This window comes from Coenobita brevimanus, chromosome 40 (genome assembly GCF_032717465.1).
Source record: "Coenobita brevimanus isolate Jiangsu-jjx chromosome 40, ASM3271746v2, whole genome shotgun sequence".
In the NCBI taxonomy this organism is placed as follows: Eukaryota; Metazoa; Arthropoda; class Malacostraca; order Decapoda; family Coenobitidae; genus Coenobita; species Coenobita brevimanus.
In genome coordinates this window covers 61,322,334-61,466,512 of record NC_136993.1, presented here as the reverse complement: position 1 = coordinate 61,466,512, position 144,179 = coordinate 61,322,334, and the positions used below count along the sequence as shown (strand labels likewise).

Genomic DNA, 144,179 nt, shown 5'->3' with positions numbered 1-144,179 from the left:
ATAACTTGGACCATAGAGTATTAAGGTCAGGAAAAACATATGAATTTCCTGTAAATGACGATTGCAAGGAATACACTGTAAAGATGGCTAACTTAGATGCAGCAGGCACAAGTGCAGTAACTTCTCCACAAAATTCCAGTAATACTCCACTTCCATTGTATATTTTTCATGGAGACAATGAACTCCCCAAATTCTCTGCTACTGAAAAAGACAAGATCGACATAAACACACTTATTGAACAGTGTCAGCAATATTTCATTAGGAGACATTACAGATGAGAAAGCAAAAATAGCAGTTTTTTCAGCTAGAATAAACCCAGAACGATGCCCAGTTGGCAATTTGCTCAAGTCAGACAAGCTGTTGAAAGCTTCAGCATTTGAGCAATTTAAGGCAGAATTTCTCAGGAAATTCTCTGGAGTCAGGAATTTCCTTGGTGGTGTAACCCCAGACTTACACAAAATCGTAGACCTACTAAGGCAAACACGCTCAGGCTCAGATGTAGGGGAAAAAACAGCAGATATTTGCACTATTAAGAAAACCTTATCTAGCCTAGAAAACTCAAACTGGGTCACACATGATGGTAATATGTCACCAATGCATGTCGTTGACATCATTGGCTACATATCAGCCCTATGCATATTTCCTGATAGGTGTTAAAAATCGCCAAAACCATCCTGTAAAATCGAGGCATGTGTTTACTCAGTTTCATTTATGAGGTGGAATTAAACTGCAGCAAAGCTGGCGTGACTGATACACCACAATCCAACAGGACGGGGACCAAAGTGCCAGAAATTGGAGCGGGGATAAATAAGTCAAGACCTGGCAAGGGACCAGAGACAATCTCGTCCAGTTCACAAACACACAGTCAAGTTAGTTCAAGGACTCGTTCCCGCACAGCAAGTAACAGGGCGGTACAAAAGTATGGCGGAAGCCTCAGTAGACATCGGTCGGCACACAGATCACCATGTAGGTTGAACTTAAGTAAAACGCTGTTACTATTGCTTAAATCCTGGTCACACAAAATCTGAGTGTTATATTAAGAATAAAGAGGACAGGCATAAGGGAAAAGGGTTTGAACAGTACTGTAGGCACCACAAAACTTCTGGTCACTGGACCTCAGACTGTAAATCAATAGAAAAATTGGTATCCATCTATAGGTCGGGGGAAGGTCGTACCAGCACAAAAGACGACGACACATAAAACACCCAAATAAACACATAGTCAACATAGGAAGTCTTATGAAAGCATTTTGGTTTCTGCTTTATGTGAGGAGGAAGAGATATCATTATTATTGGATTCATGGTCACCAGTGAATTTAATTACGCAATATGAGTTAGACACAGTGGTGTATCCGGGATGTTGCCATGGGGAGCAAACACCTGGAATATTTCCCCAAAATATTTGTCAGCGCAAAATTTCCCAGATATGCTTTATGCCAGTAGAAATAAATTTACATCAGTACTGTCGTACTCCTAGCGCATCATTTACCTACTGTCTTTATCTCTTTGTAGATATAAAGAAGTACAGCTATTTTGCTTAATAACCTACGAAATTTTGATGAAATATACCAAACACCGGCACAGCTCTTACCATACAAGAGGCAATGGCGTCCATATCATATGTTTATATTCGGAAATTAATCCTGTATTTTGACTGGCTGCTGGAAGAAAAGTGGCGGAATGGATGGACCAATGAAACCTCGAGATCTGGCGTGAGTTTCCCGAACACAAACACTTTCCAACATTCATGTTACTATTTTTTTTTTTCTATTTTCCTTTGAGTCTCTCTCTCTCTCTCTCTCTCTCTCTCTCTCTCTCTCTCTCTCTCTCTCTCTCTCTCTCCACTTAGCACATATGTGAAAATTAAAATATTTCTGCTGCACCCACCCCCCAGTCTGGTATTTTGTTTTGTACTACTGCTGTGGTGGTAACCAACAGAAATTCTGTTTTCCACTACTTATTCTTTTAGTGTGATTCTCATTGGCCCAGGCACCAGGGGTGGTGCATACGTCAAGACTGACCTAAGCAAATACATCTGGTGGGATTAACCTCTCTTAATCCTTGACTCAGGTGACCAATCGACCTGCCCCGCTCAGCAGGGAATGATTTTCTTATCACCTAAACTGTACTGTACTGTAGAGAAAGGATTTTTCCATTGAGGAAAAAAAAGAAAAACAGCATAAATCTATTAATCCTGAAAAATTTTATCTAGAAAAGTGGGGGGAACAAAAGATACTCTGTCCCCCAGGCTCCCAAAAGTGGGGGAGGGGGGGGGACACGTCCCCCTGTCCCCCACCCAAACGAGGCCCTTGTCACACATACTTATATCTGCTTACCTTCTAAAATGTAGTCTGAGGTGATCAATATGGCTTCATGCAGTCTTCAAAAATTCTGTTTGTTTCAGTTGTTTGTACCAATAATTGTGCAGTGTTTGTTTGCAACTGGCTACAGGGTGAGAGGATATGGCTGCAGGGTGAGAGGATGTGGCTGAGGGGACAGGAAGGCCATTTTTACACCTCATCAGGATTCAAGTTCCAAACATTCGTGCTCTGATATTAACCACATGATCTAAGGCCATGTGGAGAGGATGGCGGGTGAAAGACTGACGAAGAGAGTGTATGTGAGTGAGGTGGAGAGGGAAAGAGGGAGGGGAAGGCCGAGGATGAGATGGAGGGATGGGGTGGAGAGGTATATGAGAGAGGGAGGTGTGAGTTGGAAGCAGGGGAGTGAAATGGCGGGGGACAGGGCGACTTGGAGGCGATTTGTTTGTGGCCACCCCAAACGGGATTGAGGCGTCTGGCAATAGATAGATAGATAGAGATCTAAGGTGATACGGGAAATTGTTAATTTTGGTCATTTTTTCTCAAGGATTTTATAATATTTAGTATAGCTTTCAATTTCAAAGGAAATTAGTGCTCCCAAATAAATATTTCTGGAAAAAGATAATATTGTTTAATACACAAGTGGCAAAATTAGGAAAATTGTATTGTCATACAAGAACCATGCTGTCACGGGGTTTTTAAAGATTATACAATATTAAAAGATAATTATTCAATATTACTGAGAACAGGACAATGAACTGTCTTGTGAAAATCAAGCAATGATTACTTTATGTGGCGTGCTTCGCCGATTCTCTAAGGACGAGAATTTATAAACTTTCTCAACAGTACACAGCAGAGACTAATTCCTCACAATTGCTGTTTGTTAGTACTGTTAGCCTCTGGAGAAAGTGACTTCACCCCTGACAATTAATAACTAATACTATTAATGATAACAGATTCTTGCTGATGCATTAACTCCTAGATGGCACAACGGATTTTAAACTTTATACAACAAGACTGGCCTAAGTACCAGTTATGAATAGCAAAGCGTTTATGCAGACTAGGAGCTTTAAGTGAAATAAGCTTAATATGGAAAATAAAACACGAGTTTACAATACATTAAGCTCGAGAAAAAGAACTGTTAAATTTATTGATTACAAAGAAATTTACGTTACATTTCAAAATGAATTCAAAATAAGGAGATCGCACTCACTTGCTCACTCAAAAGCTAACTCTTAAACCTAGGAAAATAGGAAAAGAAAATACTGGTCAGAAAAGTGGACAAAGCGGATGACTGGGCGTCATTACTGGAAGGATACTGCACTCGCTAAGTCTCTCGCTAATCACAGTAGGTGGAAATTCAGGAACTGGACAACGGCGGCACTGCTACGCTCTGGGCCCAACCTGCTTACGGCGTACAAACCTTGACTGACTTCAAATCGTGGGAAAGAGGCGAGTGTTGTGGCCGCATTACTAATGGCTAGAATGAGCGAAACACGCCTATAATAAATCGCTCAGTGGAAGTGCTAATGTCTCGCACAAAGATGATCATTTATGACACATTGAAAAATTGCCTGAAAAACACTCCTGACCAGGTGAATACATAGTGGTTAAACTGAACGATAAACACTGGGATTCCACTAGAGTTCACTGTTTCCCACTAAAGTTGATGTCACAAGTTTATTCAATTACTTACTCGCGCCGACTCATGACATTACGCCCCATGAAAATCAAATCTTTTTTTTTTCTTTTCAGAAAAAAAAAGATTTCAATATACATACATATAATTCTTAACTCAGTCACACAAGATTCACACTGTGGTGTGTGTGTGCTATCCTGCTGCAGGAGAAAGTCATAGTCGCCAGTGTGCGAAAAAACCTCATATTTACGTTAACGGAAGCAAGCTTGAGGGAAAATCTCCATGACAACGGTGAAAAATCCTGTACTCAGGTCAAACTGAGCGAAAAATTCGCTACATTTACATTAACAACTAATTGTTATGTAGCATGATGTATGTAATATATGGTGTAGGTGTGACAGTTGTGGTGTAACTGTGCCTACGTGTAAAATCATGTAATACAAATTTATAGTAAATAATGATGACGAGGCAGAAGAGAAGGGGTGGCAGCATGCAACAGGGACGACCAGCTGATCTGCATGGCAATGCTGCACCCACCAGCTGCACCTGCGAAAGGAATTAAGGTGGAGCATCAAAAGTGTCATTTCTCTCTCTCTGCCTAGCAATCAGTACTTATGTCATTATTAACCAGGAAATGTAATTCTTGAATTCACAAATTTCTTAGAACCCTTATAGTGTACTGGTTAACGCTTATTAACTAGGAAACGTGCCAGTTCTTGAATTGCTCAAATCTCTTAGAACGGGCAGTTTACTAGTTAACCTAACATTATTAACCAGGAAAAGTGTCAGTTCTTGAATTGCTCAGATCTCTTAGAACGGGCAGTTTACTGGTTAACCTAACTCTACACTTATGATTAATGACAGGAAGCTGACAATCCCTACACAATCTCAGGCAGGTCACATTTTAACACCCACTGTGGGCGTGAACACTCATGTGGATATTGTGCATTCTCCTGGAATCCTCAGAGAGGCCCACAGCTCGAGACGTTCCACAAGGTAATTCATACACAGCCTCGGACTGTCTCTGCAGGGTTCTCAAACTTCCCCTCTTAGCCTATGATACATAGGTATGTACAGGCCCTGGACATACTGTGTCCTGTGGGGCCAACAGGTGAGACATCAGGTCTACACTTTTAACTGGGAACCAGGCTGGTTCTTGGATTACTCAAATCTCTGAGAACGCCTATCTTACGGAACCCAGCATACAACAGTTGCCCGTGTTAGTCAATAGTTAGTAGGTGAGACATCGGGTCTGCACCCACATTACCACTGCCCTCTCTCTCAACTGCTTCAGAGATTATGGGTGTGGGTTCAAACGGCGCAGGAAGGACATGTCCCTGATTAGTGGTACGTGGACACACATTGCAGGATTGCACAAAACTATCTATCTCTCGTCCCATCCCAGGCCCGAAAAAGTCAGCTCGGATATGGCCCTGGGTCTTCCTTTTGCCCATGTGACCTCCTGAGGCTGAACAATGACCCCATTCTAACACTGCTCAGCAGTACTTGGCGGGAACGACAAACTGCAGTCGAACCTCGCCCTCGGGTGTTCGTGACTCACAGTAGACCCGTCCTTGTTTGCGAAGGAACTTGGCTTGACCTCCCCATGAATACTTAATATCTCTATCCTTTTGTTTCTTCCGCACGGCAGCAAGTGTTCGGTCAGAATGTTGTTCTTGAACAACAACTTGGCTACACATCAGATCTTGCAGCGATTCAATGGTCACTGGGGTGATGCAGTTTGGAGCCTCAGCGATAGCTCGTGTTGCTGCAACCGAAGTCTGAGTAGCGTCATCTTCAGTGCAACTATACTTGGCACCAGGAATATTGCCTATGATTAGGTCAAATAAAGGTTCTGGCATGACAACTGCGACTGTAGTACCAGTGTAAAGAGGAGATGCCACCTGGATACGGGCCTCAGGGAACAATCTCACTGATCCATCAATAAGGTTAGCTTGGATCTGTCGACCTGTGTACTGCTCAGGCCGAACTAGACTCTGCTTGACAGAGCAACGTGAGGAACCATTGTCTCTCAGGACCTTCACAGGAATGGCTCCCACAAACCCTGGCTGAACAAGGAAGGCACTGTCACCTGTGGGAGGGCCTGTGGAAGAAGCAGCTAGCCACTGATTAGGCTGCTGAAAAAATGATGTGGCAAACATGGTGCCCTGTGAATTAGATACTTGAGGGGTCGTACTCACTGCCTTGGAAGATGGAGCATTGGCCATCTGTGGAGGGGGGTTCACTGTCACCGTGGGACTAGAGAACTGTGGGGGAGTACCCATACAGGTAGGGACGTGACCACCGTGCTGCTGCTGAGGAATGAAGGCTGCGTTCACCTCCTGCCTCCTATTCACTAGAGATGGTGCTGAAAAGGATAGTCCCGACGGTCGGTTGCGTGGCTGATACTGTTGCTGGTTAGGGTACTGCTTATCGCACCATTTCCAGTCAGGTTTCTGAGTGTTTTGCCCCTGGTCCTTCCTCTGCAGTTTTGGACCTTGGCCATTATTCTGAGAACGGCCTTGTTGCTGGGGTTCAGTCTGAGACAGTTTCCCAGATTTATCAGGTTTCCTGTTCCAGGTATGCTGCTTGCGAGTTTGATACCCATATGCAGTGAAGAATGCATCAGCCTTCTTCACCATTTGGCTGGCATCTCTTACCTGGCAGATCTTAAGCTGAGCCATAAGTTCAGTAGGCCACAACTTTTCTAGCTGCGTGCGCAGCATAAGGTCAATTATCCCCTCACTCGTGGAAGGAGTTTCATCTTTCTCCATCCACTCATCTAAGTAAGCAGTAAGCTGGTCAAGAAACTGAACTGTAGTCTCTTTATCCTGTAAACGCGCCCTCATTAACTGACTCTTAGCATCGTCAACTGTGAGGCCGTACGCTTTGACGAGTGTGGCCTTCATCATCTCATACGTGAGATTGTCTCCACGAATTCTGTGGAAAATATCGAGGGCAGGGCCCTCAAACAGGCTAAGAAACTGAAGCTGCTTAGCTGCATCATCCAGCTGGTAAAGTTGAGCCATGTCTTCAAAACGAGCTATGTATGGCTCGATTCGCTCACCTTCCTTCTATGGGGGAAGCCTGATGTGTGGGGTTGCCATAACATGTGCAGGTAGAACGCTCGTGGAGCTTGGGCCAGCTGCACCAGATGTGTCTGAAGCCAAAGAATCTTGCTTGAGCTTCAGCACTTCAAGTTCATGTTTTTCGCGTGCTTCTCACTCGGCACATTTGTGTTCTCGTTCTCTGTCTCGTTGTTCACGCTCATATTCGCATTGTTCTCGCTCTTGTTCTAACTCGAGTTCGCGTTGTTTTTGTTTGTGTTCTCACTGTTCTCGCTCGTGTTTGCGTTGGATTCTACGCTCTTCACGAGCATCACTCTCGTGTTGCTGCTCGTGACTAAGCCGAGAGAGGACATAATTCTTAATTTCAGTTGGGTCTGTAAGACCCATATCTTTGGCTTCCTGTACATAGACGCTGGTGGACATGATGCTAACTCAATAAACTAGTGACTCAGTACTGACTGCAATTTTTTTTTCAGAGAAAGATGTCAATAATCGAGAATAAAGAATATAGGCACAGGTTAGTGGTGACCAATTTTATCTAATTAAACTGGTAAAGAAAGAAAATTAAACAAACAACTGACTGTGAAAACTATTATGTAAATTAATAAAAATGAATCAATAGTCACCAGTAAGGTAGTGCCTATAGACTTTAATGATAAATACCTAAGTATGAACAAGTGAGTATTATCTCGTGAATAGCTTTAGAGCTAGGAGTTAATATCTTGGAATGAGGTCACCAATTGTCACGGGGTTTTTCAAGAGTATGAAATATTGAAGGATAATTATTCAATATTACTGAGAACAGGACAATGAATTGTCTTGTGAAAATCAAGCAATGATTACTTTATACTGGCTTGCTTCACCGATTCTCTAAGGACGAGAATTTATAAACTTTCTCAACAGTACACAGCAGAGACTAATTCCTCACAATTGCTGTTTGTTAGTACTGTTAGCCTCTGGAGAAAGTGACTTCACCCCTGACAATCAATAACTAATACTATCAATGATAACAGATTCTTGCTGATGCATTAACTCCTAGATGGCACAACGGATTTTAAGCTTAATACAACAAGACTGGCCTAAGTACCAGTTATGAATAGCAAAGCGTTTATGCAAACTAGAAGCTATAAGTGAAATAAGCTTAATATGGAAAATAAAACACGAGTTTACATTACATTAAGCTTGAGAAATAGAACTGTTAAATTTATTGATTGCAAAGACATTTATGTTACATTACAAAATGAATTCAAAATAAGGAGATCGCACTCACTCGCTCACTCAAAAGCTAACTCTTAAACCTAGGAAAATACGAAAAGAATATACTGGTCAGAAAAGTGGACAGCCTGAGCGGGGTTTGGTTCTGTGGGGGGGCACGGAAACTTAATGGAAACTTGCGGGGCCAAGAGGGTTAAGGGGCAACCACCAGCCAGCTTTTTCCAAGTAGCCCCACCAACAAGAAAATGCAAGAGAACTGCAATCGGCAGTGTCTGAGTAGATGGTGGAATAGACAGCAACAAGTGTTCCCTGATGATTGATTCAGCCTCAGAGCAGACTCTTGTGAGGCCTGATGTGTTACATCATTAGTATGTGCCTGAATCATCACAACAATTGTGTGTTGTAACTGGGCACTGCACAGAACTGAGGGGACCCTGGATGTTCAGACTGAAGTGGCAGGGCGAGAGGCCACGCTTCCAGTCTGTGTAGCCAAGGCGGAGGATCATTCCTGGTCTGGACTATCTGATGTCCACGGAATAAGAGCTGGGCTTCTGCTCCATGAAGCTGATGGTTCGAGGAACTTCTAGTCACAGCAGTGAAAAGTACCAGTTCTGCTGGCGAGGTGAGGGCACTCCGCACTACAGTGATACCCACAAAATCAGAACTATTGCTCCAGTGCAAAGTGAGTGGCTCTTTGACAGCTGTCTAGGGGTAGTGGAGTTTGATGTACAATGCAAGACAAAGGCCGGAGTGATGGTGGGGAGAACTTCTGTGGAAACAGGTGCAGATGAAGTGCATCTCAAGCTGAAACCCGATAAATGCTACTCATTCCAGAAGGAAGTGGACCACCTAGGACACATTCTAGGCGAGGAATGTGTCCGTACTGATCCAGAGAAGGTGGCAGCTGCGGAAAACTGGCTGGTCCAACTTGTGTGAAGGAAATACTGAGTTTCCTGTGTTTGTCTACCTACTATTGGCATACTGTCAAGGACTTTGCAATGATAACTGTACCTGTACACAAGTTGTTGAGGAAGAGGCAGAAATGTATGTGGACTGCAGTGACTCAGAAGGCCTTCAATGAACTCAAGCATGCGTTGGCAAGCTCTCCAGTATTGTCATACCCAGATTAAAGGTAGCCATTCATCCTGAACTGGAATGCTAGTGACCATGGTACTGGTGGAGTCAAGTTGCAGAAGAAGGATGACAAGGAGTACTGTATGTGGTAACATATTGCAGCAAGAAGCTCAGCCCACCAGAGTGGAACTACTGTGTGACCCATATGAATCTTTTAGCAGTGATGAAGAGCCTTGATTTTTTTCCATCCCTGCTTCTATCGGTCCTACTTCATCATCAGGACAGACCATGCATTACTGAAGTAGCTGAAGACATCAATGAATCCGGAAGGACAACTAGCACACTGGCTTGAAAAGCTGGACCAGCACATCTATGAGGTGCAGCATCGTCCTGGGCGGGTACATGGGAATGCTAACAGCCTGATTCGTCTGCCTTGTGACCCAGAGTTCCGGCAGTCAAGTGAGAAAAGGCAACCGAACCAAGAAATGCAGCCTTGCTGCAGTGACAAGGCCAGTGTCAGCTGAAGAAGACCTGATGAGGATGCAGATTTACAAACAGTGCTAGAGTGGCTCCAGTGGAGTACAGTGCTACCATCTTGGGAAGAGGTTTCCAGATTCAGCTACTGGAATCAGTGGGATCTTTTTTGTTTGAGCAGTGGACTACTGGACTATCAGTGGGAGACACCCAATGGCCTCAGCAAGTATTGGCAACTGGTGGTTCTGAAGAAAATGCGGTCTAGGATCTTGGATGAGTCTTATTACCAAATCACGGGTAGGCACCTCAGAGTGAAGAAAACTCTAATTCGGCTGCAAAACAGGTTCTACTGGACTGGCATGCATCAGGACGCTGAAGAGTAGTGTCGGGCCTGTGATGTATGCTATGCCAGGAAGAGACCCTAGAAACGTGGTTGCGCCTCTCTTCAGCTGTACCAAGTGGGTGCACCGATGAAGGAGAGTCGTGGCGTACATTGCTGGACATCTGCCTTCATTGAAAAAGGAAACCGGTATGTATGTGTCGCCACGGACTACTTTGCAGAGTGCCCAGAAGCCTGTGCCATTCCCAATCAAGAGGCTGCGACTATTGCTCAGGTGTTGGTTGATCAAACTCTGTTGTTTTGGGATGCCACAAGAGCTACATTTAGACCAGAGTAGAAACTTTGAGTCTGCTGTGTTCTGTGCATGCTGGAAATCACTGGGGATCAAGAAGACAAGAACAACCCCAATAAGGCCACAGTCAGATAGGATGATGAAGAAATTGAACTGGACCCTGGGACAAAAACTGGCCAAATACTGCCAACAGGGACAAATTAAATGGGGCCAGGAATTACCTGCATTGCATATCACTTTGTATCACACGAGTCTACCGGTTACACCCCTGCAAAACTGATGCTGGGCCACAAGTTACTTTTACCCGTTGACCTGTTACTTGGAACACCACCTGGTGAGGAGATGCTTACAGACATCTCCAGCTATGCAAAGCATCTACAGGAAAGGCTGGCTGAAGCACATCATCAAGATCGAGAAGCTCTAAGGGTTTTCAGGCGAAGTGATAAAGTGCAAGTATAATGTCAAGGCAAATGAGATGAGCTTCGAAGATGGTGACAGCTGCGTTATACAATCCTTAGTGGAAGTAGGGACAGTCACCTGGATGGGCCTTACATTGTGTTGAACCGACTATGAGATGAAACGTACCTGATTCGGGGAAGCAGGAAGTCTCTCATAAAAGTGGTGCACATGTATCGTCTGTGGCAGTACTATGGGCCAGGACAGTACACGTGGGACATCGAGGAATCGTGCTTTCCAGCAGTGAAGGATATTGAGGATGACCAAGGAGCTGAAGTACAAGGGGATGGTGAAAGTTTCCCGAGAGAAGAAAAGCATCAGGAAGAGGACCAAGACATTCCAGGAAGAGCAGGGACATCATCGGAAGTGGTGTCGGAGAAGACCTAATAAGTTGAAGGATTAGTTTGTGTATAATTAAATGTCTAGTTTAGATCAAGAGTTATATTTACATACATTGTGTTGTTTTGTTGGTACGACAAAGAATCAGGGAGGGGGCAGTGGTGAGAAGGAGGATTCACTGGAAGTTTCATAGTGTTTCTTGTATTTTTACCATTATGTGTCAGAGTTGCCAGTTAGCCTGCTATATGTGAGTGGAGCTATTGTGTAAGTTGTATATTAATTTATGTGCTCTTTTTCTCTATAATGTTTTTGTTTATATGATTGTAAATTACAGTATGTAAATTTCTTTCAGTCTGTATGCTAAAGCCTTTACAGTGTTATGTAATGTAAGAAAACTCTGGCACATTTTGTAAGTCTCTGATTTTGCAACTGTGGTAGCTAAAGTATACTCGATGATTCAAGTCTGATGCAAGATATATTAGGATGGGGAAAGAGACAAGAGCTGTTTCAGTTTTAAGTTCAGTTTAAGTTTAGTCAGTATCGTTTCAGTCTAGTGACAATACAGTTCAATGTTAGTGCGCCGTAGTGAAGACTGTGTAGCTCCAATACTTGCGAAAGCAGTGAAGTGTAGTTGGCAAGCATTAAGTGTAATTATCTGGTGATTAATGACCGTAAATTTGGGAAGCCACTGTTTATTTACCATGTCTGTGCTGATTTTGTGTGCTCTTCACTGAACAGCTGACCATAGGAAGAACAACTCACTGGCAACGTCCTTCCTACACTGTAACACTGCTGTTGGAGCCTGTGGCAGTGTTGGACGGGGACGTAACAGTACGACAATAATGTAACAGATATTGATGTAGTCACGATGTAATTCAACCCGTTCTCCCAGCAGAACAAATATAAGATGTAACAACGCCCTTTCTTCTATTCCTGTCATCTCGCGAATGAACAAATATTATCCAAATTATGTTTTACAGTTTGAATATCTCCTGCATGAACATAGCACACAGCACGACACCCCAGCACACTTCATAATTATTGTTTTACCGAAGAATGACAAAGAAAATGGTTACAACGAACATAGCCAATCGAAGAATTCAGAAGCTGGTCACGGTTTTGCTGACCTGCAAATTTTCGAACATGTTAGTAAGAAAGAGGAGATGGAAAAACATTTTATGTGTTTTAAATCTAAACCACAGTCTGAAAAAAAAATCCACTACTGTATTTCTGCTCGTTATCAAGTACATATAGTTATATTACTCTTATTCACACACCCACCATCTGGATGATGGAAAACATATCATGCATTTGAGATCGATATTGTAATTTAAAATACAAAATCCACTACTGCATTTCCTTCAGCTATCAAATGGACATATTAACCTACTCGCATTCACCGTCTAACCATCTGGAGCAAGTGTGTAAATGACACAACGAAGTGGACACATAACTGTTCGCCTTCCATTGGTTGTTTGCATGTTTATCGGATGACAACAGGTTTAGCTTGCATTGTATACTTACACTGTTAACTTTCAGAGAGACTGCCAAATGCTACACAAATTCCTTATCTGTCTCTTCAGTACAATGACGTGACTACGCTCTATTGACATGATGCTATTTAGCAGAGACCTTTCTTGAGGTCAGGTCCTGTTTTAGAGTTCATCATAACATCACGATAACGTCCTTTGATAAAGTTCTTGTTTTGCAAGTGTAATTTAGATTAGTGACAGGTAGTTCCAACCCCAGGCTTAACTGAACATGAATCCGGTGAATTGCTGGCTGAAGCTGCAAGTGTAGGACGTTTCGGCCATGGATGTTTAGGCCATGGGCCACCAACCTAGGAGGCTTTGAAGTGTGAAGTGTTGTGAACCTTACCTAACCTAACCTAACTTAACCTATGCCCAAAACGCCCAAGAGTGGTGGCCCATGGCTCAAACGTCCGTGGCCCAAACGTCCGTGGCCGAAACATCCAAGCACGGAAGATGCCCCCACCTGCACTCTATCATTCTCGTATTAGAGCAAAGGATGGGCAATGAGGGACGTTTGTATAATTGGGCAGCATAGAAGCTTAGTTACATCACTCCCACCACACGAAGGCCTCTCTCTCAAACACCGAAGGCAATAGGAACAATATGCACAGTATTTATCTGTTTAGCAACATGAAGCCTTTTCAGTTCACTTCAACCAGAGGACGTCCTATATACATAATTACTGCTGGTACCAGACGATGTTATTCAAAAGAGGATTGGAAAATGAAGGGTACATCTAATCCATCTCGTTCAGAACATATCTCGAGCTAATTGAAATGGTCTATAAATAACGAAAGAGTTTGTAAAGTGTAATCATTGTTTTCCTTTCTGATAGATGACTATTATCCATTTTTCCTGTAACAGCCTGGATATGACGTTCAAAAAATATAAGATTCAATGCTAACAGATTATTCCCTCAGATAATGACACTGAGGCTGCTGGGTATCAGAAAGCCTTGGATGCCGTCCTAAGAGCAGCTTCCAAAGACCAGTCCTTCATTCTCCTCGTCACTCAGCAGACATCAGTGGTGTGTGGAGATTCAGTGGCCTTTCAATCACTAGTTTTAGATACACTCATGAGCCTTAGTTTCTGCTCACTTTCTGTTCCTCTTTTCATGCAAGAAGGAAGGAATCAAAGGCTAGAATCTCGCAAGATTGTTCTCTCCAAGAAAGAGAAAAAAAATGAGAGTCATAGTCAACATCACTCATTTTGAGATGCCTGAACATGTTGCAGATCAAAGACTGGAGGTACTACAGTCCTACCTAGGAGTCAGGAGTAATGGGGTCATAGTTAAGTCTTACCCTAAATGAAGAAATGGTGTCTAGTGTTAAAGAGGTAGTTTGAAACTTTAATGGGGTGCTTGAGAAATGCAGGCCTTCATTTGGAATGACACCCGTGCTTCAGTTCTTTCAGGCCAACGTTGTAGAGTGGGAGTAAAAATTATGACTCATGAGTATATGGGTAATGAATAATTTCTTTATACATGTAGGGCACCAAATGAATGATGTAGAATTACTGCACTTCAATCCCGACTGAGGTTCAGTGATCAGATGAGTAAGATCTCATTAGATGATGAATTTGAGACAGTGGGAGGTCTGGAGTTACAAACTAATGAGGCAGTACACCTTTCCTTCCATACCTCTTCAGTTTTATCGTATAGCATGTCTGTAATGTTCTCAAACTTTTTATCTTTACTGTACTGCAATTAATGTGTTTCTGGTATTATTAACCCATTGTGTCTGGGCGACACGTATACGTGACGACCAGGGGACATCCAGGTGGCACATACACATGACCTAATGTTTCACAGGATTGTTTGAATATTCCATGGATTATTTCCACAACATGCTCCCACTGGCAGCCCTCCTGCATGCATCTGAGTCATGCTTCAGTTACCTGCATACCTCCGTAATTCATAGACCTATGCAAAAAGTTTTCTTTGTGTCTGGATCCTTGGCTGAGCGCCCTCAGCTGCCGACTTCAACAACTATGAAGTTCAAAGTCCAAAAAAGAAAAGACCTTAGTTAGTGACAGCATGATATGGAGAGAACTCAAGGTGCCATTATTGCCAACTGTGAGTGGAGAAAGTGACTCTTCCTCTGAGGAAAGCGACCACCATTATGAGTGTTGATAATTATGCATTCCATGAGGAGGGTGGATCACATGAGTCCTACACTGTGCTTCTGTACATTCATCTGTTATTTCCAATGATGGGAATGGTTCAGACGATACTGAAGATTCCGTTGAGGGGGTTATTGGCACAGATGAGAAGATGGAAGAGGAGGTGGGGAGTGGAGAAAGGGAGGAGATGGAGGAGGGAGGGAGGAGGAAATGTGGTGTGACAAACCTCGCTCCAGTGTTGTGTTTATTTACATGAATAATGGAAGCAGAAAGTTTGTTTCATTATGAAATCAGTGCCTTATTTTTGTATTGAAAGTTTTCGTGTGTGTATGTTTGTTTTGATGAAAAAGTACAAATCACATGAAAAACATTCTGTTAAAGTGGAAAATATAGTTGAGTGGAGAAAGGGAGGAGGTGGAGGAGGGAGCGAGGAGGATGCACGGTGAGGCAAGCCTCACACCACCGCTGTGTCTATTTATTGAATAATGGAAGCAGAAAGTTTGTTTCATGATGAAATCAGTGCCTTATTTTGTATTGAAAGTTTTCGTGTCTAATATGAAGAAAAAGTACACATTACAGGAAAACACTTCTATCTATCTATATACCTAGGCTGCTTACCCCAAGGAAAGGGAGGTAGTCGAGACAGAACGACACACTCCCCATTTACTCATCCATTCAAACACATTCATTCGCATCTTAGCCCCAAACGGGAGAACAGACAGATCCTCACCGCACCACACCGCACAAGGGTCAACTGCACAATGCAATCAGTGACATCCGCAGCAGGGCCCAACAGCAGAGCTGGTTTACCCCTGCCACATCATAACAGACTCATCCCCTTACCCGCACCTGACCTGACTAGCTGATCAGACCAAATGCGGGAGAATATCCCCTCAGGGCTGCGTCATCAATTATTCATTCACAATTTCTCTCCATTTATTTTTGTCACTCACAGCCACTCTTCCTTGCTCAACAGACATCCCTCTCGCATCTAGCGCTCTCTTCACACTGTCCATCCATCCTATTCGTGGTCTTCCTCTCAGCCTTACACCTCTCACATCAGATCTACTGTAGTTATCTTTTTCACCAATCGCTCATTATCCATTCTCTCCATATGCCCAAACTATCGCAACACCCTCTGCTCAACTCTAACAGCCATCTCCAGAACAACTCCAGTTCTCCTTCGCACTTCATCATTTCACACTCAAGCCATTCACGTCACTCCACACATACTCCTCAGACACCTCATCTCCATTACATTCAAACTTTTCCTCTCTGCTACACCCATATTCCATGTTTCAGCCCCATATAATGCAGTTGGTACCACAACACCCTCATACAGCCTTCTCTTTACATCCATTCTAAGCAAACGACATCTAAACACTTTTTTCATTCCTCCCAGCACCTTTCCTACTTTATTTATTCTAAACTTCACTTCTGCATCTATTCTTCCATCCACAGCAACATGTGACCCTAGATATTTAAAACACTCTACCTCCTCAAGCAACTTGCCATTCAAAACTATATTCATCCCCCTACTATCTACCAATCTTGTACACTTCATCACTTTACTCTTATTCTCATTTACTTTCAATTTCCTCCTTTCACACACCCTTCCAAACTCCTCTGCCAACTGTCTCAATCTCTCCTCTGAATCAGCCACCAGTGCAGTATCATCTGCAAACAGCAGCTGCTTCAGATTCCACTCTTCACCATCAACATTCGCCAGACCCAGACCTCCACCTAAAACTCTTGCATTCACCTCCCTTACAACACCATCCATATAAATATTAAACAACCAAGGCGACATCACACATCCCTGTCGCAGTCCCACTCTCACAGGAAACCAATCACTCACAGCATTTCCCACTCTTACACACGCTCTACTATTTACATAAAAACTTTTCACCCCTTTTAGTAACCTACCATCAAGTCCATACAATCTTAAAATAGTCCACAAAGCCTCCCTATCAATTCTATCATACGCTTTCTCTAAAACCATATATGCCCAAAACACATCCTTGCCTTTTGCTAAATACTTTTCACACACTTGTCTCACCGCAAACACCTGATCAATGCATCCCCTCCCTCTCCTAAAGCCACACTGCTCATCACCAATCACTCCCTCTGTACCCTCTCTAACTCACATAATTAACAATCTTCCTTACCTACCTTACCTACAACACTCAACAGACTTATACCCCTAAAGCTAGTACATTTATACTTATCACCCTTGCCTTTATACAAAGGGACCATACAAGCACTTGCCCAGTCAACTGGCACCATACCTTTCACAAAGCACACATTCAACAATCTTACTAACCAGTCAACAATAGTCACTCCACCACCCTTCAGGCATTCCACAGCACACCCATCCATACCTGCAGCTTTCCCTGTTTTCATCTCCTTTACTGCCTTCTCCACTTCCTCCTTCGTGATCAAAGAATCATTCAACTCTCCCAACACATTTATTCCTTGCACTCTTCCATCCGCCACAATCTCAGCCACCCTTTCCTCCTCTACATTTAACAGTCTTTCAAAATATTCTGCCCATCTCTTCCTTACTGCATCCATCTCGATTAACCTCCTTCCATCCTCTGCTTTTACTCGTTCTTCCTTCCCAGACTCTCCCTTTCGCACCCTTTTCACCTCCTTCCAAAACATTTTCTTATTCTGTTGAAAATTCTCTGTCAGCCGCCTACCCCACCTCTCATCTGCTGCCACTTTAGCATTACGCACAGCCCTTCTCGCCCTATTCCTCTTTTCCTTATACCTTTCATATGACATCTCATCCTTCCTCTGCAGCCACACTTCATATGCACGTCTCTTCTCAGCCACAGCCATACTTACTTCCTTGCACCACCATTCACTTCCATTTCTTACACCACCACCCACACGTCTCACACCACACACCTCTTCTGCACCCCACCACAGCACTCTTAAATAACTGCCATTCCTCCTCCACATTGCCATTTTCCCGATCTTTCACTGCGTTCCACTCATCTTTCAATTTCTCCTGATACTCTTATCTTTTTCTCTCTTTTATCCAACTCACTCACTTTCAAAACCTCCCTGCCACACCTAACCCTCCTAGCTCTCACCCATCTCTTACCTACTCTTAACTTCCCCTCCACCAGGTAGTGGTCAGACATACCTCCACCCTCCCCTCTCAGAACTCTCACATCCAACAATCTTCCTATTACATTCCTAGTCACAACCACATAGTCCATCAAAGCTCTATTAACAACTCTTCCACCCTCCTGTCTCACCCATGTATACTTATAAATATCTTTCTTATCAAACAGCGTATTTCCAATCATGATCTCTCGCTCAACACATATCGCTATCATTCGTTCCCCATTTTCATTTCTTCCAGGCACACCATGCATACCAACTACACCTTCAACTGCTACATTTCCCACTCTAGCATTCAGATCTCCCATCATTACCACATTCACTCCAAAACTCTGCAGACATTCATCAACATCATTCCCGAAAGACTCCCTCTCTTCTTCATCCCTTTCACTACCAGGCCCATATGCACTCACAAACACCCACAACTCACGTTCAAATTTCGCTTTCACCCACATCAGTCTCGATGACACCTTCCATTCAATCACACACTGCTGTACTTTCGGACTCACTAACAAGGCCACACCTTCTGTTGCCCTTCCTCTATCAACACCTGACAATCTTCCATTCACACTTCCAAACATAGATTCCCCCTTCCCTTTCATCTTCGTTTCACTCAAAGCTAACACATCCAACTTTCTTCTCACAAACATTCTCCCAAACTCCTCCCTTTTAGCCTCAATCGTACTACATCCACGCACATTCATAGACCCAATCTTCAGGGTACGGGGATAACTCCATTCCCCATCCCTTTCTCTGGCCTGTCTCTTTTTAGGAACGAAAAAACAGAGGAGGGGGTACCTATTCCCCTCACCCCGCCCGTTTTAGTTGCCTTTTACGACACGCAGGGAATACGGTGGCAGTATTCTTCCTAACACAACCTGGCCGCAGAGTAGTAGTACCACCCCATAGTGCGGCCAGATTGTGTCCCCCCCGCCACAGGGGGGTAAAAAAAAACTTCTGTAATAGTGGAAAATATTTTCGATTTTGGACAGTACACGAATAACTATTATGCTCACAATATTTTTTTTTTAATGTTTTAGTAGTAGTTGTAGTAGTAGTAGTGGTAACAGTAGCCACAGTTGTAGTAATGGTAGTAGTAGTAGTTGTAGTAATGGTAGCTGTAGTAGAAGTAGTGGTAGTTGTAATAGTAGTGGTGGTAATAGTAGTAATAGTAGCAGTTGTAGTAGTAGCAGTTGTTTTTGTAGTAGTTGTTGAAATAGTTGTAGTAGTAGCAGTTGTATCTGTAGTAGTTGTTGAAGTACCCAGACTTTTAGTTTTCGTTTTTCGTTTTTAAAGGCTCCAACATGCTTGCATGTGTCGGCCTTGGTCACCTAATGGCGGCTCTCCACCCTGCACGATCCATTGCAGCCTCCCTGTTCAGTCCCTTAACCCTAAGGTCACACTTAATGACCTCGTCCCATGTCTTTCTCGGTCTACCCCTCATAACCCCACCCCCAATATTAACACTTCTCACCTTCTCACCCAATTATCATCCCCCATCCTCTCCACATGTCCAAACCACCTCAATCTACCTCTCCTCATCACAACACCGATACACTCCAGTCCCATCCTACCTCTCAACTCTTCCATTGTAAACCCAGCCCCTCCAGGCCTTGGACGCAGGGACGCACTGCACATCCACCTAATCATTGTCATTTCTGTACGTCTGAGCCGGCGAATGTCTTCCTCCTTCGCTGCCCAGGTCTCACTGCCATACAGCATTACACTCCTAACACATGCTGCATACAAAGACCCCTTAGCATGTAGGGAGAGCCCTCTCAATGTCAGGAGAGGCAAGAGCTCCCTGAACTTCTTCCAACCACTTCTCACCCTAGCCACAGAGCTAGCTCCAGCCCCACCTCCAGCACACAACATGTCTCCCAAATAACAAAACTCTTCCACACACTCAAGAGATTCACCAGCAAGTTCAATCCTTTCACGTCTGACGATCTCCACCTGCTCACGCCGGCACGCCATACACTTAAAATCAGCATTATCTCGCAGTCTACCTCTGATACCACTACATCTCTTATGCACCCATTTATCACACACACCGCACAAGATGGAATTACTTCCCACGCCCTTGTGGCAAACTGCACATGGCCACTCTCCCTCATCTTTGACAGTACCGCCACCAACCCTAGATATCATCACTTTTGTTTTATCTGCATTTACCCTTAAACCCTTTTGCCCCATACCATCTCTCCACTTCCTAAACCTTTCCTCCGCCTCCCTTTCATTCTCTGCAATCAACACCAAATCATCAGCATACAACAACTCCCACGGGAGTCCGTTTCTAAGTCACGTGAAAGGGCTTCAAGTACCATGATAAACAACATGGGACTCAAGACTGACCCCTGATGCACACCAACATTCACGGAAAACTCATCACTCAAATCTCCATTCACTCTCACCTGGGTGTGAGCACCCACATACATGGCCATAACCACCCTAACCAGCCACTCCTCCAAGCCAAGCTTTCTCATTGCCCACTTCACCACCTCTCTAGGGACTCTGTCAAAGGCCTTTTCCAAATCAACAAAAACAAAATAAAGATCCCTTCTCCTACCAATATATTTTTCCTGAAGCTGTCGAACAATGAATATGGCATCAGTGGTCCCCCTACCTGGCATAAACCCAAACTGCATCTCATCAATATTCACTCTTTCTCTAATCATACCTTCTAAAACTCTCTCCATTACCTTCATTATCTGATCTAAAAGCTTTATACCTCTATAATTTCCTCTATCCAGGGCATCACCCTTCCCTTTATACATATTTACAATTACACTCTTCAGCCAATCATCTGGGACAACACACTCATAAATAATCCTATTTATCAGGTCAGTGACTAAACTCACCCCTATATCGCCTGAGGCCTTCAACATTTCGGCAGTCAACCCAGACACACCTGCTGCCTTCCCCACCCTCATCCTGCCTATTGCCTCACTCACAGTAGCAGTATCAATCAAAGGTCAAGGGCCAGACACTGGATCTGCTGGCTCCAAACCTTCCCTGTCCCAGTCAAACTCCTCATTCAACAACCGGTTATAATGCTCTCTCCATGCATCTTTAATATCCTCACTGTTCACCACTACCCTTCCTTCATCATTCTTCACACACTGCTCACCTATGATATCCCGATTATCCCTCTTCACCTGACCTGCCACCCTAAATATATTTTTCCTTTCCCTATGATTTAGATTATCAAGTAATTGTCTCTGTGACTCAGACTTTGCCCTGTATACCTCTCTCCTAGCCCTACGCTTGGCAGCCAAATATTCCTCTTTGCTACCACCCTTCTTCCATTCCCGGAAAAGCCTTCTTTTCTCCTTCATTGCAGCTTCTACACCCTCATCCCACCACCAAGTTACTTTATGTCTTGGTGGTCCTCTTGTCCAGCCGCATGTTACATCAGTAACTCTCAAGAAATTGTTCTTGAGGGCTCTGTACTGTTCATTAACGCCTCTGTCTACAGCTCCCTGTTCAGCCACCACTCTCCTCAACTCGCTACAGAAGGCATCCCTTACTACTTGGTTTTTCAGCTTCCATATTTTCTTCCTAGGTACATAAGTCCTCTTTTTCATCACTTGTTTTTTAAGCACCATATCACAAATCAATAGTTTGTGCTGCTGCACACACTCCTCACTTCCTATAACTTTAACATCCCTCACAGAGATTGTAGAATCGAGCAACAGTGCAAGCCAAACATAAATTTGTGTGTGTGTGTGTGTGTGTGTGTGTGTGTGTGTGTGTGTGAGGCGGTGGTAGTGAAATGCTGGAGCAGTGGTGAGGCAAGCAGACACAAGGGCCTGTACCTGAGGCAGCCTTCCTCAAGGTTGTTGCTATGGTTACCAGACTCACAGCAGCAATCAAGCCACACTTTTGAAAAACCTATATGGAAATGGTGTTTGTGGTGGACTGCAGTCTTCTGGAAGTGTTATCATTGTGGAGGGCTAGTCTAAACCTTACTTGTGTCACCACACCTCTGCCACGCATAGACAAGGGCAAAAAAACAATAAATGCCCCCATTTTCCCACTCAGTCTCTCTGATTACATGCACTTCACAGACAATCTGGGGTGATCAGGCAAAGGATTGGTGAGTATTTTTACACTTATTATTATTATTTTTTCGGTTAAGTATTAGCTGATATATGAAGGTTTAAAAAAAGACGATTTTATCAGAAATACCAGGCTTCCCGGGAGAAGGGTTGCCGGAAATATATGCCAGATGCGGTGGGTTAATAGAGGAACACCTTGAAAAGATCATAAGATTTGTGTGTTATGTAACTCTCTCTCTCTCTCTCTCTCTCTCTCTCTCTCTCTCTCTCTCAGCCTCTTGATGTCAGCGAGTTACTTGCGGCTTGGGGTGTTGGTAGGTTCAAGGTGGCGACGACTATGGATCCCTCTAACATTACACAGGCAACTCTCATGTCAGTGGTCACCCAAGCGAGAAAGGTAAGTCACTGGCATAGTTCTTGAGGTAAACGGGTCACGTCTGAGAAAGTCGTCCGAATTGTTAAAACTGAAACCGAGAAAGGAAGACTAACTCTCAATTTCTAATGAATCTTAAAGCATGTGATGGGGAATATAAGTAACATGGCCTCTTTAGTTTCTTTCTAATTGTGTCATGTGCAGTTGGATGGTGTCTAAACATATTCTGTCCTTAGCTGTATTTTAAATGACAGTCATTTGCCACTATTACTACTACTACTACTACTACTACAACTACTGCTGCTGCTGCTGCTGCTTCTGCTTCTATTCCTCCCCCTCCTCCTTATCATCATCATCATCATGCACTTAGTTGTGATAAAATGGCCAAATGAACTCAGGGATTGTGGCTGGCTGTTGTACAGAGTGATCATAGTGTCCTATTACTCTTACGGATATCATTTGTATTACAAATTTCAGCGCAGTACGATTTCTAATATAACGAGAGGCATATAAAAGCATACTAATTACGACATTTGATTTAGCTGCTGTCTACTGGTTGAATACACACTCGATTCTTGATTCTCGCCACAGCAAAATACCCAAGATAAATGGGATTTTATGTAAAATTGTACTGAGTTAAGTTTGATAGGTTCGGATACCCAGTGTATTAACTCGAGAAATTGGTGGAATATAGTGTGTATCATTTTCATTACTCTTCTCTATACCTACCAAACAAATCATAATCATTAAGTTTCCACAGTACAGGATCAGCAAACATTCAGTCCATAATGATTTTCTCTCTGTTGCCATTTCGCTGCTTCTCTGTGATATGTGGTTGCCATCGCCGAGGCAGTTAGCATGGTAATGTGAGAGTTGGTGAGCAATAACTCCTCATAATCACAGTATAAAAGCACAGGTCCCTGGAGCTCGCCTCAGGCTACCCCATTACACAGTGATAAAGTCCTTTTCATTTGTGTGGAGTTCCAGAGACATAACGACTAAAGTAACTAGGCTGTTTGTTGTCGGCTCCTCATTGAGATGGGAGGCTTCCATGTATTGTACATTTTATACTGCAGTGTGTCAATCTTCAGAAAAGGAAACCAGAGCATACCTTGAGAAACTTTGGAAAAAAGGACTGACATTCTAAAACAAAATAGGGTTAAAGAACGCCCCTTTCCTTATCTTGAAGGCTCCCAGGAGGCTCCAAATGGATGATCTCAAAACATAAAGGTTTGGCATGTACCATATCATTTTCAGACCCCCGACGAGTGGCTCTCAAAATGAAGATACCCCTACCGAAGGTAAACAAGTTAATTGTGGTATCAAATTGAAGCTTGTTCTTCTGGTTATCAGAAATGGAGTTTTTCTTTGCAATATTGCTACATTACCTTGTCTTTTTAACTTTTTTCTTAAACTTATCTATAGTCAGTCACACCATTTGAAGGCTTTCTTTTGCATATTGTCACACCCACATATGACTTAACCATATATAATGCATCGTTTTATATTTTTCAAACCACGGGAAGTCAGAATATGACAATCAGTTTATTGTAGCATGCACTTAAAATAACATAATAGCTATTATTATGTTCAAAAGTTTTGATTTAAAAAAAATCGTAATCATCATTTCCATACCAATCTCGAGAAAACGGTCACAAGTATCAAGAAGTTACTTCAGTAAATCTTTTAGATCCTTTCAACAGCTTTCAAATGACCCTTAAATGTATATACTAGATCAGTTCCAGAGGAATTAAAGTAAATTTCGCATTAAGCAAATTTAGTCTAAGACCACAGTAGGTGAGGCTAAAAAAGGGGAGATACCACTACCGACAGTAGACGTGTTTGTGAAGGAGAAAATGCAAACAAATTAAATCAACTGCTATTTTCATGAAGACAGTACAGTGTGGTTTCTACGGCAGACTACTGTGCGACAGTGTCAACAGACGCTTAAAATGGCGAAGGTAATGAGTGAATAATTTTAGTCGCCATTCTCATCCTAATCATCTTGAAATGTAATGACACTTTTTAGACAACTATCACCTTTGCATATCTCAGCACATTTTGGGCTGCTAAGATGCGAGGACATATTCTTCTATCAGTGTATTTTCCATCCTTTCAGAATTGGTGGGTCAGGTCACTTAGTTCCCTTCAGGCAGACTTCTTCAGACTATTTACACACTGCAAGTCTTTGTCACATTTGACCCAGCCATAATCAATGGGATCAATTGTTTTCGACTTTGCAGTGTGGATAATGCACCAGATTATAGTAACTTGGCTCTTAGAGCATATTGCATAAATACATCATCAGTAGGTAAGAGGGATGACACTGGCTTGTCCGTTGAGGTTGCCATTCTAAGGCGCACCTCATCGAGGTTATCACATGACTTGCCTTTAATATCCTTCTCATACATCAGGAGGAGGAACTTGTTGCTGCATCCAGCCCAGCCTCCTTATTTTCACAGTGAACTTCTGTCAGTCACATCAGAGTATCCAGGTGTTTTTGGAGGATTGTATAGGAAGTACGCTTCCCAACTTTGAGGAGAGTACTGATTGTGTCACAGACTGTAATGGCACGAGCAGCTGGTAGGATTCAATACTGTTGTTTCCCAACTGCTCCATCAATTTTAGATACAGGTATGAATCTCTTCCTGGTGACAAACTTTCCTCAATGCCCAGAGTGCATGCATACATCATTGGAAAATTTCCCTCTACCTTGGTAGTGCAGAAAAAGAGCTAAGACATCAGTAACATGATCTCTGATTATGGGGTATGGAAAAGGTGGCATATGTGTGGCATGCAGGATCAAACTCGTGTCTCCCTCTTCATTGGTTGAGAATAGCTTATCCAAATCTCTGCCTCCTTGATCAGTTACTTCTCTCACAACATTTCCACTGGGTTGACCTCCAGCAATTACAAGTGTCCATTCCTGGGGAATTCTTTCTGGGGCTTTTGCCTCAATGTATATGCTCAGAAAGTGAAAGAGAGCCACTTGTTCTGTTCTGATCTAAGAAACTGTCTGCAGTTGGGAACTAGTCTATTGCCCATAATCGTGTGAGAGGGACCACCAGTAGTAGATATTATGACTCCACGTCGTTGACGTTCTTTGGCTTTGATACTTGAACTTATGTCAGGACTGTCACACACTAATACAAGGGTTTTAATATCAGGGTCAGGATTCATGTATAAGATGATCAACTTATTGATTACAACTTCTCCAAGGGCATTAAACATTTTGAACTGTGATTCATTCACTCCTTGGATAAAGCTCTTGCCGTCAGTGATGTATGCTGCTTGAAAGTGGCACTAAAATTTCAACTCCGTTTCTTACAGAGCATTTTCCTCCAACTTGTGTCTTAGATCTGACTGTATGGCATTTCTCATGGTTCCATCGCTATGGAGCAGTGCAGGGGGAACTGGGGTTAACTCAAATGATAGAACTTGCTATCAGATGCAAAGCTTCGTGACAATGATATGAAGAGAGTTCTGTCATTTGAGTTAACCCCAGTTCCAAATGCACTGTTCCATAGCGATGGAACCATGAGAAAAACCACAAAGTCAGATCCACAAAACAAGTTGGAGGAAAATGTTCTGCAAGAAGTGGTGTTGAACTCCAAGTGTCACTCTCCAGCAGCATATATCACTGACGGCATGAGCTTTATTCAAGGTGTGAAAGAATCACATTTCAAAACCTTTGATGACCTTGGAGAAGTTGTAGTCAAGAAGTTGATCACCCTATACACGAATCCTGACCTTGATATTGAGACCTTGTATTTGTATATGACACCTCTGACATAAGTTCAGGTATCAAAGGCAAGAACGTCAACGATGTGGAGAAGCATTACGTGCTGATGGTGTTCCGTCATAACATGATCAAAGATGGTGTAGGCAGTTGACTGAGAATTCTAAACAGAGTAAGAAAATGTTATGGAAAGAGGTGAAAAGGGTGTGAAAGGGAGAGTCTGGGAAGGAAGAGCGAGTAAAAGCAGAGGATGGAAGGATGTTAAGTGAGATCGATGCAGTAAGGAAGAGATGGGCAGAGTATTTTGGAAGATTGTTAAATGTTGAGGAGGAAATGGAGGTTGAGATTGTGGTGGATGGAGGGTGCAAGGAATAAATGTGTTGGGAGAGTTGAATGATTCTTTGATCACAAAGGAGGAAGTGCAGGAGGCAGTAAAGGAGATGAAAACAGGGAAAGCAGCAGGTATGGATGGGTGTGCTGTGGAATGTCTGAAAGGTGGTGGAGCGACTATTGTTGACTGGTTAGTAAGATTGTTGAATGTGTACTTTGTGCAAAGTATGGTGCCAATTGACCAGGCAAGTGCTTGTGTGGTCCCGTTGTATAAAGGTATGGGTGATAAGTATGAATGTTCTAGGTTTAGGGGTATAGTCTGTTGAGTGTTGTAGGTAAGGCGTATGGTAGTGTTAATTAAGAGAGTTAGAGAGGGTACAGAGGGAGTGATTGATGATGAGCAGTGTGGCTTTAGGAGAGGGAGGGGATGCGTGGATCAGGTGTTTGCTGTGAGACAGGTGTGTGAAAAGTATTTAGCAAAAGGTAAGGATGTGTTTTGGGCATTCATGGATTTAGAGAAAGCGTATGATAGAAATGATAGGAAGGCATTGTGGACTGTTTAAGATTGTATGGACTTGATGGTAGATCACTAAAAGGAGTGAAAAGTGTTTATGTAAATAGTAGAGCGTGTGTAAGAGCGGGAAATACTGTGAGTGATTGGTTTCCCATGGGAGTGGGGCTGCAGCAGGGATGTGTGATGTCGCCTTGGTTGTTTAATATTTATATGGATGGTGTTGTAAGAGAGGTGAATGGAAGTGTTAGGTGGACGTCTGAGTCTGGTGAATGTTGATAGTGGAGAATGGAATCTGAAGCAGCTGCTGTTTGCAGATGATACTGCACTGGTGGCTGATTCAGGGGAGAGATTGAGACAGTTGGAAGAGGAGTTTGGAAGGGTGTGTGAAAGGAGGAAATTGAAAGTAAATGAAAATAAGAGTAAAGTGATGAAGTGTACGAGGTTGGTAGATGGTAGGAGGAGGATTATAGTTTTGAATGGTGAGTTGCTTGAGGAGGTAGATTGTTTTAAGTATTTAGGGTCACATGTTGCTGTGGATGGAAGAATAGATGCAGAAGTGAAGTGTGGAATGAATGAAGTAGGAAGGGTGCTGGGAGGAATGAAAAAATTGTTTAGATGTCGTTCACTTAGAATGGATGTAAAGAGAAGGCTGTATGAGGGTGTAGTGGTACCAACAATGTTATATGAGTCTCAAACATGGAATATGGGTGTAGCAGAATGGAAAAGTTTGAGTGTAATGGAGATGAGGTGTCTGAGGAGTATGTGCAGAATTACATGTATGGATGAGTGGGAAATGATGAAATGCGAAGGAGAACTGGAGTTGTCTGGGAGATGGCTAATCGAGTTGAGCAGAGGGTGTTACGATGGTCTGGGCATATGGAGAGAATGGTTAATGAGCGATTGGTGAAAAAGATAACTAGATCTGATGTAAGAGGTGTAAGGCTGAGAGGAAGACCACGAATAGGATGGTTGGACAGTGTGAAGAAAGCATTGGATGTGAGAAAGATATCTGTTGAGCAAGGAAGAGTGGTTGTGCGTGATAGAAATGAATGGAGAGAAATTGTGAATGAATAAATGATGACCCAGCCCTGAGGGGATAATCTCCTGCATTTTATCTGATCAGCTGATCAGGTCAGGTGCGGGTAAGGGGATTGGTCCATTATGATGTGACAGGGGTAAACCAGCTCTGCTGTCGGGCCCTGCTGTGGATGTCACTGATTGTACTGTGCAGTTGACTCTCATTCGGTGTGGTGCGGTGAGGATCTGTCCCTTCTTCCGTTTGAGGCTAAGATGCGAATGAATGTGTTTGAGTGGATGAGTAAATTGGGAGTGTGTCATCCTCTCGGCTACCTCATTTTCCTTGGGGGAAGCAGCCTAGGCATATAGATAGACAGATAGATAAACTCAGGAGAGGGAACAAGTTCCACAGTGCTATATGGGCTGATTCGAGTTGCTGGGGACCAGGCCAGATTATGTATGAACTACTAAATCCCTTGGTAACTCAGCCAATCAGTTAGTAACTAAGTATATCTCGGGTTTCCATACCAGTCCTTACTACAGTTATTTAACAGCAGATTAATGTGTTCAAATGGTATGAAGGGAACACAGGAAAAAGCCCGTTCTTTGTTTCCCTGATATTTTCGTCTATGCAAAGGCAGTCTTCAGGGACACTATGGAGTATATTACCCTGTTTTTTTACCACCCATTCTACCCTGATGACGCCACCAGCTGGGGCAGGTGTCCCGGTCGGTGACGGTGGTTGTAGCGAGTGACGACCCGGGCTTTCTTGCTGCCTTTACCTGGTGGTCTCGCAAGAGCCACCTCCTGGTGTGGTCGACGAAGCTCCTCGTCCTAACGCGCCTCTCAGTCCACCACCTTCACCACTTCCGAAACACCCTGGCCATGACCAACTCCATGTTGCTCCTCTTTTCTTACACCTCTGCTTTAAGGTGTGTTATTTGGACAAAGTTGGGGATCAGTCACATTGGAAAGGTAATATACTTAATTTACTTATGCTGTAACTAAAAATAAGTTAAGGTGGACAGATGACAGCAAAATTATTGACCATACGTTTACAAAATCCGTTCTTACAATCCAGGTACATAAGTAAAACATGGTTCAATATTGAGAGCAATTAGTCCGATACCTTATAACATTTTAAACAAATACAACATATTTCTTATAATACAACATATTTCTTATATAATCAATACCAAGACATATAATTTCAGTTTCATATACTTGGCATAACTACATAATAATCCTAGCGTCATAGTTTCTTCTAGACAACACCTCTTAGGCATCGCTTCATCCTGATATTTATCAACATTACTCCATATCCCTACCCTATTCAATATCAGTACATCGTATAACTTGACGAATATGTTCATAACGCTTATCCCTATGTAATTCCAACACAGCAGTCTGTCACCTGACTTATACAGTTTGATTGATCTACTATGGTACAACACCACGCTGCAGGAATGCGTTTTGAAAAACGTTAAACACAGTTAGCAGGAACAAAAACACCAACACTGGACAGTAACCCCCATAGACTCCGAAAAAACAAACAAACCGCCTCCACGTTGCCCTGTCCCCCGCCATTTCACTGCCCCGCTCCCAACTCACACACCCCTCTCTCATATACCTCTCCACCCCATCCCTCCATCTCATCCTCGGCCTTCCCCCTCCCTCTTCTCCCCTCCACCTCACTCACATACACTCTCTTCGTCAGTCTCCCACCCTCCATCCTCTCCACATGGCCAAACTACCTCAGTGTACCTACCTCCTACCTCCTACGTTCCTATCACATCCACATCCACACCACAACGCTCCTTTATATCCTCATTTGTCAGCCTGTCTCTCCATGTGACTCCACAGGCTCCTCTTAAATAACTCATTTCCACTGCTTTCACTCTTGACTTGTGTCTTTCAAGCAACGTCCAAGCTTCACTTCCATACGTTAGAGTTGGTATCACAATACTGTCATGTAGTAACTTTTTCACTTCCATGCTCACTTCCCTGCTTCTTATCACTGCTTTCAAGGAACCAGCAACCTTTCTTCCCTGCTGTACCCTTTCAAGCACTTAACCTTCCAAACCTCCATCCTTACTCATCACATTACCCAAGTACTTAAACGTACTCACATTTTCCAATTCCTCACCATCCAACCTCGCTGTACATTCACTGACTTCACCTCTCAAAGACCATCACTTTACTCTTCCCTACATTCACCTTTAGATTCCATTTCTTACACACTCTCCCAAACTCATCCACCAAGCCTTGCAGCTCTCCTTCGTCTTCACTCAACAACACAGTATCATCTGCAAACAACAGTACAGGGAGGTTCCAAACACTACCCTCTCTCACCAGGGCCATTCCAACATCCACTACCCTGCCTTGTACCTCTTTTATTACCCCATCCATGTACAGATTGAACAACCATGGAGACATGACACATCTCTGTTTCAACCCAACCTTCAAAGAGAAAAATTCACTCAGTTCACCATCCACACGCACTGCAGCCTTAGCACCATCATACATACTCTTCACAGCATCCAACAACTTCCCATTTACTCCATATATTCTTAATACTTTCCACAATCCTTGTCTATCCATCCTGTCATATGCTTTCTCCAAATCCATGAAAGCCACATACAACTTCTTTCCCTTCCCAAGAAACTTTTACATTAAAGATTTAAGAATAAATATCTGATCTACACAACCTCTTCCCTTCCTAAAGCCTCCCTGTTCTTCTCCAACTAATTCCTCTGTTCTTTCTCTAACTCTGTCAGTAAGTATCCTACCGTACACTTTTCCTATTATACTTAGAAGACAGATGCCCCTATGATTACCATACACTTCTTTTTCCCCTTTTCCTTTGTACAAGGGAATAATTATACCTGACTTCCAATCCACCGGGACTCTACCTTCCTCCCAGTCCAATCTGTACATTTTCCACATCCATTCTACTACTATCTCTCCCCCATACTTCAGCATTTCACCACCCACTCCACCAATTCCTGGGGTTTTCCCCAATTTAACTTTCTTCATTGCTTCCACAACTTCTATCCTACTGATTTCTTCCTGTCTTCTCAACATTACTCCAGAATTTATTGAAATGTCTAATTCATATGCAGTAAACTGATTGTCCAGCACGGGAATAGTAGGCGCGTCCCTGGTCAACTGGTTCTTTCTCCTGATTATCAGAATTTAACAATTCTTCAAAATGTATGTTAACTGAGATTCATCTGGTTGATCACAGTTGGAGTGATCTATTCCCCCTTTCCAGCGAATTGCCTTCCAAATGGGTCGGGGTTAATTAGACTATAGTAACCTTTCTCATCTTGGCTGTATCATTATAATATCCTCTTCTCTTTGACGAATCTGAACACCCCTCTCCGCAACCCATCCCTGGCTATTTCATTAATGATACTACAACCTACCTTAGTTGCATTTGATACACTATCCCCAGCCATTATATAAAGAATCGGCAGTACATGCTGAGCCAGTCTGGACATAAACTCATCCTCATTAAAATCACGACACACAAGTCCTTCTAAGAAAATAGTATTGTTGCATATCCGCATGTACGAACCACCCAAACATCTGGCATTTTGTAACAAAATGGCAGAGGACATTATTGTACTATTACTGGTACTAAAAGTCAGTGATTTGCATGGTCTGATCCCTTGACATTTTGTCTAACCTATAAATTACTAATTATACTAATTACATCCTGCTTCACCAAACACAAATGAATCTCAGATGTCCATTGCTCACGCAGAATGATAAATTGCCTCTCAGATGTTTGTCCACATGTTTCAGGTGGTTGGCCACAACCATTATGTTATCGTTTCACATCTGCATGATTGATATTTCCATATTAATCAAGGTAAAATCTTCTACTCCACAGTACACATAAGAATCACCAATTTCCTTATTTATTTGAGGCCTTCATATCCGAACATTGAGGTCACCCATAACCACAGCACATTCACACTCACCAATCCGTCCAGCCAATGCACCCAACAGATCGGGATCGTCATATGCTTAGTCTTCGGGGGGAATGTACACACCAAATAACTTAATTCTCGGCCAGCACAACATGTCTACCCAAATTTGACCTTCTGTTTACATATCAACTTGTGTCACATATTGCATTAAGGCGCACTTCACCATCATCATCACATCTCCTCTGTGCTCATTCTTTATGCACGTATTGTATACACATTAAAACCAGGTACACTTCTTAGCTGTGTGCTCTTAATCTTTGAGAACAATACACTAACAAATTGCAAAATAAAACTCAGCAGATCCGGATTTTGCAATTTATCTTTCAGTCCTGCAATATTCCTTCAGCATATCTTTACACATATTTACATATATTAAAATGAGCCCTAGTCTTTCAAGATTTTACCTGTGTAATACTCAATCGCCATAACAGTGTCTAAAGTACAACTAACATGTTTTGGCTATAGAGAGAAGGAATGAATGTATGCGGAATGTGGAGATTAATTTTCATGATGTGGTGGGTGTAGCAGCCGTTACTGTGTGTGTGTGTGTGTGTGTGTGTGTGTGTGTGTGTGTGTGTGTGTGTGTGTGTGTGTGTGTGTGTACCAGATTTATGTGTTTTTTGTAAGGATCCAAATTTGTTATGGAGTGGATATTGTTCACATTCACTCTGCAGTGGTGGGTCTGAGAGCTGGAGATTGTTCTCACAACTGACATGAGTCAGCTGGACTGTGTAGGATGATTGATTCTGCCTGACAAGATGTTTCAAAGGCTAGAATGTGGCTGACTCTAAGATGAGTCAGCCTTTTACGATGAGGCAAGGCACAAAGGTGAATCCTGTTCTTGGAAGCTCAACAGATGACAAACATGAGCCAGGGCAAAAGAATAAATCGTCTGTCCATGTATCCAAACATTGCTTTAAAATGGGCACATCATAAGGGAATCCGTGCCGAGGTCCAGTATCGTGTGTTCTCGTAATGCTCGGGGCCACGTCTTTAATGCTGGACACACTGCGATATTGACGTGGGTGAACTTCTAGATGAGCTTAACTGAAATGAAGAAAAGAATCATTTGTACCTGACTTCCTGCAGTCCATGGAACCAACACTTTGGCGAAACCCTGAAGGTAATCATCAAATATGAAGAGTACTTCAATGAATTTATTTCCTTGTCATTCTGTTACTTGCTGGTTATCATCACTTTACACTTCCAGGTTTATTATTTGCTGGTCTATTATTACGTCCATGCCGAGCCTGATGTTTTACGACAGTCTCACCTATCTTTCCCGACTGCCTTTGCCCTTGACTCAATGTAACCTGGATGTGTTTCCGTCTATCTAGCTATCCATCTATATTACATGTATATTTAAATATTCGATACCACCCTGCCCATGTACTCCCCTGTGAACTCGTTTGTAATATATATATATATATATATATATATATATATATATATATATATATATATATATATATATATATATATATATATATATATATATATGTAGGATGTTGCGGCCTAAAGTATATGGTGTATTAAAACAATGAATAATAATCATTGTAATATGCAATGAATATTAAAGATATGGATATGAAAAATATGTAGCGCTAGAGTTGTTCAGAGACCTCCACCTAAGTTGTCTTCGTTACTCAAGGGTAATCTTGCTTACCACCTGTAATTGTTTTGAACCGTCCCAAGGTGAATGCATGTGATCAGGTTAATCCAGGCTATGTTGTGTGGAATGGAATGTCAATTGTGATATCATAGTTAAAAAATCATAATGATGCTACAATTTATCCTTTAGTGCCTCAATTAAGTGTCCATAGGATTCTGTAGGGTTAGTACTTAGAATACCGCCCTACTCCACCAGCACATGTACAGAAACCTGTAGGTCTTAATTTTGGGACTCCTCCCAAATAACTTTCGTCAGCGTCCCCAGGATATTCTCTTCGTCAGTCAAGATAATACCAAGGAATCAGCATGCATTTTAAAGAGGGCGTTAACATATGTAAGTGCAATATATTTGTGAATTAACCTTATGACTTCAAATGAACTTACTCGATTAGTATTATTTAATGAACTGTGGGGAGAGGAAAAATTCAATATAATCATCGGAGGTATTAAAAAATAAAACACTGTTACATAGCCGTAGAGAGATTTAATAACCATGTCCTCATATTTTTGCAGGTGTGACATTCTTGTGGAGTTTCCCTACAGCTCTGAAGGAACCTACTCAGTAAGAATTGCCTCTTGGACTGAGAAAGACGGACTAACTCGCCTAACTCACCACTCCATGTTTCCTGAAAAAGCATACAAGTAACCGTGTTCAAAGCAACAGGATGTCACCTTATTAAAAAATTTTCCAAGTTTACGAGTATTATGCACACTAACCTTTTAAGTTCAGTTGCCTTTTCTTAACTTATTTTTTATGATACCTGTGGACTAGGATAAGGAAAACTTTATTATTTTACGAGATCTTACTAGCTTAGTATATATGTTTTATATATCTGTATATATATAATTCTTTGGATTTCTATTGCATAAATTAATAAATCTCTTCCTCTCTTGTTTTAAATCACAGAACAGTGGAAGAACACAATTTAATAAAATATCATTCACACACCAGACTACAGGTGTCCTCCATTCATTAAAAATCTGTAACAGTTGGACTTAAACAGCTGTAGGTTGAAGTTTGGGTGGCAACAACTCTGGGGAAGAGAGTACCAAAGAAATGCAGTTCGGGGAATAAAAGATTTCTGATAGGCGGAAGTTCTACAATATGGCAGTGTGACATTCAAGTCATTAGCACTACCAAGTAACTGATAAAACACAGCTCTTTTATTTCTCAACAACCTACCATGAAGGTTTTTATTATTTTATATATTTATATGGTAGGAAGACAAAACGAATTGTTATTGTCTTTATACAGTATTTCCAAAATTCCAAAACAGGTTCAGCCATAGTCCTCTTCTGTCAGTCGCATATCTAAAAATAGGAGCAGGACTGACGAAGGAGGTGGCTGACCCAACTGCCCCAGGAGGCAAGAGGCTGGTTATCATGGACCCAGAAGCCAAGCTGGTTGAGACAATCGCAGACCATATGAATTTTACGTAAGAAAACAAGTTTGTATACTTGACTGTAAAACTATTTTGTTTTATTATGACACGTTAGGCCACCTATACCGGCCTATGCTTATTCGGTCTGTTGTGGAACTCTGTAAATGAACTATACAGTACATAGGCAGGAAAAAATTGTAAGTAGTAAAGTTTGCAAAAACTGGACTTAGCTTCAGTAAGGATAACAAACGCGAAAAGTGGACTTAGCTTCATTAAGGAAAACAAACTACTGGGGAGTAAAGGGAATAAGGTATTTGAGCAAGTAAAATATTTTTCGGAATTAAAGTTTATGGACAATCTGGAGCCTTAGGGAGTGTTCACAAGAAGTTTAATCAAAATCAGTCCATGCATCAAGGAGGAATATTTGGATAAACCCCTTATACATAAATATATAATTACTTATTATGGTAATTAATTTTTGCTGGATCGAGATGAGTTATTCAGTTCAAGAGAGACTACCTAGTAATGAATATATAAACTCGTACAGTCTAAGGTCTTCAGTTTTGCAGCCGCAAAACTATGATATTCTTGTTAGGATAAAGTTTTCAAATGGAGGTGTTACATATAGGACACATTCTCTCCAGATAAGGAAGCTCCCTAACACCTCTGCCTAATCAAGCTGTTGCTTGCCAGAATCGAAAGATTTTGGCAAGCATGTTGGTCAGTTCCATATGTTTGTCTGTCTGTTTGTCTGTCTGTTTGTCTGTCTGCCTGCTGTCTACAGGTCACAATTTTGCACCAATCTTTCTGAAAATTTTTCAGAATGCAGATATCCATTAATCCAGGAATCCTGGTGCTTTTCATCAAAATTGTTCATAGGCCCTGGACTGGGTGAAGGGGTTGAAACCCTTCAATGATCGTGGGTCCGGAAATCGTCGGAACCAGTGGCCGGCCCAGGCATAATTTCTTCCAATTTTGAAAATCGATTTTTAAAACTAAATTGAAAACCAATCTTGTGCTTTGCAATGAAGCGCGAAAAACTTCGCCAAATGACTGCCTACACGCTGGTGAAAACTAAGCAGACACAATCACATCCATCTGGCATGTGCCTTGCTGCCCACTCGCTGGTGAAAACTAAAGACACAAATGGATCCATCCGGCAAGCGCTCTGCTGCCCACTCGCTGGTGAAAACTAAACAGACAAACGGATCCATCCGGCACACATTCCGCCTATGGCAGTTTTATTTGGTTTATTCTGTATTATGATCATTTTCTGTGTTACCTAAATCAGTCTATTATTGCCATACTCTGCATTAGCAAGGTACAGAATACTGGCCAGCCACATCCAAATATAAATTGCTGAAGAGGTGCTAGAAAGCTTCTTTCCTGAACTAGAATACGGGACACAGCCTTCACTATTTTTGCCTATAATAGAGGGTTCATATAAAACAGGGTATCTCCTGGGTAACAAGAATGAATATAAATAACTCACTGTATTAAAGGATTTTCAGACAGAAACTTTAACTATCGTATATTTTCTTATTACTGAGGAACAAGTGAAATCACCTTTGGATTGTTCTTTGATTTTTCAAGGTAAATGAATATTGGATGGCCCTGAGATTAAGGTATAAACCAGCACTATTTTTTGTTGCATCAGATTTTATACAAGAACCCAACTGCATGCTAACTTTATGTGACCAGTATTACATTTCAACACATTCACTGTTATGAACTTTAGTGTAGAATATATATTATTTGCTGGTATCTGATATTTTTTTTAAGTTGAATGAGCTTCCACATATTGCTAGAGTTAATGAACTAATAATTTTGAAAATTCCATCATAAGCACAACCAAACTGTCATTAGTTACCAGGTAAAAATTTATAAACCCTAGGCCTGTATGTACGGCGTTAATGTATGCTGCATTTTGTCTTATCATTACACTGAACTGAAGAAATCTGGATGTTGGTGGAAGACGGAAAGTGTATTTTGCTTATACAACAGAAGTCTTAATATTGGGTGATGTGTTGACCCATCGCTCAAATTTACTGTCACAGGCGATACAGGTGAGAATGCTTGTGCTAACCGTAAATATGCAATTTCTTATCATTTTACGTATCTCTGGTACGAAATTAATGAAACAGGATTTCAACCTTTCATTGCATGAGTGTCCTAACCGCGGTAGATATACCAACTAAGATATTTTTCTTTTGAAGGTACCGGTATACAACACCAGATGATTGGACTTTTGGCACCAGGCGGATGAATGGCTCCTGGACAGGCATCATTGGCATGCTGCAGAGAGAGGCACGTCAGTTTCCATATATCTCGCACTTCATTGTCAACAGCTATAGGCTACCGATTATTCAGTATAGTCATCTATATCATCTAGTCCTTTTCTACCCTATCATTGGTGTAGGGACCTGGGGCGAGGCTTCTCAAACTTGACATTTATGGTGATGATGACCAGTCTCTCGGATCTAAGTGACATTAAACGAGTAATAAACACCAACAGGTTGATGTGCCCTCCCAGTAGACAACCAGGCATCATCTGGTTATATGGTTATCATCCAACGCAGTAAATCATTTCCTAGGTTACTGGAAACCATCTGGCTTGTAACTTAATGCTGCATCACTTCAAGTAGCTCTACACCTAAAGAGTGAATGGTGGAACCCTTATCTACCACGTTCACAATATAGCAATATAGCAAAAGTAACATTCATACAAAACCTCATAATCTCCCCCAACCACAACCCCAGGTGGCTGACAGGTACTGGTGGCCTGAGATGTCAACTCATGCAAATTAAAAGTCGACAGATCGGCCTCGTAAAGTCGTTCACCTATTAAATATAAGGACTACAAGAAAGTTAATACTGCAAACACTATAAGTGATGCACATAGGCTCAATTCATTAGTATGAGAATAAAGATGAGGAAAATGCAGAGTAACATAAATTCTACCAATAATACTTCGATGACATTCAGCATTGACTTTGAAGGTGGTTAAAATAAATCAGTCAATTACCAGTCTGGTTCATCTTCCTCGATGGCCATGGTACAGGTTGAAGGATTTTTGTGAGACATTTCCCGACTTTTTCTTGTAAACCTCCACTGTGCCAATTTTCTTAATGACCTCCTGAGACGGCACTTTCATTGCCGTCTCAGTCCATACTTTATGGCTAAGAGTGTTTTCATACACTTCATACTCATTCTGCTCCTGAATTTTGACTTTACAATGTTCATTTGGCTAAATACACGATCAGCATCAGCATCTGCATGTGGTAATGAAAGTACAGTACTAATAGGGTTGGGGCAGAAAGACCACTGTATGGATTTTCCCCAGTGCCCCCTTTGAAGTCTACTGTTTCTGCCAAAAGTTGAATTGTGTCTGAAACTTGTTTTCACACTGTGTAGTGTTATTTTCTCCACTGAATGTCTGCGCGGGTGAAAGAACTTTCGTCATCAACAAACATCTTAGTCAAGACCAGAATCCCTGGTTTTATTGCTTGCACACATACACTTGCACATGTCAATGACGACCTCAAGACACGAACGTTATCAGGTAAGTGATTACGCAGCTGCTTTACAGGTTCAGTAACAAAGAGGATACACCTTTTACAAATATCTGCCTTATCAGGAAACATGCAGTCCCTCATTTCTCACTCAAACTCATAACCAAATAAGGGTGTGGACCCAGAAAACTTTCAACTGAGTCACTGTTGTTGTTGTTGTTGTTTTTTTTTTTTTTAAATGATGGTCTTGGAGTACAGGGAGTCAATCACCTGAAGCAAATCATTTGGTAATTTTGTTGAATCATTCACCCTTGCACCAAACAAATTGTTGTCACACAGATCTTCTCCATGAATGGACTTTAAAAAACACCATAAACATATAATTCTTCATATTACAAATCACTGTTTCAAGCAGTTCAGCAGTATAGAAGCGCTGTTCTTTCCATGCAAGTTCAAATTGACTTTGGGGCTCAATCCACTGGTTCAGAATTCTGACTATGGTATCTATCACTAATCATCGTTTTTGAAGGGCACTCGACTGCAGAATAACGTTCCTCACGAAAGGCTAGCTGAAGCCTGTGAGTAAGTGTAGGACAAAGGCGGTGTAACTCAACTAAGTATTCTAACAGCAACAGGACAGGACGGTTACGGTGAGTGGTACAAGACGATTGAGTCCAGGACACGAACGATCGGTAGGGACAGGTGCCCATTTTATCTATATTAACTTTCTTTCCATAGCTGATGTTTTTAAGAAACAGGGAAGTGAGCATGGATGTGAAAAAGTTATTACATGACAGTATTGTGAAAGCAGCTCAAACATATAGAAGCGAAGCTTGGACGTTGTTGGACAGACACAAGTTAAGAGTGAGAGCAGTGGAAATAAGTTATCTGAGAGGAGCCTGTGGAGTCACATGGAGAGACAGACTGACAAATAAGGATGTGAAGGAGCGTTGTGGTGTGGATGTGGAGGTGATAGGAAGCGTTAGGAGAAACACACTGAGGTGGTTTGGCCATGTGGAGAGGATGGAGAGTGAGAGACTGAGGAGGAGAGTGTATGTGAGTGAGGTGGAGGGGGCAGAGGGAGGGGAAGGCCAAGAATGAGATAGAGGGATGGAGTAGAGAGATTTATGAGACAGGGGGGTGTGAACAGGGAGCAGGGCAGGGAAATGACGGGGGACAGGGTGACGTGGAGGCGATTTGTTTGTGGCCACCTCGTATAAGGGATTAAGGCGTCTGGCAATAGATAGATAGAGGTTTTTAAATTATTTAAGTTCTGGCGCCAACGCTATTCCTAGTTCATGTTAATCTCTTATATGTCACCCACAACCCCATTCATTCATATGCAGATGATTCAACACTTCACAGTTCATTCACACTAAAACATCCATTAACAGTGTTTAATATCTCTAACTGTCAACTCAGTACAGCCATCTCCATAAATCAAGACTTATTTAAGATCAGTGAATGGGGACAAAATAACCTTGTCTCATTTAATGCTAGGAAATCCAAATGTATACAGTTTACTAATAGACAGATATTGCCAGGTTCCTATTACCTTCAATGCTACAAATTCACATCTCCAAAATTATTGAAATCCTCGGTGTTTCACTTAACACTCCCTTCAGCTGGACCTTTCGTGTGAGATCACCTGCTAAAACCACATCAAAGAAACTTGATTACTGTACAAAGTCCGTAACTTCAATGACGAGCAATTAGCTATAATTTTTAAGTCATGTACACTGTCAGCATGAATATTGCTCACCCTTGCGGAATGGATGTGGAGAAGTTGCACTAAAACAACTAGACAAAATTCAGAACAAAGCTGTTGGAATTATTAGTAACCCTGCTGTTACAAATGAATTACATTCCCTAACAAGTAAAAATGAATGTTGCCTCCCATGCATTATTTTACAGATACTTTTATGGCAAATGCTCAGACGGAGTTGCGTTCATTGTGCCACCCCTCCATGCCTTCCCCTGTGCTACACGGGCATCTGGTAGCGCTCATGACTGGAATGTCACACAGCCATATTGAAGAACTTCTGCCTGTCAGAATTCTTTTAGTCCCCGAACTGCAACTCTCTGGAACTCGCTTTCCTGGAGTCGTTTCCCCCCAAACTTCAACCTACAGCTGTTCAAGTCCAACTGTTACAGATATTTTATGAATGGAGGACCCCAGGAATCTGGCGTATGGATTATTTTTTTAAATTCCTTTGTGTTTCCTTCCTCTGTTCTGTTATTTAAAATAAATTGGCTTGGTCAAGAAATTGCCAACAGTGTCACCAAACAATAAAAAAAAACAGTAGCGAAAATGTTGTCAAGCAGCTGAACGGCAGAAAATGTAGCTGGGCGACTTTTTGAAATCACCAAATCTAGCAAAAAAATTACCAAGTTGGCACCCCTGTAGTGGTGTGTCACGAGATAAAATGGAGTGTCTTGCATTCTTTGAAAACCAAACCAGACTCAGTTGGCTTTAAACTTGGGCATGAAATCTTTATCAGCACATGAATGAGAGCCACAGCATTTATTCAGGGATTGCCACCTGTACATGTACTTCGAGTGGGTGAGTTTGAGTTAAGTACAAATCTAGCTTTCTCTTACCATCACTGCTTTTTTCAGGAAGTAGACTTTGGGCAGACACCGCTCCAGGTCACAGCCCCCCGCACAGAGGTGGTCGACTTTACTGTCCCAGTGGTAATATGGTACACCCGCATTATCATCCGTATTGGATCGTCCGAGGTGGATCCCTGGGGCTTCCTGCTGCCCTTCAGACCACTGGTGTGGAGTGGTATCCTAGTGGGGCTGGTCGGGGTGGTTGGGTCTCTAGTGCTGATGACTACTCTTAATCTACCTGAATGTGTGAAACGATCCAGGCCGCTTACAAATGCTTCCAGCTGTCTGCGTGTCCTGTTGCGTCAAGGTGAGAATTCATAACGTCGTAGTATTAAATGGTTAAAGCCTATGTCCCACTGTCAGGAACTTTCCAGGACACTCCACAATCTTCATGTCTTCATGTTTCGCCCCATGTCGTCATGTGTAAAGTGGCGTGACTTAACGATGACGTAGTGCTGATGTGGAGAACTTGGTCATTCTTCACAGTTCTTGGCACGCTACGACAATTTTTTGAATGTTCAAAAATTGTCAGCGTAGACACTGACAAGGAGGAGAACGTGACATGTCGTGACAGTAATGTCATTTGTCTTAGCTGTGTATTACCGTGTCTTACCGTGTCTTTGCTTGTCGTCTGAAGTGTCATAGCAATAACTTGGAGACTGGATCCCAAGGACCGTTACGACACACGAAGTTATACTTACGACAGGCAGAGTTATATCTAAGACACGCTACGACAGCTTACAACACGCTACGTGGCGATGTCTTGGCGTGACGTGGAGTCAAAGTGAACATTATTTTTTAACTGAGGGATGATTGTAGTGTGTCGTCAGGATAACGTGACACTTCCATAGAGTGTAGTGGGGAGTCGCAGCACCGTCTTTGTGTGTCGTAGCACTAACGTGTCTATGTCGTGAAATGTCCATTTAGGCCTACCGTTTGAGGTGTGATCGTGGCATTTCACAATGATCATACCTCGAGGGTAAGATCATGGTGATCGGGGCCGTTCTCGAAGATGAACTTGAATATGGGACACGGGCCTAAGTGAGTTTGCTTCAAAATCCTCTGATGCGATATGATCTTGTTTCAGAACAGTTCTCAGCAGCCATGTAACTTGCTCAAGTGTACACCATCCTCCATGTGCAATATAATCTGTCAGATGTGATCCACATGCACACAGTCAGCTGCAATGTCCATCATCTGACATATGAGAGGGGTCACACTTTTTGTGAGCCAGTCATATGCATGTGAACAGACGCAACCATATTGTCCATATGACCCAGTCATGGTCAGATGTCCCTCACCAACATACAAGGATCCTGTGTGTTCATCACTAACCAGAACAAAGAAGCCAGGCACAATAAGCATGCTCCATCTACACCGGATGCACATGGACTGAGTGTATGAAAACATCTGACACAGACTATGTATGGTTGTGCAGTCCTTCCAGAAGGAGCTGCTGCCAATCATGTGGCTGTCACAAGGCTATTCTGTTGGTACCAAAGAAGGGGAATAAATTGGAATCCTCACCACAGTGGTAGTGCAGGCTCAGCTCCCCTTCATCTCCTCTCCTCTCCACCAGCCTACCACATACTCCCAGCCTTACCCTACCTTCCATGCTCCACGTTCGCCTTCCTGTCCATTCCACTCGTAATTACTCTTATTCATCCTCGGGCTGGGTGCGTCAGAGTCTTTACTAATCATCGCTACCAAGGGGTTCATAAAATATGAGTAAAATCGTCTGGTGACAGCAAGACGTTAATGAGGTGAATGAGTTAAAGTTTATGCATCTTCACGATTTCAGACTTCCTATACCCATCCACCAGACTCAGAGTTGTCTGAACAATCAGAAAGCAATACCTTCTCACGGCCAGGTATCACTGGTCTTTATTATAGTCGCGGCGCGCTACTCTGAGGTTGTTATTACAGTGCCCTGGCAACTTATCATTCAAAAGTGCGTCTGATGTCATGTATAATATGAGACACATGCGATTCGTTTATAATAATAGCCGTGTATAACATATTCGTGCGTAATAATATGATTCGTGTATAATATGATACAAAATCGGATGCACTTTTGAGTGGCAGGTTGCCAGGGTAGGATAATGACAACCTTACAGTTGTGCGCCGCGACTATAGGCGTGGGCTGTTGCGGAAGATGGTTGTAAAACATAGAGGTCCTCCATCGCGCCCTCCCACGCTCGCCCATGTCCAGTGGAGCCAGTGTAGAAGTAACTGTGATGCAAAACACCCATCCCGCATCCCCCCCTCTCCAAATGAAAACTGTCTTGTACTGTAAGATATAATGTAGATCACTTCTGTCAACTGAATCGGTCAGCTGGTATTAGACAAGATCCTTCACCATTATGTACAGGACTATAAAATGTAAAATATTTATTTTCAGATTTGATCTTCATTCAAAATTGATGTTGGTGACAAACAGGAGATTGAGAAGGTACAGCTGTTCGCTTTGTTTATAGGGGTTAATTGAGCCTTAGCCAGATGTAGCCGAGTCTGCAGGATGGTGGTGGTGTGAGTGTGCTGTGTTGGCCATGTTAGTGTTGATCCTAACCTAACCTAACTTAACCCAGATGTGATCAAGTCTACGGGTTGGTGGTGGTGGGAACGCGTGGTTTTGGGAGTGTGGATGCTGGCCATGTTGGTGTTGTTCCTAAGCTACGCCGGCAACCTTACGTCCCTCCTGGCCATCAGATACATCCCCATGCCCATACAGTCACTGGAAGATATTGTTGCCAGTCCAGTCACCGCTTTAATTCCAGCGGGGGGGTTTATCCTTCAGGCACTTACTGTAAGTTATTTTATGCTGCTGGGATATGGGCAGAAAATGATAATAATAATAATAATAATAATAATAATAATAATAATAATAATAATAAAAATTTAGACATATGTAGGCGGTGGATTATTACCTTCGTACCTGTGATGTACTAGCATGAGAGCAGTAAAAGAATAAAAGCCTTTGTGATCTGACAGTCTTAACAATTTTGTATTCAGGGGCTTCTCAAGGCTGAATAAAATCGGCAGATGGCTGTAATAATAAACACAAAATGAACGTCATCGCACTTCACCTGTCATTCAAATCACATAATTATTATCCTCGCTTAGACAGCAGAGAACGGACCAATGAGAGATGTGGCAGACTTGCAACACAAGGGACGCCTGGAGCCTGTCTTGGGCCGGGACTTTATGACGAAAGTGGACTCCCACGTCAGTCGAGGTGACCACGTCTTGTTCGCCAGCGGCTTTACGTTACGCATGTTCATGGCTCGGGACTTTTCTCGCAAAGGTAGCTTGCACTAGGTTCCTATGATTCACTTAGTGAAAACTGAAGCTATTGAGTGGAATTAAACACATACGTTCTCCCACTTTAGGGAGGGTTTAATGGCAGTAGGACTTTTCTGTCAGGCTCTTACTTCATTTTCAGGTGCATACAATCGTCTAGTGTCAGCTGCAGTGTAATGCTGAAAACGTGACCATGCGAGTGTAAAGGTTAATGGCATTTGTATTACAGACTTTTGAGGGTAGCAAATGTTAGGCTGTCTTCACCTTTTCTACACGTTCAGTATCCTCTGTTTAAATAAGATAAGTATTCTTGATGAAGATGATGATGATAATTAGATGAGTGATTTATTGAAGATGATGGTGATGATGATGATAGTGGAAAAAGCATGCCAAAATGCGTCAGGACTTTTACATGTATTTATTCCTGGTAGGTGATGGCGACCATCATCCACTCATTTGTAGTGCTGCCTACTTCGCATTTATCGTCTGTCTCTGTGTCTTCCCTCCTCTCTTCCTATTTCTCCTTTTCCTCCCTATCCCTTTTTATAACTCTCCATAATACTGTGCCCTTCAACAATGCTGCAAAACCAGTCTCTTATCCAGCACTGTAATTGTGTTTACTTTTTAAATTAATTGTAGCTACCACGCCCCTGTACTCGCTTTCAACCCTCATATGGTCGAAATAAATATACCCCATTTACTCTGGCTTGGCCTAAAATTATAGTTTCTTCATCTTGATTACTGAGTTGTAACAAAAGATTAACACTAGAATATGATGCATGTCAAGAAGAAATTCTACAGAAAGGGTGTTAGAGATCCATACTTGTCCCATTTTGCCAATAAGCTGTGTGAAATAAGCTGCAAAAGGGGAAAAAATGGGCCAAGTTAATGTAAAATGAGTATAGTGGTCTGCAGCAGAAAACTGCTAACAATTTCATTCAGTGTCATAGGAGCCTGGGGTGCGATACTGGACATTATTTATGATCGATTCTCCGCCGTAACATTAACTACTTTTCGCAGGAAGTACTAGATACGCGGCAAGACTCTGAATGTTCTTCCCCGTGTCCTTCCTGCAGGAACAGTCACAACCCACGGCATTATTTCCTCTCATAAATATGAGATGCTTTTTTGTAGGATTAATTTCAGACATGGGTTGGTATTCTCGTCGGTTAAGGAAGCTCTTTAACACCTCATCCTTAACGATTTACTTTTGGATATGGCCTGTTAATATATTTTTCTATGTTATTTTTGCAGTGTGGAGATATTGGAAGGATTTGTGTAACACAGAAGAGGAGAGTACGGAGTAACAAAAATAAATCTTTTAAGAAAAGGTGTTAGGCAGCTTCCCTAACAGACGAGAATACGGGTCTCGGGCCTTCCAAACATTCTGGACAATTCCTTTCTTGCGAAAACAAATGTAAATTACGACAAGGAGACGATCGTAACTTCGTTTGAGGATACACTCCCTGAATATCAGTGTTGTACCCATTAACCTTCACATGGTTGGGACAAGTCTAGCAATATTTTCCAGCTAATTCCTGAGGGCTTTCTTCAGCGCAGAGTGAGTTTTAGGAGCTGAGAGTGTTAGGAAAATATTGACTGTCAATTTGTGAGTGAAATATCTGAATAATATTACCTAGCCAACATGAAAGCCTTAGTGACAAGATAAAATTTTTAGACATAAGTAGACGCATGAACAAATTTATTACAATATTAATTGATATAATTCCTACACTAAAATTTAATACATATTTCAATACACGAGGCAAGTGCTACTTCTACTTGGCCAAAGCAAAGTTCCTGCCTTTGATGATGGCCATAGCAGGACCCAAGGGTAGTCCTTTGATCCCTGCCCTCAGTCGCAGGTGAGAATTGTGCTTCCTTGATTACTAACTTTATTATGTCTGTGTCTCGCCTAAGATTCATTCATTATATCTTTGTCTTCATTCATAAAGCTGCCAAACAAGGGTTAATATGAGAATGGAATATGTAAGAAAAGAAAACATTTGTGATAAAACTCAGCTAATATGGAACGTTGCTATCAGGAAAAATAGTACTATTCACAGAAGTAAATCTGGATCCTGATCTTTTAGGTTTCTGCTGTTGGTTTATGAATAAAAGTTATTTACAAAAATACCTCAGCCTTCTATGGTTTTCGCTATACTTGCTCATCGTTGAATTTTAGTTTCTTTTGCCCACTTGGCCGTATCATCTTTATTTGATAAAGCAATATGGCTAGTAATGATTAACCTTAACAAAATTTATGTCTCAGCCACCAGGGAGTGGATAGGGAAGAACGTAAATTTACTTGTCGGCCAGAAGTGAGTTTACATTATTATGTGTTTATATTGTTCATATACGTGCCTTTATATTACTAACATTGTCCAGATTAAATTCAGACAGATTTTCAAGCTGTGCCTTAATATCAATAAACATTATTTTATGACTGGAAAACTTCCAGTCATCTCATGAAGATCAAACTCACGTTCCTTGTTAGTCCTTCCATCAGTAGCTATAGAATCACTGAGTTACCAGACTAACAGGCACCCTGATTATTGCTGTAGCCACAGGATCATAGGACATGAACCTGCAGGATGAAGATACCCTTTCCTACATCACACCATACTTATTTTGGGGGGCTAGGGAGTGAGCTGAGGGATAATTGTTGGTGCCATCACCTGGAGGCATCCCCCTCCTGCACTAGACACACGTGTAAAAAAAAATAGAAGTGGCAAGTGAAAGCTGTGTCTGTTCCTTCATTCATTCATTGCCTTACCGGTTACATCCCGTCACGACGATGGTGTCTTTATTCTTACTTTCTGGGTACCACCAGATCATTTTCTTCAATTTAGTAGCGGCTTTAAATTAGAGGGTCTTCATCAGCACTTTCACAACTAGGTCTCCCTACAGTTGGATAAAATGGCCTTGAGGCAGCAAGCATACCTTAAGTCAGACACGACTGTCGAATAAGTCTAAAAAACTTATTTGCTCCAATAACGTTTTCAGGATCACGCAAATTGTTGAAGCGGGCCTTTTCGATTACTGGGCCAAGTTGCTCACAGCAAACTTCACCTCCTGTCTCAACCCACCGACGAAAATGGCAGTTAGGTCTTCAATTGGCATCAACAACATATGGGTAAATACTTCGATAGAGTGTCATCTGTAGCAGTTATGAAGTACAGAGTAGGAATCCAGATCTATACAATGTTTGCAATAATGGCTGACTCAGGAATAACACCTAAGGAAGTCTGAATGGTGGAGCAGTGAAAATAAATGGGTTCCTATTCTGTAGTTGCTTTTCCCTAGATACTAATACATACTATTGGCAATATGTAAATTTATGATTTATATATGCAGCATGATGCAGTAGGTCTATAAATGACAGTGTGCTTTCTGTACCATCATCATTTTTATTATTATTATTATTATTATTATTATTATCATTAGAGGGAATGGGGATCGTGTTGAAAGAAGCCTGATTGTCTACGTGCTCATAGAGAGGTCGATGATCGAAATGGTTGCTGATAAGAGGGCCGTGAGAGGACGATTTCGAGGTCTGTCAGATCATATGATTGTGGTATGCAAGATCAAGCTGAGAGGAGTGAGGTGGATCAGGAGAGAGAGGAGCAGTCAGGGAGAAAGGCTGAAAGTTGAGAGCTGAGGATCAACGAAATGGCAGATGATTACAGGACCAAAGTAGAGGAGGAGTTAGAATCGGTGAATTGGAATAAAATGGATCTGGACAGCCTATGGAATACATATAGGGATAGCTTAGTTAGGAATGCTAAAGCAGTGTGTGGTGTGGCAAGCCTAACAACAAAGAAGAAAGGTATGGCGTTGTGGGATGATGAAGTTAAGAGAGCGGTGCAGGAAATGAGGAAGAAATGGCTAAAGTCGTTACAGGAAAGGGGTTCGCCAGAAATAAGAACTGAATATATTGAGAGCAAGAAGTACATAAAGAGACTAGTGAAGAGGAAAAAGAAGGAGATAAATGAAGATTTAGGAAGAAAAATGAATGCAAACTACTCTGAAAATAGAAAATTATTCTGGAAAGAGGTGCGGAAATGTAGAAGTGAAAGCAGAAAGAAAAATGATGGTGTGAAGGATGTAGGTGGTGGATTATTAATCCATGGGGATGAAGTAAGGACCAGATGGAAAGAATATTTTAAAAGCCTGATGAATGGGAATAGAGTGAGCAGAGCAGCTGTAAGCATGATTGGTTTTATGGATGTGCAGAAAAGGAATGCAGTGCCAGGAGACGTGATACTCGCACAGGTGAAGAGTGCTGTGAAGCGGCTGAAAAATGGGAAAGCAGCTGGAGTTGATGAGGTGTATCCAGAGATGCTTAAGTGTAGTGGAGAGAGTGGAATGAAGTGCTTGTTGGAGATATGTAAGAAGGCATGGATGAGTGAGACTGTGCCACCAGAGCGGAAAAAGGCTGTGATTGTAGCCCTGCACCCAAAAAAAAAAAAAAAAAAAGTGAGCGAAGTGAGTGCAAGAATTATCGCGACATAAGTTTACTGAGTGTGGTAGGGAAGGTATATGGACGAATTATTATTGAGAAAGTAAGGGAGTTATCAGGAGTCCTAGTGAGTGATGAACAGGGTGGCTTTAGGAGTGGCAGAGGATGTGTGGATCAAATATTTGCAGTGAGACAGATAGCAGGGAAGGCTTGTGAGATGGACCTTAAGGTATTTATGGCATTCGTGGATCTGGAAAAAGCATACGACAAAGTGGACAGAGAAGGATTGTGGAAAGTTTTGTGCATGTACGGTGTGGGTGGTAAGCTGCTAGGTGCCGTCAAGAGTTTCTGTGATGGTAGTGAAGCATATGTAAGGGTTAATGGGGATCTAAGTGAATGGTTCACGATCAGTCTGGGCGTGCGACAAGGTTGTGTGATGTCCCCATGGTTGTTCAATAATTATGGATGGGGTGATGAGAGAAATAAAAACACAAGTATGGAGAAAGGGATGGCGTTGGTAATGAATGGAATATCTCAAATCTGTTGTATGCTGATCATGCAGTACTGCTTGCTAATACCGGACAAGAACTTGGTAGGCTAGTGCAGAGTTTTGCTGACGTCTGTGAGCGTTGTGTCTTGAGAGCAAATATAGAAAAGAGTAAAGTGATGGTTTTTGATAGAGAAGTTGACTCCCACTGTGATGTTACAGTGGAGGGAGAGAGACTGGAATTGGTCAGAGAGTTCAAATACCTGGGTACAGTGATAGAAAAGAGAGGAAAATGTGCAAAAGAAGTGGAAAGTAGAGTGGCACAAGGAAGAAAAATAGCTGGTGCAATGAAGACCCTGATAAGTAACAGAGGCTTGAGTGTTGCAGCTGCACGAGGTTTACATGAAGGAGTGTTAGTGCCAACTTTAACATATGGATGTGAGATTATGGCTGGGCATGAAAATGAAGTCAAGAGTAAGAGCAGTGGAGATGGGACTGCTGAGAAATGTATGTGAAGTACAGAGGGTGGATAGGATAAGAAATAATGTGATTCGTGAAAGATGTGGAGTGAGGAAGTCGGTGGACAACTGAATTGGAGAAAGTTTACTGAGATGGTATGGTCATGTGGAGAGAATGGATAACAATACAGTGGTGAAAAAGGTATACCTGAGCGAATATGAAGGAGAGGGGAGGCGAGGCAGGTCAAGGAGGTGGAGAGATATGGTAGATGAGTGTATAAGGAAGAGAGGTTTGGAAATCGGAGAGGCTAGGGAACTGACAAGAGATCGAGCTGGCTGGATGAATGTTGTGAGGAGAAGTGCATGATCAGGGATTTGGCACTCCTTTTTTAACGTGGCAGCGTCCGAACTGACTCAATCAGATACGTTTATGTGAAGCTACACAGTATGGTGAATGATTCCGGCGTATCCGATAGAGGGGATTCCGGAGGCTTGAATGATGACTGAATGGAAGCGTAGTCCATTGGACTTGGCAAATTTCGGCTGTCTGGACATTGCCCTAGGGTAGGAAAGGAAGTCCGGATTATGATGATGATGATGATGATTATTATTATTAATATAATAATAATAATAATAATAATAATAATAATAATATTATTATTATTATTATTATTATTAGTAGTAGTAGTAGTAGTATTTTCCTTCTTTTTCTGCTTCTGTGTCGTGTCTGGGCCCGCGTCTTCTTCTCTGGCTTTGGCTTTTCATAATTGACCAGATGACTCAGTTGATATCTAAATACAATCCTTATCCAGTTTAACCCTAATTGGCTTTCAAAATGCAGGCAGCCATACCACATCTGTTTAACGAAAATCAGTCAAGCTACAAACTCAGATTGAAAACCAAGGCACTTACAAGGAGGATGGAACTGTCATCATATGGGGGAAAGCTGAGCTGGGTTTGGAGGAGGCAAGAATATTGAAAGTGAGGGGGCAAAAATATAGGTAAAAAAGACAACGATGCAGTTGAAGCTCAGTGGTTTAATGATAAGATGCGAAAGGGAAATGCGTCCCACGGTACCAGGTCATTTTCAACCAAGACACTTAGGTGATATCCCAACTGAATGATGAAACACTGTGGAACTAAAGGAGAAGCACCAAAGAGTGAAAAAATGTGTTGGAGCCAAGTTAGACGGGAATACGCATCACCAAACGCAGTCATCTTTGAGAGGATAGATGGAGAAAAGGAGTGGTAGAAATCACTACACACACAAGGAGGAACTGCACTATCAGGCTTCAGTGCAAATGGATGGAGAGTCAGAATCAACAGCAACTACTTTGAAGACTTTGCAGAGTGTCATTGTAACGCCATAGCTGAGATTGCATAGTTGACTGCAACATCAGCTTATGACAATATTGATGCACTCACAGCTTCCGGACTTGTTCCCCTCAACAAAAAATACTAAAATAAGACCATTTGGGACTGGCAAAGTGTTTGGAAGAATGGAAAATATATTAATGGCACTATAAAGATGATGTTTAGAAAGCCACTAATAACCTATAAGTTTGTGCTGGTCAAAACACATATAGGTAAGCAGCAGGGTACACAATAGGCAATATTTTGGAAAGGGATGAAAATTGTGTAGCTATACTTATTGCAGATGGCTTTAATGACTTCAACTTTATCAGTAGAGGGGATGCTTCATAACATCGATTAAATATTTTTCCTTTGCCTAGGAACTGATGGATACATGCAATCAGCCATCAAATTTGTACATAAACTACTATGATGCAGAGGAAAGAGAGTAGTTCATTCTGTGGGGAGGAACAGCTCCATGCAGTCCAGTTGCTATGGCCATGTATGCCCCGCACATGTGGGTACTATGGAACAGGGTCAGATAAGAGGACACAAACATGAAATGGGAAACATATGTGGATCACCTCATCAGGATTGGAAAGATTGAAGATATCATGAATTTATTAAGGAGAATAGCAACATAAATTTCAGAAGGAGTATACCATCCAAATGCAAAAATACCCAGCCTAACAGTAACGCCGCAACATTACCAATTCGCGTGTAATGTCTCTGAGTGAGTTAATCAGCAATAACAAAAGAGAACCAAAGACACATGCGTCCAGTATTCAGAAATGGTGAATATAAGAAAATAAATGTTAACAGGGAAACAAAAGAATGAAGGAAGGTTGAAAATTAGCTGCCTATGCAAAAACCGAGCCTGACACTATATACACAGCATTCACATATGGCATCAAAGATCTGTGGGCATACTTGTTGAGAACTGTGTCTGGAATGAGGTCTCTGCTACAGTCCCTAGCAGAGGCCATTAAAGAAAAATAATTGCAGACCTCAAAAGAGGGATATGATGGCCCTGATGAAGTTCAGAACGGTTCTAATACCTCAATCTGCAGTTACACCACACATGTCTGTCTGAACCTCACTGTGGTGCTGGCCACCTCAACACCGTCTGCATGCTCAGAGCTCCAGCTACTAAGACAATAAGGATGACTGGGCATCTTCAGCCTAGTAAGACTTGCATAACAGGAACAATAATAAACATACCAGGACCACTAATACAACCAAACTTACTGAGTCCTTGTAGATGTAAATTGTATAGCCAGGCCAAAATTAGTGCTATAAATGAACAACAGGTGCGTATTGCCACACAAAACATCATGCGTGAAAGAGACGACTCAGGAGGAGGAGTTGGGCACAGCTGCAAAAGCTGCCAGAAGAACAATGTAAAAAATTGGAAGCTGCACAAGGGGTGGGACTCTCAAACTGGTTGATTTCTCTATACTGAAGACAAAACGTTCTTGACCAAAACAATAAGAATATGTAAATGGCTCTGCTTGAGACGTGGATAGTCACTAACGACTCTACCGGGAAAGGAAAGTGCATTTGTTGAGCACTGTTTCAAAATGACCATATCTTAAACTGTAAAAATGTAGGGCCTCCCGTTCATTAGGCACAATGATCTCAGAGACCTCAAAGTGGAAATTTTGCAGGACGTGCGCCATGAGGTCAATGTGTAATACGAAAAATTGTATGCCACCGCTACCCACAAGGATAATAACGAAATTTTTGATACCTCCAATATGATGCTGAGGATTAGTCACCAGTGTAATCATCAGAATTTAGATACCTCCAGTGTAACGCCGAGAATTTTAGAGATTATAGAGAAATAGGGTAGCGTGATCTTATTTGAGAATATATGGCTTTATGAGAAATAAGGTAGCGTGATCTTATTAGAGAGGGCGTGAGCAGCTAGATACTAGCACACCTTGCGGGCCACTCAACCTCGTCTGTACCACTCCTTGGAGGATAGCAAAATTCAAACTCAAAATGACTTAACCTAAGATTTACTAAGTATTAAGAACTGAGGTACAGATTACTCTTCAAACTGGGAATGACACCAAATATAACATAATGAGGATCTGTATCACCGGAAATGAGAATCTTTGAAAAACTAAATTAATATTCAATAATCAGGATTTACAGTATAACTCCAGAAATATGTATCTTTACACACTAGAATAATATTCCAAGAATACTGATACGCATGGATATAATCCCTTGGTGTCTGATGGCCTCGTTGAGAAGGAACCTAAAGATTATTACCAAAGAATATTCGCTAAGCCTAATTACATGATAACTGAAGAACTCATACATAAACTAGACACAGTAATCAAAAGGACCAATAATCACATGGACTGTAATCAAATGGACAAATGGGCCAGTCGATATTTACTTTGACTCCATGAACTAAAATGGGGGGGGGGGTTTAGTGTGTTTGCGGTTAGACCGTGGCTAGAACACTCGAATCCTTGGGATGCTAGCCATGGTCCTCCATAACTCTCGTTTGCAACGATGAAAAGGAGCGATGATCTTGTTATTCAGCACAAGAAGGATCAGGGGAAAATATCACTAATTTAACTCACGAACGTATATGATGGCCTATCGACCATTGAGGCCGGAGCCCCCGGTCATTAAAGCAAAATTATATATATATATATATATATATATATATATATATATATATATATATATATATATATATATACACACATCCATGCATATGAACATACACATTTTCATGCACACGTATATATATATATATATATATATATATATATATATATATATATATATATATATATATATATATATATAATAATTTTATTTTTATTATTTTTTTGCTTTTTTGTGTGTGTAATTTTTTATATTTTTAACCTTATATTACTTATAAACAAAAATGCCTAATATAAAGACCCTAAAACTAATCACCTAACAGACAAATCGCTAACCTATACTAAGTCCTAAGAGACAAATAACTAGACCTACACTAATGGTAAAAAAGACTCGACCAGGAGAAGTGGGAGCGGGCACAGCTTCTTGCCTTTTATAAGCATCAAGACAGTATTCGGGAATCGGCTAAAACTTTAACTGATTACTTTGTAAGATTTGTCTCTACAAGATCTTCCAAAGAATACGAGATATACTTTGCACTCAACATAAGTAGATAAATGACTTACGATGTTTAAAATTTTTGTACTAGACATACAGGAAATTTAATTATGACGAAGCCAAATCAATTAGGAACTCAAACAGTTTTATAACTCATGTCGGTTACATATGCCTACGTGACTGTAACCCCGACTCAACAACATGAATTTCGCGCTTCACAAATGACAATCTTCAATATTCTTACTGCAGTCAACTCTTAATCACCACTGCATAGTTCATAAGGGGAAATCTATCAACGTCCACAGGTAAATCTCTAGATCAGAATATAAAGGAAGACATTCGCGATTTTTGTTCTCTGCTAAAATCTCTGCGGTTATACGTCTTTGTTGGGGAAGAGTTGGTCCATATGTATAACAATTAATCATATTCACATTAAAACTTGACTTAGTACTATCAAAAGCAGAATCATGTTCAGATTATGAATATCAACTAAGACTAGACTTAAATATAGAACTTAACGGTTAAATCATGAGCTATACTTACAATACTTAAGCTTAAGATTACACTTACAATACTAGCTTATACTAACTTACACTAATACTTAAAATTATGGCACTACAACTGCTAAAATGTTCTTCATTCCACTGTGTGGTAACAAACATTAACCAATATTCAACGCCAGTAACATCCAATGATGGATGAGCTGACATCAGCGTCAATGGTTATTGGCCATAAGGTGAAAGTGACCTTGTCAATATCACGATCATTGAACCGATAGCAGTTTGTCAGCATCTGGGTCTACGTGAAGAACACAGATATTGAAAGCAGAAAACATATTGTCAAGAAAATACAACAGGTGTATCTTATTACCATATTCGCTAAATAGTTAAGAGAGAGAAAAAAAATGCACTTTCCAGTTCATTTGTATTGTCGCGTTTAGCTATGAAGAGTTACCTTAGCAGAGAAACTGAATAATTACTTCAAGAAAGAGGACTTATTTATCATTTACTTGTTTCTTCTGCTTTTTGCAAGGTGATTCTTATGAATCTAAGGAGGCGTCTGGCAATAGATAGAATAGAATATATATATATATATATATATATATATATATATATATATATATATATATATATATATATATATATATTGCCAGACGCCTTAATCCCGTTTGGGGCGGCCACAAACAAATCGCCTCCACGTCGCCCTGTCCCCCGCCATTTCATTGCCCTGCTCCCAACTCACACACCCCTCTCTCATATACCTCTCCACCCCATCCCTCCATCTCATCCTCGGCCTCCCCCTTCCTCTTCCCCCATCCACATCACTCACATACACTCTCTTCGTCAGTCTTTCACCCTCCATCCTCTCCACATGGCCAAACCACCTCAGTGTGTTCCTCATAACGCTTCCTATCACATCCACATCCACACCACAACGCTCCTTTATATCCTCATTCGTCAGCCTGTCTCTCCATGTGACTCCACAGGATCCTCTTCAATAACTCATTTCCACTGCTCTCACTCTTGACTTGTGTCCTTCCAACAACGTCCAAGCTTCAATTCCATACGTTAGAGTTGGTATCACAATACTGTCATGTAGCAACTTTTTCACTTTCATGCTCACGTCCCTGTTTCTTATCACTGCTTTCAAAGAACCAGCAACCTTTCTTCCCTGCTGTACCCTTTCAAGCACTTCACCCTCCAAACCTTCATCCTTACTCATCACACTACCCAAGTACTTAAACGTACTCACATTTTCCAATTCCTCACCATCCAACCTCGCTGTACATTCATTGACTTCACCTCTCTCAAAGACCATCACTTTATATATATATATATATATATATATATATATATATATATATATATATATATATATACCGCCCTGCTGCGGATGTCATTGACCCTTGTGCAGTGTGGTGCGGTGAGGATCTGTCCGTTCTCCCCTTTGGGGCTAAGATGTGAATGAATGTGTTTGAATGGATGAGTAAATAGAGAGTGTGCCGTCCTGTCTCGGCTACCTCCCTTTCCTTGGGGGAAGCAGCCTAGGTATATATATATATATATGTATATATATATATATATATATATATATATATATATATATATATATATATATATATATATGTGTGTGTGTGTGTGTGTGTGTGTGTGTGTGTGTGTGTGTGTTTAATCCACATATATCTATCTATCTATCTGTCTACCTAAATGTTATTTCCCAGGGTATTTCTGTCTATTTATCGATCTTTTACTTTCTAGGGTACCCTGGTAGTGCTGGCAGGAGGCAGTGTGACCAGTCTTCTTATATTCTGCCTTGAACTCCTTCACCCACGCCTGATTCAGTGATGCATCACCATTCCCTTGGATACTTGTAAAATATACATGAGTTGCCTGCAAAATATAAAAAGTATGGAAGTAAGCGTATATTTTTTATGGCGCCAAAGGATCAATGTTGTTCCACTCATGCTAAAAATTTATGATTTAAAGTAAACGTTTGTCACGAGAATTGTGCCTTTCATGTTCCTTCTGAACAACACACACACACACACTCGTGTGTGTGTGTGTGTGTGTGTGTGTGTGTGTGTGTGTGTGTGTGTGTGTGTGTGTGTGTGTGTGTGTATAGCAAATATCCCCTAAATTTAGTGAGACACACCAGAGGGGGAAGATCAACCCGCCACAGCAAGATGACAGAGTTACCCATACCTGAGGGGGCGTCAGTAAGAGGTCAGACTAAGTGTTCCCAAGCCCACTGCCCTGTGAATTACACTTGGATGAGTTAAGCTACCTCCCAAACTAAAAATCTGTGACTGGAGTCCCGCGGGAGGTGATGCTTCCCAGAGCTCCCTACAGACTCCAGGAATGCCTATCAGTAGATGACCATTGTGAATCTTCAGGCAACCATCACAGACTGAGAAGGACCAAGTCATGTGGTGGTAACGACTGAGGATTCTCACAATCCCGCCAAATACAGCAATTATTGAAGTCCACTGCTGTACTCACCTCCCATTTCATCCGTTCACCAAAATCAGAAGACCTGTGGCGACAGGACAGGGTGACAGTGACAGGTCGTGGGTGAGGCTGGTAGTCGCAAGCTTGAATCTTGCACATAAACATCACTGAATCAGTGGTTGATGCCATGATGGCACAGGGACAGGTTATGCCTTCAGCAGCATGCAATATGACTAAGCAGCCGGAAACGGACGCCCATTTGCTTACCTCTGACGAAAAGAGGTTCAGGAAGGGTAACCTAAACATTTGCTGCTCCAAACCACTGGAGCAGATAACCATATCTGTCTAGACCTCCAACAGTTCGGTCGAAATACAAAAGAATCCCTCTTACTCTTACTACCTGGAATATACGAACCTCACTAGATACTGACCAAGACATATGTGCACGCCATAGGACTGCCCTTATTTCCCATGAACTGAACAATATATAAAATTGACATTACTGTCTTTTCTGAGACTCGTTTCTCAGGACAGGGCAGCCTAATAGGAAACGAAGAGTACTCTTATATATGGAGGGGATACCCTGGCAATATACGAGGAAACCATGCTATTGGCTTTGCAGTCCATCTCAACTTACTACAAAAGATTGAAAAACGGTAATATGACTACCATTAATTATCAGAGAGGCTGATGTACTGGTGCATACCAGTGTATGGAGGCCAATTTGCCATATTAATCAGTGTCTATGCATAAATGCATGACTCTGAGGACGCCGTCAAAGATTCATTTCATGGCTCTCTGGATGCTACCATTCGCTCAGCACAACATAATGACGAACTTCTCCTCCTTGGAGATTTTAATACCAGAGCAGAAAAAGATAACCACCTCATGCAAGGCATTATAGGCTGCCATAGTGTTGGTAACATGAACAACAATGGACTTAGACTGCTTTCCTAATGATCAGAACACGGTATAGTCATCAATAACACAATTTTTCAACTTAAAAATAAACGCAAGACCACATGAATGAACCTAAGATCTAGAGATTGGCACCTAAATGACTGAGTCATTGTAAGGCAACGAGAACAAAAAGTTCTTATAACCTGAAAAATGAGAGATGCTGAGTGCTCAATAGACCTTAATTTAATACTCATCGTACTCCAACTACTCCTATGCCCGCAAATGAGCCGCAGACCATCATCCAAAAAACTACTGTAAACTGTAGTATTTTAAAGGATATGGCAACTTGTAACACCTTCTGCAGCACCATTACAGTCCAGCTCTCTCAGTGCCCACAACTAGATCCAAATAACAATGACAGTGCAACAATCCTAGATGCAGAGTGGCTGAACATTAAGACGCTGCTTCAAAGCACTGCAGAGGAAACCCTAGGCCTCTCCACTCGTCACCATAACTACTGGTCTCATGAAAATGCCGAGTGCATACATGATCTTCTTCCAAAGAAGAATAGAGTACATAACAAGTTATTTTTTTATGCAAGGAAGAAGGAACCAAAGGCTGAGCCCGTAAAACAGTTCCTTCCAAGAAGAAAAACAAAAACAATACAAAAGAGAGCCAAATTCAAGATCCGTTCATTTCGAGATGCCTGGGCACGCTGCGTTTGAAAGACTGGAGATCATAGGAAGTAGGAAATACAGACAGAGGGAGACAGTTCCAGAGCTGACCTGTTGCATAAATGTAGGACTGGGAGCAATGGTTAATTCTTGCATTAGAGAGTTGGACAGAAAAGGGATGAGAGTTTGTCGCTGAACGGGTGCTATGCACTCGTCGTAGAGGTGGAGGGATGCAAGCAAACAGTTCAGAGGAGCAGTGACCATTGAAGTAGCGATACAAAAGAGATAAAGAGGCAACAGTGCGGCGAAGAGACAGAGGTTGAAGGGAGCCAGCAAGAGGAGGAGAATTGATGAGATAAAAGCCTTTGACTCCACCCTATTGAGAAGAGCTGTATGTGGGGAGCCTCCCCACACATGAGAGTTGTACTCTAAACGGGCGAATAAAACACGCGTATAAAGTCAACAACTATGCAGGGGTAAAGAAGGCACGGAGTTGGCTTAGCACACCTAATCTCTTGGAAGCAGACTTTACAAGAGATGCAATATGATCTTTCCAAAATAAGTTCCAAATGAAAGAAACCCCAAGCATGTTGAAGGATGACACAGGATTCAGCTGGATATTATTAAACATTAGTGGGTTTTCCTGTGAACGATTTTGACGGGTTGATAGGTGCAAAAACTGATTCTTTGATGCATTAAAAACAAAATGATTATTTTTACCCCAATCAGAGATACGAGCCAAGTCAGACATTAGACGTGCCATTGCCTCATCCCTTGTTTGTTGAAGTAACTGCTGAGATGGACGTTGCAGAAACCGAATGGAAAGGTGAAGAGTGGAATCATCAGCATGCTAGTGGATAGGGTTAGATGTACAGCTTAGAAGATCACTGCTGTATGAGAGTTGGTGATAGGACTGATCCCCGAGGAACACCACTGTTAATAGATCTAGGAGAAGAACGATGGCCGTCTACAACAGCAGGTATAGAACGACCAGAAAGGAATCTATAGATGAAGGAACAGATAGGGGGATAAAAACCGTAAGAGAGCAGTTTGGAAATTAAAGATTTATGCCAGACTCGATCGAAAGCCTTTGAGATGTCAAGTGCAATGGCAAAGCTTTCGCCAAAGTCCAGATAGGAGGATGACCAGGAGTCTGAAAAGTAGGTGAGAAGATCGTCAGTGTAGCGTCCCTGACAGAATCCATACTAACGATCAGAAAGAAGGTTGTGATAAGAAAGATGCTTTGAAATGTTTCTATTAAGAATTGACTCGAAAACTTTTGAGACACAGGATATTAAAGCAATTGGACGATAGTTGGAGGGTTGCGAATGGTCACCCTCCTTTAAGACTGGCTGAATGAGAGCAAACTTCCAGCGAGAAGGAGAGGTACAAGTTGAAAGACAAAGGCATAAAAATTTACCTAAGCAGGGTGTAAGCACAGAAGCACAGTTCTTGAGGACAACATGTGGGACTCTATCAGGCCCATATCCCTTGTTAATATTGAGGCCAGTGATGACAAAAAATATATCAGCTGAAGAATTTTTAATGTCAGCCATGAGGAAGTCTGAGGGGGAAAGTGATGGAGGAATAGCACCGGAATCGTCTAATGTGGAATTGGAGGAGAAAGTCTAAGCGTAACAAGATTTTCCATGTATTGTGCTTTTAAATATATATATATATATATATATATATATATATATATATATATATATATATATATATATATATATATATATATATATATATATATTTGTGGTAGGTGGGGGGCTCACCATTCACTCACTCAATGTAGTGCTGCTCTCGGGTGTCTGCCCTGTCCTCTCCTCTATCCTTCTTTCCTTCCATCTTCTTCTATCTTCCTTTCCTTGTCCTTCTGCCTACGGGTGACTTTATACTCCCTCTTCTGTCTTTCATTCCTTCATTCTTTCCTCTTCCTTCTGCCTGTGGGTGACTCTACACTGAGTGACAAGCCAAATGGTTTCCTGTACACCAGGAAACCATTTACTACGCTGGGTGGTAACCATATAACCAAATGTTGGCGCCTGGTGGTTTAGTGGGAAATTATTGTGCTCCAATCGGATTGAGCCGGTGAAGGTTTATATCCAAGGGGTGGTTGGGGTTTATTACTCACGTAATGGCACTCAGGGATGAGTGAGGTTGGTCACTCTCATCTTAAATGTCAGGACCAACTGCCTAGTCCCGGCCTCCTACGCTCCTCATGGGGCAAAGTAGGATTGGATGATGGACAGATGGATGGATATATATATATATATATATATATATATATATATATATATATATATATATATATATATATATATATATATATATATATATATGTGTGTGTGTGTGTGTGTGTGTGTGTGTGTGTGTGTGTGTGTACCAGACAACTTTATATACGATCTTCAGAAACAATTTGAATATGTACAATCGTCGTCATAAATGATAACCTATCCTCTTGCACCCCTTGCCTCAGGCTGACTCCTTTATGCGCGGCAAGACACACTGCAGTAAAAGGGGCTGATAAGGAGGTGTCAGAGAGAGAAGGAAGGGTGGATGGGGGGACGAGCGTTGGTGCGGGGGAGGGGTGAGGGGGAGGGAGGGAGGGAGGGAAGGCAGGGAAGGGAGAACGAAATGTGAAGTGGTGGTCACATTATTTGTCTATTTTCTTTCATTCAGGGCATGATGCAAAGGAGTTAATATTCGGTAGATAAAGCTGCATTACACCTTGTATAGCGGCGTTAGATAACAAGCTTTAGATAGGTGGTGATATCAAGGACTGGCTCATGAGAGAAATATACTGACGTGACAGATCAAACATTAGTGTAGAGCCAGATATTTGTGCTTATCCGTGTACCTTGACTTCGGATGCAGAATGGATTTTGGATGGCTTTGACTTCCGTAATTTTTGTGTAAGGAACGTCATCTACTCTTACATAATTATTTTTTAGAACTAAAAATCATATGCAACCTTTGACATGGCTGTGTCCACAGTAAATCTGATCATCCTCTCGGTACACTCCCTCTATACAGTTAATATCATGTCAACTCTTATGACTTCTCTGTGTGAGAAGGCTACTGAAAATAATTGTGTATAAAAAGTAAATAAATTTGATGTCTGTGCACATGGGTGGATATAATAGCGATATCTCTCACAATCTGTTTGAAGGAAAAACAAAATCCTACCCAAACTCCCAAAATTTATCTGTGTCAATGTTTACCGACATTGGTCAAGCCAAAGCAACCATGAAAGCCTTTGTAAGTAGTCCAGTGGCCTCCTGCCTCACCTCTTGCTATCTTCGTGGTACCGAAGAAACGTTGTCGTTAAATGGTTTGCTGGTTTCGTAAGAACAACTCCCACTCGTCCTTAGTGTGTTGGTGGAAGCTTGCCCGTGTCCTCTCTTTATCTGGTTTCCAAGCATTGACAATCTAGTCCTGCAGTCGCGATGGCTCTGCACTAATGATTGCTCTATCACATCCGAAAATTTCTCTCAGACAGGCCTTGATATCGCCACTCTAAAGCCTGTTTTCTGACGCCGCAATACAAGGCACGATATATTGATTAAGAGAGAGGTAGACGCCTTATTGGAACCACGGGCTTGCTGTGACGTCACGTAGTACAGTAAACAACCGAGGTTGTGTTGGTGTGGCACTTGTGATCGACCTGTGTTTTCGCTTTAAACTTGTTATTCATTTGGATTAATTATCAATTGCCTTTCTTGTGCAGTGTTTGCATAACCTGGAGACTGTAATAGGCTATGGGAAAACCTAGAGTTTGTGCTGTGTACGGTTGTACGCCTGCCAAGAACAGTGACTTGAAGTACCACAAATTCCCCAGAAATGATAATTCAGCTAAGGTGTGGCTGTATAAGTGCTGTAGGCTGGACAAAGTTAATGTCCATACAGCAGTCATTTGCCAGAAACATTTCAGTTCAGCACAAACATTAAGAAGTTTGAAATATGAGCTGTTGGGGTATAACATTCCACGGAATTTAAGAAACTTAAAAGAAGACAGTGCCGGATCAACATCTACCACTACCAAGACACCAGGATGGAGTTGGCCTTCATGAAGCTTACAAAGGTATGAGAACTTAGATATACTTGATATTTCTTGGAACTTGCTGTAACTACTGTAGCCTTAAATGTGATTTTAACATATGCTCAGTCTGGTGTTAGAGGCGTAAGCTAGGCCTAAATAAGCTCCCTATAAGCAACAGCCTAAGTTAGCCTAGGCCTAATAAGAAATATGAACATTTTCACCACCCCAGTTTAGAACCAGAGTAGAATAGGCCTAGGCCTAATAGCCTACTGAGCCAAATTTTATAAGAATGTCAAAATCTGACAGCTAAGTTGACAGATATTATAATATATGGGACTTGGACTCTGGGAGTGAGACTAGGCCTAGGCCTACTGTATACAATATGGTGGTAGGTTAGGTTAGGTTAGTCTAGCTGATTTCAAGTCATTCTGGCCTAAAGTTTTTCCTGCCCTAGTAACTTTGGCCTCCCACCCTAGTTACTTTGACCTCTCACCCTAGTACTTCCTGCAAGCATGGTTACCTGTGTCAAAGACGGAATAAGAAATCGAACTAAACACATTTTTTTTTCATTATTCTACGTAAAAGCAAATGTTGGTGTTTGAAAAGAAAGAGTATGGTACTTCATTTTAAGACATTATAGATCAGAGAGAAAAAAAATGAAATGCAATATTAACTTAGGTGGAGAAAGGCTAGAGGATTTGGATTAAAAAGAATACTTGAAGGTGGTTTGGGCACTTGCAGAGGATGGAAGATGCTTGAGTAGCCTACCAAGAAGTGTCAGAGTGAGGTAGATGTCAGGTAGGGAGATCATTATTAATTTATGATTTTGGAGTGACACTCTAGAAGAGGAAGTAATTTGTATGTACCCAAAAGTTGTGAGATGTAGCCTAGTAAATATGACATGAACAGAAAAATAATGGGAAAAAATGGAAGAGACAATTATGAACCTTTGCCCTGAGTTTCTCTTGACCTGCTAAACTAACTTGGGTAGACTTCTCTCCAGCCCAGTCCAGCAGAACCCCTGGTTGATAGCATAACAGTAACATTAACATTATTAAGGTTGACCGCGATTATTCTAGCTAGCCTATCAGGTTGTCATAAAGCCACTACCACAATTGTTCTAGCTAGCCTATCAGGTTGACATAAAGCTACTACCACGATTGTTCTTACTAGTCTATCTGTCAGCTGACACAGTCTTTAATATTTCTTTATGGATCCAATATGTGCCATTATGAAATATCGAAATTATGTAATTACTTAAATAAGTCACTATATTTCTTTAACTGCTACCTACCTACTAACTTATGATGAGAAAGACGTTTTATTTTTATGTTTTTATTGGGTCTGCAGACTACAGAGCAATGAGGTGGTAACTTACAACGTGACGTCACAACCCGTCAATGTTTTGAGGGTTTCAGAAGACTTTCCGGTTGTGTGATGATTTTAAGGCTCCTGTGCGTCTACCTCTCTCTTCGTCTATATATCATGATACAAGGTGCAATGCAGCATTATCTACCAAATATAAATCCTTTATATGATGCCCTGAATGAAAGAATATAGACAATGTGACCACCACTTCGCATTTCATTCTCCATCCTCTACCTCCCCGCCCTTACCCCACCCCCTGCACCATCGCTCGTCCCCCCCACCTACCTTCCCTTCTCTCTCTGACCCCTCCCTCTCAGCCTCTCTTACTCCAATGTGACTTGACGCACATTAAGGAGCCAGCCTGAGGCACGGGGGACCAGGGTATAGGTGATTATATTTGACCACAACTGTACACTCGCCCAAATAAGTGATGACTCGATTTCTTTAAGTTGCGGACGAACTCCTTGGGTCTGGCAAGGTCCACATGATTGGGAGTTAGCAGACGGAAACCGTCTTTGCCTGCCCTGCAAACATTACTTATGGTGTAAAAGAAAACTTATCTTGCGAAAGTATTAGTTAAGTTTAATGTTTATTTGTTTTAGGTCAATAACAATAATTAAGTGAAAAAGCGACATTTGGCACGTTTGCATTAGTCGTCACGATTATGCTAGCAGTGTTACTAATATAGCATTTTCCCCGCTAAATTTAGTAATTTTAACAGCTGTTTTAAAAGCTATGTAACTGGTAAAAATGTTAATATTTTCTGTATATATGCCGTTCAAGTCCTGTCTAGCGTTTTTTTCCTTAATTCTCTATGCGAGATTATATTTACGTGGGAAAACCAGTGAGCGCTAGCCGCTAAGCAAGATGGATCGTCAACATGTTACTACAGCCTGTTGGTGCAAGCAGAATATTGCTCTTTATTTAGCAAATATTCCAGTAAGACAGATATCCCGGTAGCTTAACATCAAGAAGACACTTAACGGACAGATAAGCGATATAGAGAGGTAGAACACAGAAAATCTGCCAAATGGAGCCCCTCGTAGCACGAGACCAAGAGAAATTATTGAATATGCGCCCCTAACCATTGTGTTGCTATCAAAGTGCAAATTAATCTGCCGATATTCAGTGGTTAGCAAAACCAGTGCAATTACTGGGGGATAATTAGTCAGTTTTATTCACACGATTTAATTCCAGCATGTAACAAAATATGTATGGCAGTTCCATGAAAGAACTAAAGGGGGAGACGGCAACAGTCAAAAGTAAGCGTGCGACAATGAACAGAACTTAGAAGAAAATGATTGTAATAAAAAAAATTAAAATAAAAAGGAGGGGGGGGGGGATCGTGACAAATGCTGAGGCATCCACTCCACTCCGCTGCGTGATGGTGACTGACGTCAGGCCTGGCCTGGGCTGGCGTGCAGTGTTGCCAAAGTTATAGAAATCCGCTAGATTGATCTCAATAGTGGCAAAAATCTGCCAGACTGAGAGAGATTAAATGTGGATAATAATATGCATTTAAATGTTTATTTTTCTGATATGATGGCACTCGTGATTTTGACATTACCATTATCTGTGGGTTTCAGGTTATGGGACATTTTTCCACCAGTATTTTTAATTTAGGATGTAAAATAAGTATTACAAGAGTTTCTCTGCGTTTTAACTTGGAAACCGTTGAGCAATAGGGAGTGCGTTTCACATTCTTTCGTACAGCTAAGCCTCAACTTTATTATACTATGGTTTCCTCTTCCGTAATGTGAGATATATACAGTAAAAACTCTTTATATAATGCTCGACCACTCGCAGTCCACCTCTCGCCGAGGCAACACCTCCACCGCTGTTCCCGGCGGGACCAGCTCTCCACTGCAGTCGTTTCATCCGAGGGACGGGCCTGTTCTCCATCTAAGGGAGTGCCCTGTCAGCCCACCAGGAGGTTGAGGCTCGTCCGCCCACTTTTACCTGGCCGACCACCCTCCCTCCGCCAATACCTTGACTGAGGTTGTGCCCTGGTGATCACCTGAACTGGGCCTGACCTTTGTGTATCCACCTGCTGCAGTGGAGAGCTGGAGCGAGTGAATGGGTGTTGAGGGCGGAGTCGGGACGCTTCGATCCTGAGCTTCGGCGCCCTTACCATCGGCGCCGTTTCTTTCACCAAGCTCTCGTCCCTCTCCGCCCTCCACGAACATCCGAGCAGCCGGCCGCCAACCATCATCGAGTCGTTTGGGGTTTCACCTGAGCTTGCCGGCGCCTCCTTTTCATCTGGCGCCGTGCAGTCTATCGCTCTCCCTCCCCTTGTCTCGTCGATCATCTGGCTGTTGTCTCCACCATCGCCTCGTTCCCTTTCTCTGCCGCCCTTGCCCTGTCCGTCGTTCTGCTGTCCGTGCTTTGCTCCACCAGTGGAGCTGTTTCTGCATTTTTCCCTGACGGGCTCTCCTGTTTGCCCGTTCCCCACCATGCTGTGGGAAGAATATCCCACAACAATATAATGCTTTTGGAAGCTGTTTACCTAAATACTCCTTCTTTCGGTGTGCATTCGTCAAAATAAAACTAGGCCGTGGCAGTTGCCAGATACCCCTTTCTGAACGAAAGGTACTGGGAATCGAGTCATCACATATTTGGGCGAGTGTACCTTAGAGACAGAAGTGTACACCTGAAAGCACGAGTTTCTTCACCCCCCCCCTTTGTAGCCGGAGTCACGGCCAGTGAGCGACCAGACAATCGAACACCCCACATCCACCGTCCCTCCTCCAATCCCAGCGTAAACGTTGTTGAACAGATGAGGAATGGCCAAAGCTGGTGATGTTACAGTGTGTTATGGTTGTATTTATAGACAATCTGAACCAGTAGGGGTAAGTATATAAAGGCATTTAATGTGTAATACTATTGTGTTATCCACAACTCATGAGAAGGGCACGAAAATGAATGACCTACAATGTATTATGTGTTATTGTTAATATACATACATCCTATATTATAATGTTGCAAATAAATATAGTATACTGAACAGCATGTGTTGCAAGATGCGATGTCTTTTCTCATACATTCTCGCTCCCACCTCCACCACCCTTCTCTCTTGGTTTCTCAGTCTCAAACAAACGCCTGTCATACACTGTCGTCCCCCACTCCCATCCATTGTTAACCAACATAAACAATGATAATGATGACATGATCCGACAGGTATTGGTCATATTAATATTATCATACACCTCTGTATTAAGCACCAACAACTCAATCACATACATCACTTTGGTATACTTGCCAACTATATCATCCTGTTGTAAGCTGTTACGTGACATATGTGTAAAAATGTTGTAGCTTTTTGTAGTGTGTTTTGTAGATCAGTTATACATATATTAGACTCGTGGACGAGCGGTAGTTATACGTGAGTTTGTTTGTAAGTAGATTATCTTAATTCCCATTGTCATGCAATGACAGTAAAGATGAGTATGGGACTATGTATTATTTTTTTTGTCTTGAAAAGATGACTAAAGTCTCTCACACACGAGTAAAGTATAGAGTCCCGCTAGCTACCTCCCTGTCTCTCTCTCTCTCTCTCTCTCTGCCACCCTCTCGCCCATGTTGCTAGCCTCCTTCTCTCCACTACATGTCGGTTCTATGGCTAGCCCCTCTCTGATCTCTGATTTCTACATTCTCGTTTTGCAGGGGTCGTGTCACGTGGGCTATACTGTTGTTGAAGCTTCTAGAACACTGTATGTCTGTGTGTATGTACTGCTTCCGGTGCACGTCAAGCATTCCTTAACTTAAGGGTTGCAAGCCCGTTTCCCTTTGGTCGATTCCCGCTGACTCACTTCCTGTCTCACCCCCTGGCTTGTTGCTTCTATCTATCTATCTGTCTATGAGTTATAAAATTATAATACGGAGTTCTGAAATCTGCAATGCAAGTTGGACCTTGTGTTACAAGGACATGGTTGTTTACCGATAACACAAGTTATGTGTGATTTTTGGTTGTCCATTATTATTCATATTAATGTGGCAATTTAAGCCTTACATTATAAATACTTAAGGTTAATGTTCCTGTCATTAACCCCTTAACCACGAGGCGTCACTTTCGTGACGCTTGGGAGCAAGGGATCATACCGCGGGGCATCACTTTTGTGATTCTGTGTTATTTTGAATTCGCCTGGGCTTTCAAGTGGTGGTTTGTATCATCTATCAGTACTACCAATGTCCATCACTAGTCAGCACTTCTAATCTCATCTGTACTTCCATCCATGGTTGACAATTTAGCCATTTCTCCCCGTTCTTGACTCCCCTCCCTACTCTCGCCTGCCCGGCCGTGCTATGCTAATTAAATCTTCCCTGGAATTTTCCACTGATTTCATCCATTGAAATACGTCTTATGCCCTATTCTTATACCAAATAATATATACAAAAAAGAAATAAGTGATAGTGCCATACACCTGGAATTGGCTAATTATCACCTGACAACACCTCACATGCACTCATTCGCCAATTTTCGCTGATCATTTCCCCTTGAAATATGTTGTATAGTCTATTCTTGTAATAAAAATATATATAAGAAAGGAAGGGAGAAGCCTAAGTGATATTTACATTCACCTGGAACTACCTAATTCATTATGTATTGTCTAGATTTCCTGCCAATCATTTCATAGCGTATATATCAGCAGCTGTCACCACGCTGACATTGACAGCATAGCACTCCCCCTAGGCAGCTAGGCCACCACATTGTATTCAGTTTACTGTCGTCTTTCAAGGTGAAACCACGTCAGATTCGCGCCTGTCCAATTCTGCCGCTTTTTAGCCCCATGCATAGGGCCTTGTGACCTCTACTCCCTACTAAACCTCGTGTGGAAAGAGGTAAAGGGCTAAGTGACTGCTGTGGAACGTCAACTGGCTAATTTGTCAATGAAAATTATAGACAGTGACTACGATCTTTCTGGTGAGTAAAACAGTGCAAGTGGAAATGTAAATAATGTGTAAATAATGTGTAAACACCAAGTGAAAGCAATGAATGTAAATATAAGTGAAGAGTGGGAAATAGTTTTATAAGTTACTGCAAATGACAGTGCATAACACAGTGTAAATAAAATAGAACTGTAAATAATGTAAATAAAATAGAGAATGTAAATAGAAATGTAAGTGAGTAGTAATATAAGAATACGAGTATATATACTAGAAGTAATGAAAGTGAAAGTTTCACTCTAGCATGTATGAATACTATGAGTTATGACAGTGCAAGTGAGGGTGACAGATTCACTCTCAACGCCAGTATACAGGACGAGAAAGTGAATGCTACGTATTTTACTGAAAGAGAAATTGAATGCCTACAGTGACAATAAACTACTATTACTGAAGGAAACTTATGGATAAAGATTGTAGATATACAGTGTTATATAGTAATAGAAATATAAAGTGTGAGTGTTTTTATGAATAATAAATGACAGAACACCAGCGGCGAACGAATGCAAGTGGGAAGGTCATACGCTCTCGTAATTTTCATTGCTTTCACAGTGTTTTTTTTTTTTTTTTTTTTGGAGTATGGATTCCAAACTATTTGAGAATCATAGAATAGTGTTTCTAGTGATAATATCAGGCTGTGGTAATCATATTACAGGTTGTCGGGAAGTGTAAAGTGGAGACTTCGTTACCCAACTTCAGAGGTCTCCACAAGTCCTACGGTACTCGACGAAGGCTCAACAAACATCGCAGGAGAAAGCTGAAGGTATGTGCCATATGCATATGTAATTTTAATATTCTAGGACTAATAACTGATTTTTGGCAAATATTTTTAGAGAGTCTGTCGGAGCGCGAATATGCCCGCGAGACACGCAAGTCAAGCAAAAACAACCCCTCGGTTTAGGGGTTAATGGATGAATGAAACGAATCAGGGATTAGCTCTGACTAACCACAAACTCTCTGCCTGAACGAAAATATTCCGACCTCTTGTCACAACAATGACACAATGTCATTATGTGTATGACTGACCCACATTCAATCATATACTTAATAACACATTGTCACTGTTGTGCAAAAGGTCAGAATGTTTTAATTAAAGAAGAAAGTTTGTGGTTCATCAGAGCGGATCCCTAATTCGTTTCGTTCATCCGTTAATGATGAACATAAACCTTATGTGTTTATAATGTAAGGATTCCCACGTTAATATGAGTTAATGGACGTCCAAAACCAAACATAACCTGTGTTAACGATAAACAACCGTATGTACTTGTAACACAAGGTCCAACTTGCAGTGCGTTTGTCACGTAACAGCTTACAATAGGATGAAGTAGTTGACAGGTATACCAAAGTACTGTATGTTATTGAGTTGTTGGTGCTTAATACAGAGGTGTATGATAATATTAAAATAATCAATACCTATCGGATCATTTCATCATTATCGTTGTTTATGTTGGTTAACAATGGATGGGAGTGGGGGACGACAGCTTATGAAAGGCGTTTGTTTGAGACCTAGATAGGAACCCAGAGAGAAGGATGGTGGAGATGGGAGCGAGAATGTATAAGACATCATACCTTTCAACACATGCTGTTCTCTATACTATACTTACTTGTAACATTATAATATAGGACGTAGGTATATATACAATAAAATAATACACAGTTGGTCTTCTTTCGTTTTCGTGCCTTTCTCATATGTTGTGGATAACAGCATACTGTTACACATTAAATGCCTTTATATACTTACCCCTACTGGTTCTGATTGTAACAACAGTAATGACAGTTTGAAATAAAACCAACTTTGGCCGTTTCTCATCTATCCAACCACATTGTAGAGACTCAGTGTGCTCAAGCACAGCTTACTCCTCCCCCAGAATATGACTCCTACTTTCCATTCTGTCTACGTCGCCTGGGTGACTCTCTCAATCACCACCACCACCACTGTCATCACCAATACCACCTTATGTCAGTTCTGTATTACTTGGGAGAGAGAGGGGGGGGGGTGACTCCGCTCCTGTTTCACTGTGTCAAGTCCCAGAGGAATACTCTTTCTCTGGCTTACCGGTACCGACATTTCATATTTCTCTATCGAAATTTCAAGGGAGTGTATTAATTTACTGTGATTAAAGAATTACTTTCATACAAGTAAGTCTGTAGCAATATTTTGTTCCACTGACCGATTGTTTCGTAATATCTGACCGCTTCACGCAAAATACAGTGTCACCACATCACCATAAAATTATTTGTTAGGCTAAATGAAAATACAGTCAAGATGCATTCAGATTCAAAATTTCCTCCAGAGTATGTGCAATAAAATCACCGGCAAAAAAACTATCACACATTTATAAATTGATTTAAAAGAACAAAAGATATTGTTATAAACTAAATTTATATGCAGGAATCAACTGCATGTGGATATGTGATAACGCAGAAATGTGCAGAAAGGATATTGATTTCATCAATCATAAAATAGATGCAAGAAACGCAGCAACATATGATTTTTCAACGTTATACACGAAGATCAAACACGAGGATAAAAACAAAACAAAAAAAGTTGGAATGGACAGTGCAAGTTGCTTTTAAAGGATTGAATAAGGTTTTGATCGTAGTAGTTGAACACAAAGGATACTGGGTTAATAAAAGATAATGCTTTAGAATTACGCTTGAAATGACTGGGTTCACAGACTTTCATTTTTAAAAGTCTATCACAAACATCCTACAGTATCTTGATAATACTTTGTATAGAGACAAGACAATCCTATTGATATTGAAATGCGTGGCTTTAACAGTGCTCCTGAAGAATACCATAGTATCCCCAACGACAGGGCGAACCAGGAACAACAGAGTTTGCCCACAAACATGCCGACACCCCCACAAGGACCCCACGGGGTAGCCGCCACCAGCCACCACCACTCTGGGCAGCAGCGACGCATGTCAGCCCGGGCCGTGCACCCCTGTGACATGCAGCCACCATGCCGCCGCCACCGTAGGCGAAGGACACTACCTTCGCGTGGCGGAATCACTGAGTTAGCTAGGGGTGGAGTTAGAACTCAAACTCCAGACGGCGCCCCTCTGGTAGAGACGATCTATGGTCGCTCCCAAAGTGTTTCGGTAGAGACGATCAATGGTCGCTCCCACAGTGTTCAGGTAGAGATGATCAATGGTCGCTCCCTTAGTGTTCCAGTAGAGACGATCAATGGTCGCTCCCACAGTGTCCAGGTAGAGACGATCAATGGTCGCTCCCTTAGTGTTCCGGTAGAGACGATCAATGGTCGCTTCCACAGTGTCCAGGTAGAGACGATCAATGGTCGCTCCCTTAGTGTTCCGGTAGAGACGATCAATGGTTGCTCCCACAGTGTCCAGGTAGAGACGATCAATGGTCGCTCCCCCAGTGTCCAGGTAGAGACGATCAATGGTCGCTCCCACAGTGTTCAGGTAGAGACGATCAATGGTCGCTCCCACAGTGTCCAGGTAGAGACGATCAATGGTCGCTCCCCCAGTGTCCAGGTAGAGACGATCAATGGTCGCTCCCACAGTGTTCAGGTAGAGACGATCAATGGTCGCTCCCACAGTGTTCAGGTAGAGACGATCAATGGTCGCTCCCACAGTGTTCAGGTAGAGACGATCAATGGTCGCTCCCACAGTGTCCGGGTAGAGACGATCAATGGTCGCTCCCCCAGTGTCCAGGTAGAGACGATCTATGGTCGCTGCCAGCCTTGTGAGACGATCTACGGTCGCTCCGAGGGCGTGCAAAGGAGAGGGACGTCTCCACAGCCGGAGATTGAAATCCAGGCTCTCTGTCCCAGAACACCCCGGACAGGCCCCCTCGCCTCCCCCGGTCTCTATTCTTTACACCTGGCTCTAGAGCAGACGCACCTGTCGGGCCCCAGTGAAAGTCGCTGCCGCAGTCCTCCCCTGACGGTGCCTCTAGACATTGGAGACCGCAGCCCACCGTCTCTCTCGTTCCTCCCCAGAACACCCGGGCGAGACCTCTCCACGCCCCCACGACGCCGGGACCTGACACAGTGGTTCCTGGAGCTATTTGGCCCCAGTCCCAAGGGCCACACGCCGGAGCCCAGTCCGGAAGCCACAGGTAGTCCCAGACACGAGAGGACGCCCTTGCGAGCCGCCCCGTGCCCTCTCGGCTCACCCTGCCTTGACGGTGCCCCTAGCTCAGCCGGATCACCAATGTCGTGCTCCTGTCTTTCTCCCTAAGAAAATACGGGTGATAATGTAAAATAGGTGATTTAGGTTAAGTGTGACTCTCTCCTAGAATAAGTATTGTGCAGTGAATCCATGTAATACATATCGGGGTAAATGAGATCACGAGAAGTTAAAGGTCGAGAATGTGGACTAAGAACTAAGTGACTATATGTGCGAGTGCCACCCCTGATATCTATAAAGACATACCCCCGTTGCTGTGAAGGAAGACTGTGAGAAAGGAATGTTAATAGTGTTCTATCTCTCCCCACGCTGAAACAAGATCTATTGGCTAGCTGCGAAGTAATATTGTGAAAGTAGTATTAAGAGTATTCCATCTTTCCCCACGCTGTGAAGCGAGATTCTATGGACTATACCTGGAGGACCTTTCTGGCATATATGTAATTAATAAGCCTGTGCCTAAAAAGACATACCCCCATTACGGCGAAAGAATATCGAGAAAGGAAGTATTAATAATATTCTCTTCCTCCTCACGCTACCCATAAACTCTTCTCTATTACTCGCTCTCACTCCTAAAACTAAAGTAAGTGTAAATCAAGGATCAGAGTCATTTGCCAAAGTATCTTAACTAGTGGAAACCATATAAACTCCCCGGCTAATATCTGTCGTCTTCCATTATTACCATAACTTTCTCCTCGCCGTTCTAAGTCACTCTCCGCACCTCCCCTATCTCCTCCTAGTGAGTCACAACCCCCCCTTTCCCCCCCCCCCGCGCTCTGCGCGCACTTGTATTTATTGCACTCCTGATACACTAGGATTGTTGTGTTGTCATTAGTATCAAGAAAGCAAGTATCCTGCGAGATACACATATCTTAGATAAGGTTTTATATTGCTCTTTATTGTGTTGTAATATCTGCTGAATTGTCCTGTGTCTGACTGTGGTAATATACGTGTACGGTGTTGCCGAGAGTTTTTGTGTCCTGCCTCTCTTTATTGCACTAGCTCCGGTCTTGAAAGAGGACCCCGCTCCACGTTGGGTGAAATAGGAACGAGAAGTCGAGCCTAATTCTACCCAGCATTACACTGGTGGCCAGCGGTGGTTCTAGATCCGAGCGTAGAAGAGAGGTAAGCAGGAAATATTTGGAAAAATGGCAACTAAACCGCACGTTCAGTTACCCAAGTTTGACCCCGACCAGTATGACATACACACATATCTTGCAATAATTAAACCCTTACTGGATATTGGCTTTGAAAACGACCAACAAAAAATTGCAGTCACACTACCACTACTGGGTAAAGCCGCAGCAAACATTGCGCCGAAAATCGTCCCAGAACTCACCTGGCAGAACTTTACCAAGTTCACTGTCCAAGCCATCACCCCATCATTAGGGAAAGTAGTGGCTGTATCCAAATTGGATAGTTTTGCATTCGACGGGGATTTAGTTAATACCCTGTTACAGGCAAGACGCCTGGTTACTGCTGCCTACCTGGAGGCAGATGAAGAAACCTGGGATCAGCATACATTTAATACTCTCCTAAGAGTACTCCCAAGTGTTGTAAGACAACACTTCACTATCCATGATCCAACAGGAGACATGGATAGAGATATCAGTTTAATGAGACGCCTTTTAGCCGTCCATGCCACCCCTCAACGCGTCGGCGAAATAAAGCAATTCCCCGTTGACCTCATCACCATCAACCCGTGGGAATTTTCTCCTTGCTACCACGGATGTCCGATCCACGACATCCGTGAGCAGCTAGAAGCTGCCCAGTGCAGCCAAATGACATGAGGGCGCTTACAAACCTCCCCACCATACGCAAATTCCCCTAAGCCCCAGGGGAAGAAAAAACAAAAAGGGAAAAACAAAAAGCGCCCCCCCACTGCCCCCGCATCCCACCGTAATGGCGGGGGCCACCTCACCTCTCCCCCAGTCTACAACAGGGGAGAACGTTATCTTTCCTTTTCCTCCCCTTCCACTATCTCTTCTGTTCTACCTTCCCCTATTCCTGCCCCTAGTTCTAACCCTCCCACCCCACACACCACTATACTCCCGCAACACAAAACCGGCCTCCCTCTTCACAGGCCTCCTAGGACCCTCTCCACATCTTCCCCTAACCTACTTCCTAAAACCACCTCCCCCGTCTACTGCCTTCCACCTCCCACCCCGCGCCACCCACCGCCATCACTTCACCACCGTTCGCTTTCCCCGCTCACACAGTTAACTCATTCACCTTCCCTATCACACCCTCCTCCTCATCCCCGAGCATTCAGACAACCTCGCGAGGCCGCATCTCCCCACCACCACCAGCTCCCTCTCCCCCTACACTTCACCCCACCTTTCCTCGGCTCCGACGGCACACACCACCTGCCACATCCCACTCCACAGCCCCTACCAGGCCACCACGGTTTCAGCACCGCACACCGTCCGCCATCGCCCCCACACCCGCACCATCCCCTAGCTTCGTACCCAACGCCCACCCCACACCACTAGCACAGAGCCCTGCTACCGCCCAGACCACTCCACCACCAAACACCGGGATGGTACCACAAGATCGCACTCCCTCCTCTCCACCTACCCTCCAAGCCAACTCCCCTACCACCTCAGCCTCCACCGCCTCCACCACCCTCTGCACCTCACCTGACATCTCACCCGCCATGCCTCGCTCACCCTCACCCCTTCCCTCCGCCGCCTCACCCTTTCCACCCAAGCCCACGTGCCCTGCCCACCCCGCCACCCCTGCAGGACAACCCACTACCACCGCCCTCTCCCCTCCACACCTACGCACGCCCACTCCAACGTTCTCACCTTCTCCCGCGCCCCCAACACGCGCGACGGCCCGTGCTAACCGACCCCGCTCACCCCGCACGCCTACTTCCCCACCCACACCCACCCTCAGAACCACCACCACCACCCCCTCTGGCCGACTCTCATGTCCACTCACCCGATACACACACACCGTCAAGCTACATCAGGCCCAAATCCCCTCTACCTATACTACCCAGAGACTCAACGCCGTATTACCACGACACAAAACCCAGCCTTCACCCACAGTATCCAGCATTCATCCCCCAACCACACCAACAGCCACAACAAGCAACATGAGGATCAAGCGGGCCGTATGGGCGCCTACGCTTAGCAGGAACCACCGGCTCCGCAGGCCACACCACCTGTTAAACATCCTCCAGTCTACCACCGCCCCCTCCACACTCTTCCTCACCTACGACCCAGCACAAGAGGAGAATTCCTACACTGTCGCCTGGCAGAACACACTGCGACACCTCCAGCCCGTCTACACCACTCCCAACACACTAATGTTCCACCTCCAGCCACGGGGACGTGACTTTTTACAAGAACAGGGTGGTGAAATGCGTGGCTTTAACAGTGCTCCCGAAGAATATCATAGTATCCCCGACGACAGGGCGAACCAGGAACAACAGAGTTTGCCCACAAACATGCTGACACCCCCACACGGACCCCACGGGGTAGCCGCCACCAGCCACCACCACTCCGGGCAACAGCGACGCATGTCAGCCCGGGCTGTGCGCCCCTGTGACATGAAGCCACAATGCCGCCGCCACCGTAGGCAAAGGACACTACCTTCGCGTGGCGGAATCACTGAATTAGCTAGGGGTGGAGTTAGAACTCAAACTCCAGACGGCGCCCCTCTGGTAGAGACGATCAATGGTCGCTCCCAAAGTGTTTCGGTAGAGACGATCAATGGTCACTCCCAAAGTGTCCAGGTAGAGATGATCAATGGTGGCTCCCTTAGTGTTCCGGTAGAGACGATCAATGGTCGCTCCCACAGTGTCCAGGTAGAGACGATCAATGGTCGCTCCCTTAGTGTTCCGGTAGAGACGATCGATGGTCGCTCCCACAGTGTCCAGGTAGAGACGATCAATGGTCGCTCCCTTAGTGTTCCGGTAGAGACGATCGATGGTCGCTCCCACAGTGTCCAGGTAGAGACGATCAATGGTCGCTCCCTTAGTGTTCCGGTAGAGACGATCGATGGTCGCTCCCACAGTGTCCAGGTAGAGACGATCAATGGTCGCTCCCTTAGTGTTCCGGTAGAGACGATCGATGGTCGCTCCCACAGTGTCCAGGTAGAGACGATCAATGGTCGCTCCCTTAGTGTTCCGGTAGAGACGATCGATGGTCGCTCCCACAGTGTCCAGGTAGAGACGATCAATGGTCGCACCCTTAGTGTTCCGGTAGAGACGATCGATGGTCGCTCCCACAGTGTCCAGGTAGAGACGATCAATGGTCGCTCCCTTAGTGTTCCGGTAGAGATGATCGATGGTCGCTCCCACAGTGTCCAGGTAGAGACGATCAAGGGTCGCTCCCACAGTGTTCCGGTAGAGACGATCGATGGTCGCTCCCACAGTGTCCAGGTAGAGACGATCAATGGTTGCTCCCACAGTGTTCAGGTAGAGACGATCGATGGTCGCTCCCACAGTGTTCAGGTAGAGACGATCGATGGTCGCTCCCACAGTGTCCGGGTAGAGACGATCAATGGTCGCTCCCCCAGTGTCCAGGTAGAGACGATCTATGGTCGCTCTCAGCCTCGTGAGACGATCTACGGTCGCTCCGAGGGCGTGCAAAGGAGAGGAACGTCTCCACAGCCGGAGATTGAAATCCAGGCTCTCTGTCCCAGAACACCCCGGACAGGCCTCCTCGCCTCCCCCGGTCTTGTTCTTTACGTCTGGCTCTAGAGCAGACGCACCTGTCGGGCCCCAGTGAAAGTCGCTGCCGCAGTCCTCCCCTGACGGCGCCTCTAGACGTTGGAGACCGCAGCCCACCGTCTCTCTCGTTCCTCCCCAGAACACCCGGGCGAGACCTCTCCACGCCCCCACGAAGCCGGGACCTGACACAGAGGTTCCTGGAGCTATTTGGCCCCAGTCCCAAGGGCCACACGCCGGAGCCCAGTCCGGAAGCCACAGGGAGTCCCAGACACGAGAGGACGCCCTTGCGAGCCGCCCCGTGCCCTCTCGGCTCGCCCTGCCTTGACGGTGCCCCTAGCTCAGCCGGATCACCAATGTCGTGCTCCTGTCTTTCTCCCTAAGAAAATACGGGTGATAATGTAAAATAGGTGATTTAGGTTAAGTGTGACTCTCTCCTAGAATAAGTATTGTGCAGTGAATCCATGTAATACATATCGGGGTAAATCAGATCACAATAAGTTAAAGGTCGAGAATGTGGACTAAGAACTGAGTGACTATATGTGCGAGTGCCACCCCTGATATCTATAAAGACATACCCCCGTTGCTGTGAAGGAAGACTGTGAGAAAGGAATGTTAATAGTGTTCTATCTCTCCCCACGCTGAAACAAGATCTATTGGCTAGCCGCGAAGTAATATTGTGAAAGTAGTATTAAGAGTATTCCATCTTTCCCCACGCTGTGAAGCGAGATTCTATGGACTATACCCGGAGGACCTTTCTGGCATATATGTAATTAATAAGCCTGTGCCTAAAAAGACATACCCCCATTACGGCGAAAGAATATCGAGAAAGGAAGTATTAATAATATTCTCTCCCTCCTCACGCTACCCATAAAAACTTCTCTATTACTCCCTCTCGCTCCTAAAACTAAAGTAAGTGTAAATCAAGGATCAGAGTCATTTGCCAAAGTATCTTAACTAGTGGAAACCATATAAACTCCCCGGCTAATATCTGTCGTCTTCCAATATTACCATAACTTTCTCCTCGCCGTTCTAAGTCACTCTCCGCACCTCCCCTATCTCCTCCTGGTTCCCCCCCCCTTTCCCCCCCCCCCCGCGCTCTGCGCGCACTTGTATTTATTGCACTCCTGATACACTAGGATTGTTGTGTTGTCATTAGTATCAAGAAAGCAAGTATCCTGCGAGATACACATATCTTAGATAAGGTTTTATATTGCTCTTTATTGTGTTGTAATATCTGCTGAATTGTCCTGTGTCTGACTGTGGTAATATACGTGTACGGTGTTGCCGAGAGTTTTTGTGTCCTGCCTCTCTTTATTGCACTAGCTCCGGTCTTGAAAGAGGACCCCGCTCCACGTTGGGTGAAATAGGAACGAGAAGTCGAGCCTAATTCTACCCAGCATTACAGATATGTTACGTGACCATCTGATGTTCATAACTAAAAGTAAATTCCCTAATAATTAATCTTATTAGTCGACTTCATGTCATTGTAAAACTATTCACTCACTAAGTACTCCCTTGTTGTTTTGCAGGCAGATTTTGATCCCGGACTGCTCCAGGCTTTAACATTTTTTTTTTCCCTCCTTTGATGGCACTGTCCTTAGCAGATGGCTTTGCACATCTCTTCCATATTGTTTCCAACTGAAAAACTTTCATAAACACGACTGAGGGAAGCAACCCTATCCCTCAATTCACACAAATGTATGCACTTTGGTGTGGTTATTTTTATCATTTGGCATGTGAAACCGTCTTAGATAATGACCTTAGGATGTGTTCGCAAAACACCCATACACACCACATACTGAAAAGTACTATAACCTCATAAAATGTAGGAGGCTATACGTCTCTCTGGTTGCTCAAAACACACTATTGTTCTGGCGAGTAGTGCACATGTGACGTCACGGGTCAAGGCGACCAATCATAGATGACCTGCGCAAAAACTGCCTTATTCTGGTCCAGAGATGAGCACACTGAGTCTCTGCACTGCGTATGCAACAACGTTTACACTGGGGTTGGGGGACGGGCGGTGGGTGTGGGGTGTTCGATCGCGTGGTCTCTCACTGGCTGCGACTCCGGCTGCTGTGGGGTGAGCAATTAGTAGTGCTTTCGGGTGTATATATATGACTCGGCGAATATTCACCTATATCATTTTGGTGAAGACAGACAGGTGTTGGGTTACATAAATTGCATGTCAGTTAATTCAGTAATCAGAAAAAATGCATATAAAAAGAGGAAAGATAGGAACTGGATTAACGCAGGTGGGGAGAAGCACGTGGCAGGCGGACATTAATAACATACGTCACTGACAAGAAACACTTGCACACTTACGTCACTGACGAGAAACACTTGCACACTTACGTCACTGACGAGAAACACTTGCACGGATCCCACCGCCTTGGATGGATACCTCACGCCATCAGATACCCGTCACGTCATTATCATCTCGTCACCTTAAAGGACGCCTCTAACATCTTCATCATCATCAACAACAGAAAATAGATAGATAGATCGATAGGCAGATAGACAAGGAGGTTAGCACAAGAACGTGTGTAGGTGAAAAATAGTTCCCACACACGTATACACCCACTCATGCCAATCCAAGTGCTTACAGAGGTCAAGTGTTCAGCCCGACAACTCAGATCAAGGTGTGTAGTCTGCCTAAGGAACTAGTTAGCGTCCCGTTATCAAATTAAGCGCGGTGTTTAATCTTAAGAAGCGGTACTGGCGCCTGACGAGACCAGTTAATTACACCTGTTGCTCTCCATAAATTAGTTGAGTCACTCCTGAAGCAATGACCTTTGGGGAGTTATGGCCAGGTAGATGTAGGGAAGGGATGATGCAGAGAGAGAGAGAGAGAGAGAGAGAGAGAGAGAGAAGGAAGGAAGAAGGAAGGGAAATATTAGAGAATGCAGGAGAGAGAAGAGAAGGATGAAGGAAGGGTACGTGAGAAAGAGTGGGTATCAACCTTGCCGACTCACACGGAAAGGTAAATTCTTGCTTCAGCTGTGGATATACAAAAATTATTTCCAAATCAGCTTATTACGTTAGACAGGGGCGATCAAGAGATATATCTAATGAGGCATCAAATTATTTAGTACCGTACGTACATTGCAACACGGACGGCAGGCAATAAATTATCCACTACGCTAATCAACCTTTACCCAGTGAATTTTCTATGTTAATTGGCGAAACCGATATCTAGACATTTTTCATGAGACCCAGGTATGAGTAGTTTATTTTCACTAATTAGTTCCACTTATTGTATCATGGCGATGGTAGATGCCGATAGTGATTTCTTTATTGCTTCTAATGAGAGCTAAATATGTGTGGGATTTTTCTCATGATAAGTTAATTGCTGTCTTTGAGTCTTTATATTTGAAAGATTAACGTTTAGCCAATTTTTTTATTGGTTTATTTTTGATATGCGTGGTATCTCATCACGATAAGTTAACTGCTCAGTGAATTTGCGTGTTGGACAAATTAACGTTCAACCTGCGTTTATGGATAAGGTACCTACTGTCAGTGAATATACGTGCTTGAAAAATAAACGTTCAGCCAAAATATATTGATACTGATTTTGAGTTTGATATGATAAGGAAGACTCCGAGTTTGAAATGAAAAACTGTATAATTCAGAGTTTTGGCGTCTGATATAAGTAAGTCTGAGGCGGATGGAAGCTCACTTGCCAGCCAGAACGATATCCACTTTGCTCATCCACACAGGTGAGGGTTGAATGTATCCTTGCTTTTATGGGTCTGTTTTCACCTGATGGAACAGGGTCAGTCAATTTAGTTTCTTTTTTTTTTTTTTTATTGGGGGGATGGGGGCTGCTTGGGTTATCTTACATTTTTTAGACTTGTTCTGTGATCGAAGTTAGGGGCTCCAATATGGTAAATAGTCTGAGTTTCGATCCTTAATAGTGTGTAAGCATAAGGACTTCAAGAGGGGGTCATTTTTTTTTAAGGATTAAATGTTGTATCTTGCAAGCGTCACATTCTTTAAATAACAGAACAAAGGAAGGACAAACATTCATAAAATATCTGTAACAGTTGGACTTGAACAGCTGTGGGTTAAAGTTTTGGGAGAAACAACTCGGGGAAAGCGAGTTCCAGAGAGATGCACTTCGGGGCATAAAAGAAGTCTGATAGACAGAAGTTCTGCAATATGACTGTGTGACATTCCAGTTATAAGCACTACCAGATGCCTGTGTAGCACGAAGGAAGGCATGGAGAGGTGGCACAATGGACACAACTTCGTCTGAGCATGTACCATTAAAATATCTGTAAATAATGCAAGGGAGGGAACTTTCCTTTTTACTTGTAGGATACGTAGTTTATTTATAATAGCAGGGTTATTAATGATTCCAACAGTTTTGTTCTGAATTTTGTCTAGTTGTTTTAATGCAACCTCTCCACATTCATTCCACAAAGGTGAGCAATATTCAAGCTAAGAGTGCACATGACTCTTATAAATTATAGCTAACTGCTCGTCAGTGAAGAAGTTACGGACTCTGTACAATAATCCAAGTTTCTTTGAGGCAGTTTTAGCAAGTGATCTGACATGAGAGGTCCAGATAAGGGCATTGTTGAGACACTGAGAATTTCAATACTTTTGAAGATGTGAATTAGTAGCACTGAAGGTAATATACGAATCCGGCAATATATGTCTATTAGTAAATTGTATATATTTAGTTTTACTATCATTAAATGAGACAAAGTTGTTTTGTCCCCATTCACAGATTGTAGATAAGTCTTGATTTATGGAGATGGCTGTACTGAGTTGAGAGTTCGAGATATTAGACCTTGTAAATGGGTTTTTGAGTGTGAATGAACTATGAAGTGTTGAGTCATCTGCATATGAAAGGATGGGATTGTGGGTGACAGATGAGAGATCATTATATGAACCAGGAACAGGGTTGGCACCAAAACTGATCCCTGTGACACACCGGTGTTAATTGAATTGATATTGGGTTATACACCATTTATTTTTCTTTTCTTTTTTTTATTTTCTGTCACTGAGAGATGAGGAAAGCAGAGGAACAAAGGACGTTACACCATAGCAGGGGAGTTCGAACAGCCGGGAATAGTGCCACACTCTGTCGAAAGTTTTAGAAATATCAAGGGCTTCTCCATGTAGGTCAACTGATTGATGGATGGTATGAGTCAGAAGATTGAGTATGTCAATGGTGGATCTTTCGTGGTGAAAACCATATTATCGTTCACTAATTATGTGGTTGGATTCAAGATGTTTAACTATGTGCATAATAATTAAAATTTCAAGTACTTTACCAAGAGATGATGTGACATCTATTGGTCTGTAATCAGAGTGGTCAGAGGAACTTCCCTTCTTTGGAACTGGGTGGATATTGGCTTCTTTCCAAGAATTAGGGAATGAAGAAGTACGTATGGACAGTCTGAATAATTTAGCTAGAACAGAGGCAAGTTCTGGGGAACACTTTTTCAACAATTGGAGGAATTCCACCTGGGCCTGGAGCTTTGCTGGTTGGTAAATTGCCTAGGATGGATTTTACGTATCTTGTCTGTTTTTTAAGTGGAACAGTTTCGAGAGAGTCAAGTTCTAGTACTGGGACGTTCTGCCTGACTTCCTCAATGGTAGAATTTCTGGCAAGTATACTGGCAACGATATTCGCTTTCCCACTCAGGTCATTTGTAATGTTGCCATCTGAAGATCTTAGTGGGGAATGGATGATGACTTGTTAAAGTTATTACTGAAAGAACTGAGAGTTGACCAGAATATTCTATTGTCATTAGGGTTGTTAAGTAGTTGTGATGCTTGATTTTGAAGAAAGTTTGATTTAACGAGATTTATTACAACTTTTTGCATGGTTTCTAGCAATTTTAAACTGACAGAGTGATTCAGATGTTTTTTAAGTAAGAGTTATATGTTAATGGGTTTTGGGCCGTTGCTCTGCCACAGTTGCTATCAAAACATTTTGGAAAGTTTGATCATTTAGTGAACTGTTGAACCAGCTAGTATTCACTCATTTATGTGGGACTGGGTAGAACTGACATTACTAAAGAAGAAAGACTGCCATGGAAAGCAGGCAAGATAATTTCTAAACCCATCCCAGTTTGCCCTATCAATGTGCCATCAGGTCACCCTGACAGGTTAAGAATAGGGAGGTTTGGGGGGGCTAAGTAATGAGGCTTTGATGAGATTGTGGTCAGAGGATCCAAGTGATGACAGTACTTTTATCCTGTACTGATCTGGATTATTTGTCAGGAACAGATCCAAGGAATAGGCATTATGGTCAGGATTATCTGGTATCGTGGTTGGTTGCTTTACCAACTGCATCAGAGTAAATGATTCTGCAAACAACTCGTGCTCTAGACCAGCATCGTCAGTCCTGGCAGAATGCAATAATCATTCAATATTATGTACATTATAATCACCCAGAATGTTAATTTCGGTGCTAAGGGCAAGGTTAAAGTTCCTCAACTGTGTGGATATGGAGTCAAATATAGTGGGTTCTGAAGAAACACTGGGGGAGCGAGAGATTACTCAGATATATTTGGTAATATTTATAGACAGTTTAGTTTATACAGAGAGTTATCAAATTTGTTGAAGAGAAGTTTAAAACAGCGTCAACTGCATGGAGATTTGTGAGAAGATGGTAACCAGGAAAACAAAATGGGGATATTTCGGTAAAGGGAGAGATTTAGGGTTCTGTGAGTAACAGGGCTAGAGGGGATGTGGATGGTAGGAAAGAATGAACTGAATTCGTATTGGTGCTGAGTCCACGGATACTGGTGAAAAATAAGGCAGCACCTGCACTTCTCCCCTGATGAGCGTGAATGGATTTTTCAACAGTCGCTGCAGGCACAGTTGCTTGATGGCGACCGGGAGGACCCTGTGCTGCCCACCCTACCCTGCCAGTGGTGGCACTTGGAGGAAGAACAGCCATATGGAGGGTGACATGGAGGCGATTTGTTTGTGGCCACCCCAACACTAGATTACCTCTATGTAATGCTAAATGCCTTGATTCTGTAAAGAGTGCCCACAAACAAATCGCCTCCTTGTCACCCAGTTCTCTGCCATTTGGCTGCCCTAGCTCCAGCTCATACACCTCTCCCTCATATATCTCTCCACTCCATCCTTCCATCTCCTCCTTGGTCATCCCCTCCTCCTCTCCCCGTCCATCTCACTCACATACTCTTTTAGTCTGTCTGATTCTTCATTCTCTCCACCTATTATGCCACCCTTAAATCATTTCAGAGTTGGTCAACAATCAGCACAGCAAAAAGGCAGCCCAAACCGCCAAGATGAAAGTGCTTCTCTGCCTGACCATCTTGTTGGGAGTATCTCAGGCTGCGGTGAGTCTTACACACACACACACACACACACACAAACCTAGGCAGTACATCACTTGGGCAGTCACAAGCATTACTCACTACAAACGCTTCCCCTCATTCCTATTCGTGCTTCTCCAGCTTGAGGAAGGGTTCATTCTGGCTACCACTCCCCCTCCAAGGCTATAGTCAAGATTTGCAATGAACCATCTTATGATTTATTAATGTGTATAGTGATGTTTTTGTCATAAGTAGTGGTTCTTGTTCAATTCAGAGATAAACTGTATTTAGTTACGTACTTGATGAATAGACTGAACTCAGACCAACTTCCCTAGTCTGACCTTAGATTTGCATTCTAGAGTTACTCATATAATTTTTTCGTATACTTATTACATTGTTCAATTCAGAGATAAACTGAGTCTAGTTACGAGTACGCACCTTGATGAATTACATTTGCGTTTTGGAGTTATTTATTTATTTGTTTATTATATTTGTTTACTTCGATAACGCCTTCTTTTGTGCCACAGAATCTTATGGCAAAGGAAGAAGCGGATTTCGAGGAGTATGACGACACACAGCTGCAGCTTGATGAGAGGCGGCTTCCCATAGAAGTGATCACCATACCCCCGATCACCGGAATCCCACCGGTTTGCGACAACTATCAGTAAGTGACATTAACTCTTGATGGCACAGGAAGTGTCGTTGGATGTCTTATTAACCATTTTATTTTGCATATTAGATATTACCATTGTCCTGGATGCTGTGAAAGGGGGTATGTGATATTCGGATTCCAGTACATAGGTAGCCAACTAGATAAATGTGAGATATTAGGGGACTTAGCTAGTGAAGAACCTTGGCCCGTATTCTCGTCGGTTAAGGAAGCTTCCTAATTTCTCTTCCTTCTGGTTAATATCTTTTTGTACGTTATTTATGCAGAGTATGGCGATATTGGAAGGATTTATATAACAGAAAAGGGGTACGGCGAAATAAACGAAAACAATAAGTTGCTTAGGAAAAGTGTTGGGGAGCTTCCTTACCCGACGAGAATTTGACCCTTGTGTGTGAAATCTTATGCAGCTAAAGTGAAGCCTCATACAGAGCTTCACTTGCACCTTTCATGTGATTATCCTTAGGGTGGGACTGACTGACTGGGGAAGGGAATGGAAGGGCAGGTAGGGAGGGTAAACGACGGGAGGGAAGGGTAGGGGAAGGAAAGCTAAAGAGGGGCAGGGTAGGGGAGGGCAGAGGAGGAGAGGGCATGGCGAGGCAGGGAAGGGCAGCGCTTCAGGAGACACTACCACATCAAAACCTACATCATCAGGTTCAAGGACTCAATAATTACTCAAACCACTGAGCCGGAGAGCATCTTTTTTGTATTTTATTCTCATCCTCTCACCATAGACTTTTCGAAATGAGAGTTTAGATACGGCATTAATAAATTTCTTCAGTATGAGACGCCTTTCCTAAGAGCAATAAATTCATCAGTTAGCAGCAAGAGTAGACTGAACAGCACATTATTCTGGTTGAGGGGGTTCACAATTTGTCTTTCAACTCAACTTAGAAGGTCTGATTGTGCTGGAGCCACTGGGTAATGCTATTTTTGTGTCTGACCCCCTTTCCCTCCGTTCAAAAAGCCACTAGTAAACTGTCTGAAAGAACACATTAACTATTCACGTAAGCAACCCAGCATTCCTCTCATTTCGGCATATCAGAGCATGTTATAGCCAACAGACAATGCTATCTTCATGCCCAATTCTCCCACTTCGAAATACCCTTACTAATATGAATAAGAGAACTCATAACTATTCACATAAGTAATCCAACCTTCATCTCAACTCCGCAGGGGTACATTGTGTGCTCGGGCAGGTGGGGTGTGCTATCCTCTTTGGTTTAAGCCGTATGCGAACTGTTTGTATTGGCAATACTGGTGTGACTCAGGCTGTGTCTGCTGCATTTATCTACCGTACCTGCCAACGGCCATACCACGCTGAGTACACCGCTTCCCGTCCGATCAGCGAAGTTAAGCAACGTTGGGTCCGGTTAGTACTTGGATGGGTGACCGCCTGGGAACACCAGATGCTGTTGGCATCCCTACGTGTCAAGTGGGGTTGGTGGAGGATTAGTGCCCCTCCCTATAAAACAATTAACTCTGAGCCCTTGGCCACCCCGTTTGGGATACATGGCGTCTGGCAATGAATGAATGAACCTCCCATAGGTGAGCACTAACTCCTTAGTCTCTCTCTCTCTCTCTCTCTCTCTCATACAGTACATAGTTTTGTGAGAAGTGTACCTACACTTGTTTATATATGTGTGTCTGCCTTAAAAGTACCATCCTCAGTCAGAAAGAAGAAGCCTACTCTTTCTTCCTACAGAATGTCCTCCAGGTCAACTGTGTCCTCTTTTAGCTGGTAAGAAGTAAGAAATAAGACCCTCCCCTGTCCTAATATCCAGGTGGCGGTAAATTGTAAGCACAGTAATCATCTTTTCTTCTTTACGCTGACAAAGAATTCTCCCACACCAATGTGGCTGTGAACATAACTAGAAGACTACATTATTTTTAATCATCACAACGTTGTTTGTTTTCTGGCTCAAGGCACATGTTAAATGTAAATTCAGTGAACTGCAGGCTTACACTGCTCTTCTTCAGTCCACCATCCTCCTTTTGAGAGGGCAGGGAAGAAGTTGAGGGACATTTGCATAACCAGGCAGTATAGCCACATAGTTACTATGGATCTGCCACATTAAACAACCACTAGTGTCTGTCTTTAGAAACCCTTTCATTACTAGGGTACTCTACTAAGCTGAATGTAAAGTTCTGGAGGAAAAAAAATGTAATGTCCTCGGGCAGAATGAGTTAATATCATAGTACAAATCAAATGGTAAACTTAATTATCTTTGGTATTAAATTAGACTACTTCCGATTACAGAATGAAAGCTGTTATCATTGAAGGCGTGGACACCACGTCACTGGTCATCGATACGAACCCAATCACTGAACATGGTTAATGGATATGGACCTAATCACTGAACTCAAATACAGACTTCTGACCTCTTCACAGTTGTACTACTCTCCCATAAATGCATAACTGGCACTTCAGGAATTTTTGTAAAATTTTTGAAAAAGACATTTTATCTAACAGGGGCATTGTTTAGCTTTCATTAGTTGCTTTTTGCTTGTATACATCCAGGTACCTATAAGTTTCTTTTGGCAATTTCTGTAATGTTATCATAGCTATTTATTTAAAAATTTAAACAAAAAAAAAGCCCATTCACTACAAGTCTGTCTCTCTTAATATTGTTGATAAGCTTTAATCTGATATTATCCAGAAAACCATTCAGAACATAAGCTAAGTAATTTTCGGTGTAAGATTTTATAGAGCTACAGCAGCAGTTAGAAGTTTCAGCATTTGATGACATGTCATTCTTCCAAACCATTACTAATGTTAAAAAAAAGTACATGTAAAGAAACTAAAGGGGGGGGGGAGACAAAGAGTGGCTTGGTTGAGAACAAAAGAACTAATAAGAATCCTGTGTGGATGAAATTAGCGAGATGCACAGGACATACAGCACACATGAATCACTAGTCAGTACTTACACATAGTAAAAAAATCTTAAACATTTCCATCGCAAATATATATTTTTTTTCCTACATCTTAAGTTGGCTATGATGTGAAAGTAAAGCCATAATCATTTAACCTATCTGTAGTACCAGCTCAGTGCAGACCTTGTTATACCATCACAAGATAAAGTTTGCCTGCTCTTCTACAGCGTGTACATCACACTTGGAGAATGTCTATTATTTTCTTCCGTAGCACATCATAGCAAAAGAAAATCCATGGGCAGAGAAGCACGCGCGAGAGTCTCAGCTTACTCTTGCACTGACTTTGAGGATTTCCAAACAGCAGAGTAATAGTACTCTTCCTTTAATTTCCCACCGTTTATATGCTAATGGATGCTTGTTTAACTTGGTAGCGACGTGTGAAGTAAAGTTAAAATATACATAACAGCCACTGAAAAGTTAATTTACTCTAGTTACATGGCTTACATCATCTGACTGTGTCTGACTTGTTTCTTCCCAATTTTCATATGCTTACATTCTAACTAGCAAAATATCCTCGAAACTGAAATATGTTGACATGGCTGTCAAGGAATAGTGTTCGCAAATAAAAAGTACGACATCATCATTTCTCTGTTTTTCTTGGCAATGCTAATATGAAATAAAAATTACCTAATACGTTCTACTCCATCAAGCATCTTGCTTCTGCCCGTCTGACTGCTATGCTGTTGTTGTTGGATTTTTTTTTTTTTTTTTTTTTTTTTTATAGAGCACAGGGTACTTGTAGGAAGTGATAGGAGCACAAACTGTGTGGAAGTGTGTGGTTATTTACATGGATGGTCAAAGTTAAATATGGTAGAGGGAAACGAGGGGATTACGGTTTACTTGGAATGGAAGGCCACTTCTTTCTTTCCATCCTTCCTCTTCTATCTTAGTTTCATTCATTCTTTCCTCTTCCTTCTGTCTATGGGTAACTCTACACTGAGTGACAAGCAAAGTGGTTTCCTATACAACAGCAAACCATTTACTATGCTGGGTGGTAACCATATAGCCAAATTATGGCGCCTGGTGGTTTAGTGGGCAATTAAGTCGCTCCCTTCAGATCGAGCCGGTGCAGGTTTATATCCAAGAGATGGTTGGGGTTTATTGCCCACGTAATGCCACTCAGCGATGAGTAAGGCTGGTCACTCTCATCTTAAATGTTAGGACCAACTTGCCCTGCCCCGAGCTACTACACTCATGTGGAAACAATGGATTGCATGATGATGATGATGATGAGTATTAACTTCAGTCTGCTTGGTTGAGCAGACGGATAAACCACAGAGAAGCTATCGTCCATGAAGGGCTTGTCCATGCGGTGATCCAGTGTTTCCTTATGCGGGGAAGAGTCTGGAGATTCGGTTCCTAGATGGACGCCACATATGTGTCCCAACACAGTTAACAGGGGCACCATAGTAGTCTTCAAATCACCCTGGTATTTGGTTATTTGGTTACCACCCCAGTGTTGTAAATGGCTTCCAGGGTTTCAGGAAAACATTAGGTTTATCACGCACTGTAAAGACACCTGAACGAAGACGAAAGAGTATTAAAAAGTGACTAGAAGAATGGAAGAAATGGAAAGAGAGGGGGGCAGACACAGAAAGAGAATGATAAAGATGAAGGAAAAGGTAGGCAGCACTACATTAAGTGAGAAAATGATAGTCTCCAATAGCTACCCTAGAAGTGTTTAACAATGATATGTAGATGCGTGAAAGAACCATAACGTATTACGAGCAGTGGAGACAGAACAGATAAATAAATTTGGGCTACAAAGACAAAAGACGCAAGTGATACAAATGAGGGATGCACAGTAACGCCATCCACTAATTAAAAAGACTGCTTAGACTGTATAGCCAAAGAGGCAGAACTGATATAACTGGTGGTGGAAAGATATGTGAGTGACGTAGACCTGGTGGGCCAATAAGATAATAGCCTACGGTGAGTGTTTGCGAGAGAGGAAGCGGAGGAAGCAAGAGACCTGAGTAAATGAAAGGAATAAATAGATCCAGTTTCTAAGGAATATGACTTGGGCAATTTCCCTTTTATTTTTTTTTTACCCGACTGACGTTAACAGCTCCACCCTACAGCTTTAACATGCTGTAGGTAACAAAGCCTACATGTCAGAGTTAGGGTATTTAAAGGCATGGCTAATAAGTGTCAGAAGGTACGTATCATTTCATTCAGCACTGTTCTGTGCGTAATCTCTTTTTTCCAATATACTGGTACTTTTCTTCATGCTGGATCTTAGCCACGCATCAATGATAAAATGATAACCAACATCAGATGACGACCAAGTACCAGATGCTCTCTGTTTGCCCACTACTGTGCTGACATCTTTTTATACTTGGTTTAAAACAGATATCACATATATTCTTTACTTATCATCTGCTGACTTGGAATGTGAGAGCTTCCACTTTTAAGAATGAGATCATTGTAATGAAACTTCAGATGACACTGACAGGACAGCTTTTCTTACTAGACATATACCATTTATAAAACCACTGATTGAGCCGGTGCAGGTTTATATCACAGGGATGGTGGGGGTTTATTGCTCACGTAATGCACTTAGGGATGAGTGAGGGTGGTTACTCTCATCTTAAATGTCAGGACTAACTTGCCTAGCCCCAGGCTCCTACGCTCATTATGGGGCAACACAAGGTTATATGATGGATGGATGGACGGATGCTCTAGTAACATTAAGGGAATAACTGTGGACTCAGGCACATCCAGTAATGCACACATAAACTGACCACCAATGATACAAAACTTGTTTATCCAAAAGCTTCATTACACAGCAATTAATTGTAATGGTAAATAGAATGCCATATTATCAAGATATATTTGTAACAAACCTTAATTTTCATTCATAGGTGAAAATAACTCTTAAAATGCAAGTCGCACCCTGAAAGACTTCAGGAACATAAGATGAACAAAATGGAATTCTTTTACTCTACTGGATACCAACTTTACTTCACTGTAAGTTGGGATGTGAAATTATTTCCATTTAAAAGATGTAATGAATGTTTGAATTATATTTTTCCTGTCATCGAGCATTACTCTCAGCTGTCATTATCTTCTTGATTTCCTTGAAAAAATTAATCGCCATCGTGTGACAATTAGATGTTCTTGGTGTGATTCAATGTGTGCTAACCCATATCACTTCTACTACCAAAATAACTTACACACGGACCACAGTCAAGGTTCATCCTACCAGGGTGAATCAGTATGTGTTTCCTGAGGTCTCGTTTCCTAGCATATAGTTTTTCACACTCAGTATATTTGAAGTTTCTAATTCTACTATGGGTCAACTGGTGCTCATAAAGGAAACTTTTATGAAGAAACGCCACACCACACTCATCACACCTAAAGCCTTTCTGTCCTGACTGTGTACTGAGACTACATTTCTTTGTAAACACTTTCCCCACATTCCTCACATCCATAGCTATACTTGAGGGCAGTGTGTTATTACGTGCTCATCCAGGTTATCCTTTCTTGCAGACAGTTTACCACATTGATTGCAATGGAAGCTTTTCTCTCCTATTTGTGTGGCTATGCTTGGACATGTCTCTTTTCCTAGCAAACAGTTTACCAGTCATCACACTTGAATCTCTTGACCCCCTGATGAATTAGTAAGTGCTCATGATGGTAACTTTTACGTAAGAACTCTTTGCCACATTCTTCACGAACAAGCTTTTCTTTCCTGTGTGAGAGAGTGTGTGTCGAGCAAGGCTACTCTTCTGTGAGAATTTTTTTCCACACTGATCACAAGAGAATTTATCTTTGCTGAATGTGTTATCATGTGGTCAGTGAGGTTGCTTCTGCATGGAAATAATCTACCATACTCATCACAGTGGAAACATTTCACTCCAGTGTGAACAAATGAATGTATGGTAAGGCTGCTGTTTTTTGGTGAAAAGTTTTCCACATTCATGGCAATTATAATGATGCTTCACCTTGGCATGAACCTGAAGGTGCTCAATCAGATTACTCTTGTGAGCAAACCGTCTCCCACACTGATCACATTCAATGTTCTCGCCTTCTGTGTGAAGAAGTGAGCGCCTGTTGTCATTTTACTAATGAATTGTCTTCCACAATGATGATATTCAAATTTCACACAATGAGTCACTCACTTGATGTAGTGCTGCCTACTTCTTCCTTAGCCTTTATCATTCTTTTTCTGTGCCTGCCTTCTTCTCTTCCTATATCTCCCATCTTTCCTGTCACTTCTTATTGCTCTTCTTTCCTTTACAGGTGGCTTTACATTGAGTGACAAGCCAAATGGTTCTCTGTAAGCCAAGAAACCATTTACAACGCTGGGTGGTAACCATATAACCAACCCATACGTGCTCCCTACGTGTCAACAAGTGGGTTGGTGGAGGGTTAGTGCCCCTCCCCGTAAAACCAATAACTCAAAGTCAAATGGCCACCCCGTACGGGATTATGGCGTCTGACAATAGATAGATAGATAGATGGAGTTTCTTCAGCTCCAGCCATCACAGCACTTTACCTTATTGGGTCATACCTTTCATCCCTGAATAAAAAATAATCTTGACATAGGAGGACAATATTAAGAATCTACTTGTCTCATGTCAAGATAATCCAATAACACAAATATAAGGTATGGACACATGACACCAGAACCATAATAATACAAATCCTCATATGGAACTATAACATAGATTTAACCCGCGGCGTCCCGTCGACGTACTTCCACGTCCTCACGTTTTGTCACTGCCAATCCCGTTGATGTACTTCAACGTCCTGCAATTGCAAGGTTCATAATTTCCACAATTTTCAAAATTCGTGCGAGATTTTCGATTCGCCCTCCTACCCAACCCTCCCCTACCTGCCGCCAGGCGGGCAGTGTCCCAGACCCCGCATGACCCGCGCTCGCCCTTGTCTCGGTCACTCACCTGTTAGCAGTGACCCAAGTCAGACATGGCGCGGAAAGGTCTCTCAGACGATGAAATAGCATCCGTCCTGGAGGCCTTCACTGGAGATAGTGATTCTCCACTTGATGATGATGTGGTGGATCGAGATTACGTCCAGCCAGAGGAAGAAATAACAAGCAGTGATGAGGAGGTCCCTTTGCCCCGGAAAAAGTGATATGTGACATATCGTAAGGCAAGGGAAGGCCAAACTGCACCCAAACCACCTGCACAGACCTCTCTCCATCCCCTAGAGAGAGATTCTGATGAGGACGAGGACGAGGACGGCGGCTTAGGACGTGATGTTGCCTCGTGGTTGGGGAAGAAAAAAATCTCACCCCGAGGATCAGAAGGTGGGGCGAGAAGGCAAATAAGGTATGGTCCTAGTGTTTTGTCTGGGAAAGGCGAAAGTGGTGTGGTGGGAGTGCGGGGTGAAAGGGAAAGTGGTGTGGCGGGAGTGCGGGGTGAAAGGGAAAGTGGTGTGAGGGAGGCAGCATGAGCACGTGGTGCACGTAGGCCTAGGGGGGAGGAGGTGGAGCCACTCCCCAGCACGTCTTTCGCCACACAATATTCCCAAACTTCCTCCCCACAGCCCCAGGATGTGGGGAAAGGAAGGAAAGGGAAGGGAAAGGGTAAAGGAAAAGGGAGAGGGAAGAGAAGTGCGAGTGATGAAAGGCGCCGCTTTCCACCTCCCCAACCTCCCCCATCACCACCAATGTTGCATTGTGCCTTCAGCCATGTTTCAGAGAGTACCATAACTTCCTACACTACTGAAACTGTGTGGGATGGCGATATGACGCTCAGTATAATGGTAAGGCCAGTCAGTATTTTCTAAGTCTTATAAAGTTGAAACGGGTGTAATGTTTGCAGGAAAGTAATGTATAAGTTGAGAAATAGTGTAAGTTGAAAGAAGTGATATCAAAACTACACCCACTGTGTAAATCTGCGAAAATATGACGCTCAGTATAACACTCTGGTCAGTAAATATGTGATAGCAAGAATATAAAGTGGAAACGGGTGTAATGTTAGCAGGAAAGTAACGTATAAGTTGAAAAATAGTGTAAGTTGTAACAAATGATGTCACGAGTACACCCACTGTGTAAATCTGCGAAAATATTATGCTCAGTAGAACATTCTGGTCTGTAAGTATGTGATAGGAATGATATAAAGTGGAAAAGGGTGTAATGTTAGTAGGAAAGTAATTTATAAGTTGAATACTAGTGTAAGATGAAACAAATGATATCGCGATAACACTCACTGTGTAAATATGCGATAATATGACGCTCAGTAGAATAGTAAGGTCTCCTATTAGGTGATAGCCATTATATCAAGTGGAAACATGTGTAATGTTAGTGGAGAAGTATTATATAAGTACAAAAATATGTTGTAAGTTGAAATAATACTCATAGCGACTTCACCCTCTGTGTTATTATGCGCTATTATTACGCTAAATATTTACGTAAGGCCTGAAACTATCTCAAAACAGTTCTCTAAAGTGGAAAAGTGTATAATGTTATTAGGAAAGTATTATGTAAGTTGAAAAAACACAATACGAGTTGAAACAACAGTCACAGCGAGTTCACTCACTACCTAAATAAGCGGTAACATTACGCTAAATGTTATCGTAAGGCCTGTGAATACGTAAAAACAGTTCAATAAAATGTAAAATGGTATAATGTTATTGGAGATGTATTATATAAGTAGATAAAATGATATGTATCATGATTCAGCAATGTTAGCGATTCATCGTGAACAGATTGGCCGATTTCACTCGGTTCGCCCGATGGTACAATGCTTATTTCACCTCTATTTTTGTATAAAATCCAATTTACTCTTGTATCACATGTTTTTATGTTTGTATTAAATACATATCTACTTACTTTCATTGGTTTCCTAATCTTATAATACCACAGAAAACGTGAAAGCCTCAGACCACCTACAGAGAACACGGTACCAGGTGTGATGAAGGTATACCTGTTTAGGCAACTTATGGATCCCGGTGAACACTTTCTTCGTGATTGACCATTGTTTCTGACCAAAAGCGAAAGTTTTAGCAAAAAAAATTTGGGTCCAAAAATAGTCGGGATTGGGGGGTACCAGTGGTGAAAAAGTGGTCGGGACGGGGCGGGTTAAAGAGTAAATATTTGCTGTAGAAATTATGGGTACTAGGGCAATACACATTTTACAGTCAGGGGCACCACACAGACACAGTGACTCAAGCATGAGACAAAGCAGTGAAGAGAAGCCTTTCTTTCCATGATAAAGTTAAATAGGTAATCAACTTTGTCACGACCATGACTTTTTTGTCTTCTGCATCTGCTCCCTTCCTCTTGGAGCCCAGCTTATGGTCTGCACGTGAAGCAAAGTCTGTCATTAACTCCAATCTTCACACCATATATCATACACAATTACAATAACATCCCCTAGTTACTGTCTAGGGGCCTCCACAATTACATCCATGTAAGAAGACTGTTGCAATGTAACCATACTATGTAACTGTAACCATGCTCTGTAACCATACATTGTAACCCTATATGTAACCATACATTCATAATATCTTAAAGTTGCAAACTATAACTAACAGTATATAAGTTAACAGTATGCCGGTATGTATCTACTAGTGAGTGTCTACGTGGCCAAAAGTGCATCCATCAACTGATTTCATAAACTGCACAGCAAGCCTGCCGGCTGCCGGCTCCCTCACTGCCCTCGCTGGTGGGCAGTTGTCGGGCTGGTATAGAACGGGTTGGACCTGTGTTTTTCTCCTCCAAATAAACTCCCGTTGTAAATACGCCAAGACCTCTGGATTACTCCTAACTAAGGATACGAGAGGGATGGAACAAATTGGTGACAGCGGTGAGTCGGATCTCTTTCACATCGTCTCCGTACAGTATATTCCCAGTGATAGCCCCTTGGCTACACTTCGCTTGTGCCGATGCTTTGTTCCTGCTCCAGTCTACACACCTACCACACACCTCTTCGTTCACCTGCCTTGTGATTGTGTCGCCTACGTATTTCTGGGTGAGATCTTCCAACAGTAGGTCCCTGATGTCTGTGTCTACACCGGTCTTCAGTCCCCATCAGTCTTCACCAACAGCTATACAGGTAAAAACAATCAGTAAACCACTCACTATCGAATCCCAGTTCTCACGCCAGTCCTGTTTTAGAAAATTATATATGATAATTTTACCCCACCACACCCCAACCGCCTAGCTCTCATCCCCCCTCACGCTTTGCTGATCTAGTCCCCCACCCGCCAGCCAGCCCCATACCCACGCCCAGAAACCGCCACACCACACCACCACCTCCATCCCTGGGTCCATGGCCAGCCAATCAGTGCACTCTACGTCATCCCTACCTACTTATATCAACGTGTTTGTGGAGATCATCTGATACTCCAGGTCGCATATGATTGGTCGACTTCACTTGTGACGTCATTCTCCACCCAGCGTCTCGGCTCATCTGTGTGGGAGGGACTACCATTACTGAAGTTGCTACTGAAGTTGCTTTTCCAGCCAACCTAACTTCGCTCCATTCTGCAATGCTTCGGTATTCAGTACATGTAAAAATATAGTTTAATTTCATCTACCCATACCGTGACTTTCTATAGAGATTATTCTACGGATTTTCTCTACAGATTGTGACTCATATTACCATTCTTGTGCTTTCATTCACTGTCTTGCATCTCCTATATTCATCAAGCCTCTCTCCCACTTCATCCGTCACGCTCCTCTCACACTTAAATTTATTCTTCACCCAAACCATTTTCTTTCATATTCGCTTTCATTGTGCATATTCCCCGTTCGTTATCATTGTAAATATTACAGATTCCCTCATCCTCTCACTGTATAGGTAAAATTTTCATTCTCATAACTATTAATTCTATTGTATAGTATTTGAACAGAGGAAGTGATATAGGCTTAAAGTTAAGCAATACAGTATCCAAATTTGCATATTATGGTACACTGGAAGTGCACTCTTCTAATATGACGGCATATTAATAATTAATTAAGAAGAATAAAGTAATTGAGTTGTCTTCCAAATAGCAGACACTTTGTAACTTGAGTGTTAATTTTTTTGTTACGTACTGGGTCTTAAAAACATTTCTGAATATGCGATGATGACAAAAACACAGCGTAAATGTGGAATCCCACCGTCAACAGCAGGCAATGAAACAGAGAGGCTCACAGTAAACGCATATAATACCACGGTTATCCCTAAGGAATGTGTCTTTACTAATAGCATAGTTTGCTCTAAAACTGTTTTCTGTAACACTTTTCGCAATTCATCACCATCATCATCATCTCTCCGGGGCCAAGCTGCACCATGCCCACCGATAGAGAGTTAGAGACTGGGACACACACACACGCACACACACACACACACGCACACAATCATGTCAAATACAATGAGATTCATGTTTCAGAAAACGAAAATACTCACATATCGGCAAAGAAACGGTTTTTCCTCTGTATAGAAGGTTAATCAGACAAGCTCTAGAATTCTCAATTAATAACTGAATTGGTCTATTCACAATTTGTTCAAGGGCAGATTACTCAATTAATTCCCTCATTAAAAACATAAAACTATGAAGAATGAGAAAACTGAAATTATCTTTCTTTTAGAAAGTGGGCTAAGATAAACTGATGGGTTTAAAAATTGTAAAAGGATTTAACAATGTTGAAATAGAAATATTGTCCCCAATATCTCCTAAGCATCCCCCTGTAAGTAATGGCCTAAAGTTAGGTTAGTTAATAATACGCATCTATGCAACAATTAACCTATCTAGGGTTAAAGGCAGGTTCATTAACTGCTTGTATGCTGGTGCCACTGTATATCTTTTTCATCACCATCTTAATGTAGATGTTGTCCATCAATAAGATTAACCAGAATATGTAATGAAGGAATGCTATATGAACCACATTATTTCTCCTTTAATATACGGTACTAAAGGGAAAAAAAAAGATGCACCAGAAAATAAATACACAGTTAAGGTATGCTCATTGTATAAAGTTCTTTGAATATTAGGACGGCAGGAAAACACTTTTAATTTTTGTTTTGCTTTGCAATGCAAGTTTTTCTGTTATTTTCTCCCTGTATCGCTAATGGCTAGGCTATTTATGCTGAACGAAGAGTCTTCATGCTGTTATAATTACTATATGTCTGCTAATTCTGTTTATATTATTAATATCGGACAACCACATTGAACTATAAGGTGTGTGTGGCCTATGTGCCTTATTATCTTAAAGTAATTACTAACAATTCACACAGAGCACAAAACTGTCTAAAATTATTGTGCTTTGGGTTGGCACGGGACGCTGACCTGGTGTTCCTGCTTCTTTGTGTAACACTGTTTACAGAATGTGCATATTTGCAGTAGCCTAATGTAAACAGTTGCTTTTATTTTCAATCACTAGATTCTTATGCCTTCTAGTACCACTTCTGTAATTCTTTTTAACCATATCCAGATGCGACCGATTAGGAAGGACTAGTAATCGAAGTTCTGAATGCGATACTTGAAGCTGCAAAGGAACGAGATCATTGCATTGTCTTTATTACAGATAATTACTTGGTACGAATTTTCTTATTATACTGTAGGTGCATTTGATAATGGTCTCCTGCATTTTAATGCTTCAATACGAATTTGCAATCCAATATGATATGAGTCAGAGGATAAGAAATTGCTGTTCTAATAATTTACAGTTAGTGGTGTAAGTGAAATGCCAGCGCCAGGGTGTGGGTGTGTTCAAAGTGGCGGCGAGTGGTCAGGATGCTAACGTGACGCACGCACAGCTCTCCCAAGTGGTTGGCCAGGCGGGCTTTGTAAGTTAACGTTCACACTTTACTGCTGAGGAGGGTGGGCCACTCGTCCGTCATCAGTACGGTAATCAAACCTCGATGCGGATTTGGGATCAGATATGAGACTACAAATGACAGTGAAGGAAAAAAAAATCGAAACATGCCCCCAAGGGTTAACATATTAATATTTATTGTTGGATTTTCATAACAGATTCAACAACGACTGTCACAACGAATATTCTTTCACGGCATACGGGAAACGAAGATTAAAAAAATACAACTAACCCATTAATTTCCAAGGACAAAAAAAAAAAAAAAAAAATGAAAGATAAATTATTGCGTACGATCATATAAAACCCCTCCCCTACTTCATTTCAGTATATAAAAAGAAGAGGGGCACCCTGCTTTGTTGTGTGCTTTGAAGAATGCCAATGTCGTTTCCAGCATCAGAATCCTTTCATCGAACACCTGGAGATGGGATGAGGTACAGCCCATATTCTTAAAAAATGAAAAAAAAAAAAAATCACGAAAAACGCCCAATATAGTGGGCAAAACATTTACCCTTCATTTAGACCATCAGACTCTTGTCTCCACTCAACACTAGTAAACTTTGTAATTTTTTCCTTTATAGATTTACTTACACATAAACCTTTCAAAGTGGGCCAATCTGTTCAGTCACTCTGAAAAAAGGTCTGACACACCCTTGGTCATGCCCTTCTCCACAAATACACTATCTCATCCAACTTGTGATTTCTGTACGAGAGTGTGAGTCTGAGGAGGGCGCGTCCACTACGTAATATTAGCCAGGGATCCAAGGTGGCTGATACACTTGGTCTAGCCGTCACACCCTGCACGGCCGACTGCCTCACGCGCCTCTGCCTGACCATCACCTCTCTGCTGGTGAGGCTGGAGAGTGTGGCGTCTTGCCGGTGTGGCTGACAGTGTTAGTGTGGTGGTGGTGGTGGTGAGGGTGACGGTGTTAGTGTGGTGGTGGTGAGGGTGACAGTGTTAGTCTGGTGGTGGTGAGGGTGACGGTGTTAGTGTGGTGATGGTGTGGCTGACGGTGTAAGTGTAGTGATGGTGTGGCTGACGGTGTTAGTGTGGTGCTGGTGTGGCTGGCTGTGTTAGTGTGGTGCTGATGTAGTTCGTCTGTGGTGATGCATGCGTAGTCGTCAAACATCCCAAAATGGATGATAAAAACAGATAATAAAAGGATCAAGAAGAGAGACAATGAAGCAATCACCTATGAAAGGGATTTTACCTATTACAGTGTTTCGTGGAGAGAGAGAGAGAGAGAGAGAGAGAGAGAGAGAGAAACGTTTTGCAGACGCTACGCACACTTGCTGAGCCAACATGTACACTGAAGAGCATGAGATTTATAAAACGGCAAATGTCCTGAGGGTAAACTTGGGAAAACTATGGCCCTCTGCTAGTTATTCTTTTTTTAATCATTTCATCATTAGCCATACATGTTACATAATACACATTATAGTCGCGGCGCGCGACTCTGAGGTTGTTATCGTGCCCTGGCAACCTATCATTCAAAAGTGCGTCTAATTTCGTGTATAATACTTATGAGACGCATGTGATTCGTGTATAATATGTTCGTATTTTATAATATTTGTGTATAATATATTCATGCATAATAATATAATTCGTGTATAATATGATACAAAATAGGACGCACATTTTGAATGATAGGTTGCCAGAGTACGATAATGACAGCCTCAGAGTCGTGCGCCGCGACTACAGTATCCTCTTGTATTAACTAGTGCAAACTATAGCCATTGTAAATGACAGAAATCATAAATCAGAGATTAACAAGGTGTATATCCATAGTAAATAATAAAGGAAAAGATGTTGCAGACTAGTTCAGCCACAATGTGATAACTTGTAACACGAGTACTTGAAAAACAAGGGGTCGATCCTTTGTTTTCAGGCCCGTAATATATCTCAGAACAGGCTGTACGGTCGTGGCAATCAACGTTATTCTTTACATACTGTTATGAACGCTAGAAAAGTCTTGTTTATATGCACAAACATTCTGCCACAAAAGCTTGCAGTTTATGTGACGACAAAAATCATAATGCAAGGAAAAATGGTTGAAGGCTGTGTATGTGTGTGTGTGTGTGTGTGTGTGTGTGTAGAAAGAGGTTTTAGAGAAGAATGGATAATGGGAAACTGAATTTAGCTGTAGCATCGTGAAATGTTAAGGAAAATGTAGGGTAGCAACATTCGGAATTCTCAGGTAGACAGAGGAACGGTCAGAATGGAAATGTTTCAGGGAGAAAATGAAAAGAAGCTCAAAGAAACACAAAGATATGATGAAGGTGTGGTGACAAATGAAATTAAAGGTTAAAACTTTAAAAATTAATTCACGTAATGGAATCCAAACCCCCATTTTTTTATGGTGCTTTAGGTAACGCCTGTGGTTATTAGATATGGTTAGTCTGCATTCCACGATACAAGGTACAGTCAGCAGGTATACAGGAAGGCCACATATGTTGTATCTTCGTATCGTGCGTCGTAAATTAGCGTCGGAAATTGGGAGTTTTCATTCCACTTCTCGATTTTAGGTTTAAACATTTGATCCTGTCTCTCACTGCGATGAAGGATTGCTTTCATTATTGTTAACTTCGGAGGATATCATTGAACCCAAATTATCCTTTTCCAACTGAAGTGTATAAAATTAGTCTCTTAAACCCTGTCGGGAAACTGGCGCTATGTATTTTATTTATTTTGCCACCAGATATTTTTTCACTTCACACACACACACACACACACACACACACACACACACACACAAATATTTCGCTTACTTTAATCTTGATATTTAGCTAAGGAGAGAGACTTCAAACTGACAGAGTCATTTACAGCCTTCATTTAATTCCATCCTACAGTAGTTAACAACTCTGGTTTAACATTATAGTCTGACAGTATAATGGATGAGTGAAAAAGAGGAGCAATCGTATACTTAATGCCATTGTGTCACTGTTGTGACAAGAGGTCTGTATATTTTCATTAAAGCAGAGAGTTTGTGCTTCGTCAGAGCTGATCCCTGATTCGTTTCGTTCATCCATTAATAACAGGAATATAAACCTTAAGTGTTTATAATGTAAGACTTAAACTGCCACGTTAATATGAATTAATGGACGTCCAAAACCACACACAACCTGTGTTAACGATAAACAACCGTATGTCCTAGTAGCACAAGGTCCAACTTGCAGTGCATATGTCACGAACAGCTTACAACAGGATAAAATAGTTGGCAGGTATACCGAAGTACTGTATGTTATTGATTTGTTGGTGCTTAATACAGAGGTGTATGATAATGTTAATATGATCAATACCTGTCGGATCATGTCATCATTATCATTGTTTATGTTGGTTAACAATGGATGGGAGTGGGGGACGACAGGGTATGACAGGAGACAGGAACCCAGAGAGAAGGGTGGTGGAGGTGGGAGTGAGAATGTATGAGAAAAGACATCGCATCTTTCAACACATGCTGTTCACTACGAGTATACTATACTTATAAGAATAGGAGATAAGTATATAGACAATAACACATAATACATTGGTCTTTTTTCATTTTCGTGCCTTTCTCATATGTTGTGGAAAACAGCATAGTATTACACATTAAATGTCTTTATATACTTACCCCTACTGGTTCTGATTGTCTATACCAAAAATCATGACACATTGTAACATCCAGCTTTGGCCGTTCCTCATCTATCCAACAACGTTTACACTGGGTTTGGGGGAGGGGCGGAGGGTGTGGCGTGTTAGATCGCCATGCGCTCACTGGCCGCGACTTCGGCTGCTAGGGGGTGAGAAATTAGTGCTTTCGTACGTATAGAAATCAGAATAAGTTCGTTTCCTTTCTCGTGGACTAAGGCGTTTGTACCACTGCACGGTGAACAGCTATCCCCTCCTACTCCCTTCCTCATAGTCCCATACTCCCACCCAAACCCCCACTTTTCTCTCCCACCCAATAACCCCACCCGGTACCCTCCATAGTCTAGCTCACAGCCAGCTGGGAGTTACTGTACTTCCTGCACGTCTCTAATTATGTGTAGTCCGAACAACTAACAAAGGAAGAGTACAGTATATATATATATATATATATATATATATATATATATATATATATATATATATATATATATATATATCATAAACCAAGTTAGGAAAAGGTATCATAAACCAAGTTAGGAAAAGGTTTACTACATCGTGAGAGAGGGAAAAAATAAATCCGCTGTGATTAAATATTTCGGTAGTAGCCACCTCTTTTACACACACACACACACACACACACACACACATACACACACACACACACACACACACACACACACACACACACGTATAGCGTACACTGGTGATCTACGACCATTGGGATATCGCACCTTATCAGTTACGGCGACGTTAATAATTTCTGTTGGTAAGGACAAGGGTGTGGGTGTGGGTGGAGCTGTTGCACAAAACCCAGAGTGGGTCCTTATCTGTTCCTCACACCTGCTGGCATAATTACCTGCCTCATATCATCACCAGCCAGGGTCACGCACAGACACCCTCCCGCTCGCTGCTCTAATTTTCCCTACATCGACCGTGTGCAGTGTTGCCAGTGTAGCCCATTTACCGCTAGATCAAGAAATAATTACCTCTAACTAGCAGAAAATATGACATCGAGTGACATGAATGCTAGCTATTTTCGCGGGAATTAGGCTAACCCTTGTTATCCTTTATTGTAGGGGATGCACCCATTTGTCTATAGAGATTCCAGCATTATATGCCATATAACAATAAAGGCGGTGGCTCAATCGGTAGAGAGGTGGCCTGCAGTCCTAACGGACCCGGGTTCAAATCCAGCTGGAGCAGGGAACAGTTTAAGGACTTTAATTTCATAAAAATCAGACTTTACTGATCTACTAGAAGACCCGCCGACATGTCGTAAAAGTACCCCCGCTAATACCAATACACCAGTCCTCTATGAGACAGCCCTAGCATGTATTCAATATGGACGGTGGGTGTTAGTGCCGAAGTGGTGACATGCAGAGGTGTGCGGTACATAGGAGGGCTACTGGACCTTGAAAGTAGGCTGTGAAGCCTATGGCCAGAGTCGGACACACACACAAAAAAAAATCTAGTGATTTAGGGGACTAATCTAGCGGACTATTGTGTGTATGTATTGGTAACGCTGACTTTTTCAACAGCTGATGCCGTCCCACAAGCCCGAATCTCAATACCCCTGTCACTCCTCCCACCTCTGTCAGAGTAACAAATAACTTCCCAGTATATAAGATACGCGGTACGACTCCGTGGGATAAGAGACATGCCGTTCACGCGATATCCAGAACTGCTGCGACCACTGGGATATTGAAATAGATCTCCAGCGCCAGAAATTGCTCTTGGAATAGCCGATACACACTCTATATATATACTGTATATATATATATATATATATATATATATATATATATATATATATATATATATATATATATATATATATATATATGAGAGAGAGGAAGCGCGGGGGAGATGCATTAATTTAAAGTATAGTATTCGCCAAAAAACAGTGCATATAAGGATGACTACAGAGCTACATACAGATTTAATTACTACTGAAACTCGAAAGGTTCATACCGAAGCATTGTAAAGGGAGTACAGTTATCTCTCCCTCACAAAGATACCGAACCCACCCGCGTTAAGTTGAGTATCCCTATCGTTGGATCAGGCTCGGCAACATGACAAAGTTGCTCTCCGGGGGCAAACAGTTGGACTGAAGCCTTTGGGACTGAAGCCTTTGGGAAAGGAGATGCGTGGAAGATGGCTGTCGAAAGAGATGTTTATGATACTGTTTATTCTATTATTAGTTATTCGGACTACACGTAGTTAGAGAGGTGCAAGAGGTATAGCAACCCCTAGCTGGTTGTGAGCGAGAGTATGGAGGGTACCGGGTGGGGTTATGGGATGATAGAAAATAGTGGGGGGTTTGGGTGGGAGTACGGGACTATGAGGAAGGGAGGAGGGGATAGCTCTCCACCGTGCATTGGTACAAACACCTTAGTCCACGGAAAAGGAACTTATTCCGACGTCTGTTCATATAAGACTCGGAGAACATAAACATTTATGATTTTGGTGAAGACTGATAGGAGCTGGGTTACATAAATTGCATAACAGTTCAATCATTCATTCATTCGCTTATACATTAAGACAGTAATCAGAAAAAAAGTAGGTAAAAAGAGAAAACAGGAACAGGATTAACGTAGGTGGGGAGAAAGCACGTGGGAGTCGGACATTAGTAAGATAACATACGTCACTGACAAGAAACACTTGCACACATCCCACCGCCTTGGATGGTTACCTCACTGCCATCTCGTCACCTTAAAAGACGCCTCTAACATCATCATCATCAACGACAGAAAATAGATACATAGATCGACAGGCATATAGACAAGGAAAGAGTGGGCATAAGAACGTGTGTAGGTGAAAAATAGTTCCCACACACGTATACACCCGCTCATGCCAATCCAAGTGCTTACAGAGGTCAAGTGTTCAGACCGGCAACTCAGATCAAGGTGTGTAGTCTGCCTAAGGAACTAGTTAGCGTCCCGTTATCAAATTAAGCGCGGTGTTTAATCTTAAGTAGCGGTACTGGCACCTGACGAAACCTGTTAATTACACCTGTTCCTCTCCATAAATTTGTTGAGTCACTACTGGAGCAATGACCTTTGGGGAGTTAAGGCAGATGTAGGGAAGGGATGATGGAGAGAGAGAGAGAGAGAAGGAAGGAAGGAAGAAGGAAGCGAAATATTAGAGAAAGCAGGAGTGAGGAGAAGAGAAGGATGAAGGAAGCGTACGTGAGAAAGAGTGGGTATCAACCTTGCCATCTCACACGCAAAGGTAAATATTATTCTTGCTTCAGCTGTGGATACACAAAAAATATTATTAAATCAGTTTATTATGTTAGATAGGGGCGATTAAGAGATATATCTAATGAGGTATCAAAAATTTTACCGTACATTGCAACACTGACGGCAGGCAACAAATTACCCACTACGCTAACCAGCCTTTACCCAATAAATTTTCTGGTCATGTTAATTGCCGAAACCGATATTTAGATATTTTTCTTAAGACCCAGGTATGAATAGTTTATCTGCACTGATTATTTCCACTTACTGCATCTTATGGCGATACTTGTTGCCGATAGTGACTTTTTTTTATTGCTTCTAATGAGACCTAAATATGTGTGGGATTTTTCTCACGATAAGTTAAATGCTGCCTTTGAATCTTCATATCCGAAAGATTAACGTTCAGCCACTTTTTTTTTTATTGGTTTTTATAATCAGTAAGCTAAATATACCTGGTATCTCATCACGAAAAGTTAACTGCTCAGTGAATTCGCGTGTTAGACATATTAACGTTCAACCTGCGTTTATTGATAAGGTTATGACTGTCAATGAATATACGTGCTTGAAGAATCAACGTTTAGCCAAAATTTATTAATACTAAAAAAGGAAACCTCCGAGTCTGAAATGAAAAACTCTACAACTCAGAGTTTTGGCGTCTGATATAAGCAAGTCTGAGGCGGATGGAAGCTCACTTGCCAGCCAGAACGATATCCACTTTGCTCATCCACACAGGTGAGGGTTGAATGTATCCTTGCTTTTATCGGTCTGTTTTCATCTGATGGAACCTCTGGCCCAGCAAACACAAAATGCTTGGGCCATTATTGCTCCTATGCTGGCACTCCGACCTTTAATATTTAGGACAAGTGATGTAAACTCTGGCTTCCGATGTTGGTCCGACTTATATCTGATATCCGTTTGCACCGCGGGATGTATCGGTACAATTCGTAATGGGCCAATGATGGAAGCCTTAATCGTGTCTTAATCGGGTGTAAGTAATCGGACCAATTTACAAGCAAGTGTGTCTGGATAGCTTGAAATTAACAGATCTTGAAACTGACTTTTTCTTCCTTTTAATGAATAACATCGTAAACTTTTAGCTTTTCAATGCTTCTTAAAAAATAATAATAATAATCGGGATTCGAACCTTTGTCCTCCGAACGCCTACCGTACTGTACAATCCACACATGCGACAGGTGAATTAGTGAGTGGAGTCTCTCTTACCCAAGTGTTGCTAGCTCAGTATCTCCTTATGTCCCGAATTGCTGCTAAGTGATGGAATGTCTGAAATGAAACAAAAATTAACTGCTTAGTGTGGGGCTCGAACCTGTGCCTCCAACACAGCAGATTTGTGCATGATACCACTATGCCACGGACGACCTCCGTAACCAGCAGTGCAACTCTGACCGTTTTATAGACCCCGTTGTATATATTTTGTGTGTCTACCAATGCCCCTTTAATATTAATATTATCAGTTATGATCTAGTAAGCTGAAAACCAGTTCCACAAAAACACTACCAAAAAATATGGTAAAGACTTTTGTTTTATAACAAGACAGTTGCCTGTGGAAAACTCCCGTCTCCGTCGAAATTACGGTATTATATAAAATATATTTAACTTATCAAATATATGAAAATGATCTGTGATGGATGATGTATAATTATATCACTCAGCTGTTAACTGCTTGACTGGCGTGATCAGCAGTACATAGAATGGGTCAACAATTTATTACCATTCTTGACCCAGTTTTCGAAAAAAGTTATATTTATTTATCAGTCCAGTACTTGTTTTTACATCAATAGGCCCATTATATATATATATATATAGCCTCCCAACATGTATGAAACCTCTGTGGTACAGTGGTAAAGTGTGTGTTATCGTACACTGAAGAACGAGGGTTCGCGTCCCGCCAGGGGAATAAACTTTGGGAGCGTTCTTCAGGCCACATACTGCATTGTTGGACGCAAGGGGTGCTGTGGTTGAACCATTGTCGCATACTATGAAGTCTGTTTACACCCAGTCGGCTTGTGCGGCCCGATTACATTTGGTTCACAGTGCACACACATCCAAAGCCACTCCAAAACTACAATTAAACTTACAAGCACTTCTCATCCTACACAGAAGCCACTTGATAGAGATACATTGGCTGTATCGTCCCCACTTCGGTCAGGATAGGGTGGTCCTGCAGTGGGCACTCAAACGGCTGATGAGATGAGATATACACATAAATGGCCTATTGATGTACAACATATATTGGACGGATATATATATATATAAAATAGGGCTATTGATGTACAACATGCATTCATGTATTGGACGATATATATATACTGTATATATATATATATATATATATATATATATACTGTATATATATATATATATATATATATATATATATATAATATATATACTGTATATATATATATATATATATATATATATATATATATATATATATATAACCATTACTGCCAGGAATCCGTCCAGTGTATGGTTGCCGTTTCAGCCCAGTGTTGGGAAAACCTAAGCTTACTAATACCAATTCGGATCACTTCTAAAACAGCTCCAAGCTGGCGCAGGGGGCGGGGCATCGGAGTGACGTCACTGGCACGAAACCCCAGCAGCGCTCCCACTTCTGGGGATTTTGTCCCCAGATTGGAACTTTTTAGTGCATCTAGGGATAAATCTGGGGAAATGAGCTTTCTGGGGATTTTCTGGGGAATTCTGGTCATGCTTAGTGACAATTTAGGGATTTATGCCTAAAATGATTAATTCATTTCCACTGAAGGGTAGCACATTTATGGGAGGGAGGCGATCGCCCAAGAGTTTAGTGGTCAGCTGTTTTGTGAGCTATATTTTTTATCGAGAATTTTCATTGGCTAATGAAGTCAAACATTTTGACATCTCAGCCAATCACAGTCCATCTCTGTTCTCGGCTCGGCCTCGGTGCCGGTTTGTTTACATTGATCCTCCACATGTTGGACTCCGTCATACGCTGAGTAAGAGCATGATTTATTATTGATATTATTTTGAGTTATCATCAAATATAGCTTCATATCAGTCCTGCATAAAAGTGAATAGAGCTTGTATGTTAAGTGTACTTGTAACAGGATGTCATGTGGTAATAGGATATCATGAAATAAACCCACGTTAAAATGAAAGGTGTACTGTACAGCCATACACCGTTTCTACCCGGCTTGGGGTCCCTCTCCAGGTAGGCTAGTGACAAACTAAGTACAAAAACAGCGTATATATAATATGAATGGGTAGATGGGGGGAGTAGAGAGTAAGAGTGGTGGCGGCCGTTAGCAGTTGCTTTGAAAGCACACAGTGGATATTATATTTGTATTATTATGTATCTGATGATAGAATGAGCTGAAACGAAAATTACATTCGTTTCCGTATTTTTTTTTTTTTTTCCGTGAGGTACGGTGCATACAAAAACAAATTATTGGAATGCCTGGGTAATATATCGTGTCGACAGCCCATTCTTCTATCAAAGAAAATGGATTTAGCATCCCATTTTCTTCTATGAACTTAATTTGGTCATCTATAACAAAATGAAACTTTTCATATTTCTTGAGAACATAAAGGGCTTTTTTTTTTTTTTTTCTTTCTTTGTTCTTTAAGGTCAGAAAACAATGCTTTATTTTCTTTTACTTATACCTAAGCTATGTAAACCAAAAGATTACTGTATAATGAAAAATGAATCTCATAAGTATAAACCACCCATTTCGTCTTATGAATAAAAAAAATAAAAAAAAATGATTTTCTTATAAGTACATTTAAATATATAATTTTAATCTGGGGACTTTTTGTCCAATCTGGGGATTTTTCATCCCAAGTCTAGGGAATTACTGATCTCCTCTTGTGAGAGCCCTGAACCCCAGTTTAGTGGACTCCTGACCATGGTGGTGAGTGGATGTTAGCACTACTCACCAGATCATGACATTTTCAAACCGGAGAAGTAAGGGAAGGGACTGAAATGTGTGAGGGAAGGTGTGGGGGTGTCAGGAAGGATATGAGGGTGTGAAGGAAGGTGTGGGGTGTGAGGGAGGATATGATAGTGTTAGGGATGGTGTGGTGTGTGAGGGAAGGTGTGGGGTGTGAGGGAGGATATGATAGTGTTAGGGATGGTGTGGTGTGTGAGCGAAGGTGTGGGGGTGTGATGGAAGGTGCAGGAGTGTGAGGGAACCTACTGCAATATTATAGGGTAAAACAAGTCCATGCTTCTTCCCCTTCTTCGTTTTCCCTTATTATTAATGTTTTATTTGAGTCTTCCTTTTTATACATTTTCTGTTACTTAAGCCAACTGACGTCACACACAAGCCACGCCTCCCTATGCCCTGAGGGAAAGTGATCTGAACTGGTATTAACAGACTTAGGGGAAAAGAATGTTATTTATATATCGACCCAACACAAGTTTTACATAAATTGGCCCGATATAAATAGAATATTATGGCCAGTAATCGGTCCAACGCATGGTTGCCGTTTCAGTCCAGTGTCGAAAAACAAGTTTTATTTATATATCGGCCCAACACAAGTTTTACCTCAATTGGCCCGATAAAAACAGAATATTACGGGCAGGAATCGGTCCAGTGTTGTTGATGTTCCGTTATATGCCAGTGCTGGCCCGTCATTTCAGTGTTTGCTGGGGCCAAGCAGTTTGTTATTTTATTTTTATTATTTTTTTTTTTGGGGGGGACTGCTCTTGGTTATCTTACATTTTTCAGACATTCTGTGATCGAAGGTATGGATTCCAGTGTGGTAAATAGTGTGAGTTTCGATCTTTTATAGTGTGTAAACATAAAGACTTGAAGAGGGAGTCTTTTTTTTTTTTTTTTTAAGACTTAAATGTTGTATCTTCAAAGCATCACTTCGAGGAAGAATAGCCAAATGGAAGGCGACATGGAGGCGATTTGTTTGTGGCCACCCCTTGCCCTGATTCTGTAAAGAGTGGCCACAAACAGTCTCCTTGTTATCCTGTTCTGTGTCATTTGGCTGTCCTTGCTCCAACTCACACCTCTCATATAGCTGTCCACTCCATCCTTCCAACTCCTCCTTGGTCTCCCCCTTCTCCTCTCCCCGTCCATCTCATTCACATACGGTACTCTTTTAGTCTGTCTGATTCTCCATTCTCTCCACCTATTATGCCACCCTTATTTCATTTCAGAGTTGGTCAACAATCAGCACAGCAAAAAGGCAGCCCAAACCGCCAAGATGAAAGTGCTTCTCTGTCTGACCGTCTTGTTGGGAGTATCTCAGGCTGCGGTGAGTCTTGCACACACACACACACACACACACACACACACACACAAATATAGGCATTACATCACTTGGGCTGTCACAAGCATCACTCACTACAAACGCTCCCATTCTTTCCCATTCGTGTTTTGCCAGCCTGAGGAAAGGTTAATTCTGGCTACCACTCCCCCTCCAAGGCTATAGTCAAGATCTGCAGTGAATCTTCTTATGATTTATTAACAGGTATAGTCAGTGGCGCAGCCACGATTTGTCCAAGGGGTGGGGAGTAACCTGCCCCCTGTGACGAGTAAAATCGTACGGCGTTAGCCAGAGATCCAGAGAAAAATACCAAGTGCGTCTACGTGGCTAAGAGGGTAAAGGAGATAGTTCTTAACCTGTAAGGCCAAAAATGACCTAAATAATAATGTTTTACTCACTTCTCTGGAGATGATTATAAAAGTCCAGAAAAGGGCCAATTATATCCACTGACCGTCAATGCGTCCAAAAAGGCTGGTGGAAGTGGAAACTGAACTAAAGACGGGACGGGACCCGGTGTAGCACGAATTCCTGACTCCTTGCGTTCATTTTGCATGTGCCGAGCGTACGCCGTCGGCTGCCAGACACATGCCAGACGTACAACTCATTCACACTAACTCTGGAGAGGAACTTGTAACTGGCTATTTCGTCTCTCCGTGAATTCGGGCTAGGGAATTTCACCCACGATAATGTCGACTAATATATATTGCTAAGCCCCATCATTTTTATAATTTTAGAATCTTGATCTCATGTTTAGTCTCTCTTAGTCGTAATGTATGATAGACGTTATTGTACAGTCGTGGTCTTAAACATCTATTTTCCTGTACCCCGTGCCTCAGGCTGGCTCACATACAGTATGCTCGGCAAGTCATACTGGAGTAAGAGGGGCTGAGAGGGAGGAGCCAGAGAGAAGGAAAAGTGGGAGGAGGGACGAGTGAAGGTTTGGAGGTGGTGAGAGTTGGTAGGTGAGAAAGAGATGCGAAGTGATTGCCACATAATTTGTCTATTTTCTTTCATTCAGGGTATCATATGAGGCCCTTATTAACATGGTTCGTCAAGCACCGAAAATAAAAAATGGAGAAAAACGCAAAGTTTCGCGACTTTCAAAATGCCATATCTCGGTAGCCAGCAAAGATATCTGAGTGATTATTTATTTATTATTTTGTTTTGTAGCTTTATGTATGTCCTTTAATGTCATTATAATCATACAATGGCATATTGAAAGCTGAAACAGTGATTGCGTTTTTTGTCGACCCCTGTCTCAAACAACACCATACTGTACTAAAATGGTTAATAACACCTACAGTGTTAGTGATATCGCTATTATTTTCATGTATGTTTAAGTTAAAGACATATACATAAGTGCCAGCATATCATAACTTTGTAAAGAAAACCATATTTCACTGTGGGCAAGGTAAAACCATAGTCAGGATACCAGTACTCCAGGCCGCAATTCCTCCTCATCTTGGCAACATTCTGCTTCCACTTCTCAGGATGGCGGCCTCCCTTCCTCTGGATGGTCCTGCATCATCACTGGTGTAATACCAGGAAATGTTATCCCACCAGGTTGACACCAGTGTAACGGTAGGAATTTCTATTCTCACCGTTATTGTTCATCCAGTGTAATGATAGTGATATTTATATTCTTACCTGTTGTGGGTACGGATCAGTTCATCCGTGGGTATACAAGTGGTACTCGACTTAGTATAACAGTTTATAGTAAATGTTTATGCAAAGAAAGAATTGTGGTAGCGTTTACAGTTTTTGGCCGAGTTTAGATTTAATCAGTACCACGGGTGGTCGTCCTTCCCTCAGCGAAGGAATCTTGAATTGGAAGGGGAGTGAATTTGGCTTGAGGATATAATTTCCTGGATTAGGTACACTAATAAAGAAAAGAAAATGATATATATTTTTACTCTACTTAAATAATTCTGTTAATTTCCACAAAACATTTTTTTAATTACATGACCCTTTTTAGTATGAGAGAAGATTGTATATGTTACCAAGGTTTTTGGGTGGTCATTCCTCTAACATTATTACCAGACGTAAACAATTTGATACACACGAGGTATGGAGTTGTTGTTCTTTACTTTCCTTTTGACCGTTACTCTTGGACTCAACAATAGCCTCAAGACCGGGACCTTTTTACGGGCATGAATTGTTTGTTCGGGCTGGCATAGCCTCGAACCAATAAGAATGATTATCTGTGTTCATCTTTCATCCATTTAATATATTCTCCTCATGTAATTTTCTCGATTCCCACATCGTCAGTATTATTTACAGTTCATGATCGACAATGTTATATAGTTACTAGAAATACATAATCTCTCGGGCTTGCCTAGCCTCGAGGAATAATTAAAAAAAAAAAAATATAATTACCAAGAATACCCAATCATTCGGGCTTGTTTAGCCTCGAAGTACAATTCAAATATCACATTAATGCTCACAATTACTAAGTTCCTTTCCACGCTCCTGATTTTTCTAAAACATTAATATTAAAGAAAGAGGACGGTTACTGAATTTGAATTTCACCTTTCCGTTAAAAATCATAACACTTTTAAATTTCTACTCCTTATCTACAAAAAAAGAAGTTCACTTGATAGGATCATTAATACCATATCAACTACTTTCGGTTTGTAAAATAACTCGTGGGTAGTGTGTGTATGTAAGAGTCTACGGGCAATACCACGAGAAGGTCTCGTGCACACTTTGACGTCGCCGGTGTCTGGGGACTGAACGAACGTCCATTAGATACGACGTCTGGGGCTCGAGTGACTACGTTGGGCAGCCACTGCTTAGTCAAATGAGATGGTGTTTTTGAAATATGGTGGGTTTCAATTCTCTTTACAATTTATTTAGCAGTGTACACATGACGCCAGGACTTTTGATTGAATTGGGGAAAATTTGGGATTTATTCCTCACTAAATTTAGATACTGATTCTATCACTATCTCAATTTGAATCTGAGAGCAGCTCATGCCATCTAGTGACGGCCAAGATAAACGGGACTTTAAATCCTCACAAATGACATTATTTAGGCCTTTTGGACTGTCAATCTTACATATTTGGGTTCTAGCAGCTTCATTAGCAAACATTTCACAACTAGGTTACAGAAAGAATTGTATATTCATCATTATTCTGTTTAAGGTTTAAACTCGGCGCCCAGCAACGACGCACAAAGGAAGGGGATAAGCTGCTCGCATATGTCTTTCATTACTCGGCCAGATGGGGAACTCCCATAGCTCAACATCCACAATTACATCACCCACTGCATAGATACAGAGATACATACATGTAAAAATAAAGTTAACCCTACATTAATCATTAACATATGAATTACTACTTCGAGTAGGAACTTATAAACTAATATTCAGGTTACACCCTATCTAACTTAAAATTACAGTACTACTAAACACATACATGAATGTCAAATGTGTGGCACTACACTGGCACTACTGGTATCCGCCATAATAACGGGGAATGCCGATTTCCCACGAAAATATCGCTCAAAATCAGGGAAGCGAAGCTGTGAGTACATCCAGGGCTGGGTGTAAACACGGAACTGAAGACCGCGCCGTCTCACGCAGTCTGTGATTGGCCGAGAGAAGCCTACACGGTACACAACGCGGCACGCCATTGGCTCGTTCAGCCAGTCAAGGCGGCCTTTGACGTCAAGGCGCTTAGCCAAATCTGTGGCTAACAATCAGAACTCTGGGGAGTGGCGAGACGGTAGTGACAGTAAAAAATGTGCCTGTATTGGATTTTCGACCTTATGACCGTTGGTATGGTTAGTCCAGCCTTCTGTCTCGATGATGGAGACTGCCTGCTGAATCATGTCCCACTAGCCTAGCAACCATGCCATTCATTGGGGCGACGGTAGCCAAGTGTGTAGAAAAGAAAGGGGGTGAGGTTGCGATACGGACCACCACTACCTTTATAGAAATGCTATTTTCGACCTTCTGCTGGCTGCATAACCAAACTGTGTTTCACAGGATACTAGGATTGTCACTTGGTCATGATGTATTTAAGTAAATTTTGAGAAAAGTGGCACATGACCTACTCTGTGAATAGGGGCCTCATATAAAGAAGTTAATATTCGGTAGATAAAGCTGCATTACACCTTGTATCGCGGCGACAGATAACATGTTTTAGATAGGTGGTGATAGGAAGGGCTGGCTCGTGAGTGAAATATACTGTACTGTATATACTTGACAAATGACAGACTAAACATTAGTGCGGTGCCAGATCTTTTGTGTTTATCCGCATATTTTGACTTTGGATGCAGAATGGAATCTGGATGGCTTTGACTTCTGTAAAGTTTGTGCAAGAAAAGTGCTCTACCCTTTCATGTAATTAATTTTTGGAAGTAAATATCATATACAACCTTTGACATGGCTGTGTCCACAGTGAATATGATCATTTCAGTATACACTTCCTCCATACAGTCACAATTATGTTCACTATTTTACCATCAACCACTCACTTGATGTAGTGCTGCCTACTTCTTCCTTAGCCTCTATCATTCTTTTTCTGTGCCTGCCCTCCTCTCTTCCTATTTCTCCCATCTTTCCTGTCACTACTTAATGCTTTTCTTTCCATTACATGTGACTTTACATTGAGTGACAAGCCAAATGGTTTCCTGTAAGCCAAGAAACCATTTACAACGCTGGGTGGTAACCATATAACTAAACCATACGTGCTCCCTATGTGTCAAGTGGGTTGGTGGAGGGTTAGTGCCCCTCCCTGTAAAACAAATAACTCAGAGTCAAATGGCCACCCCGTATGGGGTTATGGCGTCTGGCAATAGATAGATAGATAGATAGTATATGAAAAGTTTATTTAAAATAATTTTGCATAAAAGGTAAATAAATTTGATGTCTATCGACATAGGATATAATAACGGTATCTCTCATAATCTGTTAGAAGGAAAATTAAACCAAACCCTACCCAAACCCCCATAACATATCTGTGTCAATGTTAACAGACACTGGTCAAGGGAAACTAACTAGGAAAGCCTTAGTAAATAGTTCAGTGACCTCCTGCCTCAATCTCTCGCAGTCTTCGCGTCACTGAGGAAACAATGTTGTTGATGGTTTGCTGGTTTTTTCTGAACTACTCCCACTCACCCTTGGTGTGCTGGAGGAGGCGAGCCGTGTCCTCCCGTTTGTTGGCTTCCATGCGTTGACAATGTGGGCCCACACAATCTCGATGGCTCTGCACTAATATTTGATCTGTCACGTCAGCATATTCCTCTCACGAGCCAGCCCTTGATATCACCACCTATCAAAAGCTTGTTATCTGATGCCGCTATACAAGGTATAATGCAGCTTTATCTACCGAATATTAACTCCCTTACAGTTTTTCCTGCCCTGAATGAAAGAAAATAGACAAATTATGTGGCTACCACAGTGCACATCATTCTCTCTCCCATACCTCCCCTCCCTCCCCTCCCTCACTCCACCCCAGCACCATCGCTTGTCCCCTCACTCACCTTCCCTTCTCTCTCTGGCCCCTCCCTCTCACTTCAGTGTGACTTGCCGTACATAAAGGAGCCAGCCTGAGGGACGGGGTACCGGACAATAGGTGATTATTTATGACCACGACTGTACGTGTGGAATTGCGCCAATACAACTGTTGAAACATGGAACTGTATGAAATAATATCACTGATATTTCCATGTTATTTCCACGAATGTGTGGAAACAGTGGTGGTTGCCCATGATGCTAGGCGCTATTTGGAATCTCGACCTCAGAGTCAAAGGGGGGCGGATGGCATCGTGCCCCCCCTCCCCCTGGCTGTGCCACTGGGTATATTGATGTTTTTGTCATTACTAGCGGTTCTTGTTCAGATCAGAGATAAATTGTATCTAGTTACGTTCTTGATGAATAGATTGAACTCAGACCAACTTCCGTAGTCTGACCTCAGGGCGCGTCCACAAGTGTACTCAAACATATGTTGGCAACACAGCTAGCAACATGCTCGGGAACATGTTTGCTGCAGTATTTGGACAGATGTATGCAAACATGTTTCAGTGCAGCTTCGAACACTAGCACCAGAGGTGATGGCATAAGTGTGTCCATACGAGGCAGTTGAGACTTCATGATCTTGCCAACATGATCTGGACGCTGCTGTTCCCAGCATGTTTGCAGCGTGTTCGTTACTGTGTTGCTTACATGTTGCCAACACTTGTTTGAGCACATGTGTGGATGCGCTCTTAGAGGTGAATTCTAGAGTTACTTATATTTATTCATTTTTTCATATATTTATTACCTTGTTCAATTCAGAGATAAACTGGGTCTAGTTACAAGTACACACCATGATGAATAGTTTGAACTGAAAAAATGAACACCATAATTTGACATTACATTTGCATTTTGGAGTTATTTATGTATTTGTTTATTATATTTTATTTACTGAACATAGAGAGTGGAAGTAATGCTAATATAAGTGGCTGGGGAATGGCTGGGAGAAGGAGGGAGGTGAGAAGACAGAAAGAAATCAGTAGGACTGAAGTTGTGGAAGCAATGAAGAAAGACAAATTGGGGAAAGCCCCAGGAATTGATGGAGTGTGTGATGAAATGCTGAAGCATGGGGGAAAGATAGCAGTAGAATGTATGTGGAAGATGTGCAGATTGGCCTGGGAGGAAAGTAGAGTCCCAGAGGATTGGAAATCAGGTATAATTATTCCCTTGTACAAAGGAAAAGGGGATAAAGAAGTGTGTGGTAATCATGGGAGCATTTGTCATCTTAGTGTAATAGTAAAAGTATATGGTAGGATACTTATTGACAGAGTCAGGGAAATAACAGAGGAATTAGTTGGAGAAGAACAAGGAGGCTTTAGGAAGGGAAGAGGTTGTGTAGATCAGATATTCATTCTTAGATCTTTAGTGGAAAAGTTTCTAGAGAAGGGAAAGAAGTTGTATGCGGCTTTCATGGATTTGGAGAAAGCATATGACAGGGTGGATAGACAAGGATTGTGGAAAGTATTAAGAATATATGGAATAGATGGGAAGTTGTCGAATGCTGTGAAGAGTATGTATGATGGTGCTAAGGCTGCAGTGCGTGTGGATGGTGGTGAGCCGAGTGAATTTTTCTCTTTGAAGGTTAGGTTGAAACAGGGATGTGTCATGTCTCCATGGTTGTTCAATCTGTACATGGATAGGGTAATAAAAGAGATACAAGGTAGAGCAGTGGATGTTGGAGTGGCCCTAGTGAGAGAGGTTAGTGTTTGGAAACTCCCTGTACTGTTGTTTGCAGATGATACTGTGTTGTTAAGTGAAGACGAAGGGGAGCTGCAAGGCTTGGTGAATGAGTTTGGGAGAGTGTGTAAGAAACGGAATCTAAAGGTGGATATAGGAAAGAGTAAAGTGATGGTCTTTGAGAGAGGTGAAGTCAGTGTATGTACAGTGAGGTTGGATGGTGAGGAAACAGATAATGTGAGTATGTTTAAGTACTTGGGGAGTGTGATGAGTAAGGATCGAAGTTTGGAGGGTGAAGTGCCTTAAAGGGTACAACAAGGAAGAAAGGTTGCTGGTTCCTTGAAGCAGTGGTAAGAAACAGGGAAGTGAGCATGGAAGTAAAAAAATTACATGACAATATTGTGATACCAACTCTAACGTATGGAAGTGAAGCTTGGACGTTGTTGGAAGGATACAAGTCAAGAGTGAGAGCAGTGGAAATGAGTTATTTAAGAGGAGCCTGTGGAGACACATGGAGAAACAGGCTGACAAATGAGGATATAAAGAAGCGTTGTGGTGTGGATGTGGATGTGATAGGAAGCTTTAGGAGGAACACACTGAGGTGGTTTGGCCATGTGGAGAGGATGGAGGGTGGGAGACTGACGAGGAGAGTGTATGTGAGTGAGGTGGAGGGGGGGAGAGGGAGGGGGAGGCCGAGGATGAGATGGAGGGATGGAGTGGAGAGGTATATGAAAGAGGGGGTGTGAGTTGGGAGCAGGGCAGTGAAATGGTGGAGGACAGGGCGATGTGGAGGAGATTTGTTTGTGGCCACGCCGTACGCGATTAAGGCGTCTGGCAATAGATAGACAGATAGATTTACTTCGATAACGCATACTTTTGTGTCGCAGAATCTTATGACAAAGGAACAAGGGAATATCGAGGAGGATGACGACACTCAGCTGCAACTTGAAGAAAGGCAGGTCGACATCTTAAACCCGGACATCATATTCCCACCGAATTGCATCGCCGGACCGTAAGTGACATTAAACTCTTGGTGGCACAGGAAGTGTCGTTGCAAATGTTCTTAAGCGATTTATTTTGCATATTAGACATTACTCGTCTTGGATGCTATGACAAAGGGCGAGTGATATTCGGATTCTAGTACATACGTAGCCTACCAGATAAATGTGAGATATTATGGGACTTAGCCAGTGAAGAGCCCTGTCCCGTATTCTCTTCGGTTAAGGAAGCTCCCTAACACCTCTTCCTTAGCGATTTAATTGTGAATACAGCTGGTTAATATCTTTTTATAAGTCATTTATGCAGAGTATGGCGATAGTGGAAGGATTTATATCACAGAAAAGGACGGTACGGCGAAATAAACGAAAACAATAAGTCGCTTAGGAAAAGTGTTGAGGAGCTTCCTTACCCAACGAGAATTTGACCCTTGTGTGTAAAATCTTATGCAGCTAAAGTGAAGCCTCATACAGAGCTTCACTTGCACCTTTCATGTGATTATCCTTAGGGTGGGACTGACTGACTGGGGAAGGGAATGGAAGGGCAGGTAGGGAGGGTAAAAGACGGGAGGGCAGGCTAGGGGAGGTTAGGGCAGGGGAGGGAAAGGTATTAGAAGGGCAGGGTAGGGGAGAGCAGAGGAGGAGAGGGCAAGGCGGGGGAGGGCAGCGCTTCAGGAGACACTCCCACATCAAAAACTACATCATCAGGTTCAAGGACTCAGTAATTACTCAATCCACTGAGCCAGAGAGCATCGTTTTGGATTTTATTCGAACCATCTCACGATTTCCTTTAACTTATGATGGACATTTGGAAATGGGAGTTTAGATACGGCATTAATATATTTCTTCAGTATGAGACGCCTTTCCTAAGATCAGTAAAATCATCAGTTAGCAGCAAGAATAGACTGAACAGCACATCATCCTGGTTGAGGGGGTTCGCAATTTGTCTTTCAACTCAGCTTGGAAGGTCTGATTGTGCTGGAGCCACTGAGCAGTAGTATCTTTGTGTCTGACCTCCTCCCCCTTAGCTCACAAGCTACAACTAAACTGTCTGAAAGTACGCACTAACTATTCACGCAGGCAACCCAGCATTCCTCTCAGCTCGGCAAATCAGAGTATGATATAGCCAACAGACAATGTCATCTTCTTGCCAAATCCCCCACTTCGAAATGCCTTTACTAAGATGAATAAAAAAAAAACTCATAACTATGCACATAAGTAATCCAACCTTCCTCTCAACTCTGCAGGGTTACACCGTGTTTCTGGGCAGGTGGGGTGTGCTATCCTCTTTGGTTGAAGCGGAACGTTAATGTGAACTGCTTGTATTCGGCATTGAACGCATCCTGTGGCTCCCCTGGCTGTGTCTGCTACCGTTGTTCACCGTTCCCCCCTATAGGTGAGCACTAACTCCTTAGTCTCTCTCTCTCTCTCTCTCTCTCTCTCTCTCTCTCTCTCTCTCTCTCTCTCTCTCATGCTGTACATAGTTTTTATGTGAGAAGTGTACCTACACGTGTGTATAGATGTATCTCTACCTTAAAAGTATCATCCTCAGTCAGAAAGAAGATAGCCTACTCTTTCTTGCTACAGAATGTCCGCCAGGTCAACTGTGTCCTCTTATAGCTGGTAAGATGTAAGAAGTAAGACCCTCCCCTGTCCTAATGTCCAGGTGGCAGTGACTTGTAAGCACAGTAATCATTTTTCTTCTTTAAGTTGACAAAGAATTCTCCCACACCAATGTGGGAATATAACTAGAAGACTACATTATTTTTAATCGTGCACAATATTGTTGTTTTTCTGGCCCATGGCACATCTAAAATGTAAATTCAGTGGACTGCAGCCTTAAACTGCCCTTCTTCAGTCCACCATCCTCCTTTTGGGAGGATGGGGAAGATGTTAAGGGACATTTGCATAACCAGACAGTATAGCTACACAGTTTTTCAGGATCTGCCATATTAAACAACCACTAGTGTCTGTCTTTAGAAACCCTTTCACTACTAGGGTACTCTCATGAGCTGAATGTAAGGTTCTGGAAAAAAAAATAATGTCCTCGGGCAGAATGAGTTAATATTATAGTACAAATCAAATGGTAAACTTAATTATCTTTGGTATTAAATTAGACTACCTCTGATTACAGAATGAGAGCTGTTGTCGTTGAAGGCGTGGACACCACGTCACTGGACATCGATACGAACCCAATCACTGAACATGGATAATGGATATGGACCTAATCACTGAACTCAAATACAGACTTCTGACCTCTTCACAGTTGTACTACTCTTCCATAAATGCATAACTGGCACTTCAGGAATTTTTGTTAAATTTTTGAAAAGGAAATTTTATCTAACAGGGCCATTGTTTAACTTTCATTAGTTGCTTTTTACTTGTATACATCCAGGTACCTATAAGTTTCTGTTGGCAATTTTTATAATGTTATCATAGCTATTTATTTAAAAATTTAAACAAAAAAAAGCCCATTCACTACAAGTCTCTCTCTCTTAATATTATTGATAAACTTTAATCTGATATTATCCAGAAAACCATTCAGAACATAAGCTAAGTAATTTTCGGTGTAAGATTTTATAGAACTACAGCAACAGTTATAAGTTTCAGCACTTGATTGTGTCATTCTTCCAAACCATTACTAATGTTAAAAAAAAGTACATGTAAAGAAACTAAAGGGGAGGGGGGGAGACAAAGAGTGGCTTGGTTGAGAACAAAAGAACTAATAAGAATCCTGTGTGGATGAAATTAGCGAGATGCACAGGACATAAAGCACACATGAATCACTAGTCAGTATTTACACATAGTAAAAAAATCTTAAACATTTCCAGCGCAAATATATATATATATTTTTTTCCTACACCTTAAGTTGGCTATGATGTGAAAGTAAAGCCAGGATCATTTAAACTATCTGTAGAACCAGCTCAGTGCAGACCTTGTTATACCATCACAAGATAAAGTTTGCCTGCTCTTCTACAGCGTGTACTTCACACTTAGAGAATGTCTATTATTTTCTTCCCTAGCACATCATAGAAAAAGAAAATCAATGGGCAGAGAAGCACGCGCGAGAGTCTCAGCTTACTCTTGCACTGACTTTGAGGATTTCCAAACAGCAGAGTAAGAGTACTCTTCCTTTAATTTCCCACCGTTTATATGCTAATGGACGCTTGTTTAACTTGGTAGCGACGTGTGAAGTAAAGTTAAAATATACATAACAGCCACTGAAAAGTTAATTTACTCTAGTTACATGGCTTACATCATCTGACTGTGTCTGACTTGTTTCTTCCCAATTTTCATATGCTTACATTTTGACTAGCAAGAAATCCTCGAAACTGAAATATGTTGACATGGCTGTCAAGGAATAATGTTCGCAAATAAAAAGTACGACATCATCATTTCTCTGTTTTTCTTAGCAATGCTAATATGAAATAAAAATTACCTAATACGTTCTACTCCATCAAACATCTTGCTTCTGCCCGTCTGACTGCTATGCTGTCGTTGTTGGATTTTTTTTATTTTTTAGAGCACAGGGTACTTGTAGAAAGTGATAGGAGCACAAAGTGTGTGGTAGTGTGTGGTTATTTACATGGATGGTCAAAGTAAATTATCTTAGAGGGAAACGAGGGGATTACGGTTCACTCGGCGTGGAAGGCCACGTCTTCCTTTCCATCCTTCCTCTTCTATCTTAGTTTCATTCATTCTTTCCTCTTCCTTCTGTCTATGGGTAACTCTACACTGAGTGACAAGCAAAGTGGTTTCCTATACACCAGCAAACCATTTACTATGCTGGGTGGTAACCATATAGCCAAATTATGGCGCCTGGTGGTTTAGTGGGCAATTAAGTCGCTCCCTTCAGATCAAGCCGGTGCAGGTTTATATCCAAGGAATGGTTGGGGTTTATTGCCCACGTAATGCCACTCAGGGATGAGTAAGGGTTGTCACTCTCATCTGAAATGTTTGGAACAACTTGCCCAGCCCCGAGCTACTACACTCATGTGGAAACAATGGATTGCATGATGATGATGATGATGAGTATTAACTTCAGTCTGCTTGGTTGAGCAGACGGATAAACCACAGAGAAGCTATCGTCCATGAAGGGCTGGTCCATGCAGTGATCCAGTGTTTCCTTATGCAGGGAAGAGTCTGGAGATTCGGTTCCTAGATGGACGCCACATATGTGTCCCAGCACAGTTAACAGGGGCACCATAGTAGTCTTCAAATCACCCTGGTATTTGGTTATTTGGTTACCACCCCAGTGTTGTAAATGGCTTCCAGGGTTTCAGGAAAACATTAGGTTTATCACGCACTGTAAAGACACCTGAACGAAGACGAAAGAGTATTAAAAAGTGACTAGAAGAATGGAAGAAATGGAAAGAGAGGGGGGCAGACACAGAAAGAGAATGATAAAGATGAAGGAAAAGGTAGGCAGCACTACATTAAGTGAGAAAATGATAGTCTCCAATAGCTACCCTAGAAGTGTTTAACAATGATATGTAGATGCGTGAAAGAACCATAACGTATTACGAGCAGTGGAGACAGAACAGATAAATAAATTTGGGCTACAAAGACAAAAGACGCAAGTGATACAAATGAGGGATGCACAGTAACGCCATCCACTAATTAAAAAGACTGCTTAGACTGTATAGCCAAAGAGGCAGAACTGATATAACTGGTGGTGGAAAGATATGTGAGTGACGTAGACCTGGTGGGCCAATAAGATAATAGCCTACGGTGAGTGTTTGCGAGAGAGGAAGCGGAGGAAGCAAGAGACCTGAGTAAATGAAAGGAATAAATAGATCCAGTTTCTAAGGAATATGACTTGGGCAATTTCCCTTTTATTTTTTTTTTATCCGACTGACGTTAACAGCTCCACCCTACAGCTTTAACATGCTGTAGGTAACAAAGCCTACATGTCAGAGTTAGGGTATTTAAAGGCATGGCTAATAAGTGTCAGAAGGTACGTATCATTTCATTCAGCACTGTTCTGTGCGTAATCTCTTTTTTCCAATATACTGGTACTTTTCTTCATGCTGGATCTTAGCCACGCATCAATGATAAAATGATAACCAACATCAGATGACGACCAAGTACCAGATGCTCTCTGTTTGCCCACTACTGTGCTGACATCTTTTTATACTTGGTTTAAAACAGATATCACATATATTCTTTACTTATCATCTGCTGACTTGGAATGTGAGAGCTTCCACTTTTAAGAATGAGATCATTGTAATGAAACTTCAGATGACACTGACAGGACAGCTTTTCTTACTAGACATATACCATTTATAAAACCACTGATTGAGCCGGTGCAGGTTTATATCACAGGGATGGTGGGGGTTTATTGCTCACGTAATGCACTTAGGGATGAGTGAGGGTGGTTACTCTCATCTTAAATGTCAGGACTAACTTGCCTAGCCCCAGGCTCCTACGCTCATTATGGGGCAACACAAGGTTATATGATGGATGGATGGACGGATGCTCTAGTAACATTAAGGGAATAACTGTGGACTCAGGCACATCCAGTAATGCACACATAAACTGACCACCAATGATACAAAACTTGTTTATCCAAAAGCTTCATTACACAGCAATTAATTGTAATGGTAAATAGAATGCCATATTATCAAGATATATTTGTAACAAACCTTAATTTTCATTCATAGGTGAAAATAACTCTTAAAAAGCAAGTCGCACCCTGAAAGACTTCAGGAACATTAGATGAACAAAATGGAATTCTTTTACTCTACTGGATACCAACTTTACTTCACTGTAAAGTTGGGATGTGAAATTATTTCCATTTAAAAGATGTAATGAATGTTTGAATTATATTTTTCCTGTCATCGAGCATTACTCTCAGCTGTCATTATCTTCTTGATTTCCTTGAAAAAATTAATCGCCATCGTGTGACAATTAGATGTTCTTGGTGTGATTCAATGTGTGCTAACCCATATCACTTCTACTACCAAAATAACTTACACACGGACCACAGTCAAGGTTCATCCTACCAGGGTGAATCAGTATGTGTTTCCTGAGGTCTCGTTTCCTAGCATATAGTTTTTCACACTCAGTATATTTGAAGTTTCTAATTCTACTATGGGTCAACTGGTGCTCATAAAGGAAACTTTTATGAAGAAACGCCACACCACACTCATCACACCTAAAGCCTTTCTGTCCTGACTGTGTACTGAGACTACATTTCTTTGTAAACACTTTCCCACATTCCTCACATCCATAGCTATACTTGAGGGCAGTGTGTTATTACGTGCTCATCCAGGTTATCCTTTCTTGCAGACAGTTTACCACATTGATTGCAATGGAAGCTTTTCTCTCCTATTTGTGTGGCTATGCTTGGACATGTCTCTTTTCCTAGCAAACAGTTTACCAGTCATCACACTTGAATCTCTTGACCCCCTGATGAATTAGTAAGTGCTCATGATGGTAACTTTTACGTAAGAACTCTTTGCCACATTCTTCACGAACAAGCTTTTCTTTCCTGTGTGAGAGAGTGTGTGTCGAGCAAGGCTACTCTTCTGTGAGAATTTTTTTCCACACTGATCACAAGAGAATTTATCTTTGCTGAATGTGTTATCATGTGGTCAGTGAGGTTGCTTCTGCATGGAAATAATCTACCATACTCATCACAGTGGAAACATTTCACTCCAGTGTGAACAAATGAATGTATGGTAAGGCTGCTGTTTTTGGTGAAAAGTTTTCCACATTCATGGCAATTATAATGATGCTTCACCTTGGCATGAACCTGAAGGTGCTCAATCAGATTACTCTTGTGAGCAAACCGTCTCCCACACTGATCACATTCAATGTTCTCGCCTTCTGTGTGAAGAAGTGAGCGCCTGTTGTCATTTTACTAATGAATTGTCTTCCACAATGATGATATTCAAATTTCACACAATGAGTCACTCACTTGATGTAGTGCTGCCTACTTCTTCCTTAGCCTTTATCATTCTTTTTCTGTGCCTGCCTTCTTCTCTTCCTATATCTCCCATCTTTCCTGTCACTTCTTATTGCTCTTCTTTCCTTTACAGGTGGCTTTACATTGAGTGACAAGCCAAATGGTTCTCTGTAAGCCAAGAAACCATTTACAACGCTGGGTGGTAACCATATAACCAACCCATACGTGCTCCCTACGTGTCAACAAGTGGGTTGGTGGAGGGTTAGTGCCCCTCCCCGTAAAACCAATAACTCAAAGTCAAATGGCCACCCCGTACGGGATTATGGCGTCTGACAATAGATAGATAGATAGATGGAGTTTCTTCAGCTCCAGCCATCACAGCACTTTACCTTATTGGGTCATACCTTTCATCCCTGAATAAAAAATAATCTTGACATAGGAGGACAATATTAAGAATCTACTTGTCTCATGTCAAGATAATCCAATAACACAAATATAAGGTATGGACACATGACACCAGAACCATAATAATACAAATCCTCATATGGAACTATAACATAGATTTAACCCGCGGCGTCCCGTCGACGTACTTCCACGTCCTCACGTTTTGTCACTGCCAATCCCGTTGACGTACTTCAACGTCCTGCAATTGCAAGGTTCATAATTTCCACAATTTTCAAAATTCGTGCGAGATTTTCGATTCGCCCTCCTACCCAACCCTCCCCTACCTGCCGCCAGGCGGGCAGTGTCCCAGACCCCGCATGACCCGCGCTCGCCCTTGTCTCGGTCACTCACCTGTTAGCAGTGACCCAAGTCAGACATGGCGCGGAAAGGTCTCTCAGACGATGAAATAGCATCCGTCCTGGAGGCCTTCACTGGAGATAGTGATTCTCCACTTGATGATGATGTGGTGGATCGAGATTACGTCCAGCCAGAGGAAGAAATAACAAGCAGTGATGAGGAGGTCCCTTTGCCCCGGAAAAAGTGATATGTGACATATCGTAAGGCAAGGGAAGGCCAACCTGCACCCAAACCACCTGCACAGACCTCTCTCCATCCCCTAGAGAGAGATTCTGATGAGGACGAGGACGAGGACGAGGACGGCGGCTTAGGACGTGATGTTGCCTCGTGGTTGGGGAAGAAAAAAATCTCACCCCGAGGATCAGAAGGTGGGGCGAGAAGGCAAATAAGGTATGGTCCTAGTGTTTTGTCTGGGAAAGGCGAAAGTGGTGTGGTGGGAGTGCGGGGTGAAAGGGAAAGTGGTGTGGCGGGAGTGCGGGGTGAAAGGGAAAGTGGTGTGAGGGAGGCAGCATGAGCACGTGGTGCACGTAGGCCTAGGGGGGAGGAGGTGGAGCCACTCCCCAGCACGTCTTTCGCCACACAATATTCCCAAACTTCCTCCCCACAGCCCCAGGATGTGGGGAAAGGAAGGAAAGGGAAGGGAAAGGGTAAAGGAAAAGGGAGAGGGAAGAGAAGTGCGAGTGATGAAAGGCGCCGCTTTCCACCTCCCCAACCTCCCCCATCACCACCAATGTTGCATTGTGCCTTCAGCCATGTTTCAGAGAGTACCATAACTTCCTACACTACTGAAACTGTGTGGGATGGCGATATGACGCTCAGTATAATGGTAAGGCCAGTCAGTATTTTCTAAGTCTTATATAAAGTTGAAACGGGTGTAATGTTTGCAGGAAAGTAATGTATAAGTTGAGAAATAGTGTAAGTTGAAAGAAGTGATATCAAAACTACACCCACTGTGTAAATCTGCGAAAATATGACGCTCAGTATAACACTCTGGTCAGTAAATATGTGATAGCAAGAATATAAAGTGGAAACGGGTGTAATGTTAGCAGGAAAGTAACGTATAAGTTGAAAAATAGTGTAAGTTGTAACAAATGATGTCACGAGTACACCCACTGTGTAAATCTGCGAAAATATTATGCTCAGTAGAACATTCTGGTCTGTAAGTATGTGATAGGAATGATATAAAGTGGAAAAGGGTGTAATGTTAGTAGGAAAGTAATTTATAAGTTGAATACTAGTGTAAGATGAAACAAATGATATCGCGATAACACTCACTGTGTAAATATGCGATAATATGATGCTCAGTAGAATAGTAAGGTCTCCTATTAGGTGATAGCCATTATATCAAGTGGAAACATGTGTAATGTTAGTGGAGAAGTATTATATAAGTACAAAAATATGTTGTAAGTTGAAATAATACTCATAGCGACTTCACCCTCTGTGTTATTATGCGCTATTATTACGCTAAATATTTACGTAAGGCCTGAAACTATCTCAAAACAGTTCTCTAAAGTGGAAAAGTGTATAATGTTATTAGGAAAGTATTATGTAAGTTGAAAAAAAACAATACGAGTTGAAACAACAGTCACAGCGAGTTCACTCACTACCTAAATAAGCGGTAACATTACGCTAAATGTTATCGTAAGGCCTGTGAATACGTAAAAACAGTTCAATAAAATGTAAAATGGTATAATGTTATTGGAGATGTATTATATAAGTAGATAAAATGATATGTATCATGATTCAGCAATGTTAGCGATTCATCGTGAACAGATTGGCCGATTTCACTCGGTTCGCCCGATGGTACAATGCTTATTTCACCTCTATTTTTGTATAAAATCCAATTTACTCTTGTATCACATGTTTTTATGTTTGTATTAAATACATATCTACTTACTTTCATTGGTTTCCTAATCTTATAATACCATAGAAAACGTGAGAGCCTCAGACCACCTACAGAGAACACGGTACCAGGTGTGATGAAGGTATACCTGTTTAGGCAACTTATGGATCCCGGTGAACACTTTCTTCGTGATTGACCATTGTTTCTGACCAAAAGCGAAAGTTTTAGCAAAAAAAATTTGGGTCCAAAAATAGTCGGGATTGGGAGGTACCAGTGGTGAAAAAGTGGTCGGGACGGGGCGGGTTAAAGAGTAAATATTTGCTGTAGAAATTATGGGTACTAGCGCAATACACATTTTACAGTCAGGGGCACCACACAGTCACAGTGACTCAAGCATGAGACAAAGCAGTGAAGAGAAGCCTTTCTTTCCATGATAAAGTTAAATAGGTAATCAACTTTGTCACGACCATGACTTTTTTGTCTTCTGCATCTGCTCCCTTCCTCTTGGAGCCCAGCTTATGGTCTGCACGTGAAGCAAAGTCTGTCATTAACTCCAATCTTCACACCATATATCATACACAATTACAATAACATCCCCTAGTTACTGTCTAGGGGCCTCCACAATTACATCCATGTAAGAAGACTGTTGCAATGTAACCATACTATGTAACTGTAACCATGCTCTGTAACCATACATTGTAACCCTATATGTAACCATACATTCATAATATCTTAAAGTTGCAAACTATAACTAACAGTATATAAGTTAACAGTATGCCGGTATGTATCTACTAGTGAGTGTCTACGTGGCCAAAAGTGCATCCATCAACTGATTTCATAAACTGCACAGCAAGCCTGCCGGCTGCCGGCTCCCTCACTGCCCTCGCTGGTGGGCAGTTGTCGGGCTGGTATAGAACGGGTTGGACCTGTGTTTTTCTCCTCCAAATAAACTCCCGTTGTAAATACGCCAAGACCTCTGGATTACTCCTAACTAAGGATACGAGAGGGATGGAACAAATTGGTGACAGCGGTGAGTCGGATCTCTTTCACATCGTCTCCGTACAGTATATTCCCAGTGATAGCCCCTTGGCTACACTTCGCTTGTGCCGATGCTTTGTTCCTGCTCCAGTCTACACACCTACCACACACCTCTTCGTTCACCTGCCTTGTGATTGTGTCGCCTACGTATTTCTGGGTGAGATCTTCCAACAGTAGGTCCCTGATGTCTGTGTCTACACCGATCTTCAGTCCCCATCAGTCTTCACCAACAGCTATACAGCTAAAAACAATCAGTAAACCACTCACTATCGAATCCCAGTTCTCACGCCAGTCCTGTTTTAGAAAATTATATATGATAATTTTACCCCACCACACCCCAACCGCCTAGCTCTCATCCCCCCTCACGCTTTGCTGATCTAGTCCCCCACCCGCCAGCCAGCCCCATACCCACGCCCAGAAACCGCCACACCACACCACCACCTCCATCCCTGGGTCCATGGCCAGCCAATCAGTGCACTCTACGTCATCCCTACCTACTTATATCAACGTGTTTGTGGTGATCATCTGATACTCCAGGTCGCATATGATTGGTCGACTTCACTTGTGACGTCATTCTCCACCCAGCGTCTCGGCTCATCTGTGTGGGAGGGACTACCATTACTGAAGTTGCTACTGAAGTTGCTTTTCCAGCCAACCTAACTTCGCTCCATTCTGCAATGCTTCGGTATTCAGTACATGTAAAAATATAGTTTAATTTCATCTACCCATACCGTGACTTTCTATAGAGATTATTCTACGGATTTTCTCTACAGATTGTGACTCATATTACCATTCTTGTGCTTTCATTCACTGTCTTGCATCTCCTATATTCATCAAGCCTCTCTCCCACTTCATCCGTCACGCTCCTCTCACACTTAAATTTATTCTTCACCCAAACCATTTTCTTTCATATTCGCTTTCATTGTGCATATTCCCCGTTCGTTATCATTGTAAATATTACAGATTCCCTCATCCTCTCACTGTATAGGTAAAATTTTCATTCTCATAACTATTAATTCTATTGTATAGTATTTGAACAGAGGAAGTGATATAGGCTTAAAGTTAAGCAATACAGTATCCAAATTTGCATATTATGGTACACTGGAAGTGCACTCTTCTAATATGACGGCATATTAATAATTAATTAAGAATAATAAAGTAATTGAGTTGTCTTCCAAATAGCAGACACTTTGTAACTTGAGTGTTAATTTTTTTGTTACGTACTGGGTCTTAAAAACATTTCTGAATATGCGATGATGACAAAAACACAGCGTAAATGTGCAATCCCACCGTCAACAGCAGGCAATGAAACAGAGAGGCTCACAGTAAACGCATATAATACCACGGTTATCCCTAAGGAATGTGTCTTTACTAATAGCATAGTTTGCTCTAAAACTGTTTTCTGTAACACTTTTCGCAATTCATCACCATCATCATCATCTCTCCGGGGCCAAGCTGCACCATGCCCACCGATAGAGAGTTAGAGACTGGGACACACACACACGCACACACACACACAATCATGTCAAATACAATGAGATTCATGTTTCAGAAAACGAAAATACTCACATATCGGCAAAGAAACGGTTTTTCCTCTGTATAGAAGGTTAATCAGACAAGCTCTAGAATTCTCAATTAATAACTGAATTGGTCTATTCACAATTTGTTCAAGGGCAGATTACTCAATTAATTCCCTCATTAAAAACATAAAACTATGAAGAATGAGAAAACTGAAATTATCTTTCTTTTAGAAAGTGGGCTAAGATAAACTGATGGGTTTAAAAATTGTAAAAGGATTTAACAATGTTGAAATAGAAATATTGTCCCCAATATCTCCTAAGCATCCCCCTGTAAGTAATGGCCTAAAGTTAGGTTAGTTAATAATACGCATCTATGCAACAATTAACCTATCTAGGGTTAAAGGCAGGTTCATTAACTGCTTGTATGCTGGTGCCACTGTATATCTTTTTCATCACCATCTTAATGTAGATGTTGTCCATCAATAAGATTAACCAGAATATGTAATGAAGGAATGCTATATGAACCACATTATTTCTCCTTTAATATACGGTACTAAAGGGAAAAAAAAAGATGCACCAGAAAATAAATACACAGTTAAGGTATGCTCATTGTATAAAGTTCTTTGAATATTAGGACGGCAGGAAAACACTTTTAATTTTTGTTTTGCTTTGCAATGCAAGTTTTTCTGTTATTTTCTCCCTGTATCGCTAATGGCTAGGCTATTTATGCTGAACGAAGAGTCTTCATGCTGTTATAATTACTATATGTCTGCTAATTCTGTTTATATTATTAATATCGGACAACCACATTGAACTATAAGGTGTGTGTGGCCTATGTGCCTTATTATCTTAAAGTAATTACTAACAATTCACACAGAGCACAAAACTGTCTAAAATTATTGTGCTTTGGGTTGGCACGGGACGCTGACCTGGTGTTCCTGCTTCTTTGTGTAACACTGTTTACAGAATGTGCATATTTGCAGTAGCCTAATGTAAACAGTTGCTTTTATTTTCAATCACTAGATTCTTATGCCTTCTAGTACCACTTCTGTAATTCTTTTTAACCATATCCAGATGCGACCGATTAGGAAGGACTAGTAATCGAAGTTCTGAATGCGATACTTGAAGCTGCAAAGGAACGAGATCATTGCATTGTCTTTATTACAGATAATTACTTGGTACGAATTTTCTTATTATACTGTAGGTGCATTTGATAATGGTCTCCTGCATTTTAATGCTTCAATACGAATTTGCAATCCAATATGATATGAGTCAGAGGATAAGAAATTGCTGTTCTAATAATTTACAGTTAGTGGTGTAAGTGAAATGCCAGCGCCAGGGTGTGGGTGTGTTCAAAGTGGCGGCGAGTGGTCAGGATGCTAACGTGACGCACGCACAGCTCTCCCAAGTGGTTGGCCAGGCGGGCTTTGTAAGTTAACGTTCACACTTTACTGCTGAGGAGGGTGGGCCACTCGTCCGTCATCAGTACGGTAATCAAACCTCGATGCGGATTTGGGATCAGATATGAGACTACAAATGACAGTGAAGGAAAAAAAAATCGAAACATGCCCCCAAGGGTTAACATATTAATATTTATTGTTGGATTTTCATAACAGATTCAACAACGACTGTCACAACGAATATTCTTTCACGGCATACGGGAAACGAAGATTAAAAAAATACAACTAACCCATTAATTTCCAAGGACAAAAAAAAAAAAAAATGAAAGATAAATTATTGCGTACGATCATATAAAACCCCTCCCCTACTTCATTTCAGTATATAAAAAGAAGAGGGGCATCCTGCTTTGTTGTGTGCTTTGAAGAATGCCATTGTCGTTTCCAGCATCAGAATCCTTTCATCGAACACCTGGAGATGGGATGAGGTACAGCCCATAATCTTAAAAAATGAAAAAATAAAAAATAAATCGCGAAAAACGCCCAATATAGTGGGTAAAACATTTACCCTTCATTTAGACCATCAGACTCTTGTCTCCACTCAACACTAGTAAACTTTGTAATTTTTTCCTTTACAGAGTTACTTACACATAAACCTTTCAAAGTGGGCCAATCTGTTCAGTCACTCTGAAAAAAGGTCTGACACACCCTTGGTCATGCCCTTCTGCACAAATACACTATCTCATCCGACTTGTGATTTCTGTACGAGAGTGTGAGTCTGAGGAGGGCGCGTCCACTACGTAATATTAGCCAGGGATCCAAGGTGGCTGATACACTTGGTCTAGTCGTCACACCCTGCACGGCCGACTGCCTCACGCGCCTCTGCCTGACCATCACCTCTCTGCTGGTGAGGCTGGAGAGTGTGGCGTCTTGCCGGTGTGGCTGACAGTGTTAGTGTGGTGGTGGTGGTGGTGAGGGTGACAGTGTTAGTGTGGTGCTGGTGTGGCTGGCTGTGTTAGTGTGGTGCTGATGTAGTTCGTCTGTGGTGATCCATGCATAGTCATCAAACATCCCAAAATGGATGATAAAAACAGATAATAAAAGGATCAGGAAGAGAGACAATGAAGCAATCACCTATGAAAGGGATTTTACCTATTACAGTGTTTCGTGGAGAGAGAGAGAGAGAGAGAGAGAGAGAGAGAGAGAGAGAGAGAGAGAAACGTTTTGCAGACGCTACCAACACTTGCTGAGCCAACGTGTACACTGAAGAGTAAGAGATTTATAAAACGGCAAATGTCCTGAGGGTAAACTTGGGAAAACTATGGCCCTCTGCTAGTTATTCTTTTTTTAATAATTTCATCATTAGCCATACATGTTACATAATACACATTATAGTCGCGGCGCGCGACTCTGAGGTTGTTATCGTGCCCTGGCAACCTATCATTCAAAAGTGCGTCTAATTTCGTGTATAATACTTATGAGACGCATGTGATTCGTGTATAATATGTTCGTATTTTATAATATTTGTGTATAATATATTCATGCATAATAATATGATTCGTGTATAATATGATACAAAATAGGACGCACATTTTGAATGATAGGTTGCCAGGGTACGATAATGACAACCTCAGAGTCGTGCGCCGCGACTACAGTATCCTCTTGTATTAACTAATGCAAACTATAGCCATTGTAAATGACAGAAATCATAAATCAGAGATTAACAAGGTGTATATCCATAGTAAATAATAAAGGAAAAGATGTTGCAGAATAGTTCAGCCACAATGTGATAACTTGTAACACGAGTACTAGAAAAACAAGTGGTCGATCCTTTGTTTTCAGGCCCGTAATGTATCTCAGAACAGGCTGTATGGTCGTGGCAATCAACGTTATTCTTTACATACTGTAATGAACGCTAGAAAAGTCTTGTTTATATGCACAAACATTCTGCCACAAAAGCTTGCAGTTTATATGTGACGACAAAAATCATAATGCAAGGAAAAATGGTCGAAGACTGAGTGTGTGTGTGTGTGTGTGTAGAAAGAGGTTTTAGAGAAGAATGGATAATGGGAAACTGAATTTAGCTGTAGCATCGTGAAATGTTAAGGAAAATGTAGGGTAGCAAAATTCGGAATTCTCAGGTAGACAGAGGAACGGTCAGAATGGAAATGTTTCAGGGAGAAAATGAAAAGAAGCTCAAAGAAAGAAACACAAAGATATTATGAAGGTGTGGTGACAAATGAAATTAAAGGTTAAAAATTTAAAAATTAATTCACATATTGGAATCCAAACCCCCATTTTTTTATGGTGCTTTAGGTAACGCCTGTGGTTATTAGATATGGTTAGTCTGCATTCCACGATACAAGGTGCATTCAGCAGGTATACAGGAAGGCCACATATGTTGTATCTTCGTATCGTGCGTCGTAAATTAGCGTCGGAAATTGGGAGTTTTCATTCCACTTCTCGATTTTAGGTTTAAACATTTGATCCTGTCTCTCACTGCGATGAAGGATTGCTTTCATTATTGTTAACTTCGGAGGATTTCATTGAACCCAAATTATCCTTTTCCAACTGAAGTGGATAAAATTAGTCTGTTTTTTTTTTTTTTTTTTTATGCGAGGAAGAAGGAACCAAAGGCCATGGCCCGCAGTAACAGTTCCCTCCAAGAGAAAAACAAAATACAAGAGAGAGCCAAATTCAAGATCCGATCATTTTGAGATGCCTGGACACACTGCGTTTGAAAGACTGGAGATCATAGGCAGCAGGAAATACAGACAGAGGGAGACAGTTCCAGAGCTGACCTGTTGCATAAATGAAAGACTGGGAGTAACGGTTAACTCTTGCATTAGAGAGTTGGACAGAAAAGGGATGAGAGTTTGCTGCCAGACGGGTGCTACGCGCCCGTCGTAGAGGTGGAGGAATGCAAGCAGACAGTTCAGCGGAGCAGTGACCATTAAAGTAGCGATAGAAAAGAGATAAAGATGCAACAGTGCGGCGAAGAACAGAGGTTGAAGGGAGTCAGTAAGAGGAGGAGAGTTAATGAGACGAAAAGCCTTTGACTCCACCCTATTGAGAAGAGCTGCATGTGGGGAGCCTCCCCACACATGAGAGTTGTACTCCACACAGGGGCGGATAAAACCTCTGTATAGAGTCAACAATTGTGAAGGGGTAAAGAAAGAGCGGAGTCGGCTTAGCACACCCAATCTCTTGGAAGCAGATTTTACAAGAGATGTAATATGGTCTTTCCAAGATAAGTCCCGAGTAAATGAAACCCCAAGCATGTTCAAGGATGATGCAGGATTAAGCTGAATATTATTAAACATTAATGGGTATACCTGTGGAAGATTTTGTCGGGTTGATAGGTGTAAGAACTGAGTCTTAGATGCATTAAAGACAACCATATTATTTTTACCCCAGTCAGTGATACGAGCCAAGTCAGACATTAGGTGTGCCATAGCCTCATCCCTTGTTTCTTGAAGTAACTGTTGAGATGGGCGTTGCGGGAACCGAATGGAAAGGTGAAGGGTGGAGTCATCAGCGTATGAGTGGATAGGGTTAGATGTACAGCTTAGAAGATCATTGATGAATAAAAGGAAGAGAGTTGGTGATAGGACAGAGCCCTGAGGAACACCACTGTTGATAGATCTAGGAGAAGAACGATGGCCGTCTACAACAGTGGCTATAGAACGACCAGAAAGGAAGCTAGCGATGAAGGCACAGATAGAAGGATAGAAACCATAGGAGGGCAGTTTGGAAATTAAAGATTTATGCCAGACTCGATCGAAAGCCTTTGAGATGTCAAGTGCAATGGCAAAGCTTTCGCCAAAGTCCCGAAAGGAGGATGACCAGGAGTCTGAAAGGTAGGTGAGAAGATCGCCAGTGGAGCGTCCCTGACGGAACCCATACTGACGATTGGAAAGAAGGTTGTGATAGGAAAGATGCCTTAAAATTTTTCTATTAAGAATTGACTCGAAAACTTTTGAAATACAGGATGTTAAAGCAATTGGACGATAGTTGGAGGGTTGGGAGTGGTCACTCTTCTTTGGGACTGGCTGAATGAGAGCAAACTTCCAGCAAGAAGGAAAGGTACAAGTTGACAGACAAAGGCGAAAGAGTTTGCCTAGGCAGGGTGTAAGCACAGAAGCACAGTTCTTGAGAACAACAGGAGGGACCCCATCTGGCCCATATGCCTTGTTAGTGCTGAGGCCAGTGATGGCAGAAAATACATCAACTGAAGAAATTTTAATGTCAGCCATGAGGAAGTCAGAGGGGAGAAGTGATGGAGGAACAGCACCGGAATCGTCTAAGGTGGAATTGGAGGAGAAAGTCTGTGCAAAGAGATCTGCTTTATCAGTAGAAGAAATAGCTACAGAACCATCAGAGTAGAAAAGAGGAGGGAAGGATGATGAGGTAAAGTTGTTAGAAAGATTTTTGGCAAGGTGCCAGAAGGAGCGGGAAGAATTCGAGTTGGAGAGTTGAGAGCATTTAGTATGGATGAAATTATTTTTAGTAGAGCGAAGAACAGACTTAGCACGATTCCGGGCAGAAACGTAAAGATGATGTGATTCAGGGGTGGGTTGGCTCCGGTACCTTTTGTAGGCCTTCTCCTTGTTGCGGACAGCATTAGAACAAGCGTGATTAAACCAAGGCTTTCTTGCGTTAGTCAAAGGATATGAGAAAGGAATGTATGCTTCCATGCCCGAGAGAATAACCTCCGTAATGCGCAAGGCACACTCAGATGGCTCACGGCCATGGAAGCAATAATCATTCCAGGGAAAATCAAGGAAGTACTGCCTGAGGGCCTCCCAGTTCGCGGCTCCAAAATGCCACAGACGACGTTTCCCTGGAGGGTCCACAGGCCGTACCGGAGTGATAGGACAGGTTAAGGTAATAAGGTTGTGATCGGAGGAGCCCAACGGAGAGAAAAGATTAACAGAGTAAGCAGAAGGATTAGTTGTGAGGAAGAGGTCAAGTATGTTGGAGCTCTCTCCAAGGCGGTCAGGGATACGGGTAGGGTGCTGTACAAGTTGCTCTAGGTCATTAAGGATAGAAAAGATGTAGGCTTGTTCACCAGGTGGATCCGTGAAAGGAGAGGAGAGCCAATGGTGGTGGTGAACATTGAAATCTCCAAGAATGGAGATTTCAGAGAAAGGAGAAATGGACAGAATGTGTTCCATCGTAGAAGTAAGATAGTCGAAGAATTTTTGATAGTCAGTAGAATTAGGGGATAAGTAAACAGCACAGATATATTTAGTCAGAGAATGACAGGAAAGCCGAAGCCAGAGTGTGGAGAATTCAGAAGAATCAAGTTCAGGAACACGAGAGCAAGATAAGTCGTTGCGTATGTATACACAACAGCCACCTTTGGCTTTGAAATGAGTATAGAGAAAGTAGGAGGATACAGAAAAGGGTTTGCTGTCGGTTGCCTCAGACATCTGAGTCTCCGTCAGAAAAAGAAGGTGAGGTTTAGAGAAGGAGAGGTGGTGCTCAACAGAGCGAAAGTTAGATGAAAGGCCGCGAATGTTGCAGAAATGAAGAAGAAGAGAGTCAGACAGTGGTTCCAGGCACCTCGAGTCGTCACCGGGAGAGGGGCAGATGGCGGGGGCATTTATGGTCCCCCCCCCTGGGGACTCCGAGGCTTGATTAGTAGACGCCATTTTTGTTGATTTTTGAATAGGAAGTGTAGTGTGTACTGTGCATGTAGTTTGGTGAAGATAGTTAGAGAAATTTGTACTGGAGAGCATGCTGGCCTACTCTCTGTGTAACTGAGACACTGAAAAAGTTCAGCAAAGGGGGATGGTCAGGAACTAGTCCTGAGGGCTGATGAAACGGGAGCTCCAGCTCTCCCTGTCATCAGCTTTCCATCCACCTCGGGAGTACTGCCCTGCTCGACTGGTGCTACAGTCTACTCCTCAGAGTAGACTGGCGCTATGTATTTTATTTATTTTGCCACCAGATATTTTTTCACTTCACACACACACACACACACACACACACACACACACACACACACACACACACACAAATATTTCGCTTACTTTAATCTTGATATTTAGCTAAGGAGAGAGACTTCAAACTGACAGAGTCATTTACAGCCTTCATTTAATTCCATCCTACAGTAGTTAACAACTCTGGTTTAACATTATAGTCTGACAGTATAATGGATGAGTGAAAAAGAGGAGCAATCGTATACTTAATGCCATTGTGTCACTGTTGTGACTAGAGGTCTGTATATTTTTATTAAAGCAGAGAGTTTGTGGTTCGTCAGAGCTGATCCCTGATTCGTTTCGTTCATCCATTAATGACAGGAATATAAACCTTAAGTGTTTATAATGTAAGACTTAAATTGCCACGTTAATATGAATTAATGGACGTCCAAAACCACACACAACCTGTGTTAACGATAAACAACCGTATGTCCTAGTAGCACAAGGTTCAACTTGCAGTGCATATGTCACGTAACAGCTTACAACAGGATAAAATAGTTGGCAGGTATACCGAAGTACTGTATGTTATTGATTTGTTGGTGCTTAATACAGAGGTGTATGATAATGTTAATATGATCAATACCTGTCGGATCATGTCATCATTATCATTGTTTATGTTGGTTTACAATGGATGGGAGTGGGGGATGACAGGGTATGACAGGAGAAAGGAACCCAGAGAGAAGGGTGGTGGAGGTGAGAGTGAGAATGTATGAGAAAAGACATCGCATCTTTCAACACATGCTGTTCACTATACTATACTTATAAGAATAGGAGATAAGTATATAGACAATAACACATAATACATTGGTCTTTTTTCATTTTCGTGCCTTTCTCATATGTTGTGGAAAACAGCATAGTATTACACATTAAATGTCTTTATATACTTACCCCTACTGGTTCTGATTGTCTATACCAAAAATCATGACACATTGTAACATCACCAGCTTTGGCCGTTCCTCATCTATCCAACAACGTTTACACTGGGTTTGGGGGAGGGGCGGTGGGTGTGGCGTGTTAGATCGCCATGTCGCTCACTGGCCGCGACTTCGGCTGCTAGGGGGTGAGAAATTAGTGCTTTCGTGTGTATAGAAATCGGAATAAGTTCGTTTCATTTCTCGTGGACTAAGGTGTTTGTACCACTGCACGGTGAACAGCTATCCCCTTCTACTCCCTTCCTCATAGTCCCATACTCCCACACAAACCCCCACTTTTCTCTCCCACCCAATAACCCCACCCGGTACCCTCCATAGTCTAGCTCACAGCCAGCTGGGAGTTACTGTACTTCCTGCACCTCTCTAATTATGTGTAGTCCGAACAACTAACAAAGGAAGAGTACAGTATATATATATATATATATATATATATATATATATATATATATATATATATATATATATATATCATAAACCAAGTTAGGAAAAGGTTTACTACATCGTGAGAGAGGGAAAAAATAAATCCGCTGTGATTAAATATTTCGGTAGTAGCCACCTCTTTTACACACACACACACACACACACACACACACACACACACATACACACACACACACACGAATAGCGTACACTGGTGATCTACGACCATTGGGATATCGCACCTTATCAGTTACGGTGACGTTAATAATTTCTGTTGGTAAGGACAAGGGTGTGGGTGTGGGTGGAGTTGTTGCACAAAACCCAGAGTGGGTCCTTATCTGTTCCTCACACCTGCTGGCATAATTACCTGCCTCATATCATCACCAGCCAGGGTCACGCACAGACACCCTCCCGTTCGCTGCTCAAATTTTCCCTACATCGACCGTGTGCAGTGTTGCCAGTGTAGCTCATTTACCGCTAGATCAAGAAATAATTACTTCGAACTAGCAGAAAATATGACATCGAGTGACATGAATGCTAGCTATTTTCGCGGGAATTAGGCTAACCCTTGTTATCCTTTATTGTAGGGGATGCACCCATTTGTCTATAGAGATTCCAGCATTTTATGCCATATAACAATAAAGGCGGTGGCTCAATCGGTAGAGAGGTGGCCTGCAGTCCTAACGGACCAGGGTTCAAATCCAGCTGGGGCAGGGAACAGTTTAAGGACTTTAATTTCATAAAAGTCAGACTTTACTGATCTACTAGAAGACCCGCCGACATGTCGTAAAGTACCCCAGCTAAATACCAATACACCAGTCCTCTATGAGACAGCCCTAGCATGTATTCAATATGGACGGTGGGTGTTAGTGCTGAAGTGGTGACATGCAGAGGTGTGCGGTACATAGGAGGACTACTGGACCTTGAAAGTAGGCTGTGAAGCCTAAGGCCAGAGTCGGACACACACACACACACAAAATATCTAGTGATTCTGGGGACTAATCTAGCGGACTATTGTGTGTATGTACTGGTAACGCTGACTTTTTCAACAGTTGATGCCGTCCCACAAGCCCGAATCTCAGTACCTCTGTCACTTCTCCCACCTCTGTCAGAGTAACCAATAACTTCCCAGTATATAAGATACGCGATACGACTCCGTGGGATAAGAGACATGCCGTTCACGCGATATCCAGAACTGCTGCGATCATTGGGATATTGAAATAGATCTCCGGCGCCTGAAACTACTATTGCAATAGCCGATACACACTCTGTACAGTATATATACCTATATCTATCTATCTATCCATCTATATATATATATATATATATATATATATATATATATATGAGAGAGAGAGAGAGGAAGCGCGGGGGAGATGCATTAATTTAAAGTATAGTATTCGCCAAAAAAACAGTGCATATAAGGATGACTACAGAGCTACATACAGATTTAATTACTACTGAAACTCGAAAGGTTCATACCGAAGCATTGTAAAGGGAGTACAGTTATCTCTCCCTCACAAAGATACCGAACCCACCCGCGTTAAGTTGAGTATCCCTATCGTTGGATCAGGCTCGGCAACATGACAAAGTTGCTCTCCGGGGGCAAACAGTTGGACTGAAGCGTTTGGGACTGAAGCGTTTTGGACTGAAGCCTTTGGGAAAGGAGATGCGTGGAAGATGGCTGTCGAAAGAGATGTTTATGATACTGTTTATTCCATTATTAGTTATTCGGACTACACGTAGTTAGAGAGGTGCAAGAAGTATAGCAACCCCTAGCTGGTTGTGAGCAAGAGTATGGAGGGTACCGGGTGGGGTTATGGGGTGATAGAAAATAGTGGGGGGTTTGGGTGGGAGTATGGGATTATGAGAAAGGGAGGAGGGGATTGCTCTCCACCGTGCAGTGGTACAAACACCTTAGTCCACGGAAAAGGAACTTATTCCGACGTCTGTTCATATATGACTCGGAGAACATAAACATTTATGATTTTGGTGAAGACTGATAGTAGCTGGGTTACATAAATTGCATAACAGTTCAATCATTCATTCATTCGCTTATACATTAAGACAGTAATCAGAAAAAAAGTAGGTAAAAAGAGAAAACAGGAACAGGATTAACGTAGGTGGGGAGAAAGCACGTGGGAGTCGGACATTAGTAAGATAACCTACGTCACTGACATGAAACACTTGCACACATCCCACCGCCTTGGATGGTTACCTCACTGCCATCTCGTCACCTTAAAAGACGCCTCTAACATCATCATCATCAACGACAGAAAATAGATACATAGATCGACAGGCAGACAGACAAGGAAAGAGTGGGCATAAGAACGTGTGTAGGTGAAAAATAGTTCCCACACACGTATACACCCGCTCATGCCAATCCAAGTGCTTACAGAGGTCAAGTGTTCAGCCCGGCAACTCAGATCAAGGTGTGTAGTCTGCCTAAGGAACTAGTTAGCGTCCCGTTATCAAATTAAGCGCGGTGTTTAATCTTAAGAAGCGGTACTGGCACCTGACGAAACCTGTTAATTACATCTGTTCCTCTCCATAAATTTGTTGAGTCACTACTGGAGCAATGACCTTTGGGGAGTTAAGGCAGATGTAGGGAAGGGATGATGGAGAGAGAGAGAGAGAGAGAGAGAGAGAGAGAGAGAGAGAAGGAAGGAAGGAAGAAGGAAGGGAAATATTAGAGAAAGCAGGAGTGAGGAGAAGAGAAGGATGAAGGAAGCGTACGTGAGAAAGAGTGGGTATCAACCTTGCCATCTCACACGCAAAGGTAAATATTATTCTTGCTTCAGCTGTGGATACACAAAAAATATTATTAAATCAGTTTATTATGTTTGATAGGGGCGATTAAGAGATATATCTAATGAGGTATCAAAAATTTTACCGTACATTGCAACACTGACGGCAGGCATCAAATTACCCACTACGCTAACCAGCCTTTACCCAATAAATTTTCTGGTCATGTTAATTGCCGAAACCGATATTTAGATATTTTTCTTAAGACCCAGGTATGAATAGTTTATCTGCACTGATTATTTCCACTTACTGCATCTTATGGCGATGCTTGTTGCCGATAGTGACTCTTTTTTATTGCTTCTAATGAGACCTAAATATGTGTGGGATTTTTCTCACGATAAGTTAAATGCTGCCTTTAAATCTTCATATCCGAAAGATTAACGTTCAGCCATTTTTTTTA

The 144,179-nt window shown here is 42.1% G+C and overlaps 1 protein-coding gene, 1 long non-coding RNA gene and 1 other non-coding gene across 6 annotated transcripts; all 3 read left to right on the top strand.

Annotated features, from left to right (window-relative positions):
• Window positions 1-81,777: 81,777 nt before the first annotated feature.
• Window positions 81,778-86,030, top strand: LOC145397212 (uncharacterized). The gene is made up of 3 exons (XR_013896897.1): window positions 81,778-81,826; window positions 85,341-85,438; window positions 85,942-86,030. It is a non-coding gene; the product is annotated as an uncharacterized LOC145397212 (long non-coding RNA).
• A 1,353-nt stretch (window positions 86,031-87,383) lies between these two features.
• LOC145397313 (5S ribosomal RNA) lies at window positions 87,384-87,502 on the top strand. Its single transcript, XR_013896903.1, has one exon. It is a non-coding gene; the product is annotated as a 5S ribosomal RNA (ribosomal RNA).
• A 19,811-nt stretch (window positions 87,503-107,313) lies between these two features.
• LOC145397211 (uncharacterized) lies at window positions 107,314-123,184 on the top strand. Of its 4 annotated transcripts, none has more exons than XM_080270408.1 (6): window positions 107,314-107,385; window positions 111,827-111,924; window positions 120,019-120,143; window positions 121,374-121,522; window positions 121,714-121,749; window positions 122,261-123,184. In XM_080270408.1, the coding sequence occupies exons 1-6, from the start codon at window positions 107,334-107,336 to the stop codon at window positions 122,263-122,265; spliced, it is 465 nt and encodes a 154-aa protein (XP_080126534.1). In that variant the 5' UTR covers window positions 107,314-107,333; the 3' UTR covers window positions 122,266-123,184. The 4 variants fall into 4 exon arrangements, with proteins under 4 accessions (XP_080126534.1, XP_080126533.1, XP_080126536.1 ...); XM_080270407.1 differs by having other exon boundaries at window positions 121,714-121,763; XM_080270409.1 differs by lacking the exon at window positions 107,314-107,385 and adding an exon at window positions 110,574-110,620 and having other exon boundaries at window positions 121,714-121,763.
• The last annotated feature ends 20,995 nt before the right edge of the window (window positions 123,185-144,179 follow it).

Coding starts and splice junctions, on each gene's coding strand:
- LOC145397211 (XM_080270407.1), top strand. CDS start 107,334: ATGGAAGCTCACTTGCCAGCCAGAACGATATCCACTTTGCTCATCCAC. Junction 120,144..121,373: donor CCGAATTGCATCGCCGGACC/GTAAGTGACATT, acceptor TCAACTCTGCAG/GGTTACACCGTGTTTCTGGG. Junction 121,523..121,713: donor TTCACCGTTCCCCCCTATAG/GTGAGCACTAAC, acceptor TTCTTGCTACAG/AATGTCCGCCAGGTCAACTG.